General features: G+C 44.4%; 2 protein-coding genes and 1 pseudogene across 11 annotated transcripts; all 3 read right to left on the bottom strand.

The window, feature by feature from the left end:
- Positions 1 to 42450: 42450 nt before the first annotated feature.
- LOC110487767 (uncharacterized) lies at positions 42451 to 62379 on the bottom strand. 10 transcript variants are annotated; one of them, XM_090198682.1, is made up of 20 exons: positions 62193 to 62379; positions 61680 to 61784; positions 61429 to 61514; positions 56677 to 56754; positions 56147 to 56335; positions 55672 to 55758; positions 55250 to 55361; positions 55015 to 55056; positions 54847 to 54920; positions 53178 to 53251; positions 52629 to 52996; positions 52290 to 52426; positions 51938 to 52173; positions 49194 to 49310; positions 48425 to 48625; positions 46549 to 47299; positions 46148 to 46422; positions 45836 to 45902; positions 45467 to 45643; positions 42451 to 45237 (listed from the first exon to the last, which is right to left on the bottom strand). In XM_090198682.1, exons 1-20 carry the CDS (start codon positions 62236 to 62238, stop codon positions 45094 to 45096), a joined length of 3366 nt encoding a protein of 1121 aa, XP_090054808.1. In that variant the 5' UTR covers positions 62239 to 62379; the 3' UTR covers positions 42451 to 45093. The 10 variants fall into 10 exon arrangements, with proteins under 10 accessions (XP_090054808.1, XP_090054809.1, XP_090054805.1 ...); XM_090198683.1 differs by having other exon boundaries at positions 46148 to 46389; XM_090198679.1 differs by having other exon boundaries at positions 46148 to 46611; positions 46645 to 47299.
- Positions 62380 to 62566: 187 nt separating this feature from the next.
- Positions 62567 to 126776, bottom strand: LOC110487766 (cytoplasmic FMR1-interacting protein 2). The gene is made up of 30 exons (XM_036943248.2): positions 126537 to 126776; positions 110711 to 110860; positions 110528 to 110617; positions 109767 to 109844; positions 101179 to 101280; positions 100833 to 101014; positions 99823 to 99919; positions 93256 to 93384; positions 90911 to 91015; positions 89897 to 89985; positions 89292 to 89529; positions 88939 to 89091; positions 86577 to 86716; positions 86082 to 86229; positions 85741 to 85894; positions 82780 to 82936; positions 82506 to 82602; positions 82320 to 82396; positions 82119 to 82227; positions 80422 to 80541; positions 79835 to 80034; positions 79560 to 79647; positions 79311 to 79454; positions 79077 to 79167; positions 78223 to 78353; positions 66535 to 66607; positions 66300 to 66394; positions 65773 to 66011; positions 65411 to 65558; positions 62567 to 64795 (listed from the first exon to the last, which is right to left on the bottom strand). Exons 2-30 carry the CDS (start codon positions 110825 to 110827, stop codon positions 64628 to 64630), a joined length of 3759 nt encoding a protein of 1252 aa, XP_036799143.1. The 5' UTR covers positions 110828 to 110860; positions 126537 to 126776; the 3' UTR covers positions 62567 to 64627.
- A 1254-nt stretch (positions 126777 to 128030) lies between these two features.
- On the bottom strand, positions 128031 to 138745 carry LOC118938756 (tyrosine-protein kinase ITK/TSK-like; annotated as a pseudogene).
- Positions 138746 to 144179: the final 5434 nt, after the last annotated feature.

Below are 144179 nucleotides of genomic sequence, written 5' to 3'. Positions count from 1 at the left end.
AGTTGGTGTATTTCTCTGGACTTGTAGAATTTTCCGACAGAATTCTGCATGTAGGGCCTCAATTGGATGTTTGTCCCACATTTTAAAATCCAGTTCATTGAGTGGCCCCCAAACCTCACTTCCATAAAGTGCTATTGGTAGGATTACACTGTCAAATATTTTAAGCCAAATTCTAATTGGGATGTTGATTTTGAATAATTTCATTTTTATTGCATACATTGCTCTGCGGGCTTTTTCTTTGAGTGCCTTCACTGCCATATTAAAGTTTCCCGATGCAGATATGGTCAGACCAAGGTAGGTGTAATTTTTTGTGTGTTCAATTAAGGTGTTGTTCAGGGTGAATTTACATTTGTGTTTCTGACATCTGGGTTTTTTTTGGAAAATCATGATTTTAGTTTTTTGGAAATTTACTGCCAGGGCCCAATTATGGCAATATTGCTCCAGAATATTAATGCTTTGTTGAAGACCTTCTTTGGTTGGTGATAGAAGTACCAAGTCATCAGCATATAGCAGGTATTTCACCTCTGTGTCAAATAGTGTGAGTCCTGGGGCTGGAGATTGGTCCAACATGTCTGCTAATTCATTGATATAAATGTTAAAAAGATTTGGACTCAAATTGCAGCCTTGTCTCACACCTCGACATTGTGAAAAAAATTATGTTCTTTGGTTTTTGATTTTTATTGCACACTTATTTTCTGTGTACATACATTTTATTAAGTCATACACCTTACCACCAAGCCCACTTTGTAGAATTTTGTAGAATAGCCCTTCGTGCCAAATCGAATCAAATGCTTTTTTAAAGTCAATAAAGCAAGCAAAGATTTTGCCCTCTTTTTTTTGGTGGACGTGTTTATTAATTAGTGTGTGTATGGTCAGTAGTGCGATGGTTAGGGAGAAAGCCAATTTGACATTTACTTATTACATTTTTTTCTTGAAGAAAGGTTTGAATTCTTGAATTCAAAATGCTACAGAAAATCTATCCCAAGTTACTGTTGACGCAAATTCCCCTGTAATTATTGGGGTCTGATTTGTCTCCACTTTTGTGGATAGGGGAGATGAGCCCCTGGTTCCAGACATCAGGGAAGCAGCCAGAAGTTAAAACCATGTTGAACAATTTAAGCACAGCATTTTGCAACTCAGGTGTGCTGTTTTTCAGCATTTCATTTCTGATGTTGTCTACACCACAAGCCTTTTTTGATTTAATAGATTTTAGCTTTTCATTTAGTTCTTGTTGGGTTATTGGGTAATCTAATGGATTTTGGTTGTTTTTAATGACTGATTCAAGGATGTTCAATTTTTCTTTAATTTCTAATTGGTTCTGTTGTAAGTCTTTTTGTGGGATGTTTTTGTATAGATTATCAAAGTAAGTTTTCCAAATTCCTACATCTTGTATGGCTAATTCTTGTGGCTTTGATGTGCTTAAATTGTTCCACATGTCCCAGAACTGATTTTGGTCAATTGCGTTTTCAATTTCATCAAGTGTCTTGTTGGTATAATTCAATTTCTTGCATTTCAGTGTTTGTTTATACTGTTTCAGAGTTTCTAAGTATTCATATCATAGCTCTGGGTTGTTTTGCTGCTTATGTTTTTTGTTTGACATTTGTCTTAGGTGTTTTCTAATTGTTTTACATTCATTATCAAACCATTTGTCAGAAACATTTTGATTTTTGCTTCTGATGTTGCATTGCTTTGGTTTTCTCAAATTTGCTTTCGATGCTGCTTTTTGGAATATGCAGTTGATGTTTTGGGTAGCTGAATTGACACCATCTTTATTGTTTTGGTACTGTGAGTTATTGAAAAACTGTATAGAGTTCATCATTTCATTTGAGTTCAATGTTTCAATGAATGCCTCTGCACTGTTTGGAGCCCATCTGAACGATTGGTTTATGTTGTAAAGTTTATTGGGCTGTTTTTTTTAATGAATATTGCCGGTTAATTTCTTCAGAAACACGTTGATCTGACTGTGATCTGACAATGGTGTCTGTGGTCTGACAGTGAATGCACTAATGGAGGAGGGGTCAATGTCAGTGATGGCATAATCGACTACACTTGTCCCAAGAGCTGAGCAGTAAGTAAACTGTATCTGTGTGTCTCTCTCTCTCTCTCTCTCTCTCTGTCTCTCTCTGTCTCTCTCTGTCTCTGTCTCTCTCTCTCTCTCTCTCTCTCTCTCTCTGTATCTGTCTCTCTCTCTCTCTCTCTCTCTCTCTCTCTGTATCTGTCTCTCTCTCTGTCTCTGTATCTCTCTGTCTCTCTCTGTCTCTCTCTCTCTCTCTCTCTCTCTCTGTATCTGTCTCTCTCTCTGTCTCTCTCTCTGTCTCTCTCTGTCTCTGTATCTCTCTCTCTCTCTCTGTCTCTATCTCTCTCTCTCTGTATCTGTCTCTCTCTCTCTGTCTGTATCTGTATCTCTCTGTCTCTCAATTCAATTCAATTCAATTCAAGGGCTTTATTGGCATGGGAAACACGTGTTAACATTGCCAAAGCAAGTGAGGTAGACAACATACAAAGTGAAAATATAAAGTGAAAAACAACAAAAATTAACAGTAAACATTACACATACAGAGGTTTCAAAACAGTAAAGACATTACAAATGTCATATTATATATATATATACAGTGTTTTAACAATGTACAAATGGTTAAAGGACACAAGATAAAATAAATAAGCATAAATATGGGTTGTATTTACAATGGTGTGTGTTCTTCACTGGTTGCCCTTTTCTCGTGGCAACAGGTCACAAATCTTGCTGCTGTGATGGCACACTGTGGAATTTCACCCAGTAGATATGGGAGTTTTTCAAATTTGGATTTGTTTTCGAATTCTTTGTGGATCTGTGTAATCTGAGGGAAATATGTCTCTCTAATATGGTCATACATTGGGCAGGAGGTTAGGAAGTGCAGCTCAGTTTCCACCTCATTTTGTGGGCAGTGAGCACATAGCCTGTCTTCTCTTGAGAGCCATGTCTGCCTACGGCGGCCTTTCTCAATAGCAAGGCTATGCTCACTGAGTCTGTACATAGTCAAAGCTTTCCTTAATTTTGGGTCAGTCACAGTGGTCAGGTATTCTGCCGCTGTGTACTCTCTGTTTAGGGCCAAATAGCATTCTAGTTTGCTCTGTTTTTTTGTTAATTCTTTCCAATGTGTCAAGTAATTATCTTTTTGTTTTCTCATGATTTGGTTGGGTCTAATTGTGCTGTTGTCCTGGGGCTCTGTAGGGTGTGTTTGTGTTTGTGAACAGAGCCCCAGGACCAGCTTGCTTAGGGGACTCTTCTCCAGGTTCATCTCTCTGTAGGTGATGGCTTTGTTATGGAAGGTTTGTGAATCACTTCCTTTTAGGTGGTTGTAGAATTTAACGGCTCTTTTCTGGATTTTGATAATTAGTGGGTATCGGCCTAATTCTGCTCTGCATGCATTATTTGGTGTTCTACGTTGTACACGGAGGATATTTTTGCAGAATTCTGCATGCAGAGTCTCAATTTGGTGTTTGTCCCATTTTGTGAAGTCTTGGTTGGTGAGCGGACCCCAGACCTCACAACCATAAAGGGCAATGGGCTCTATGACTGATTCAAGTATTTTTAGCCAAATCCTAATTGGTATGTTGAAATTTATGTTTCTTTTGATGGCATAGAATGCCCTTCTTGCCTTGTCTCTCAGATCGTTCACAGCTTTGTGGAAGTTACCTGTGGCGCTGATGTTTAGGCCAAGGTATGTATAGTTTTTTGTGTGCTCTAGGGCAACAGTGTCTAGATTGAATTTGTATTTGTGGTCCTGGTGACTGGACCTTTTTTGGAACACCATTATTTTGGTCTTACTGAGATTTACTGTCAGGGCCCAGGTCTGACAGAATCTGTGCATAAGATCTAGGTGCTGCTGTAGGCCCTCCTTGGTTGGTGACAGAAGCACCAGATCATCGGCAAACAGCAGACATTTGACTTCGGATTCTAGCAGGGGGAGGCCGGGTGCTGCAGACTTTTCTAGTGCCCGCGCCAATTCGTTGATATATATGTTGAAGAGGGTGGGGCTTAAACTGCATCCCTGTCTAACCCCACGACCCTGTGTGAAGAAATGTGTGTGTTTTTTGCCAATTTTAACCGCACACTTGTTGTTTGTGTACATGGATTTTATAATGTCGTATGTTTTACCCCCAACACCACTTTCCATCAGTTTGTATAGCAGACCCTCATGCCAGATTGAGTCGAAGGCTTTTTTGAAATCAACAAAGCATGAGAAGACTTTGCCTTTGTTTTGGTTTGTTTGGTTGTCAATTAGGGTGTGCAGGGTGAATACATGGTCTGTTGTACGGTAATTTGGTAAAAAGCCAATTTGACATTTGCTCAGTACATTGTTTTCATTGAGGAAATGTACGAGTCTGCTGTTAATAATAATGCAGAGGATTTTCCCAAGGTTACTGTTGACACATATTCCACGGTAGTTATTGGGGTCAAATTTGTCTCCACTTTTGTGGATTGGGGTGATCAGTCCTTGGTTCCAAATATTGGGGAAGATGCCAGAGCTAAGTATGATGTTAAAGAGTTTTAGTATAGCCAATTGGAATTTGTTGTCTGTATATTTGATCATTTCATTGAGGATACCATCAACACCACAGGCCTTTTTGGGTTGGAGGGTTTTTATTTTGTCCTGTAACTCATTCAATGTAATTGGATAATCCAGTGGGTTCTGGTAGTCTTTAATAGATGATTCTAAGATCTGTATTTGATCATGTATATGTTTTTGCTCTTTATTCTTTGTTATAGAGCCAAAAAGATTGGAGAAGTGGTTTACCCATACATCTCCATTTTGGATAGATAATTCTTCTTGTTGTTGTTTGTTTAGTGTTTTCCAATTTTCCCAGAAGTGGTTAGAGTCTATGGATTCTTCAATTGCATTGAGCTGATTTCTGACATGCTGTTCCTTCTTTTTCCGTAGTGTATTTCTGTATTGTTTTAGTGATTCACCATAGTGAAGGCGTAGACTCAGGTTTTCCGGGTCTCTATGTTTTTGGTTGGACAGGTTTCTCAATTTCTTTCTTAGATTTTTGCATTCTTCATCAAACCATTTGTCATTATTGTTAATTTTCTTCGGTTTTCTATTTGAGATTTTTAGATTTGATAGGGAAGCTGAGAGGTCAAATATACTGTTAAGATTTTCTACTGCCAAGTTTACACCTTCACTATTACAGCGGAACGTTTTACCCAGGAAATTGTCTAAAAGGGATTGAATTTGTTGTTGCCTAATTGTTTTTTGGTAGGTTTCCAAACTGCATTCCTTCCATCTATAGCATTTCTTAATGTTACTCAGTTCCTTTGGCTTTGATGCCTCATGATTGATTATTGCTCTGTTTAAGTAGACTGTGATTTTGCTGTGGTCTGATAGGGGTGTCAGTGGGCTGACTGTGAACGCTCTGAGAGACTCTGGGTTGAGGTCGGTGATAAAGTAGTCTACAGTACTACTGCCAAGAGATGAGCTATAGGTGTACCTACCATAGGAGTCCCCTCGAAGCCTACCGTTGACTATGTACATACCCAGCGTGCGACAGAGCTGCAGGAGTTGTGACCCGTTTTTGTTGGTTATGTTGTCATAGTTGTGCCTAGGGGGGCATATGTGGGAGGGAATGCTGTCACCTCCAGGCAGGTGTTTGTCCCCCTGTGTGCTTAGGGTGTCAGGTTCTTGTCCGGTTCTGGCATTTAGGTCGCCACAGACTAGTACATGTCCCTGGGCCTGGAAATGATTGATTTCCCCCTCCAGGATGGAGAAGCTGTCTTCATTAAAATATGGGGATTCTAGTGGGGGGATATAGGTAGCACACAGGAGGACATTTTTCTCTGTTAGGATAATTTCCTTTTGAATTTCTAGCCAAATGTAAAATGTTCCTGTTTTGATTAATTTAATGGAGTGAGTTAGGTCTGCTCTATACCAAATTAGCATACCCCCTGAGTCCCTTCCCTGTTTCACACCTGGTAGTTTGGTGGATGGGACTACCAGCTCTCTGTAACCTAGAGGGCAACCAGTGGGTCCGTCTCCTCTATACCAGGTTTCTTGCAGGATGACAATGTCTGTATTACCGATTTCTTTGGTGAAGTCCGGGTTTCTGCTCTTTAGGCCAAAGGCAGATGACCTCAGGCCTTGGATATTCCATGATAATATAGTGAAGGCTTTTTGTTCCATAGAGTGTCCAATGTTGTTGGTCGTGGTTTGGCCTCAGGCCAGTAAGTGTGAGCAGAGCCTGCTGAGCATCTGGTACATGCCATTGGCTTCGGCGAGTGTGAGAGTGGGGGTTGGGACTGTTTGCCCGCTCACTACCTGGGCGTATGTGTGGCTTCCATGTTGAGGCCCTCTTTGCGGGGGTGGGGTGCATGGGGTGGGCAGGAGTGGCATAGGTCTGACCTGGGTGGGCCTAAATGGGGTGTGGGCATGGTTGACGTGGGGGGGTGTTGATTGGTTGGGGTGGGGGTGTGGATGTGTCTGGGTGTACTGTGGTCTGGATGTAATTCCTCTTGGCGTGGGTCCTCTATGTGTAGGTCCAGGGGGGGGTCCTGCAGATCTGGGAGGGTGTCTCGCTGGTCTGGATGGGGTGTCTATTGATCTGTTGCTCCTGTGTGAAGTGTTGGGGATACGTTTGAGAGCGATGTCCTTTAGAGTTCGGGCAAAGGTGGGCACTGCTGCCTTGTAGAGGTGGACCTGGTCATAGAGGCTGTTCAAGTCCAGGGTGGAGTGGTGGGCCAGGAAAACGTTTGGTTTTGAGGCACAGTCACGGGAAATACTTGCATTTACCCGCTGTATTGTGGCAGGGTGGAAGTCTTTTCGTGGTAGCAGGGTGGAGATAACCACTTGTGCGTTGGGGAAAGTAGAAGAAGCCTTTTCAATCACTCTCTTCAGTGCTGTGGCCACTCTTTCCTGCAGTGCTCTCAGGTCGTTTGTGCCTGTGTGTATTATTATGTGGCTGGGTGAGCCTAGTTTGGCCTCAGACAGAAGGTCGAGGGCACGCTGGGTGTTTGGACACCAGAGTTTAGACACACTGTGTTTGGGAAAAAGTTTTTTTTCTTCTATATATTTCCCATTTGAGTCCATAAGTAGTACAATCTGTGTCTTGTGTTTGTCCTCAGTGGGTGTGGGGGGGTTGTCAAAAGGGCTATCAGGGTGGCTGACAGGGGGGGTGCTCAGAGGGGGTGAGAGCCTCTGGGCTTGGGGTTCTTCATTTGTCTGTTCTGCTGTGATTTCGACTCTATGGTCAGGGTCTGGTGTGGACTGTTCTGCTGTGGTGTCGACTCTATGTTCAGGGTCTGGTGTGGACTGTTCTGCTGTGGTGTCGAGACTTTTGTTGGGTGCTGAAGTGGGCTGTTCTGCTGGCTTCTCTGTGGGGGTGGCCACCTCTCTAGTGGGTTGTTCTCTGTCACACGCCGTCCCCATCAACTTCTCCTCCATCCCCCTCAACCTCTCCTCCACCAGCAGTCTGATACTCTCCTCTAGTGCTCTGTTCTGCTCCTCTTTCTCCTGTTGTATTTGTCTCACCACTGTCCAAAGTGCAGATATGTCTCTGTCCACCTCCAGCTCTCCGGGTCTGGTTAAGGGGCTGTTGTTGTGCTGGACTGTTGTCTGGGTCTGCGCTGACTGAAGTGTAATCACCTGCTGTTCCAGCTCCACCTGTCTTACCTCCAGCTGGGTGAATTTGTCCTTCATTTCAATGAGGGAGTGGTAATCTGTGCTGGGAGGTTGACTCTCCACTGGGGGTTGCTCATCTGTGGGGTTACATAATGAAGAGGTCTGGTCTGACCCGCTCTGTGTGGGGGTATCATTATCAAGGCAGAGCTTCTCCTGCTGGGCTAATTCTTTGATTAGGTGAAAGTCCAGCTGAAACTGTTTGTGGTTATTCTGTACCATTACTGATCCGGATTTATAGATATTTATATTACTTAACTCAGAGTCCTCGTTATCAAGTATTCTGAGTTTCCACCCCTCGTTAATCCCCCCTCTCGTAACAAAGGGGTAGTGTGCTAATATAGCACTGTGCCATGCCAGGGGATGGTTTGTGTGGAAGATGAGGTTGCTGATGTTCCCATTTTTGTAATAGTCAGCAAAAAGTGTCTCTTGATTTTCCATAAGGAGCTTCTTCTTGTGGTCTTTTCTTGCCTTATCATTCTTTACATGCAAAGGGTACTGTATTTTAATTACCTCTGAACAGCGGGAGGGAGCTTCTAAGGCCTCTCCATTTGGTTGGGGTAGACTGTGTGACTCTCCTGCCATTGTTGGGCTAATGAGCTTTGACACCTCTCACTTGACACGTCAGTGCTAGTTGAAGCTGTATCAAGCTTGGCAGAATTATGTTAGAATTCAGTCCTTATAAAGTAATGTTGTGTATTTTTCTTCTTGGCTTTTGGAAATAAAATATTGTTTCAGACTAAACATTACTCACTCAGTTCCAGGTTGGATGGTGTTTTCAGGTTTCTGTTGTTTTCCAGAGAATTTGCTGTATAGGGTAAAAAATCCTTGGTTGTTGTGAACTTTCCAGGTGATTCCGTAATTCCGTCCAAAATGAGGTTGTAGGTTTTAAGTTTTGATTTGAAGTAGGGGTTATGTTGAAGAGGGTAGAATCCAGTATGTGTTCCTGACAAAAAATCCAAGTTTATCTAACTCCTAACCTATCTTTTTTAAAGAAAATGCTGAAAAATGCAGGAGCTCTGATCCTGACCTCTGCTCTGCCTCTCTCTCTCTCTCTCTCTCTCTCTCTCTCTCTCTGTCTCTGTATCTCTCTCTCTGTCTCTGTATCTCTCTCTCTGTCTCTGTATCTCTCTCTCTCTGTGTCTCTCTCTCTGTCTCTGTCTCTCTCTGTCTCTGTATCTCTCTCTCTCTCTGTGTCTCTCTCTCTGTCTCTATCTCTCTCTCTCTGTCCCTGTATCTCTCTCTCTCTCTGTGTCTCTCTCTCTGTCTCTATCTCTCTCTCTCTGTCTCTGTATCTGTCTCTCTCTCTCTGTCTGTATCTGTCTCTCTCTGTCTCTGTCTCTCTCTGTCTCTCTCTCTCTCTCTCTGTCTCTCTCTCTGTCTCTGTATCTCTCTCTCTGCCTCTCTCTCTCTCTCTCTCTCTCTCTCTCTCTCTCTCTCTCTGTCTCTGTCTCTCTCTGTCTCTGTATCTCTTTCTCTCTCTCTCTCTCTGTCTCTGTATCTCTCTGTCTCTCTCTCTCTCTCTGTCTCTCTCTCTCTCTCTCTCTGTCTCTCTCTGTCTCTGTATCTCTCTCTCTCTATCTCTCTCTCTCTGTCTCTGTATCTGTCTCTCTCTCTCTGTCTGTATCTGTCTCTCTCTGTCTCTGTATCTGTCTCTCTCTCTGTCTCTCTCTCTGTCTCTATCTCTCTGTCTCTGTATCTCTCTCTGTATCTGTCTTTCTCTCTCTCTGTCTCTCTCTATATCTGTCTCTATCTCTCTCTCCATCTCCCTCTCTCTGTATCTGTCTCTCTCTCTCTGTCTCTGTCTCTCTCTCTCTCTGTCTGTCTCTCTCTGTCTCTCTCTCCCTCTCTGTATCTGTCTGTCTCTGTCTCTCTGTCTCTGTCTCTCTCTCTCTCTCTCTCTGTATCTGTCTCTCACTGTCTCTGTATCTGTCTCTCTCTGTCTCTATATCTCTCTGTCTGTCTCTGTATTTGTCTCTCTCTCTGTCTGTCTTTGTATTTGTCTCTCTCTGTCTGTCTCTGTATTTGTCTCTCTCTGTCTGTCTCTGTATTTGTCCCTCTCTCTCTCTCTGTCTCTCTCTCTGTCTCTGTATCTCTCTCTCTGCCTCTCTCTCTCTCTCTCTCTCTCTCTCTCTCTCTCTGTCTCTGTCTCTCTCTGTCTCTGTATCTCTTTCTCTCTCTCTCTCTCTGTCTCTGTATCTCTCTGTCTCTCTCTCTCTCTGTCTCTCTCTCTCTCTCTCTCTCTGTCTCTCTCTGTCTCTGTATCTCTCTCTCTCTCTCTATCTCTCTCTCTCTGTCTCTGTATCTGTCTCTCTCTCTCTGTCTGTATCTGTCTCTCTCTGTCTCTGTATCTGTCTCTCTCTCTGTCTCTCTCTCTGTCTCTGTCTCTCTATCTGTCTCTATCTCTCTGTCTCTGTATCTCTCTCTGTATCTGTCTTTCTCTCTCTCTGTCTCTCTCTATATCTGTCTCTATCTCTCTCTCCATCTCCCTCTCTCTGTATCTGTCTCTCTCTCTCTGTCTCTGTCTCTCTCTCTCTCTGTCTGTCTCTCTCTGTCTCTCTCTCCCTCTCTGTATCTGTCTGTCTCTGTCTCTCTGTCTCTGTCTCTCTCTCTCTCTCTCTCTGTATCTGTCTCTCACTGTCTCTGTATCTGTCTCTCTCTGTCTCTATATCTCTCTGTCTGTCTCTGTATTTGTCTCTCTCTCTGTCTGTCTTTGTATTTGTCTCTCTCTGTCTGTCTCTGTATTTGTCTCTCTCTGTCTGTCTCTGTATTTGTCCCTCTCTGTCTCTGTCTCTCTGTCTCTGTCTCTCTCATTAAATCACAGGAGGGAAGTGCTGATGAGAACAGAAGCCAGGACTACATGGGTCTGGTCTAAGGGAGAGGAGAGCAGTGTGTGTATATTGATGAATCCACTCACTGTTGTGTTGTTCCCAGTCTCGGTTCAAAAGCGCTGAAAGAGCCATTGCAGTTACAGAAACACACCATCCATAACCACTCATTTACCATTCATTACTCAAACAAAAGAAATTAACTTCCCCCAACTATTCTCTTATTGTTCCTCAGTAATTAATGACGTTTTTCATCGCTGTTTAATTTAGATGACAAATTACATTTCTCTCTCTCTACTTGATTGCTTTGAATTTAATTTATTTGTCGATTTCAATAGGCAAAATTTATGAACGTAATAAATGTATCTTTCTACCACACATTGATTCATTAAAACAGGAAAGGTTGCATTATCACCCTCCCAGAAGGTTAAAACCCATAATTTCCTGTTCTATTTGAAGGATATGAACAGTTAATCTGAGGCAAACTCCAATCAGGACAAATTTTATGACAATAGTGGACAGTCGCTTCAGCTATGCAAAGTTAGTTGACCTTGCAAAATGGAATTGAAAGGAAATTAATTTCCATTGAAATTAACAATAGGCTGCAACAACCGACAGTAATTTTGCATAGTTTGAGAGGTTGGCTATAAGACATGAAGAAATAATAATATTCCCCAAGTAGCCTAGTCTCTTGCCCTACAAATGAACTAAATGTTGTCGTTATTTAATCCATAATGCAAACTCCATGGCCTGTTAAGTATTCTTACTGTATGCAATATGCAATGCAGTTTACAATATGCAGTACTGTTTACAATATGCAGTACTGTTTACAATATGCAGTGCTGTTTACAATATGCAGTACTGTTTACAATATGCAGTGCTGTTTACAATATGCAGTACTGTTTACAATATGCAGTAGGTGGTCATGGCGCTGGAGGGTGTCAGTTTTACGGGCTCCTGACCAATTGTGCTATTTTGTGTATGTTTTTGCACTGATCTTACATTTTTTTATATAATGTTTCCGCCAATAATTTCCTATGACCAAAAAGAGCTTCTGGACATCAGAACAGCTATATCATTAACCTTCATTTGGACAAGGAATCTACTTCAGTGAGTCGATGACGAAAGACATGTTGATTATTCGGGACCAGGCTTAAATCACCCATGACTCGAAGGAGGAGACAGCGCTATAGAGGCCAGAGTGCGGGATACCTGACGATAGTACCTAGGAGAGTGGACAAACCACCACTACCCTCCGTTCTATTGGCAAACGTGTAATCACTGGAGAATAAACTGGATGAGCTCCATTCAAGATTATCCTATCAACGTGATCTGAAGAACAGTAATATCCTATGTTTCTCAGAGTCATGGCTAAACAAGGACATGGTTAATGTAAATCTAACTGTTTTTTCTATACGTCGGCAGAACGGTGGCGTCGGGATAGCTCAGGGGAGTGATGTGTGACTCTGTGTTAACGACAGCTGGGGCGCAATCTCTAATATTAAGATAGTATCTAGGTTCTGCTCTCCTGAGTAAGAATGCCTCATGATAAGCTGTAAACCATACCATTAAACAAGAAAGTTTTCACTAATATTTTTCGTTGTTTATTTACCACCACAAACCAATGCTGGCACTAAGCCGGCACTCAACAAGCTGTATAGGGTCATAAGTAAACAACGCCCAATTTTTCAGTTTTTGATTTGTTACAAAAAGTTTGAAATATCCAATAAATGTCGTTCCACTTCATGATTGTGTCCCAGTTGTTGTTGGTTCTTCACAAAAAAATACAGTTTTATATCTTTATGTTTGAAGCCTGAAATGTGGCAAAAGGTCGCAAAGACTGAAAAGAGTCGACATGTTCTACAGCTGCACCATTTAGAGCATCTTGACTGGCTGCATCACCACTTGATGTGGCAACTGCTAGGCATTCAACCGCAAAGGGCGCTACAGAGGCTAGTGTGTGAGGCCCAGTACATCATTGGGGATGAGGTCCCTGCCATCAGGGACCTTAATACCAGGTGGTGTCAGAGGAAGGCCCAAAAAATTTTCGGAACCCAGCCACCCAAGTCATAGACTGTTCTCTCTGCTACCGCACAGCAAGTGGGACTGGTCCACCAAGTCTGGAACCAACAGGACCCTGAACAGCTTCTACCCCCAAGTCATAAGACTGCTAAATAGTTAGCCCGGGTAGCTATTTGTTAACTATTGAACTACAGTTGAAGTCAGAAATTTACATACACTTAGGTTGGAGTCATTAATAAAACTCATTTTTCAACCACCCACAAATGTCTTGATAACAAACTATAGTTTTGACAAGTCGGTTAGGACATCTACTTTGTGCATGACACAAGTAATTTTTCCAACAATTGTTTATAGACAGATTATTTCACTTATAATTCACTGTATCACAATTCCAGTGGGTCAGAAGTTTACATACACTAAGTTGACTGTGCCTTTAAACAGCTTGGAAAATTCCAGAAAATGATGTCATGGATTTAGAAGCTCCTGATAGGCTAATTGACATCATTGGAGTCAATTGAAGGTGTACCTGTGGATGTATTTCAAGTACTACCTTCAAACTCAATGCCTCTTTGCTTGACATCATGGAAAAATCAAAAGAAATCAGTCAAGACCTCAGAATAAAATTGTAGACCTGGTTCATCCTTTCCAAACACCTGATGTTACCACATTCATTATTGTACAAACAATAGTATGCAAGTAGAAACACCATGGGACCACGCAGCCATCATACCACTCATACTATGGTGCAAAAAGTGCAAATCAATCCCAGAACAACAGCAAAGGACCTTGTGAAGATGCAGGAGGAAACAGGTACAAAAGTATCTATATCCACAGTAAAACTAGTCCTATATCAAAATAACCTGAAAGGCCGCTCAGCAAGGAAGAAGCCGCTCCTCAAAAAACACCATAAAAAAAAGCCAGACAATCGTTTGCATCTGCGCATGGGGACAAAGATTGTACTTTTTGGAGAAATGTCCTCTGGTCTGATGAAACAAAAATAGAACTGTTTGGCCATAATGACCATCGTTATGTTTGGAGGAAAAGGGGGGAGTTTTGCAAGCCGAAGAACACCATCCCAACTGTGAAGCACGGGGGTGGCAGCATCATGTTGTGGTAGTGCTTTGCTGCAGGAGGGACTGGTGCACTTCACAAAATAGATGGTATCATGAGGTAGGAAAATTATGTGGATATTTTGAAGCAACATCTCAAGACATCAGTCAGGAAGTGAAAGCTTGATCGCAAATGGGTCTTCCAAATGGACAATGATCCCAAGCATATTTCCAAAGTTGTGGCAAAATGTCTTAAGGACAACAAAGTCAAGGTATTGGACTGGCCATCACAAAGCCCTGACCTTAATCCTATGGAAAATGTGTGGCAGAACTGAAAAAGCGTGTGCGAGCAAGGCCTACAAACCTGACTCAGTCACACCAGCTCTGTCAGGAGGAATGGGCCAAAATTCACCCAACTTAGTGTGGAAACTTCTGGAAGGCTACCCGAAACGTTTGATCTAAGTTAAACAATTTAAAGGCAATGCTACCAAATAATAATTGAGTGTATGTAAACTTCTGACCCTCTGGGAATGGAATGAAATAAATAAAAGCTGAAATAAATAATTATCTACTATTATTCTGACATTTCAAATTCTTAAAATAAAGGCAGAGTTGCAAAGAAAAAGCCATATCTCAGACTGGCCTATAAAAAGAAAAGGTTAAGATGGGAAAAAGAACACAGACACTGGACAGAGGAACTCTGCCTAGAAGGCCAGCATCCAGGAGTCGCCTCTTCACTGTTGACATTGAGACTGGTGTTTTGTGGCTACTATTTAATGAAGCTGCCAGTTGAGGACTAGTGAGGCATCTGTTTCTCAAACTAGACACTCTAATGTACTTGTCCTCTTGTTCAGTTGTTCACCACTCCACTCCTCTTTCTATTCTGGTTAGAGACCTTTTTAGCTGTTCTGTAAAGGGAATAGTACACAGCGTTGTACGAGATCTTCAGTTTCTTTGCAATTTTTTGCATTGAATAGCCTTCATTTCTCAGAACAAGAATAGACTGATGAGTATCAGAAGTTTCGAGGCATTTTGAGCCTGTAATCGAACCCACAAATGCTGATGCTCCTGATACTCAACTAGTCTAAAGAAGGCATTTTTTTTTTGCTTCTTTAATCAGAAGAACAGTTTTCAGCTGTGCTAACATAATTACAAAAGGGTTTTCTAATGATCAATTAGCCTTTTCAAATGATAAACTTGTATTAACTAGCACAATGTGCATATTGGAACACAGGAGTGATGATTGTTGATAATGGGCCTCTGTACACCTATGTAGATATTCCATAAAAAATCAGCCGTTTCCAGTTACAATAGTAATTTACAACATTAACAATGTCTACACTTTATTTCTGATCAATTTGATGTTATTTTAATGGACAAGAAATGTGCTTTTCTTTCAAAAACAAGGACATTTATAAGTGACCCCAAACTTTTGAATGGTAGTGTATGTAGCTTGTTATTGTTAGTCATTGTATATTTATTCCTTCCATTATTATTATTTTTCTATAATTTCTCTTGTTTTCTCTGCATTGTTGGGAAGAGCTCTAAGTAAGCATTTCACTGTTAGTTTACACCTGTTGTTTAGGAAGCACGTGACAAATCAAAATGTATTTGATGTAAGTCTCTCTGGATGGAAGCATCTCTGTTAGTGGTGGGAATGTTAATGCACAACATGTAAGAAGACTGGACAATTAAACACAAGCCAACTAGGACTTTTGACATTATAGGCCACATAGTGATAACGCAATGACCAACTGGGAAACAAGCTTTCTCATATACAGTACAGTCGGGTACTTTACGTGAGAGAGGAGAAAGAGACAGAAAGAGAGAGAGAGAGCTAGAGAAGGAAAGGAAAAGATAGAGAATAAGAAATAAAGGGAGAAAGAGAGCTCCTTGCTCCTTGACTCTTTCCAGAGACCTTTGCTGGACAATAAGTATTGATTGGTGAGGTCGGTATCTCACATCCGAATCCTGTGCACACAGATCCATTTATCTGTTCATCTGTCTGCAGCCAAGCTTTGGTGAGCCAAGGTAGACAGCAGGCCAATACATTAAAGCCTACTCAACATTTTACAAACAAATACATCAACGCTATAGGCTACCTTTGAGAGGACCGGGGGAGACCACGGCAGACTGGGGGAGAACAGGTTATCTGTTAAAGATCTCTACTGCCACCTATTGGTGCGTGAATCTTTGGACTGACAATGTGAATGGGTTATGGCTTGGGCCTAGATGCTGTGTGGAATGGGGAGGCAGGGGTTGTTTTAGCCAATTCCTGTGGTAAAAGAGTCACGGTGACTGAGTTGTTTGTAGTGAAACACACATGAGCATATTGTAACTCTGATTAACTGAAAGGGCACATCAATTAATAAATGATTCCATGTAGAATTGTTATAGAAAAATGACTAAGAAAGTGGTTAAGAATGGGATGGTTAGCTATAGGTCTGTAAGACATTAAACTACCCGCCTGACCCACCACGTCATTTCAACGTGGATAATTGGGTCATATTCGATTGAGACATTGATCAATGAGATGACAACCTACACTGAATGTACAAAACATTATGCTCTTTCCATGACAAAGACTGACCAAGTGAATCCAGGTGAGTGTGACTTGTTAAATCCACTTCAATCAGTGTAGGGGAGGAGACATGTTAAAGAAGGATTTTTAAGCCTGGAGACAATTGAGACATGGATGGTGTGTGTGTGTGTGTCATTCAGAGCGTGAATGGGCAAGACAAAAGGGGTATTATCATGCTACGCTTTCTACCATCTAAAAGCACCACCAAATTCCAATGAAAAAACAATGTCTGATTTTTGGTTTAGTTGTCACCCAAATGTCTATCACTGCCCTTTCAACTATTTAAAAGCACATCAAAGTTCAAATCGGAACACAATGTCAGATATTGTGTTTATTTATACAACCGACTGTGTTTCTGATCACTGTCCTTCATCTAACAGCAGAACCAAATTACCTGGATAGCAATTGAGATTACATTAAAAGTACATGGTGCAATTGATCAAAGCCGTTTGACATTCTGTGCAGATTATTGCATCAATTGTGAAGAACTCCACAGACCTGCAACGACATATGCATGCTATCTTGAACATTCTAGCTTTACATAAGAAAACATTTATAGTTACAGTAACCTACAGTAATTGATATTACTGATTATTAACTGATATTGAGATAAAAACTGCTGCATTGGACCTTTAACTTTAGACTATTTACTGTATTACACAAGTAATGTTGAGTTGTGTTTTGTTGACAACACAACCGAATATTAACATTTAAAGGAGATGTATCTACTGCTTGGATAGTTCCATCTGAGACACTGGCTTATTCCCATTTTTTTATTCACTTTTATCTTTGGTTGAGATGGAGATGTGAATTCAACATATCATCTGTTAACAAGTTAATAGGCTATTTATTGTATTTCAAAAGTGATACTGAATTGTGTTTGGTTGTCAACACAGTCAAATATCAACATTTGAAGGAAATGAAGCTTCTGCTTTCATAGTTCCATCTGTGCCACTGTCTGGCTTCAATTCCATTTTGTCACCAAATGAATAATTGTTGTGTTGGATTCACGTCTCCATCGCAACCAGAAATCTAAGTAGGACTAATCAAATCAAACTTTAAATTACCTTTAAATAAAGTTTAATTTGATTTAGTCCTATTCTTTAACTTAGATCTTTGATTAAGATGGAGACGTGAATCCAACATATCAATTATTCATTTGAAAACAAAATGGAATTAAAGCCAGACTAAGTCTGTGGCCCAGATGGAAATATCTAAGCTGAAGATACAGTACATTTCCTTCAAATGTTGATATTTGGTTGCGTCGACAACCAAACATAATTCAATATCACTCAATTTCATTACATTTTAAATCAACCAGAGCTTGAAACCCTAGGCCTGTCTACTGTCCATTTTTCTTTGAATCCTGGGTTGAATTGAAACAATAGCTGTTAATGACTTTGCTAATGCTATATAGGCCTAAATAGCATCATTTGTGATGTATGAGTGATAAAGTATGGTCACATTTGCTCCGTTAAACCTACCCTTTGGAATGACTTTGATAGAGGAAATCTCTCAACAATCATTCTCACGATAGCACATTGGTAATAGTCAGTGACATCATAGCTAAGCAGGACTGGGCTTGGTTAAAACCCTGAATTCTCCAGTAGGAGATGCTGTCCAGCTTATTGTTATTTTTCTTCTGATAGTGGGCATATGTTGAAGGTCTGACATTCTTTTAAAGGTACAAATTTAACATATTTTATACAAGTTTGTCAATGTTGAAATTTGGTTTCCAGAATTTTTAAATGTAACATTTTTTTATCTAGGCAAGTCCGTTTTAAGAGCAAATTCTTATTTACAATGGCGGTCTACCGGGGAACAGTGGGTTAACTGCCTTGTTCAGGGGCAGAATGACAGATTTTTACCTTGTCAGCTCGGGGATTCGATTCAGCAACCTTTCGGTTACTGGCCCAACGCTCTAACCACTAGGCTACCTGCCCCCCCTTACATGATGACAATCCTGTGGTAGAAATGTGACCCTCAAAACAACAGTTTATGTTGATGACTTTTTCAAATCCAATGTATTTTCCACGTAGATTCCAAGTCACAATACATTTGCAAATTATGTTGAAACAACGTTGATTAAATCAGTTTGTGCCCAGTGGTTAGTGGATACAAACTAGGTGATTCAGCACTCACAGTATGTAATGTATTCAATCAAATCAGTTCTTTCCCAAAAATGAAAAGCTCTCCTCACTCATAGAACCACATTCTTCCAAAACCTCACCCCAACAACCAAAACCAATGTATTGTTAATGACTGTGTTCAATATTTTCTTGATCCAGTGCACAAGTGTGGTAGAAATCCCTATATAAGAAGCATCCAAAAGAACAAATCAAAGTATATCACACATTAAAAACCTATTTTGATGTGGAATGACACAAATGAATGTGAATGCAGTTGCTCCCTGCTCTTCTTCACAGGATAGCGTTGGCTAATCTTGCAGTTTAACTTCATCCATCTTAAGGGAACATTTAAATGTTATGGATGCATAAAATCTGAAGTATCATGGAGAAATTCATAGGATGTATATTTACTATCTGTTGTGTGTATTGATTTGGCAGCACTGGTTTTATCCTTCCATGAAAATGAAGCTTTTTAAAAATTTGAATTGGATTGAGAGAGAGAGAGAGAGAGAGAGAGAGAGAGAGAAATAGTTAGGGGGGAGATGAAGAGAGAGAGAAATAGAGATATATATATGTATATATTTATATATATATATAGAGAGAGAGAGAGAAGGAGAGAGAGAAATAGAAATAGAGAGGGCGAAGGAATGGATTGAGGGCTGGAGCTAATGATTGGAGACTGGGCCACCAAGACGTTCTTTCAGGAGGAGGTTTAAGGGAGGTAATGAATCAGACACCAGAATGGGAGATGGTGTTTACCGGCGGGGGTCTCGACTGATGTGATGGATGTAGTTGAAGATGGAGGGATGAGATGGAGGGAGGAGAAGAGGAGTGTTAACCACACTTAACAGAATGTGACAGGCGCAAAATGACAGGGTTAGTCCCGGAGTCAGGGCGACATGTGGTACACACACACAAACACACACACACGTTAGCAGGGTCTGAGTGTGGGAGGGGGTGGTGGGTGGAGTGGGGGGCAGACGATGGCAGAAGGGGGGCAATTTAATCTGATCCCCGGAGCGCAAATCAGTGGATGCCTCCCAAATAGCACCCTATTACCTACATAGTGCACTACTGTGTACCATGCCCCAATGGGCCCTGGTCAAAAGTAGTGCACTATATAGAGAATAGGGTAGCATTCAGGATGCAGAAAATGCCTCTGCTCCATCTCACCATTCTCCATTTGTACGCCTGCCACACTGCCAATCAGAAACGAGACAACACTCTCTCAGGCGAGGAGACGAGACGAAGTCATCCTGGTGTCACACCGTTCGCCGGAGTGGCTTCTAGTGGAGGAGGAAATAGATGGCTATTACAGGAATGAACCTGGCGGTGGTGTGTAGATGTCCTCTACTCTCCTCCTTTATATCGCGCTGTCCATTGTTCTCCTCTCTCTACCTCTCTCTTCTCCTCCTATCTCTGTCCCTGTCCTTCCTCTACCATCCGTCCCTCCTCAGATAGGTCACATGTTATTCTGAATCTCTGTACCTGCGCTAGACCTTCTTCCTGTCTGTGGTGTACTTACCTGTGTCTCAATGAGAATAACAGCTGTCTTTCTCTTCACATACATGTATAACCACATCCACAACCACATCCACAAATACATGTACAACCACAACCACATCCACATATACATGTACAACCACATCCACATATACAACCACATCCACATATACAACCACATCCACATATACAACCACATCCACATGTACAACCACATCCACATATACAACCACATCCACATATACAACCACATCCACATGTACAACCACATCCACATGTACAACCACATCCACATGTACAACCACAACCACATGTACAACCACATCCACATGTACAACCACATCCACATGTACAACCACATCCACATGTACAACCACATCCACATGTACAACCACAACCACATCCACATGTACAACCACATCCACATGTACAACCACATCCACATGTACAACCACATCCACATGTACAACCACATCCACATGTACAACCACATCCACATGTACAACCACATCCACATGTACAACCACATCCACATGTACAACCACAACCACATCCACATGTACAACCACATCCACATGTACAACCACATCCACATATACAACCACATCCACATGTACAACCACATCCACATGTACAACCACATCCACATATACAACCACATCCACATATACAACCACATCCACATGTACAACCACATCCACATGTACAACCACAACCACATCCACATGTACAACCACATCCACATATACAACCACATCCACATATACAACCACATCCACATGTACAACCACATCCACATGTACAACCACAACCACATCCACATGTACAACCACATCCACATATACAACCACATCCACATGTACAACCACATCCACATGTACAACCACATCCACATCCACATGTACAACCACATCCACATGTACAACCACATCCACATGTACAACCACATCCACATATACAACCACATCCACATGTACAACCACATCCACATATACAACCACATCCACATATACAACCACATCCACATGTACAACCACATCCAAATGTACAACCACAACCACATCCACATGTACAACCACATCCACATATACAACCACATCCACATATACAACCACATCCACATATACAACCACATCCACATGTACAACCACAACCACATCCACATGTACAACCACATCCACATATACAACCACATCCACATGTACAACCACAACCACATCCACATGTACAACCACATCCACATATACAACCACATCCACATGTACAACCACATCCACATGTACAACCACAACCACATCCACATGTACAACCACATCCACATATACAACCACATCCACATGTACAACCGCATCCACATGTACAACCACAACCACATCCACATATACAACCACATCCACATGTACAACCACATCCACATGTACAACCACAACCACATCCACATGTACAACCACATCCACATATACAACCACATCCACATGTACAACCACATCCACATGTACAACCACATCCACATGTACAACCACATCCACATGTACAACCACATCCACATGTACAAACACATCCACATATCCAACCACATCCACATCCACATGTACAACCACAACCACATATACAACCACATCCACATGTACAACCACATCCACATGTACAACCACATCCACATATACAACCACATCCACATGTACAACCACATCCACATGTACAACCACATCCACATGTACAGCCACATCCACATGTACAACCACATCCACATGTACAACCACATCCACATATCCAACCACATCCACATCCACATGTACAACCACAACCACATATACAACCACATCCACATGTACAACCACATCCACATATACAACCACATGTACAACCACATCCACATGTACAACAACATCTACATGTACAACCACATCCACATATACAACCACATCTACATTTACAACCACATCCACATATCCAACCACATCCACATGTACAACAACATCTACATGTACAACCACATCCACATATACAACCACATCTACATTTACAACCACATCCACATGTACAACCACATCCACATGTACAACCACATCCACATATACAACCACATCTACATTTACAACCACATCCACATATACAACCACATCCACATGTACAACCACATCCACATATACAACCACATCCACATGTACAACAACATCCACATATACAACCACATGTACAACCACATCCACATATACAACCACATCTACATTTACAACCACATCCACATATACAACAACATCCACATATACAACCACATCCACATGTACAACCACATCCACATATACAACCACATCCACATATACAACCACATCCACATGTACAACCACATCCACATGTACAACCACATCCACATGTACAACCACATCCACATGTACAACCACATCCACATGTACAACCACATCCACATATCCAACCACATCCACATCCACATGTACAACCACAACCACATATCCAACCACATCCACATCCACATGTACAACCACAACCACATATACAACCACATCCACATGTACAACCACATCCACATGTACAACCACATCCACATATCCAACCACATCCACATCCACATGTACAACCACAACCACATGTACAACCACATCCACATGTACATCCACATCCACATCCACATGTACAACCACATCCACATCCACATGTTCAACCACATCCACATATACAACCACATCCACATATCCAACCACATCCACATATCCAACCACATCCACATATACAACCACATCCACATATCCAACCACATCCACATATCCAACCACATCCACATATACATGTACAACCACAACCACATCCACATATACATGTACAACCACATCCACATATACAACCACATCCACATATACAACCACATCCACATGTACAACCACGTCCACATATCCAACCACATCCACATATCCAACCACATCCACATATCCAACCACATCCACATATACATATACAACCACATCCACATATCCAACCACATCCACATATCCAACCACATCCACATATACAACCACATCCACATATACAACCACATCCACATATACAACCACATCCACATGTACAACCACATCCACATATACAACCACATCCACATATACAACAACATCTACATGTACAACCACATCCACATGTACAACCACATCCACATATACAACCACATCCACATATACAACCACATCCACATATACAACAACATCTACATGTACAACCACATCCACATGTACAACCACATCCACATGTACAACCACATCCACATATACAACCACATCCACATATACAACCACATCCACATATACAACCACATCCACATGTACAACCACAACCACATCCACATGTACAACCACATCCACATATACAACCACATCCACATATACAACCACATCCACATGTACAACAACATCCACATATACAACCACATCCACATATACAACCACATCCACATGTACAACAACATCCACATATACAACCACATCCACATATACAACCACATCCACATATACATGTACAACCACATCCACATGTACAACCACATCCACATATACAACCACATCCACATGTACAACAACATCCACATATACAACCACATCCACATATACAACCACATCCACATGTACAACAACATCCACATATACAACAACATCCACATATACAACCACATCCACATATACAACCACATCCACATATACAACCACATCCACATGTACAACCACATCCACATATACAACAACATCTACATGTACAACCACATCCACATATACAACCACAACCACATGTACAACCACATCCACATATACAACCACATGTACAACCACATCCACATGTACAACCACATCCACATATACAACAACATCTACATGTACAACCACATCCACATATACAACCACAACCACATGTACAACCACATCCACATATACAACCACATGTACAACCACATCCACATGTACAACAACATCTACATGTACAACCACATCCACATGTACAACCACATCCACATATACAACCACATCTACATTTACAACCACATCCACATATACAACAACATCTACATGTACAACCACATCCACATGTACAACCACATCCACATGTACAACCACATCCACATATACAACCACATCTACATTTACAACCACATCCACATATACAACAACATCTACATGTACAACCACATCCACATGTACAACCACATCCACATATACAACCACATCTACATTTACAACCACATCCACATATACAACAACATCTACATGTACAACCACATCCACATATACAACCACATCCACATATACAACAACATCTACATGTACAACAACATCCACATATATATGTACAACAACATCCACATGTACAACCACATCCACATATTCAACCACATCCACATGTACAACAACATCCATATATGTGGATGCGGTTGTATATGTATATGTGGATGTGGTTGTATATGTGGATGTGGTTGTACATGTACATGTAGATGTTAGCAGCCACATTAATTTAGTGTTTAGAAACATATTATATTGTTATTTACAATTAAAGTGACTCCAAAATGACACTATACATTATTTACTGTTCATTTCTATTGGGCACAAAATAATCTGAAACACAACCAAAACAAACAGGAAATGTATCCAACAAGTTCGTAGAGTTACAAGCTTGATGTCGTCATTGCGTGCTATAGAATCAGCAGTAGTGGAATTAGACACAAGCAGTTTAATATGATGAATGTTCAACACACCAGACTACAAAGAAATACAGAAAATAAGTGTATAAAAAATGCTTTATGTCTGCAGATGTAACATATTTGAAATACCAAACCAGTACCGTATAGAACGAGTGGATTTACACCAGCTAACCAATATGACTAAATGTGATGTTCCAGGATAAAATACACCTCGAGCAGGAGGAGGAGAGTAGAGCAGAAGAGGAGGAGAGAACGAGAGTAGAAGAAGAGGAGGAGAGGAGGATTGCAGAAGAGGTGGCAGTCTCTCGCTCTCACTCTCTCTCTTTGTGTGTCCGTTGGTGCAACATGTTAATTGCATCAATGATCACCCCCCGCCACTCTATGTTCCACTCCCTGCTCATATTTATAGTTGCGTCCACTTTTCATCATGCTCTTCATTATGGGTCATAAATAATGGGTGCAAATGTGCCTGGGCTCCAAAATAGTCTCCATAACATTGCCAGGCGTCATTCATCTTGTATCCCAGTCATACAGCATTACCTGTTCTGAGTTACGGCTTGTTAACTACTGTCCGTATGCCCCTCCTTACCTCCACATCATGGTTTCACTAGGGAGAACAAACACACACACACACACACACACACGCAAACACACACACACACACGGGCGCACACGCACACACGCACACGCACACACGCACACACGCACCAGCATTAACTTTTAAAGGCTTTATGGCATCTTCTTTACCCAACACACACCATCAATCTGGGTAATGTCTGTCTCGACCCCTCTCATCCCCTTTCATAAAATAAAAAGATATGAATACAGCCCATTACAGCCTCTATTGAGGAGAGAAGGGATAAATCAGACAGGTACTTTTAGAGGGATTGGCTGGGCGAGGACAGGTTAGCCAGAGACATTCATCTAGCCTGCTTGGTTTATAGGAGGTCTCGCACCCCCGGTTTAGTGCTGAACAGTCCAAACTAAGGACACTGAAACTGAACATTTTTTGCAGTGAAAATGAAGGGGGAAAAGAAAGGAGGGAGGGAGGGATTTTTTTTTTATAGCAGTTGGCCCAACTGGTATGGAGTAAGACGAGGTTGCGTGAACCGATTGTGTATTCTGAAGATGCTTCGTCAACAAAAATCAGATCGCTGTTTTTCTTTGCCGTTTCTCTGATCCTCTTGTTTTCAAGGATTTACATGTCCTTTCGCTCAAAACAGAAAAGTAAAGAAAAGGTACTTTAGGGTGAAATCAGTTAGAAAGTGAAATGTCACATATCATTTCTACATTGAGACAAAGAGGTCAGTTAGTGTTCATTGTAAATGTGTTGGGTGCTGTTTGGGACACAGATATTGGCCAAACAGAATACGTGACAGACAAGAGAAACAATGCTCTGCTGATCAGCATATCATATCAAAGCTCAACTTCACAGCATCACCTCATCACTACTCCTAAGCATTGAATGTATCAACATTGATCCAGCCTGCTCTGGTGAATTGATTGGTTCTGACCTTAGGTTTGACAGCTACTGCAGCAAAAGCATTTCTCATTCTCCACAATCTAATACAATGCTGAAATCCCTCAAATCTCCCTCTACCTCTCTTGCTCGCTCCCTCTCTCTCTAAATAACTTTTTATGGTAGCTGCAAATCCAAGTCCTCTCTCTGGCTGTAACACGCACGCACGCACACACACGCACGCACACACACACACACACACACACACACACCAGTAGAGCAGAGACAGGTTTATCTCCTGCAGCGTGGGAGTTGGACCCAGGGGAGTGATACAAAGATATTGATTAGCCGCACACGCACACACAAACAAACTTTGGCACGCGCAATCCCATTAAAGATCATTGATTAACCCCACCCACCCTCCTCCCTCGCTCCTGTCCTCCCTCTACAGAGCCCACCTCATTACGCTCTCCTCCAGTGTTGTTCTCTGCTAATCCTCCACTCCTCCGCCTAAACTTAACCGCTCCCCAACTTCTCTGGATTCCTCCCTCTCCTCTATCTCTCGCTGCTCCCTCTGCCCCCACACATATCATAGGCTAAGTACACATATGACATCACACACACACCAATCTATCCATCCTGTTTCAGGCAATAGTCAAGTTGAATTCCCACTTCTGTCAACAATCAGACTGATGCACTTCATACTCAACAGAGAAACAACCTTTGGTCTGTGTGGAACACAACACAAGGAGCATATTTTAAACAGGCAACACCTTATTCCTGCAACAAGCTCTCATAGTCTCATGGCAGAATTAGACGTTTATCCACATTTCTCCAAACGTCATATTTAGAAAGGTTAATTAAAGATTAAGATTTGTGATAAGGTTTCAACATTGCTTTTAGGCACTCATTTCAAATAGTTATTAAGGTAAAGGTTAAGGTTTGTGATAGGGTTAAAACAAAAACTGTTGTCCACCACTGGGATCAAACACAAAACCTGATCCAGAGCCGTAGTGGCCGGATTTGAAGGCATTTCCTGACATCCTCAGGACATGGAAAGACATCCAATTACGAAGTCACTCTTGAGCGATCTGCCTGTATTCCACAGCCTTAAGGTGTAATAATGGACATTTGGTGAGGTTACTGTACGAAGTGACTCCCGAGAGAAATTACACTATCCTGTTTCTCAGATAGGAAACATAACGTTGATAGAAAAGAGCACTCATATCAATCCATCAAACTACCACCCACACACCCACCCACCCACCCACACACACACCCACACCCACCCACACACCCACCCACACACACACCCACCCACCCACACACACACACACAGTAGCGAAGACAACCCGCTCTTCTAAATGTTGTTTTCTCTCCATCCATCTCACTAAGTACAGGTCCAAGAGGGCAATCATGAGAGTTTAAATATATCTATTTCTATGGTGAGAAATCAAACGAGCTTGTCGTCTCATCTCTCCAGGGTGTTGTCACATTCATAACATGGAGTCATTTTCTCATTTTCTCAATCGATTGTCATAGTCACACCCTCCTCTACCACTGAGCAGAATACTCAAATTTTTCATTGTAATCGGCCAAAGATACATTTTAGAGAAGGCGTGTGTGCTTGCAAGAGCATGCAAAGAGCAGACAGGATTAAAATGAATATTACTTTTTGCATCCTGCTCTTTAGTTTCAATTTTTTTTTAATCTCCGGAAGAAAAGCAATCATTAAACTATTCTCACTTCAAACTTTATCTTCGGGGACAAGTGTGTTTGGAAAGAGAGAGAGAGCGTGTGTATGTTCTACTGGTCTTGAGAGGGGTGTCATGGCACAAAGCAGGTCGTGACAGAGGTTAGTGCTGCATTAGTAACTGTCACTGGCTGGACAGAAGAGAGCAGACAGCAGGGCACCCTGTCACACACACACATGCTTGGCCATACTGACTCTGACAGAAATGGACACTTCCCTCTGCTTCAGGCAGCACCCTCCGTGTGAGTCACACCCTGTTGGCTTTGATCTGTGACACAGTGTGTGTGTGTGTGTGTGTGTGTGTGTGTGTGTGTGTGTGTGTGTGTTTACAAAACCTCACAACAGCCTGGTTCAAATAGGACATTCTCAATGTTTGTCTATATGACTTTGGAGGCTTACGGTCAGGGTTCTATGTTATTCAACTGTAATAGGGTGAATTGTGGGAGTTGAATTGTATCCTCATCACGTTGAGACAGAAAACGCCTGGGAAGGAAGATACATTTGTGCCTGTAGCTTCCTAAAATCCATAAGCCCTAAATTGACCCACTATGGCATTTTTTCTCTACAAGAGCTTTATGTCATTATCACGCTGTGTTGTCCACCTTTATAATGTTCAATTTTAGCTTTGTACCAAACTTCAACAAAATATGTGTGTGAATGTGAGTGAGTGAGTGAGTGAGTGAGTGAGTGAGTGAGTGAGTGAGTGAGAAAGAGAGATACAGACAACATATTCCAATTGGCTCTACTTAAAATCTTTAACATCATCCTTAGCTCTGGAATCTTCCCCAATATTTGGAACCAAGGACTGATCACCCCAAACCACAAAGCAGTGACAAATTTGACCCCAATAACTACCGTGGGGTATGCGTCAACAGGAACCTTGGGAAAATCCTCTGCATTATCATTAACAGCAGATTCATACATTTCCTCAGCAAAAACGATGTACTGAGCAAATGTCAAATTAGCTTTTTACCAAGTGATCGTACAACAGACCACGTATTTAACCTGCACATCCTAATTTACAAACAAACAAACCAAAACAAAGGCAAAGTCTTCTCAAGCTTTGTTGATTTCAAAAAAGCCTTCGACTCTATTTGGATGAGGGTCTGCTATACAAATTGATGGAAAGTGATGTTGGGGGAAAAACATATGACATTATAAAATCTATGTACACAAACAACAAGTCTGTGGTTAAAATTGGCAAAAAAACACACATTTCTTCCCACAGGGTCGTGGGGTGAGACAAGGATGCAGCTTAAGCCCTACCCTCTTCAACATCTATATCAATGAATTGGCGAGGGCACTAGAACAGTCTGCAGCACCTGGCCTCACCCTATTAGAATCTGAAGTCAAACGTCTACTGTTTGCTGATGATCTGTTGCTTCGGTCACCAACCAAGGAGGGCCTAAAACAGCACCTAGATCCTCTGTACAGATTCTGACAGACCTGGGCCCTGACAGTAAATCTCAGTAAAAACAAAATAATTGCCCTTTATGGTTGTGAGGTCTGGGGTCCGCTCACCAACCAGGAATTCACAAAATGTGACAAACACCAAATTGAGACTCTGCATGCAGAATTCTGCAAAGATATCCCCTGTGTACAATGTAAAACACCAAAAAACACATGCAGAGCAGAATTAGGCCGATAACTGCTAATGATCAAAATCCAGAAATGAGACGTTAAATTCTACAACCACCTAAAAGGAAGCGATTGCCAAACCTTCCATAACAAAGCCATAACCTACAGAGAGATGAACCTGGAGAAAAGTCCCCTAAGCAAGCTGGTCCTGGGGCTCTGTTCACAAACACAAACACACCCTACAGAGCCCCAGGACAGCAACACAATTAGACCCAACCAAATCATGAGAAAACAAAAACATAATTACTTGACAAATTGGAAAGCTTTGACTATGTACAGACTCAGTGAGCATAGCCTTGCTATTGAGAAAGGCCGCCATAGGCAGACATGGCTCTCAAGAAAAGACAGGCACAAAAGGTAGAAACTGAGCTGCACTTCCTAACCTCCTGTCCAATTTATATTAGAGACACATATTTTCCTCAGATTACACAGATCCACAAAGAATTCGAAAACAAACTCGATTTTGATAAACTCCCATATCTACTGGGTGAAATACCACAGTGTTCCATCACAGCAGCAAGATTTCTGACCTGTTGCCACAGGAAAAGGGCAGCCAGTGAAGAACAAACACCATTGTAAATACAACCCATATTTATATTTATTTATTTTCCCTTTTGTACTTTAACCATTTGCACATCGTTACAACACTGTATATATACATAATATGACATTTGAAATGTCTTTATTCTTTTGGAACTTCTGTAAGTGTAATGTTTACTGTTCATTTTTATTGTTTATTTCTCTTTTTTTTCTACTTCACTTGCTGTGGCAATGTTAACATATTGGCATGGGAAACATATTGTTTCCCATGCCAATAAAGCCCCTTGAATTGAAATTAACTGAATTGAGAGAGAGAGAGAGATAGCGAGAGGAGAGAGAGAGAGAGCCAGACAGTGTGTCTGGGTCAGTCAGAAATAGGGCAGGCTCCTTGCCTTTGAGGAAAACGGACCTGGTCTTTCTGACACACACCATATCTTCCTGTCTCTTTGAACACACAGCATCTCTACCTGTCTCTTTGAACACACAGCATCTCTACCTGTCTCTTTGAACACACACCATATCTTCCTGTCTCTTTGAACACACAGCATCTCTTCCTGTCTCTTTGAACACACAGCATCTCTACCTGTCTCTTTGAACACACACCATATCTTCCTGTCTCTTTGAACACACAGCATCTCTACCTGTCTCTTTGAACACGCAGCATCTCTTCCTTCTCTTTGAACACACAGCATCTCTTCCTGTCTCTTTGAACACACAGCATCTCTTCCTGTCTCTTTGAACACACAGCATCTCTTCCAACACACACCATCTTTTCCTGTCTCTTTGAACACACACCATCTTTTCCTGTCTCTTTGAACACACATCATCTCTTCCTGTCTCTTCCAACACACACCATCTCTTCCTGTCTCTTTGAACACACAGCATCTCTTCCTGTCTCTTTGAACACACACCATCTCTTCCTGTCTCTTTGAACACACAGCATCTTTTCCTGTCTCTTCCAACACACACCATATCTTCCTGTCTCTTTGAACACACAGCATCTCTTCCTGTCTCTTCCAACACACACCATCTCTTCCTGTCTCTTTGAACACACAGCATCTCTTCCTGTCTCTTTGAACACACACCATCTATTCCTGTCTCTTTGAACACACACCATCTTTTCCTGTCTCTTTGAACACACAGCATCTCTTTCTGTGTCTTTGAACACACACCATCTCTTCCAACATACACCATCTCTTCCTGGCTCTTTGAACACACACCATCTCTTCCTGTCTCTTTGAACACACACCATCTTTTCCTGTCTCTTCCAACACACACCATATCTTCCTGTCTCTTTGAACACACAGCATCTCTTCCTGTCTCTTCCAACACACACCATCTCTTCCTGTCTCTTTGAACACACAGCATCTCTTCCTGTCTCTTTGAACACACACCATCTCTTCCTGTCTCTTTGAACACACACCATCTTTTCCTGTCTCTTTGAACACACAGCATCTCTTTCTGTGTCTTTGAACACACACCATCTCTTCCAACATACACCATCTCTTCCTGGCTCTTTGAACACACACCATCTCTTCCTGTCTCTTTGAACACACACCATCTTTTCCTGTCTCTTTGAACACACAGCATCTCTTTCTGTGTCTTTGAACACACACCATCTCTTCCAACATACATCATCTCTTCCTGTCTCTTCCAACACACATCATCTCTTCCTGTCTCTTCCAACACACACCATCTCTTCCTGGCTCTTTGAACACACACCATCTCTTCCTGTCTCTTTGAACACACATCATCTCTTCCTGTCTCTTCCAACACACATCATCTCTTCCTGTCTCTTCCAACACACACCATCTCTTCCTGGCTCTTTGAACACACATCATCTCTTCCTGTCTCTTCCAACACACATCATCTCTTCCTGTCTCTTCCAACACACACCATCTCTTCCTGTCTCTTTGAACACACACCATATCTTCCTGTCTCTTTGAACACACATCATCTCTTCCTGTTTCTTTGAACACAAGGCATCTCTTCCTGTGTCTGAACACACATCATCTCTTCCTGTCTCTTCCAACACACACAATCTCTTCCTGTCTCTTCCAACACACACCATCTCTTCCTGGCTCTTTGAACACACACCATCTCTTCCTGGCTCTTTGAACACACACCATCTCTTCCTTTCTCTTTGAACACACACCATCTCTTCCTGGCTCTTTGAACACACACCATCTCTTCCTGGCTCTTTGAACACACACCATCTCTTCCTGTGTCTGAACACACATCATCTCTTCCTGTCTCTTCCAACACACATCATCTCTTCCTGTCTCTTCCAACACACACCATCTCTTCCTGGCTCTTTGAACACACACCATCTCTTCCTGGCTCTTTGAACGCACACCATCTCTTCCTGTTTCTTTGAACACAAGGCATCTCTTCCTGTGTCTGAACACACATAATCTCTTCGTGTCTCTTTGAACACACACCATCTTTTCCTGTCTCTTTGAACACAAGGCATCTCTTCCTGTGTCTGAACACACATAATCTCTTCCTGTCTCTTTGAACACACACCATCTTTTCCTGTCTCTTTGAACACACAGCATCTCTTCCTGGCTCTTTGAACACACAGCATCTCTTCCTGGCTCTTTGAACACACACAGCATCTCTTCCTGGCTCTTTGAACACACACCATCTCTTCCTGGCTCTTTGAACACACAGCATCTCTTCCTGTGTCTTTGAACACACATCATCTCTTCCTGTCTCTTTGAACACACACCATCTCTTCCTGTCTCTTTGAACACACATCATCTCTTCCTGTCTCTTTGAACACACACCATCTCTTCCTGTCTCTTTGAACACACATAATCTCTTCCTGTCTCTTTGAACACACACCATCTTTTCCTGTCTCTTTGAACACACATCATCTCTTCCTGTCTCTTTGAACACACACCATCTTTTCCTGTCTCTTTGAACACACAGCATCTCTTCCTGTCTCTTTGAACACACAGCATCTCTTCCTGGCTCTTTGAACACACAGCATCTCTTCCTGTCTCTTTGAACACACAGCATCTCTTCCTGGCTCTTTGAACACAAGGCATCTCTTCCTGGCTCTTTGAAGAACAACAGCTCAAATCACAAAGGCCGACGAAGTAGTTTTCATCACAAGAAAGTGAGATTATTAAAAAAAGAAAAGCTGGGCACTTTGTGGGCTTCCCAGCTGACTGAAATCCATCTGCTCAGACGGAGGAGAAGAAAAGAGACTGAACTCCATCTGCTCAGACGGAGGAGAAGAAAAGAGACTGAACTCCATCTGCTCAGACGGAGGAGAAGAAAAGAGACTGAACTCCATGTTCCCCTGTTATCTGCTCAGACAGAGGAGAAGAAAAGAGACTGAACTCCATGTTCCCCTGTTATCTGCTCAGACAGAGAAGAAAAGAGACTGAACTCCATCTGCTCAGCCGAAGGAGAAGAAAAGAGACTGAACTCCATGTTCCCCTGTTATCTGCTCAGACGGAGAAGAAAAGAGACTGAACTCCATGTTCCCCTGTTATCTGCTCAGACAGAGGAGAAGAAAAGAGACTGAACTCCATGTTCCCCTGTTATCTGCTCAGACGGAGGAGAAGAAAAGAGACTGAACTCCATCTGCTCAGCCGAAGGAGAAGAAAAGAGACTGAACTCCATGTTCCCCTGTTATCTGCTCAGACAGAGAAGAAAAGAGACTGAACTCCATGTTCCCCTGTTATCTGCTCAGATGGAGAAGAAAAGAGACTGAACTCCATGTTCCCCTGTTATCTGCTCAGACGGAGGAGAAGAAAAGAGACTGAACTCCATGTTCCCCCTGTTATCTGCTCAGACGGAGGAGAAGAAAAGAGACTGAACTCCATGTTCCCCTGTTATCTGCTCAGACAGAGAAGAAAAGAGACTGAACTCCATGTTCCCCTGTTATCTGCTCAGACAGAGGAGAAGAAAAGAGACTGAACTCCATGTTCCCCTGTTATCTGCTCAGATGGAGGAGAAGAAAAGAGACTGAACTCCATGTTCCCCTGTTATCTGCTCAGACGGGGGAGAAGAAAAGAGACTGAACTCCATCTGCTCAGACGAAGGAGAAGAAAAGAGACTGAACTCCATGTTCCCCTGTTATCTGCTCAGACGGAGAAGAAAAGAGACTGAACTCCATGTTCCCCTGTTATCTGCTCAGACAGAGGAGAAGAAAAGAGACTGAACTCCATGTTCCCCTGTTATCTGCTCAGACAGAGGAGAAGAAAAGAGACTGAACTCCATGTTCCCCTGTTATCTGCTCAGACAGAGGAGAAGAAAAGAGACTGAACTCCATGTTCCCCTGTTATCTGCTCAAACGGAGAAGAAAAGAGACTGAACTCCATGTTCCCCTGTTATCTGCTCAGACGGAGGAGAAGAAAAGAGACTGAACTCCATGTTCCCCCTGTTATCTGCTCAGACGGAGGAGAAGAAAAGAGACTGAACTCCATGTTCCCCTGTTATCTGCTCAGACAGAGGAGAAGAAAAGAGACTGAACTCCATGTTCCCCTGTTATCTGCTCAGACGGAGGAGAAGAAAAGAGACTGAACTCCATCTGCTCAGCCGAAGGAGAAGAAAAGAGACTGAACTCCATGTTCCCCTGTTATCTGCTCAGACGGAGAAGAAAAGAGACTGAACTCCATGTTCCCCTGTTATCTGCTCAGATGGAGGAGAAGAAAAGAGACTGAACTCCATGTTCCCCTGTTATCTGCTCAGACGGAGGAGAAGAAAAGATACTGAACTCCATGTTCCCCTGTTATCTGCTCAGACAGAGAAGAAAAGAGACTGAACTCCATGTTCCCCTGTTATCTGCTCAGACAGAGGAGAAGAAAAGAGACTGAACTCCATGTTCCCCTGTTATCTGCTCAGATGGAGGAGAAGAAAAGAGACTGAACTCCATCTGCTCAGACGAAAGAGAAGAAAAGAGACTGAACTCCATGTTCCCCTGTTATCTGCTCAGACGGAGAAGAAAAGAGACTGAACTCCATGTTCCCCTGTTATCTGCTCAGACAGAGGAGAAGAAAAGAGACTGAACTCCATGTTCCCCCTGTTATCTGCTCAGACGGAGGAGAAGAAAAGAGACTGAACTCCATCTGCTCAGACGAAAGAGAAGAAAAGAGACTGAACTCCATGTTCCCCTGTTATCTGCTCAGACGGAGAAGAAAAGAGACTGAACTCCATGTTCCCCTGTTATCTGCTCAGACGGAGGAGAAGAAAAGAGACTGAACTCCATGTTCCCCTGTTATCTGCTCAGACAGAGGAGAAGAAAAGAGACTGAACTCCATGTTCCCCTGTTATCTGCTCAGACAGAGGAGAAGAAAAGAGACTGAACTCCATGTTCCCCTGTTATCTGCTCAGACGGAGGAGAAGAAAAGAGACTGAACTCCATGTTCCCCTGTTATCTGCTCAGACGGAGGAGAAGAAAAGAGACTGAACTCCATGTTCCCCTGTTATCTGCTCAGACGGAGGAGAAGAAAAGAGACTGAACTCCATGTTCCCCTGTTATCTGCTCAGACGGAGGAGAAGAAAAGAGACAGAACTCCATGTTCCCCCTGTTATCTGCTCAGACGGAGGAGAAGAAAAGAGACTGAACTCCATGTTCCCCTGTTATCTGCTCAGACGGAGGAGAAGAAATAAACTGAACTCCATGTTCCCCTGTTATCTGCTCAGACGGGGGAGAAGAAAAGAGACAGAACTCCATGTTCCCCTGTTATCTGCTCAGACAGAGGAGAAGAAAAGATACTGAACTCCATGTTCCCCTGTTATCTGCTCAGACGGAGGAGAAGAAAAGAGACTGAACTCCATCTGCTCAGACGGAGGAGAAGAAAAGAGACTGAACTCCATGTTCCCCTGTTATCTGCTCAGACGGAGAAGAAAAGAGACTGAACTCCATGTTCCCCTGTTATCTGCTCAGATGGAGGAGAAGAAAAGAGACTGAACTCCATGTTCCCCTGTTATCTGCTCAGACGGAGGAGAAGAAAAGAGACTGAACTCCATCTGCTCAGACGGAGGAGAAGAAAAGAGACTGAACTCCATGTTCCCCCTGTTATCTGCTCAGACGGAGGAGAAAAGAGACTGAACTCCATGTTCCCCTGTTATCTGCTCAGACGGAGGAGAAAAGAGACTGAACTCCATGTTCCCCTGTTATCTGCTCAGACGGAGGAGAAGAAAAGAGACTGAACTCCATGTTCCCCTGTTATCTGCTCAGACGGAGGAGAAGAAAAGAGACTGAACTCCATGTTCCCCTGTTATCTGCTCAGACGGGGGAGAAGAAAAGAGACTGAACTCCATGTTCCCCTGTTATCTGCTCAGACGGAGGAGAAGAAAAGAGACTGAACTCCATGTTCCCCTGTTATCTGCTCAAACGGAGAAGAAAAGAGACTGAACTCCATGTTCCCCTGTTATCTGCTCAGACGGGGGAGATGAAAAGAGACTGAACTCCATGTTCCCCTGTTATCTGCTCAGACGGAGGAGAAGAAAAGAGACTGAACTCCATGTTCCCCTGTTATCTGCTCAGACAGAGAAGAAAAGAGACTGAACTCCATGTTCCCCTGTTATCTGCTCAAACGGAAAAGAAAAGAGACTGAACTCCATGTTCCCCTGTTATCTGCTCAGACGGAGGAGAAAAGAGACTGAACTACATGTTCCCCTGTTATCTGCTCAGACGGGGGAGAAGGAAAGGGAGACAGGAGTTGCGCAACCCCCACCTTAGGGGCCTGACCGACTTTTCTCCCAACTTCTGTCTGAATGTCTCCATCTCTTAGTCTAGGTGTCGTTCTATATTTGATATGTGGAGTGTGTGTGTGTGTGTGTGTGTCTGTGGTGTCGTTGTGGTGTGTTTGAAGCCAGAGTGAGGGTGTGTGTGCCTGTGCGTGATTGTGTGTGTTGTTCCATTACATCTCCATCTCTCCAGCTGCTTTGCTCCCGTTCCCCTGAGAAGCCTCTTTCAACACTAGCCAGCGTCAAACCTCTCCTTGGTTCCACATTTAACACTCTCCCTCTCACTCTGACAAGGTGCTCTGTCACTTTATTCTCCTCCTCCTCTTTCATCCCTCTCTTAAAGAGGCTTATCTTTCATTACTCTGTTTTTTAGCAGACCCTGAGGTCCTCAGTCCCAGACATCTGTCCGCCTCAGAAGAATCCTTCCTTCTTGAATATTATGACCTCAGTGCTTTGTTAGAATAAAGCGTGTCAGCCACGGACGTGCTCATAGCTGGTCCTTCCATAGACACAATCTATATCCATGCAGTACCTCTCATCGTCCACTAGTGGTCAGTAGTACCTCTCATCGTCCACTAGTGGTCAGCAGTACCTCTCATCGTCCACTATTGGTCAGCATTACCTCTCATTGTCCACTAGTGGTCAGCAGTACCTCTCATCATCCACTAGTGGTCAGTAGTACCTCTCATCATCCACTAGTGGTCAGTAGTACCTCTCATCGTCACTAGTGGTCAGAAGTACCTCTCATCGTCCACTAGTGGTCAGTAGTACCTCTCATCGTCCACTATTGGTCAGAAGTACCTCTCATCGTCCACTAGTGGTCAGCAGTACCTCTCATCGTCCACTAGTGGTCAGCAGTACCTCTCATCGTCCACTAGTGGTCAGTAGTACCTCTCATCATCCACTAGTGGTCAGTAGTACCTCTCATCGTCACTAGTGGTCAGAAGTACCTCTCATCGTCCACTAGTGGTCAGAAGTACCTCTCATCGTCCACTAGTGGTCAGCAGTACCTCTCATCGTCAACTAGTGGTCAGAAGTACCTCTCATCATCCACTAGTGGTCAGCAGTACCTCTCATCATCCACTAGTGGTCAGAAGTACCTCTCATCGTCCACTAGTGGTCAGAAGTACCTCTCATCGTCCACTAGTGGTCAGTAGTACCTCTCATCATCCACTAGTGGTCAGAAGTACCTCTCATCGTCAACTAGTGGTCAGAAGTACCTCTCATCATCCACTAGTGGTCAGCAGTACCTCTCATCATCCACTAGTGGTCAGTAGTACCTCTCATCGTCCACTAGTGGTCAGTAGTACCTCTCATCGTCCACTAGTGGTACGAAGTACCTCTCATCATCCACTAGTGGTCAGAAGTACCGCTCATCGTCCACTAGTGGTCCGAAGTACCTCTCATCATCCACTAGTGGTCAGAAGTACCTCTCATCATCCACTAGTGGTCAGAAGTACCTCTCATCATCCACTAGTGGTCAGTAGTACCTCTCATCGTCCACTAGTGGTCCAAAGTACCTCTCATCATCCACTAGTGGTCAAAAGTACCTCTCATCGTCCACTAGTGGTCAGAAGTACCTCTCATCGTCCACTAGTGGTCAGTAGTACCTCTCATCATCCACTAGTGGTCAGAAGTACCTCTCATCGTCAACTAGTGGTCAGAAGTACCTCTCATCATCCACTAGTGGTCAGCAGTACCTCTCATCATCCACTAGTGGTCAGTAGTACCTCTCATCGTCCACTAGTGGTCAGTAGTACCTCTCATCGTCCACTAGTGGTACGAAGTACCTCTCATCATCCACTAGTGGTCAGAAGTACCGCTCATCGTCCACTAGTGGTCCGAAGTACCTCTCATCATCCACTAGTGGTCAGAAGTACCTCTCATCATCCACTAGTGGTCAGAAGTACCTCTCATCATCCACTAGTGGTCAGTAGTACCTCTCATCGTCCACTAGTGGTCCAAAGTACCTCTCATCATCCACTAGTGGTCAAAAGTACCTCTCATCGTCCACTAGTGGTCAGAAGTACCTCTCATCGTCCACTAGTGGTCAGAAGTACCTCTCATCATCCACTAGTGGTCAGCAGTACCTCTCATCATCCACTAGTGGTCAGTAACAACACTCCATGTAATAGGCCTCTGCTGTCATAAATACAGACTGCAGTCAAAGCCATTTGCCCCAGCACTAGCAGCACAGGGGCTCCTGGACCAGCCATTCCATGTATTTGATCAATTCCAGCGCTAGCACACCTTATTCATCCTGTCAACCAATCATCAGGCCTTTGACTAGGTGAATCAGGTCTTTTACGCTCGTGTTTTACCCCTGTGTTTTACCAAAAAGGCTAAGATGTTTCCACATCCACGGCCCGGTTCGTGACTCACTGGGCCATGGCCTCTGCAGACCTGCTGTCTTTTGGCCAGACGAGGACGCTGGGGACTTTTCGGACGGCCTTTCCATAACAATAAGTAACTGTGAACATGGGTCAACACCATCCACGGTTAACACCTCGCAAAGCAACTGTTGAAGATGCAGAGGATGACGATTCTGCTCTTCACAGGTGTTTAGTGTCACACTTCCATATAAATAACACGGGAGCTTACATTAAAATTACTGGAGACACTCGGGTGCTGCTATGGAAAAAGCCCATTTAAAGCCAGATAGATCTCCCAGTATCTCTTACAGCAGCTCAACGGGCAGCTCATCAAAGCTCAAAGGGTTTAATGACAGTCAGGAACATAGCTTTTTCCGCTTATGCTGTCAAACAAAGGCCTGGCTGAGAGGAAGAGAGAGAAAGAGAGGGAGGGGTGGACAGTCATGCGTTCTCTACCTGTTACCTGGCTGGCTGGCTGTTTCTCTGTACTGGCCTAGCTCCACCACAGGTAAATGGGTTCATAACAGGGTTGGGCTCAATTCCATTTCAATTACAGTCAATTCAGGAACTACACTGAAATTCCAATTCTCTTCCATGCTTTTCAATTAAAAAATAATAATTTGGAATTTCATTTAGGGGAAGAGAATTGGAAATTCAAATGGAATTGACCTAAACCCTGGTTCCTAAACTCTTTACATTTCTCTGTCTGTCCATCTGTCTCAGAGTATTTATAATGTCAATCCTGGATTAATAATGAGTTGATTAGTTGAATCAGGTGTGTTGGTGCTTGGGCTGGAACAAAACCATGCACACCCTGCCTGTCCCTGTGAAATGGGCAGAGACATCCTCACTCTCTCTGTTGTATACTGGTTATTATCTATACTGCTCTCTATGTTCTCTCACCCAGCTCTTTTTCTATTGTATATGTCTATGGTACTATGGTCTCTCTCCAGATTGTATATGTCTGTTGAAGTATGGTCTCTCCCTCTCTCCAGGTCGTATATTTCTGTGGTACTATGGTCTCTCTCTCTCTCCAGGTCGTATATTTCTGTGGTACTATGGTCTCTCTCTCTTTCCAGGTCATATATTTCTGTGGTACTATGGTCTCTCTCTCTCTCCAGATCAGATATGTTTGTTGAACTATGGGCCCTGTCTGTTTTGTTACTGCTGATCCTGTCATCCACGGGGGTCTGCTCAGCACCTGTTTGTCTCTCACCTGGTAGATGCCCTGGTCTGTGGGGAACAAGGGATCCTCTAGAACCCCAACAGAACCCCCAGAGACCTACACCTGCAACTCCTCATCTGTGAGACTGAGACCAGGGGTTGATTTGGAGGGTGGCACTATGTTCAATATATGTTGCTCTTATTATAAGCCGACATTTTGAAAGAGAGGGTATATTGCTAAAGGGATACTTCAGGATTTTGGCAATGAGGCCCTGTATCTACTTCCCCATTGTCATATGAACTAGTGGATACCATTTGTCTCTGTGTCCAGTAGGAAGGAAGTTAGTTTTGCGAGCCAATGCCAACTAATGTTAAATGACTGGAAGTCTATGGGTATCTGCTAGCATGCTTACCTGTAACCTTTAATAAGTCTGTAGCCCCCCCTCCTGCCCACACTCCCCTCTCCATACACTCTCATAGCTTTTCATATTGATCTTTTGGAACCACTCCTAACTACCACGTTCGTGTGAGAAATCACAATAAGAATCATGTGAATTCTCCAGATTATATTCTCTCCTAGAACATGATCTATGTGGATCTATCCAGATCCCTCATTATATTCTCTCCTAGAACATGATCTAAGTGGATCTATCCAGATCCCTCATTATATTCTCTCCTAGAACATGATCTAAGTGGATCTGACACCTCAGTTAAAATCCCTTTGTCGTGTCTGAAGTTAACTTTACTTTAGAGGTAGGAAGTTGTGACACACCTGTCAGACCTCTTCTCTGAAGGATGTGGAGAGCCTTATTAAACAAGACTAAACGGATTGTGAAGATCAGATTACACGCCCATTAAGTCTCTGTTAAACTCTACATACCCCCTCCCCTTTTCTACAAGCACTCTCTCTCCATCCATCTGTCTTTCTACTTTCCTCTCTCCCTCTACATCAAAAGGGTCCCCGTCTAAGAGGAGCAGACAGGGTTGGAGGGTGAAGCAGGAACGTCCGCGAAAGGACCATAAAGATCAGAAGGTGAAGAGAGGCATTGTGGAACAGTGCTGTCGTTCACCAAGTAGCTTCAGCCACCTGCAGAGCTACTGTGACTGACCGACGGAATCAAATAATATCCTACACTATTGACAAGAGTGCAGACTAACCTCAAGTGCTACTGGTGGAAGGAAGGATAATGTAAATCTAGTATAAACAATTGGGGGGAGTAGAAAAACATGAAACATTTGCATGACCAGTAACCTTAGACTGAGTTGGAATGTCGACAGCAGGTCTTAGTTCCAGTGTGGTAAGTTAGGAAGGAAAAGGAAGGAGATAAGAAATCGGGGTAAAAAAAACCTCGAGGCAAGACGATGTCTGCAGAGTGTGATGGGATTGCAGTCATAGAGTGCCCTCTACTGGCTACAGAGGGATATAGCTGTTAACACCAGGAGAGAAGCAGCAGAGCGATGTATTTAAAGAACTGGGACATTGAGGTTTTAGCCAGTGTGAATTTACCAACGTACCCCATAAAACATGGGGAATATAAATAATGATGCAACAATGTCTAGATTTAGAACAATATTCAAAATTCACTGACTGTACAAAACATTAGGTACTCTTTCCATGAGAAACTGACCAGGTGAAAGCTAGGATCCTCTTATTGATGCCACTTCATATCAGTGTAGATGAAGGGGAGGACACAGGTTAAAGAAGGATGTTTAAGCCTTGAGGGCTCCCGAGTGGCACAGGGGTCTAAGGTACTGCCTCTCAGTGCTAGAGGTGTCACTAGAGACCCTGGTTTGATTCAAGGCGATATCACAACTGGCCGTGATTGGGAGACCAACAGGGCGGCGCACAATTGACCCAGCGTCGTTAGGGTTTGGCCAGGGTAGGACGTCATTGTAAATAAGAATTTGTTTAACTGACTTGCCTAGTTAAATAACATAAAAAAGAAATGAGACATGGATTGTGTATCTGTGCCATTCAGAGGGTGAATGGGGTATGGTAGTCGGTGCCAGGCACACCAGTTCGAGTAAGTCAAGAACTGCAACGCTGCTGGTTTCTCACACAACAGTTTCCTGTGTGCATCAAGCATGGTCCACCACCCGAAGGATTTTCAGATAACTTCACAACTGTGGGAAGCACTGGAGTCAACCTGGGCCTGCATCCCTGTGGAACGCTTCTGACACCTTGTAGTCTGTCCCGAAGAATTGAAGGTGTTCTGAGGTTAAACATGGACGCAAGTCAATATTGCGAAGGTGTTCCTAATGTCTATACATTAGTGCATATGCTCTTACTAGCATGTACGCTGATTCACAGTAGTGTCAAATCAAACTAGTATAGGAGTCTAGAAGCCTTGGATGTTGAATACATTTCATTTCTTTATTTCTAACACTTTTTAAACAATCAAACAGGTCCCTGGCAGACAAGGGTAAGTCATAACAAAGTCATTTCAACAGGCTTTGTGTGGGATGATCCCACCGGGATCCCTTATCGAATACAACACACTCAGAACATCAATACATTGAAAACAATCCTCCCGCTTCTCTCAGAGTGAAGGAGAAGGGCAAACATTGAGTTTTATTTAGAGAAAAAAAAGAGTCAGTATTTTGGAAGAACGTAAAAAAGTATAATTGTAAAGTCAAAGAGGTTTCCGCCTCTGGAAAGAAAATAACCAAAAATGTTGATTACACAAAAAAAAAATCATGCTAAAATAATTCTGAAACGTACAGTGCCTTCAGAAAGTATTCAGAACCCATCTCCTTTTCCACATTGTTACGTGACAGCCTCATTCTAAAATGGATTCAATTCATGTTTTCCTCAATCTACACACAATATACCAGAATTACAAAAAGTAAACAGGCAAAACATGTTCTGCTCATTTATTCAAGATAAAACGGAAATACCTTATTTACATAAGTATTCAGACCCGTTGCTATGAGACTCTAAATTGAGCTCAGGTGCATCCTGTTTCCATTGATCATCCATGAGATGTTTCTACAACTTGATTAGTCCACCTGTGGTAAATTCTATTGATTGGACATGATCTGGAATGGCACACACACCTGTCTATACAAGGTCCCACAGTTGACTGCATGTCATAGCAAAAACCAAGACAGGAGGTCAAAGGAATTGTCCGTAGAGCCAGTCGGAAGCCACCCCTCAGTAAAGGGCACATGACAGCCTGCTTGGAGTTTGCCAAAAGGCACCTAAAAGGACTCTGACCATGAGAAACAAGATTCTCTGGTCTGATGAAACCAAGATCAAACTCTTTGGCCTGAATGCCAAGCACCACGTCTGGAGGAAACCTGGCACCAACCCTACGGTGAATTATGGCGTTGACAGCGTCACGCTGTGGGGATGTTTTTCTAGTCAGACTAGTCAGGATCGGGGAAAGATGCAAAGTAGAGCAAAGTACAGAGAGATCCTTGATGAAACCTGCTCCAAAGCACTCAGGACCTCAGACTGGGGCAAATGTTCACCTTCCAACAGGACAACGACCCTAAGCACACAGCCAAGACAACGCAGGAGTGGCTTCGGGACAAGTCTCTGAATGTCCTTGAGTGACCCAGCCAGAGCCCGGACTTGAACCCCATCGAACATCTCTGGAGACATGAGAATAGCTGGGCTCCGACCCTCCACCTGACAGAGCTTGAGAGGATCCGCAGAGAAGAATGGGATAAACTCCCCAAATACAGGTGTGCCAAGCTTGTAGTCTCATACCCAATAATACTTGAGGCTGTAATTGCTGCCCAAGGTGATTCAAGAAAGTACTGAGTAAAGGGTCTGAATACTTATGTTATGTTTTTTTAAAAGCTGCTTTTGCTTTGTCATTATGGGGTATTGTGTGTAGATTCAAAGAAAAAAAATGAGGTAACATGAAAAAGTCTTTCCAAATGCACTGTGTATTTGCATTATCTCTGGAGCTACTGCTTCCACAGAATGTGGAGGCTACATTTCAGGCTGTCTTTGAAAAGCCAGTCAGGTAAAAAGCTTATGTCTTAATAAAAAGAGGCAGTGTGGTGTTTTGAGACAGACTTGAATATGTAAATAAGCCCATATGCAGAGGGCTAGTCTACATTGTCTAATGCTATGTATAGTAATAATAATTCATTATATTTTGTAAAGTGGTTTCTTGCATCATACAACAATTTACAGTCACCTATTTGGCCCACGGTGTTACAGACCAGGTACAAAATCATTTATTAATGTCAAGCCCTTCATAATGTAAGTCTCATGCAATGTAGACCTGCATTGAACATCACATGTAGGCTATATCATAGACATCTAAAGCTATTTCCATGTGAAAATATTATGGGATTTGCTCCATTGGTTTTGTTGGAAGGCCTACATAATGCCCCAATAACCTATTGGCTACTGTCTAGATCTGTAAGGCTACAGCCTCACCACTAAACCATGCAGGAAGTTACACATAATTCCCAGAACGTTTAAGTTTCCGTTAAAAAAATAAAAAATATATATATTGTCCTCCGATGAGGGGGGGGGGGGGGGGGGGCGCCTGGCAGGTGGTGGTAGTATATTTTAGATTTAAAAATGTCTTCTGAAGTTTGCAATTTCAACTTTGAAAAATGTATCAACCCCAAAAAGAATGTCCAATAATCATGATCCACATAACAATTCACAGGTTAGCTAGTAGCTAGCTAACCTGACTTACAATGTTAAATAGGCATTAGTGGACATTTCTGTCAGTTCTTGGAAGGTTTAACTAGAAAAAGCATTCATAAAATACATGAAGACTTCTCCCCTGCACAAAAAAACAGCTGTGTATCACAGGTCAGACCATGTTGTTGTTGCAAGTCCACTATGGGAGGACGAACTCAAGGCAGAGGCAGAGTAGAGGTGATGCCATTGATAGACAACTTGAACAAACCACAATGCAGCCGATGTGATTGGATATTATCTGTCAAACTGTTTGTGTGCCGGTTGTTAGGTCTTAAAAAAAGAGAATAATAAATACATTTAAAAAAAGCTGTCAATTACCCGCTAAAGGAAATGCTGGTGTGTGAGGTGTGGCAGCAGGTTCTCCTTGCTGTCCTGGTTGTTGAAGGCTTTGCTGGGGTCAACCCTGCGTTGGGGCTGGCCTCCCTTCTTCTGACGGGACACCTGGGCACGCAGCTTAGACAGCTCCTACACACACACACACACTTTACAATCATGTCTGACTGTAGTACACCCAAAAAGCTTTTGGCAACACCCAGTCCCTCGTGGATTTAAAAGCAGTGGATATATGAAAACAATGATGGTGAAACTCCTACTGCACAAGTTGGTGGCAACTAAAGTGGAATTGTTACTATAACTATATTTTGTTTACTTTAAACAATATAGCCCATGCTTATATTTAAATCAGCAAACTGACCTGTTTGAGGGAAATGTTCTCATCTTTGAGCTTCACCACGTGTCTGATCTTCTGTTTCTGGTTCTTGTGGCCCAGCAGACGAGCGTAGGCGTCCGCTAGCCGTGTTAGCTCCTCCTGGTTCGCCCCGTTCTCGTTCAGTAGCAATTCCCGCTCAGCAGCAAACCCATTCAGCTGCTCCTGCAGGGCCAAACCAACCGGAAGCAGAGATGGGGGAACATAGAATTTAAAAAACTGTGAATTGGGCCCGTCTTTAAGTCAATGACCACTTCTACTCATACTACTTCTATGGGGGAATATAATTGAACATTGACAACACATAAGAAAACACTCAGATGAAGTACATTTCCCACAACGCAGCAGTGGACTGACCTGGAAGGGCTTGACCTTGGCGTAGAGCTCCTCGTACTGTCTCCTCCAGTGTTCCGTCTCTGCATCACTGAGAGAGGAAAGGAAAGAGTTAGAACAGTGTATTTAAAGCCTATTGTCTTATAATACCATTGTCTTCTACTTGATGATCTGGGTCCATATTCATAGTCTTAGAGTAGGGTGCTGATCCAGGATCAGTTCCCTGCCTGTCCATGCAATTGTATTTATTAATTAATCTAAAAACGGGAAACAACCTTAAGATAGTTCATGAATACAGGTCGGTCGGTCGGTCAGTCAGTCAGTGGTCCTCCTCACCTCTTGTCTCGAGTCTCCAGCAGCATTCTCTGGAAGTCTCTTCTCTGTTCCTCCATCTCCCAATAGAGAGTCACCTTCTCCTGGACCTCCACATCCACCTGGCTTTGGAGAGAAACCTCCTGGACCACCACATCCACCTGGCTCTGGAGAGAAACCTCCTGGACCACCACATCCACCTGGCTCTGGAGAGAAACCTCCTGGACTTCCACCTGGCTCTGGAGAGAAACCTCCTGGACCTCCACCTGGCTCTGGAGAGAAACCTCCTGGACCTCCACCTGGCTCTGGAGAGAAACCTCCTGCACCTCCACCTGGCTCTGGAGAGAAACCTCCTGCACCTCCACCTGGCTCTGGAGAGAAACCTCCTGCACCTCCACCTGGCTCTGGAGAGAAACCTCCTGCACATCCACCTGGCTATGGAGAGAAACCTCCTGCACCTCCACATCCACCTGGCTCTGGAGAGAAACCTCCTGGACTTCCACCTGGCTTTGGAGAGAAACCTCCTGGACCTCCACATCCACCTGGCTCTGGAGAGAAACCTCCTGGACTTCCACCTGGCTCTGGAGAGAAACCTCCTGGACCTCCACATCCACCTGGCTCTGGAGAGAAACCTCCTGCACCTCCACATCCAACTGGCTCTGGAGAGAAACCTTCTCTTCCATCAGTTCTACCTGGTTCTGAAGGCCCTGTTTGTCTATTTCAAACGTCACTGCTGTTTTCAGATCATCACTCTCTTTCTCTACCTCATTCATGTGGTTCTCTAGAGATGGCAGATATTTCTTTACCTGGTCCTCCATCTTCTCCGACTGGTTTTGAAGACTCAGTTTCTCCTTCTCCACCTTCCCTACCAAGCACTGAAGAGTTAGCTTCTCCTCCTCTACCACCTCCACCAGTCTCTCTCGCCCCCTCACCTCCTCTGACATGCCTTGCACTTCCCCCTCTCCTTTCTCCTGCTCCAGTAGCCTCTGCACCCCCTCTTTAGTTTGCTTAAATAGCCTCAGAAGCTCCTCTTTCTCCTCTCTAGCTTGCTGGAGTAGCCTTTGCACCTCCCCTTTCTCCATCCTCTCCTCCTGCAGCTGTCTCTGCACCTCCTCCTCAGCCCTCTTTATTTCATCAACTCTCTGAGCTAGACGTGTCTGTACCTCCAACAGAATTCTAGAGATTGGGGGAGAGAGAGAATGGAGAGGGGGGAGTAGAGAATGGAGGGGGGTGAGAGAGGGAGAGAGAATGGAGGGGGGGGGGGAAGAGAGAATGGAGGGGGGAGAGAGAGAGAATGGAGGGGGGGAGAGACAATGGAGGGGGGGAGAGACAATGGAGGGGGGGGAGAGACAATGGAGGGGGGGGAGAGACAATGGAGGGGGGTGAGTGAGAGAGGGAGAGAGAATGGAGGGGGGTGAGAGAGAGAGAATGGAGGGGGGTGAGAGAGAGAGAATGGAGGGGGGTAGAGAGAGAGAATGGAGGGGGGGAGAGAGAGAGAATGGAGGGGGGGAGAGAGAGAGAATGGAGGGGGGGAGAGAGAGAGAATGGAGGGGGGGAGAGAGAGAGAATGGAGGGGGGGAGAGAGAGAGAATGGAGGGGGGGAGAGAGAGAGAATGGAGGGGGGGAGAGAGAGAGAATGGAGGGGGGGAGAGAGAGAGAATGGAGGGGGGGAGAGAGAGAGAATGGAGGGGGGAGAGAGAGAGAATGGAGGGGGGGAGAGAGAGAGAATGGAGGGGGGAGAGAGAGAGAATGGAGGGGGAGAGAGAGAGAATGGAGGGGGAGAGAGAGAGAATGGAGGGGGGGAGAGAGAGAATGGAGGGGGGGAGAGAGAGAGAATGGAGGGGGGGAGAGAGAGAGAATGGAGGGGGGGAGAGAGAGAGAATGGAGGGGGGGAGAGAGAGAATGGAGGGGGGGGGAGAGAGAATGGAGGGGGGGAGAGAGAGAATGGAGGGGGGGAGAGAGAGAATGGAGGGGGGGAGAGAGAGAGAATGGAGGGGGGGAGAGAGAGAGAATGGAGGGGGGGAGAGAGAGAGAATGGAGGGGGGGAGAGAGAGAGAATGGAGGGGGGGAGAGAGAGAGAATGGAGGGGGGGAGAGAGAGAGAATGGAGGGGGGGAGAGAGAGAGAATGGAGGGGGGGAGAGAGAGAGAATGGAGGGGGGGAGAGAGAGAGAATGGAGGGTGGGGGGAGAGAATGGAGGGGGGAGGGCGAAAGAGTCAGAGGGGGGAGAGAGAGTCAGTCAAAATCCCATCAACATTCACATTCAGTCACCAGATATTGAGAAGCCTCATGATGAGCTCACCTTGCATACTCCTTTCTGGCTTTCTCCTGACCCTGCTGGTTAGCTAGATGTTTCTCCTGTTCCTCCTCCATCTCCTCCCTCAGCTTTTTCACCTCCTCCTCCTCCTGTTGATTCACTCTCTCCATCTGCTTTGTCACCCTCTCCACCTCATCCTCCAGCTCTCTAATCCTATCCTCTGCTCCCTTCAGGGCCTGTCTGGTGCTGGTGGAATAAAATACACATTTTTATGTCTTAAAGACGATTAATGCTCGATCCGGAAATGCAGTGCGGAGGCTCTGTATGGAGGGTGTGACAATTGTGGAGGCTCAGGAGGCCAAATCAATCTCCGTACGGCAATACCGTGTGCCTCCCAAATTGTGTAACAATGTATAGCTCTGTATAGCGCCGCAGGATTGATTGACAGTAGATGGGGGCAGTATATGCTGTATAAACACAAACGCACTTCCTTGACAACTTCATTCATAACAGCTCAGCTCCACGAGGCACAAGAAGTAGGACTGTCTTGAACGGTCCGTAAATGCTGTTCTGACACTGCAGATTCTGGATTGACCACACAAATTGCCTTTACAGAGCCATGACTGCTAATACTTTGCCCCAAAGTTAAAGGGACAGTTCACTTAACATCTGAAACTGCATTTTTTTTATCTGTCAAAAGATAACTTTAGTGAAACAAGAGTGAAACGTTTTTCCTTGTGAAAGGAGAGTGAAAGACAAAACTGTCCCTTGAAGCACATTTGTACTGGACAACAGGGCAGGGGCAACTCCTTACCTCTCCAGTTCAGTGGCCATGTGTCCTATCTTGCTGAGGGAGGTGGTGTGTTCCTCCTGCAGCCTCCTCGTTTCAGCACCGTGCACCTTCTCCAACGCCTCTACGGCACTGCTTCTCCTGGAAGGAGATGCAACTCACACCGTTGAAAGGAGCACTTTGAGCAGAGGTGAGGTGCATTATCCCTAATCTTGATAACAGGGCTCGACATTAACACCTGTCCGCTTGCCCGGGACAAGTAAATGAAAATTGTCGGGCAAGCAGAATATAGATTTAAATTGTCGGGCAAGCAGAATATAGATTTAAATTGTCGGGCAAGCAGAATATAGATTTAAATTGTCGGGCAAGCAGAATATAGATTTAATTTGTCAGGCAAGCAGAATATAGATTTAAATTGAAATTGTCGGGCAAGCAGAATATAGAATTAATTTGAAATTGTCGGGCAAGCAGAATATAGATTTAAATTGAAATTGTCGGGCAAGCAGAATATAGATTTAAATTGTCGGGCAAGCAGAATATAGATTTAAATTGTCGGGCAAGCAGAATATAGATTTAAATTGTCGGGCAAGCAGAATATAGATTTAAATTGTCGGGCAAGCAGAATATAGATTTAAATTGTCGGGCAAGCAGAATATAGATTTAAATTGTCGGGCAAGCAGAATATAGATTTAAATTGTCGGGCAAGCAGAATATAGATTTAAATTGTCGGGCAAGCAGAATATAGATTTAAATTGTCGGGCAAGCAGAATATAGATTTAAATTGTCGGGCAAGCAGAATATAGATTTAAATTGTCGGGCAAGCAGAATATAGATTTAAATTGTCGGGCAAGCAGAATATAGATTTAAATTGTCGGGCAAGCAGAATATAGATTTAAATTTAAATTGTCGGGCAAGCAGAATATAGATTTAAATTTAAATTGTCGGGCAAGCAGAATATAGATTTAAATTTAAATTGTCGGGCAAGCAGAATATAGATTTAAATTTAAATTGTCGGGCAAGCAGAATATAGATTTAAATTTAAATTGTCGGGCAAGCAGAATATAGATTTAAATTTAAATTGTCGGGCAAGCAGAATATAGATTTAAATTGTCGGGCAAGCAGAATATAGATTTAAATTGTCGGGCAAGCAGAATATAGATTTAAATTTAAATTGTCGGGCGAGCAGAATATAGATTTAAATTTAAATTGTCGGGCAAGCAGAATATAGATTTAAATTTAAATTGTCGGGCAAGCAGAATATAGATTTAAATTGTCGGGCAAGCAGAATATAGATTTAAATTGTCGGGCAAGCAGAATATAGATTTAAATTTAAATTGTCGGGCAAGCAGAATATAGATTTAAATGTAAATTGTCGGGCAAGCAGAATATAGATTTAAATGTAAATTGTCGGGCAAGCAGAATATAGATTTAAGTTGTCTGAATGGAATAGTAGAAAAATAAAATAAAAATCCCAGTATGAAACTTTTACGCAGATCAGAAATAGGATCAGATCGTCCTCTGGATGGATGTTTTAGTAACTGCAGACCGCATTAGAGTACAACTGTATTGTATCTTATTCAAATCACCAGGGCCGGTTGCTAGGAGCTACACCCAGGCATACATTCTAAGCCGAGTAGGGAGCAGGTGTAGGGTGTTGAAGGTTTCTGATCAGTGATAGATGAACCAACAAACAGATGGGCTGTACCCCCTCCACTTATTAGGCCAGCCAGAGATTTACAGCGATTCGGTGAAACAAAATCCCATTGATTGATGAATCTATCACACAAGTCATGGGTGTTTGGGCGGGAGCAGGCTACTACACGAGTGAAGAGGAAAATAATACACTCGTTGAGATGAGCAAACTAGACTAAAGACGATAATGAACATTCACCTCAGCGAACACTTTCTCAAACGAATTGTAATCAAATATCCAAAACGGAGATTCAATGACAACCAAAATCTGACCGTTTGATTTAGTGAAGACGGGTACCCCGCGACGGCCCGACGCTCCCCGCGACGGCCCGACGCTCGTCCCATAGAGCGGTGAGGCTGTCTCAATCAATACAGTGCTGAAAGGACCCTCTATTCCACACGCAGCTACTGCTTTCATTTATTAACAGTCGGGTGACTTTGGGAGTTTCAGTCAGCAACACATGTGAGATGCCTTCAACTACATTAGCCTACTTTATTCCAATATTTTCATCATTCAGTGATAATCATTACCATAGAATATTTTAGCCTTACAAGGTTATAGATACGCATATCTTAATTAGTTGTCTTGCTTAGAAGTAGCCTACCATAGCAATTTGATCCCTGATTAATTGAACGAGGCAATTATTTGATAAAGACAAAAAGCATTTGGTTGTAATTGTAATGTTGCAGTATTTTATAGGCTATGAAGGGTGGCCAACCATCCTCCAGAAGAGCCTTAAAGGGGCAGTGCTGTATTTTGAGACAGACTTGAATATGCAAAGAAGCCAATAGGCAGAGTGAAGCTTACATTTATGTCTGATTCTCCACGGTAGCAATAATAATGATAATAATGCATTTTATTTGGTGGCTAAAAAAAGCCCTGCATAATGAGTAACTATTTGGGATACAAGATCATTGATTGAGTGCAGTCTGACTGCAGCTAAACTCCACGGCAACTCCAGTCAAGATACTTAAAAAAAAATGTTAACACTATTTCAAACCCGACAGAGCCTGTTTTATTCATTCATTCTCTCAGTTTAGTTCTACTCCCCCCCCGCTTCCAAACCCCCCCTCACCTGTCTAGCAGTGCTCTGGTCTCAGTCAGTTCCCTCTCCATCTCAGTCTTCTCCTGCTGGAAACTCTGTAAGGCCTCCTCACTCCTTTTCTCCTCCTCCTCCCTCCTCTCTTCCTGCAACTCCAGAACTGACAGCTCCACTAGAGCCTCCTCCAACTCATCCTCCAACTGTTTCCTCTCGTCCTCGGTCTCTTCCCTAACTCTCTCCAATCCCGAGGCCAGGGAGGCTGCACGCTCCTGGGGAGAAAGAGACACAGAACCAGTAAGTAGGTGAGTAGTCTACTGTGCAGAGTCAGGTGTGGGATTTTAAATGGGGGCCATATTGGAGCCAAGTCACCCCCAACGCCACTAACCTTTTCCTTCTTCAGCTCCTCAGTCAGGGAGGTGTGCGCCTGCGCCAGCTGCTCCTGCACCTCCTTCTCACTCCTCCAGTTCTCCTGCAGGAGGCTCAGCTCTGTAGTCAGCTCCTCCACTCTCCCCTGGCCCCTATCTAAAGACAGATACACACAGACACTTGGTATAGAGCCAACACTGATAACAGCAACATGGAGACATTTCCCCAAAACCCTGACTCTTCCTGATAATTCCTGATAAATCTGCTCAAGATAAGTTCCCATTAGACCCATTCTTCCCATTAGTTTAGGGTATGTCAGTAATATAATTAGGGAGTAGGGCTGTATGTATTTGTTTACTTCTCTCCTCCTCCAGGATTTTGCACTTCTCTCCCAGATTAGCTATTCTCTCATCCAGCTCCTTCACTGTCCTCCTCAGCAATTCCCTCAGACGCACTACCTCCACATCCTGTTGCCGCACTGCACTCTGGGAGTCAGACATTTCCTGGTTGGCCCGCTGCATCTGTGTTTCCATATCTCCCAATGCCTTCTGGGAGGACGTCAGCTCCGCCTCTCGCCACTCCAGAAGCTTCTCAGTCTCCTGCAATGCATCCCGGGAAGCCTGCAGGTCCTGTTGACCTTTCTCTGACTCCTCCTCCTTCTGACGGAGAATGTTCTGAGAGATCCGGAGCTCCGCGGTGCACTGCTCCAGCTGCTGCTCAAGATGACTGAGATCAAATGCTTTTGTTTTGCATGTCAACCAAGACCATTAGGGAACTGATTTCATCAATTTCAACACAGAGAGACATATAAGAAGAGGTCGAGAGGACAGCATTCTTCACAAATAAAGCTATTCATTTCAATTATTCTCAAAGCAGTTGTTCAGGGAAGAGATGTGCATTTGCTCACCCCAGTTTCTCGTGCTGAGACTCAGACATGCTGTTCTCCATTTCTGTCTTCTCACGAAGCTTCATACGCAGGTCCTAAGGAGACATAACAGTATGTTATAACAGTTTAGAACTACCTCTAAATTATCATTTCCACATCCCGATGTAAGCACGATCATGGACTATTCAAGTAGTTTCTCCATACACATTTCTTCCTTCAGTAAACAGTATTGTGTTAGGATAGATACAGTTGAAGTCGGAAGTTTACATACACCTTAGCCAAATACATTTAAACTCAGTTTCACAATTCCCAGTGGGTCTGCAGATTCAATACACTCCATTAGTATTTGGTAGCATTGCCTTTAAATTGTTTAACTTCGATCAAACGTTTCGGGTAGCCTTCCACAATAAGTTGATGCATTTTGGCCCATTCTTCCTAACAGAGTTGGTGTAACTGAGTCAGGTTTGTAGGCCTCCTTGCTCGCACACACTTTTTCAGTTCTGCCCACAAATTTTCTATAGGATTGAGGTCAGGGCTTTGTGATGGCCACTCCAATACCTTGACTTTGTTGTCCTTAAGCTATTTTTCTACAACTTTGGAAGTATGCTTTTCCTACCTCATGATGCCATCTATTTTGTGAAGTGCACCAGTCCCTCCTGCAGCAAAGCACCTCCACAACAGAATGCTGCCACCCCCGTGCTTCACGGTTGGGATGGTGTTCCTCGGCTTGCAAGCCTCCCCCTTTGTCCTCCCAAAAAAACAATGGTCATTACGGCCAAACAGTTCTATTTTGTTTCATCAGACCAGAGGACATTTCTCCAAGAAGTACAATCTTTGTCCCCATGTGCAGTTGCAAACTGTAGTCGGGCTTTTCTATGGCGATTTTGGAGCAGTGGCTTCTTCCTTGCTGAGTGGCCTTTCGAGTTGTCAATATAGGACTCGTTTTACTGTGGATATAGATACTTTTGTACCCGTTTCCTCCAGCATCTTCACAAGGTCCTTTGCTGTTGTTCTGGGAGTGATTTTCACTTTTCGCACCAATGTACGTTCATCTCTAGGAGACAGAACGCGTCTCCTTCCTGAGTGGTATGATGGTTGCGTGTACCCATGGTGTTTATACTTGCATACTATTGTTTGTACAGATGAACGTGTACCTTCAGGCATTTGGAAATTGCTCCCAAAGATGAACCAGACTTGTGGAGGTCTACAATTTTTTTTCCAAGGTCTTGGCTCATTTCTTTTGATTTTCCCAAGATGTCAAGCAAAGTTTGAAGGTATGACTTAAAATACATCCACAGGTACACCTCCAATTGACTCAAATTATGTAAATTAGCCTATAAGAAGCTTCTAAAGGCATGGCATAATTTTCTGGAATTTTCCAAGCTGTTTAAAGGCACAGTCAACTTAGTGTATGTAAACTTCTGACCCAATGAATTTGTGATAGTGAATTAGAAGTGAAATAATCTGTCTGTAAACAATTGTTGGAAAAATGACTTGTGTCATGCACAAAGTAGATGTCCAAGCCGACTTGCCAAAACTATAGTTTGTTAAGAAGAAATTTGTGGAGTGGTTGAAAAACGAGTTTTAATGACTCCAACCTAAGTGTATGTAAACTTCTGACTTCAGCTGTAGATAGGATAGATACACTAGATACATGTTTCTTCCCTCAGTGACCAGTATATGTTTATACCTGGATGTGGTCGTTGGCTGTGTCCAGGTAACCCTGTAGAACATTGACCTCCTCTCTCAGCTCCTGGATCACAGCTGAGAGACAGGGATACAGAACATTGTTAGAATGATGCTATCTAATTATACAGAAAGGGATGGGAGAATGGACACACAGAGACAAACTACTTACCTTGCAGTGTACCCATCTCATTCTCCAGCCCCTCGTTGTGGACTTTGGTGTCGTGGTGGAGGTCCGTTGTGAAAACAAAACATTACATTTCAAAAACATTTTAAAAACATTTCTCAGAGGCACAGCACTTCGAGCTAAACATCTTTTAAATAGATGTGCTGTTTATAACGTTTAATTGATTGATAATAACTAGGCAGGCTAACGATGCTGTGTCAGTGAGGTCAGGTGGTCTCACCCAGGTCCTCGTTCCTCTCCCTCAGGGTGGTGAGTGTAGCTCTGGCTGCCTCCAGGTCTGTCTCCAGCAACATCACCTGGCCCACTGTACTGATCTGCAGGAAACTCAGCTCCTTATAGGACAACACAAATGTCACTCAACCAACCACACTGCTCAGAGACACTACACATGCAGGAAACACAGCTCCTGAACAAAAACACAATATCAGCACACAATTTGATTTAGAGCGAGATGTAGGCAAGGCAAACACCGATATACAGACAGGATAGTGAATGGTGTGTGAACAGGGACACTTTGAGTAACCAAACATTGCAGATAGAAATGCGATGAATAGAGCCGACGTGTAACTTACTCTACATAGCGTATTTCAATGTGAATATAAGGAAACGCTGCGTACCACTGACGTGTCCCAGGTGTCGTACCTTGTCCTTGACATCCAGTTTGTTTCTTGCCTCCATCAGCTCCATAGACATAGACTGGAATCGCTTCTTAGTTGTGTCTGCAGAAACCTAGAGGAACACAACGACAACACAGTCAGACATTTACAAAACAAGGTACAAACAGAAAATGTCAACATCTGTTATTGGACAAGCTAGGGTAGTAGCCGATAGCAGGGTGGAAGTATTGCTTTGTCAACTAGACCCAGATGACACATAACCTATAACCATAACAACCAGTTTATACCTTTTTAACCCTGTAGCTAAAGACTTTTGCTTTAAGACCATTGGGCCGGTTGCCCAGACACAGATTAAGCCTAGTCCAAGACTAAAAATAATTCTAAAAGGAGATTCTCCATTGAAATAGCTTTTAACTCCAGGATTAGGCCAAATCAGTGGAAAAGCAGCCCATTGAGATGAGCATGCCAACTCTTGATTGTACCATCAAACACCACATTACCTTGTTCTTGAGGAAGTCGTTAGTCTTCTTGAACTCAGCCAGCTGTCTCTCCAGGGTGGTGACGTTAGCTGCCAGACCAGTCTTCTCCCTGACCACAGACAACAGCTTGGCCTCCACCTTCCTCAGCTCCTCCTCCAGGGTTACCAGGCGCCTGTCCTGCTCCCCGCGCTGCTGCACCAGGGAGCGGATCTACAGGAGGGAGGAGACGGTTAGTGTGTGCTAAAGCAGTGAATCAAACAAACTTAGGGAAGAGGCTTCTACTGTTAACATGCATGAAACCAAGGCTTTTACGGTTAGATCCGCTCCCTGGTGCAGCAAGTGGTGGGGGTTAGTGTGTTAGTTGAAGAATGAAGGCATGCAGTAAGGTGGGTCACAGCTGCTGTAGGTCACAACAGCTGCTGTAGGTCACAGCTACTGAAACATCAATGATAAATCTTGTCACATTTTTTTTTTCCTTCAACTGGTAACGGCGACTATTGCGACAGACAAGACGTATTTGCTCCTCAAACCAGTCTGTATAACTATACAACCTCTTTCTCCAGGAGTTTCTGCCGTTTCATCTGCATCGATAGGCCACTCTTGTCTTTCTTTGACATGGACCCGTCAACCTGGGTGAAGGAGGAATGGACGAATTAATCGCAAAGGAGAGCCATTGCATTAGGATTCAAGGGATAGTTCAGGATTTTGGCAATTAAGCTTTTTATCCATCAGATGAACCCATGGATACCATTTTTATGTCTTTGCATTGAATTTGAAGGATGACGTCAACTAGTGTTATTGCTAACCAGCATTAGCACAATTACTGGAAGTCTATGGGAACAGCTAGCATGCTAGACTTTCAGTCATTGTGCTAACACTAGTAAGCATTGGCTTCCTTTATACATACCAGACACAGACATACAAATGGTATCCATGTTTCTGACTGGGGAAGTCGATAAAGGGCTTCATTGCCAAAATCTCAAACTATCCCTTTAAAGCACCAGGGTGTATTCATTAGTCAGATTCCACTGCAAAACATTTTGCAACACAAACTGTTTACACCAAACGAAAATCGTTTAGAGTTGATCAAGTACAAGTTCAGGTAGGTCCCTCCATGTTTCATTATGTTTGCTTCCTCGAGTAAATTGTCTTATGTCACTGTAGCGCCTCCAGCCCTGCTCAATATGCCTCAGCTAGCCCTTTTGTTCCCCCTCCCACACATGCGGTGATCTCACCTGGTTTAAATAGTGTCTCTAGAGACAAAACCTCTCTCATCGTCAATGACTAGGTTTACCTCCACTCACATCCTACCATACCCTTGTCTGTACATTATGCCTTGAATCTATTCTTCCGCGCCCAGAAACCTGCTCCTTTAACTCTCTGTTCCGAACGCACTAGATGACCAGTTCTTATAGCCTTTAGCCGTACCCTTATCCTACTCCTCCTCTGGTGATGAGAGGTTAATTCAGGCTCTGCAGCACCTAGCTCCACTCCCATTCCCAGGTGCTCTCATTTGATGACTTCTGTAACCGCAAAAGCCTTGGTTTCATGCATGTTAACATTAGAAGCCTCCTCCCTAAGTTTGTTTTATTCACTGCTTTAGCACACTCTGCCAACCCGGATGTACTAGCCGTGTCTGAATTCTGGCTTAGGAAGGCCACCAAAAATACTAAATGTCCATCCCTAACGATAACATTTTTCAACAAGATAGAACTGCCAAAGGGGGTGGAGTTGCAATCTACTGCAGAGATAGGCTACAGAGTTATGTCTTACTATCCAGGTCTGTGCCCAAACAAGTTGAGCTTCTACTTTTAAAAATCCACCTTTCCAGAAACAAGTCTCTCACCGTTGCCGCTTGTTATAGACCACCTTCAGCCCCCAACTGTGCCCTGGACACCAAAGGTGAATTGATTGCCTCCCCATCGCTCTTCAGAACTCATACTGTCAAGTGACCTAAACTGGGACATGCTTACATCCCGGCCGTCCTACAATCTAAGCTAGATGCACTCAATCGATCAAAAATTATTAATGAACCTACCAGGTACAACCCCAAATCCGTAAACATGGTCACCCTCATAGATATCATCCTGACCAACTTGCCCTCTAAATACACCTCTGTTATGTATTTAGCGATCACTGCCTCATTGCCTGCGTCCGTAATGGGTCTGCGGTCAAACGACCAACCTCATCAATGTCAAACGCTCCCTAAAACACTTCAGCGAGCAGGTCTTTCTAATCGACTTGGCCCAGGTATCCTGGAAGGATATTGACCTCATTCCGTCAGTAGAGGATGCCTGGTAATTCTTTAAAAGTGCTTTCCTCACTATCTTATATAAGCATGCACCATTCAAATAAAATGTAGAACCAAGAACGGATATAGCCCTTGGTCCACTCCAGACCTGACTGCCCTTGTCCAGCACAAAAAACAACCTGTGGTGTACTGCATTAGCATCGAATAGCCCACGCGATATGCAACTTTTCAGGGAAGTTAGGAACCAATATACACAGGCAGTTCGGAAAGCAAAGGCAAGCTTTTTCAAACAGATATTTGCATCCTGTAGCACAAACTCCCAAAAGTTCCGGGACACTAAAGTCCATGGAAAATAAGAGCACCTCCTCCCAGCTGCCCACTGCACTAAGGCTAGGAAACAAACACGGTCACCACTGATAAATCCACAAGAATTTCAATAAGCATTTTTCTACGGCTGACCATGCTTTGCACCTGGCTACCCCTACACCGGTCAACAGCTCTGCACCCCCCACAGCAACTTGCCCGAGCCTCCCCATTTCTCCTTCACCCAAATCTTGATAGCTGATGTTCTGAAAGAGTTGCAAAATCTGGACCCCTACAAATCATCTGGGGAAGACAATCTGGACCAGTACAATCATCTGGGGAAGACAATCTGGACCAGTACAATCATCTGGGGAAGACAATCTGGACCAGTACAATCATCTGGGGAAGACAATCTGGACCAGTACAATCATCTGGGGAAGACAATCTGGACCAGTACAATCATCTGGGGAAGACAATCTGGACCAGTACAATCATCTGGGGAAGACAATCTGGACCAGTACAATCATCTGGGGAAGACAATCTGGACCAGTACAATCATCTGGGGAAGACAATCTGGACCAGTACAATCATCTGGGGAAGACAATCTGGACCAGTACAATCATCTGGGGAAGACAATCTGGACCAGTACAATCATCTGGGGAAGACAATCTGGACCAGTACAATCATCTGGGGAAGACAATCTGGACCAGTACAATCATCTGGGGAAGACAATCTGGACCAGTACAATCAGCTGGGCTAGACAATCTGGACCCCTACAAATCATCTGGGGAAGACAATCTGGACCCTCTTTCTAAAATTATCCGCTGCAATTGTTGCAACCCCTATTACTAGTCTGTTCAACCTCTTTCGTAATGTCTGAGATCTCTACAGATTGGAAAGCTGCCAGTCACCCCCCTCTTCAAAGGGGGAGACACTATAGACCCAAACTGTTACAGACCTATATCTATCCTACCCTGCCTTTCCAAGGTCTTTGAAAGTCAAGTTAAACAGATCAGTGACCATTTCGAATCCCACCGTCCTTCTCCTCATTGCAATCTGGTTTCCAAGCTAGTCATGGGTGCACCTCAGCCACGCTCAAGGTCCTAAACGACATCATAACCACCATCGATAAAAGACAATACTGTACAGCCATATTCATTGACCTGGCCAAGGTTCTCGACTCTGTCCATCACCGCATTCTTATCGGCAGACTCAACAGCCTTGGTTTCTCAAATGACTGCCTCGCCTGGTTCACCAAATACTTCTCAGACAGAGTTCGGTGTGTCAAATCAGAGGGCCTGTTGTCCGGACCGCTGGCAGTCTCTATGGGAGGTGCCACAAGGTTCGATTCTCAGGCCGACTCTTTTCTCTGTATACATCAATGATGTCGCTCTTGCTGCTGGTGATTCTCTGATCCACCTCTACGCAGACAACACCATTCTGTATACTTCTGGCCCTTCTTTGGACACTGTGTTAACTAACCTCCAGACAAGCTTCAATGCCATACAACTCTCCTTCCGTGGCCTCCAACTGCTCTTAAACGCAAGTAAAACTAAATGCATGCTCTTCAACCGCTCGCTGCTGGCACCTGCCTGCCCGTCTAGCATCACTACTCTGGACGGTTCTGACTTAGAATATGTGGACAACTACAAATACCTAGGTGTCTGGTTAGACTGTAAACTCTCCTTCCAGACTCACTTTAAGCATCTCCAATCCAAAATTAAATCTAGAATCGGCTTAGTATTTCACAACAAAGCTTCCTTCACTCATGCTACCAAACATACTCTTGTAAAACAGACTATCCTACCAATCCTTGACTTCGGCGATGTCATTTACAAAATAGCCTCCAACACTCTGCTCAGCAAATTGGATGCAGTCTATCACAGTGCCATCCATTTTGTCACCAAAGCCCCATATACTACCCACCACTGAGACCTGTATGCTCTCGTTGGCTGGCCCTCGCTTCATATTCGTCGCCAAACCCACTGGCTCCAGGTTATCTATAAGCCCCACCTTATCTCAGCTCACTGGTCACCATAGCAGCATCCACCCATAGCACACGCGCCAGCAGTAATATTTCACTGGTCATCCCCAAAGCCAATTCCTCCTTTGGCCACCTTTCCTTCTCTGCTTCCAATGACTGGAACGAATTGCAAAAATCAATGATGCTGGAGACACATATCTCCCTCACTAACTTTAAGCATCAGCTGTCAGAGCAGCTTACAGATAATTGCACCTGTACATAGCCCATCTGTAAATAGCCCATCCAACTACCTCATCCCCATATTGTTTTTTTTTTTTTTTGCTCCTTTGCACCCCAGTATCTCTACTTGGACATTAATCTTCTGCACATCTATCACTCTCGTGTTTAATTGCTAAATTGTAATTACTTCGCCACTACGGCCTATTTAATGCCTTACCTCCCTAATCTTAACTCGTTTGCACACACTGTATATAGACTTTTCTATTGTGTTATTGACTGTATGTTTGTTTATTCCATGTGTAACTCTGTGTTGTTGTTTGTGTCACACTGCTTTACTTTATCTTGGCCAGGTCGCAGTTGTAAATGAGAACTTGTTCTCAACTGGCCTACCTGGTTAAATAAAATAAAGGTGAAATAAAAAAAATTGTAAAGGTTTTCCGTTGCAAGAATCCGACTAATAAATAGACCCCAGTACTTCAAGGTTATCTTGATGGTGTGGCTGTGCCAACCAGGAACAATGTGATTATTGTGTGAACACCAACTTACCAGTCCATTCACAGACATGGTCCTACGCACAGCCACAGGTGACGTGGGCACATCTTTAGAAGGAGATGGTGGTAGGATGCTGGGAGCTGAGTTGGGAGGGAAGGGAATTTGGAAATTAGAATGGTGTAGAAAGTAAAAACACATCTAGGTTCAATGACAGTCTAATCATAAATGTTTAAATATAGATCTATTGTCAATAGTATGAGGTATTTTTTTTACTAAAACTTCAGTTGTTTGACAGTTAAACTTACCATCACTGGCCTTGAGCAGTTTGAAGCGCTCTGACCGGAGGAAAGCGGCAGGTCCCTTCACCTCTCCTGGTTTCAGCTCGTAGGTGCTCGGTGCTGGGGCGCAGCCTGAACAAAACGTGTTGAAAACAAGACTTAGCCTGCGTTTACACAGGTAGCCCAATTCCCATATTTTGCTAAATTATTGTAAAAAAAAATAACGGATTGGTCAAACGACAAATTAGTGAGAAAAATAGTAGAATTGGGCTGCCTGTGTAAACGCTGTGGGCTAGCTAACATGTCATGGCATGTAGCTAACGTAACCGACATGGATATTTTGCCCTTTGCTTGAAACGGAGTAAGGTTTGGCATTCCTAGCTAGTTACCAAACCAACAATACGTTAGCTAGCTAGTAAACAATGTTATACAAAATATTGTTGGACAGCTACGTTAGCTAGATCAGCGCTAACGTTATATTAACTGTTTGGCAAAAGCAACACGTTAAGTTAGTTGGCTAGGTTCGCTCAATTAATTTACCGATATTTTCATTAAATCGCTTCACTGGAGCTCTTGAAAAAGACATGGTTTGGAATAAATAGTTCACTAGAAAATCGGTAGTTACAGTTTAAGTTATAGCTGGTCACGATAAGTGCCAAAACAGCGCTCCAAATTCAAAACATCAACACAAACCGAACCCCTGTGAAATTTCAAAACCAGTTACGTCATAACCAATCAGAAAAGAGACGACACATACTTAACCAATCAGGGCAGAGGAAATTAGACTTCCGCCAGCGCCCACAAGCCCCTCCTTCTCCTCATGATCGCTGTGGCTATATTCAAATATATTTAGTATTTTTTAAATTACAATGTACACGGTCATACATGATTCTTAATAAAACTTTAGTTAGACATTTATTTAATGGAAATACAACAATTTAATTTCATTTTGCAGGACCATTCGTTGTACATCTTTATATTCTTATTTTCTCATTTTTGTATTTCAAAACATGAACACTTGTACAACAATATCATTAATATCATCACAAAAACCTAAGGTCACAAATGTATCCGTAATGACAATATATCGCTTTTCTTTTCATGCAAAAGGTTCGAAAATGATGCATTGATAACTTTTACTTATCAACATATTCACCCATTGAATGAACAATAAAAGTATAGTTGTGTGAATAAATAAAACAAAAAGGACCATTGGAACAATAAATTAAACAGAAAGGGGAAAATGTGGTTGCTCCTTCATTGATGTAACGATCATTTTCCTTCATAAGAATAAAAAACTGGGACAAAATATTTTGATAACACTGCTTAAGCTAAAGGGGAAAAAAGTCAAACAATAGTGAATACATTTAGGAAAGGTCCCTTTCTCCATTTCTGGTGTGTATTTCGTACCTAAACTGGAAAAAGGCAACTACTTTAGATCTTCTTCTATAGGAGGGAATGAACTCTACAGGAGTTCGCTTGGTCCCATTCACTCTCTGAACAAATCTAATACAGTAACATCATCCTGGCCTCTTTTTTTTATTTTACAATCAAGAAGTATTTCTAATGTTTTATTACAGAAAAAAAACTCAAATAAAACACATTAGCGCAGACGATGTCAATAATTTGTAAAATGAAAAACAATAACACTATTAAGCGCACATACAGAATATAAAAACGCTTCAATAAACTGACAAGACAGTAGGTGAGGTTTCTCATCAGAAGAGGCAAGTTATACCAAGGATGAAAAATGTCATTATCAATAATTAATTAAAAACAATAAGAATTACAACACTCAACTTCTCTTTTTAGTTCAACAGTGAAATTTACAATGGAACAGAATAAAAATATACTCAAGAAGCTAAAACCCCCAAAATATGGGTAAAAATAAATAAAAGCAACTCAGAAAAGCAGTCAAGTGTCCTTGTTATGCAGTCAAGTGTCCTTGTTGTGAAACAGTAGGGTTGTGTGGGGAGAGAAGAGGTGAGGTGTGGCTAACTACTCCTATGACACTGGTTTACTATGCTTGGGTATGTCCAGGGAGATTTGGGCTGCATCCAAATGGAACCCTATTCCTTATATAGTGCATTACCTTTGACCAGAGCCCTGTAGGCGCTGGTCAAAAGTAGTGCACTTTATAGGGAATAGGATTCCATTTGGGGCACTCCCGTGTTAGCTTCTGGGATTCATTAATTATTTTGTTGACTTGTGTGATGATCATATCATGGATGTTATGGGGGGGGGATTACACTGATGACATTGGTGTTATTAAGTATCATCGTAATACTTAGCACCTGTGTGGACTTCAATAAGCAATTCAATAAATAGCCGTTAGGTTTGCTTTCGTATGTAATCTACGAAATAATAATCTCAGGTTATAGGTCATTTCAGAATCTGATTATTTGTATGCGTTGAGGTTTTGGAGATTATTCCAGCATATCTATCATCTTTTATGTAGGTTGATTGTTGTTGCACACTAAATGGTTTTTCAGAGATAAATGAGACTGTTGATTGTGACTAGAGGGGAAGCTGAGTGGTACTGCAGATCTGTAACCACTCAGGATTGGCAGTTGTGTGTTACTGAGGCCATCCATGTGACATATATCTCTTGGGACAGGAGAAGGCATGCTGGGTGTGAGAGTCACATGGGTTTGAGAACAGAAAAACATCTGAAAACACCCACAACTCGAAAAACTAGACTGTGGTTTTAGACTGGAGTTCAGAAAACTACGTTTGAGATTTAGACTTTTTATGGATGCTATGTTCCCACCAAAAGTTCCAAGACAATTGCATTTTAGAATGCAAACTGGAATGTCATTGGTATGGAATATTTGGTGCCCAAATGGTGTACAGTCATACAGAACTCTGGAATCCTAAGGCTCTGAGAGTCTGAGTAAAAGATCAAAGAAAGGCAGAGTGTGTGGTGATGATTTGGGTTGGTGTGTGTGTATTTGTACTGTGTGTGTATGTTCTTCTCAGCACGTTGTGGCCAGGGACTGGTGTATAGGTGGCTGGAAGCAGCGGACATGCTCCACGGTGGAACTATCAGTCTCCACAGCCTTCATGTACTTGTTAAGGATGGCAAAGATCTCATTGTTCAGGATCTGGTACTTCCTGATCCGATCAGCCATCTTCTTCAGCGGCTGTGGAGAGAGAGGGAGGGATAGAGGGAGGGAGGGATAGAGGGAGAGAGGGATAGAGAGAGGGATAGAGAGAGGGATAGAGAGAGGGATAGAGGGATAGATGGAGGGAGGGAGGGAGGGAGAGATAGCGAGAGGGAGGGAGGGATAGCGAGAGGGAGGGATAGCGAGAGGGAGGGATAGCGAGAGGGAGGGATAGCGAGAGGGAGAGAGGGAGGGTTTGAATCGTATGATAGAATTAAAACCACAGACCACAGACCAGGATTGTAGTAGCCAAGATCTTGCCACAAAGATGATGAGCTTCCTCTCCCCATATCAATCTTTCTCGTAAATAAAAAAAAAAAAAATCACCAGCAGTTGACATATCCCTAAATCAGTGGAGGCTGCTGAGGGGAGGACAGCTCATAATAATGGCTAATATGGAGCGAATGGAAAGGCATCTAACACATGGAAACTATGATGTATTTGATACCATTCTACTGATTCTGCTCCAGCCATTACGAGCCTGTCCTCTCCAATTAAGGTGCCACCACCTGTGCCCTAAATCCCTTCTTATTTCTGTGCTAGCATGCTGGTTAAAAGTGTGTAGATGCGTGCGTAGCGTCAGTGTGTACCCACCACGTTCTTGATGATCTCATCCTTGCCGTCCTGCCTCTGCACCTTGAGCAGGTGGTAGCAGAAGTCAAACAGGTCGAAGCGGCGCTGCTGACCCAACAGCACGATGATGGAGCAGCCTGCCCAGTTCAGCCCATCACCAAAACACTGCCTGCAGAGGACACGCACAGGGACGGCTTGCTGTTACTAACTTAGTAAGTACTTTGCATTTGTAGGAAACACTTTACAAATCAAGCTTGATTGATGGGTTTATCTACTACTGTAAATCTGCAGTAAAGTCTTTGGTGCCCTGAGAGGACTACAGTAACTACATTGTTATGGTGTGTGAGTGTGCGTACACTGCCATGCCCCCTACAGTAACTCACTCTGCGGTGAACTCGTGAGTGCCGACGGGGATGCAGTAAACAAACTGCATGGCGCTCCAAAGGCGGTGAAACTCCATACACTCGTCCACGTGCATCACGCCATTGGTGGGGGGCGGGCCTCGCCACACAGCGTCCTGCAGGAAACTACGGATCCTCGTAAGGATCACCTCGAACATGGACAGGCCACAGCAAAGACGCTCCTTGGTCAACAGATCCCCCTCACGGGCTATAGCTATTTGCTGAGGAAAGGAAACATTAGGACAGGAAGGGAGGAGGAAAGGATACATTAGGAGAGGAAGGAAGAAGGAAAGGATACATTAGGAGAGGAAGGAAGGAAGGAGAACAGGGAGTAAGGAGGAGCAGATCAAATAGGGAAAGTAATTGCCTTGGAACTTTGGTGCCAATATGGCTGCCCTTTCAAATTCTACATTTCAAACCAAGATTGCTGAAACTGTCTAATGGCTGTGGGTCAGGACAGAGAGCTAGGTGATGAGGTATGATGGTGATGACAAGAAGGTAGAGCTCACCTGAGGGGTCCCCAGCCTCTCAATGAGGGGCACCAGATGGAGTGGAGCATACTTAGCCTCCAGCCTCTTCATCCTGACTTCCAGACGCTCCCCCTCTACACACACACACACACACACACACACGTTACTACACCAATCACATCAGACAGATATGCATAACAATATTGAAGTCCTTATCCCACCCATCCACCTTGTTCTCGATCTGGATCCACACGCCTGGACCTATATCACATACCTTTGATGTAGACCCTGGGGAGGATGTTCTGGAAGGGGGCTGCATGAAGCAGGTCACACACCTCCTCCTGGGACTGTGGTTAACACACACACAGACAGAGGCAGAGAGAGGTGACATTGAACACCAGCCAACATCTCTCCTGGACACATGTACACTACATGGGGTAGTTAGTTGTGATGGGAGGGAGGTGTTATACTCATTAGTAAGGAGTGGAGTCAGAGGTACATAAGCTGTGAGAACGTGTGTTTAAGTGAGAAAGTAGTAGGCTAGTACAGTTATGATGAGATAACCCTAGGCATGTGTATGGCTCGTGCACTAAGTACAGTACATTACACTGTCATTGGTCTGGTCACCCCCCCCCCCCCCAGTCGCACTACAGGCTACTCTCACACAGGTCTGGCTAACCAATAGGAATGACTGGAATATGGAATCAGCAAACGACAAGAGATCCAGATCAGGAAAGCTCCACTAAAACACTATGGAAGACAGGATGATCTGCATGCTGTGATCCACCAGTACAAACACCCACCCACCAAATCCAACCCACACACCCCCTGAGGCAGTCAGAGGGAGAAACAGACAGACAGACCAGAGGGTATAAGGGTGTAAAGAGTGACAGACGTGGAGAGAGAAGTCAGTGTTGACAGAGAGTATGGAGGTAGAAGTGAAGTTGAGCACATAAACTCAGCAAAAAAAGAAACATCCCCTTTTCAAGACCATGTCTTTCAAAGATAATTCGTAAAAATCCAAATAACTTCACAGATCTTCATTGTAAAGAGTTTAAACACTATTTCCCATGCTTGTTCAATGAACCATAAACAATTAATGAACATGCACCTGTGGAACGGTCGTCAAGACACTAACAGCTTACAGACGGTTGGCAATTAAGGTCACATTTGTGAAAACATAGGACACTAAAGAGGTCTTTCTATTGACTCTGGAAAACGGCAAAAGAAAGATGCCTAGGGTCCCTGCTCATCTGCATGAACGTGCCTTAGGCATGCTGCAAGGAGGCATGAGGACTGCAGATGTGGCCAGGGCAATAAATTGCAATATCCGTACTGTGAGACGTCTAAGACAGCGCTACATGGAGACAGGACAGACAGCTGATCATACTCGCAGTGGCAGACCACGTGTAACAACACCTGCACAGGATCGGTACATGACACCTGCGGGACAGGTACAGGATACAACAACAACTGTCCGAGTTACACCAGGAACACACAATCCCTCCATCAGTGCTCAGACTGTCTGCAAAAGCCTGAGAGAGGCTGGACTGAGGGCTTGTAGGCCTGTTGTAAGGCAGGTCCTCACCAGACATCACCGGCAAAAACGTCGCCTATGGGCACAAACCCACCGACCAGACAGGACTGACAAAAAGTGCTCTTCTCTGACGAGTCGCAGTTCTGTCTCACCACCCCTGGTGGTCGGATTCGCATTTATCGTCGAAGGAATGAGCGTTACACCGAGGCCTGTACTCTGGAGCGGGATCGATTTGGAGGTGGAGGGTCCATCATGGTCTGGGGCAGTGTGTAACAACATCATCGGACTGAGCTTGTTGTCATTGCAGGCAATATCAATGCTGTGCGTTACAGGGAAGGCATCCTCCTGCCTCATGTGGTACTCTTCCTGCAGGCTCATCCTGATATGACCCTCCAGCATGACAATGCCACCAGCCATACTGCTCGTTCTGTGTGTGATTTCCTGCAAAAAAGGAATGTCAGTGTTCTGCCATGGCCAGCGAAGAGCCAGGATCTCAAGCACGTCTGGGACCTGTTGGATCGGAGGGCGAGGGCTAAGGCTATTCCCCCCAGAAAGGTCTGGGAACTTGCAGGTCCCTTGGTGGAAGAGTGTGGTAACATCTCACAGCAAGAACTGGCAAATCTGGTGCAGTCCATGAGGAGGAGATGCACTGCAGTACTTAATGCAGCTGGTGGCCACACCAGATACTGACTGTTACTTTTGACTTTGACCCCTCCTTTGTTCAGGGACACATTCCATTTATGTTAGTCAGATGTCTGTGGAACTTGTTCCGTTTATGTCTCAGTTGTTGAATCTTGTTAAATTCATACAAATATTTACACATGTTAAGTTTGCTGAAAATAAACACAGTTGACAGTCAGAGGACGTTTATTTTTTTGCTGAGTTTACTTTACAGACAGCCACCCAGAAACACACAGGTCACCTCTATCATGGGAGCCAAGGACATGGAGAGATACTTTAAGATAATCACTTTTTATTATCAATTTATTTCCAATAATGATAGAATAATGATTGCAATCTTGGATTGTTCTTTATTTCTTACAATAATTTCCAAATCTCAATCTTTGGCATTCATTGTCCTCCGGAGGTAAAACTTTGTGTGTCAAAGTAAGATGGTGAATGTAAAAACAGAGAAACACGGCAGCCCAAACCAACAGAGAGAGAGATGGAGATCAGTCAGGGTGTGTGGCAGCCCAAACCAACAGAGAGAGAGATGGAGATCAGTCAGGGTGTGTGGCACCCAAACCAACAGAGAGAGAGATGGAGATCAGTCAGGGTGTGTGGCAGCCCAAACCAACAGAGAGAGAGATGGAGATCAGTCAGGGTGTGTGGCAGCCCAAACCAACAGAGAGAGAGAGATGGAGATCAGTCAGGGTGTGTGGCAGCCCAAACCAACAGAGAGAGAGATGGAGATCAGTCAGGGTGTGTGGCAGCCCAAACCAACAGAGAGAGAGATGGAGATCAGTCAGGGTGTGTGGCAGCCCAAACCAACATAGAGAGAGATGGAGATCAGTCAGGGTGTGTGGCAGCCCAAACCAACAGAGAGAGAGATGGAGATCAGTCAGGGTGTGTGGCAGCCCAAACCAACAGAGAGAGAGATGGAGATCAGTCAGGGTGTGTGGCAGCCCAAACCAACAGAGAGAGAGATGGAGATCAGTCAGGGTGTGTGGCAGCCCAAACCAACAGAGAGAGAGATGGAGATCAGTCAGGGTGTGTGGCAGCCCAAGCCAACAGAGAGAGAGAGATGGAGATCAGTCAGGGTGTGTGACAGCCCAAGCCAACAGAGAGAGAGAGATGGAGATCAGTCAGGGTGTGTGACAGCCCAAGCCAACAGAGAGAGAGAGATGGAGATCAGTCAGGGTGTGTGGCAGCCCAAACCAACAGAGAGAGAGATGGAGATCAGTCAGGGTGTGTGACAGCCCAAGCCAACAGAGAGAGAGAGATGGGAGATCAGTCAGGGTGTGTGTTTTTTTATACCAAAGACAAGACCTAGATTCTTACCACCTGTAGTAGTTTGCCAGCGTGTAATAAAGAATAGAGTTGCAATTCAGATACAGCCAATATCAACATTTCTGGAGGGTGAAACTTTATTGAGACGAAGATAGAAACAGATATATTCAACCAGACAGAAGGAGGAGAAATAGCCTGACATGTATCAGTCTCTCTCTCATATACTCAGAGAGAGAGAGAGAGAGAGAGAGAGAGAGAGAGAGAGAGAGAGAGATAAGAGAAAGCAGGAATGGGAGGACGAGAGGAGAGGGGTGATGACGATGGAGAGGAGGGAGAGGAGAGGGGTGATGACGATGGAGAGGAGAGAGGTGATGACGATGGAGAGGAGAGAGGTGATGACGATGGAGAGGAGAGGGGTGATGACGATGGAGAGGAGAGGGGTGATGACGATGGCGAGGAGGGAGGGGTGATGACGATGGAGAGGAGGGAGGGGTGATGACGATGGAGAGGAGGGAGGGGTGATGACGATGGAGAGGAGGGAAAAGTGATGACGATGGAGAGGAGGGAAAAGTGATGACGATGGAGAGGAGGGAGAGGTGATGACGATGGAGAGGAGAGAGGTGATGACGATGGAGAGGAGAGGGGTGATGACAATGGAGAGTCGAGGGGTGATGACAATGGAGAGGAGAGGGGTGATGGAGAGGAGAGAGGTGATGACGATGGAGAGGAGAGAGGTGATGACGATGGAGAGGAGGGAGAGGAGAGGGGTGATGACGATGGAGAGGAGAGGGGTGATGACGATGCAGAGGAGGGAGAGGTGATGACGATGGAGAGGAGGAGAGGTGATGACGATGGAGAGGAGGGAGAGGTGATGACGATGGAGAGGAGGGAGAGGTGATGACGATGGAGAGGAGGGAGAGGTGATGACGATGGAGAGGAGGGAGAGGTGATGACGATGGAGAGGAGGGAGAGGTGATGACGATGGAGAGGAGGGAGAGGTGATGACGATGGAGAGGAGGGAGAGGTGATGACGATGGAGAGGAGGGAGAGGTGATGACGATGGAGAGGAGGGAGAGGTGATGACGATGGAGAGGAGGGAGAGGTGATGACGATGGAGAGGAGAGAGGTGATGACGATGGAGAGGAGGGAGAGGTGATGACGATGGAGAGGAGAGAGGTGATGACGATGGAGAGGAGAGAGGTGATGACGATGGAGAGGAGGGAGGTGATGACGATGGAGAGGAGAGAGGTGATGACGATGGAGAGGAGAGAGGTGATGACGATGGAGAGGAGAGAGGTGATGACGATGGAGAGGAGAGAGGTGATGACGATGGAGAGGAGAGAGGTGATGACGATGGAGAGGAGAGAGGTGATGACGATGGAGAGGAGAGAGGTGATGACGATGGAGAGGAGAGAGGTGATGACGATGGAGAGGAGGAGGTGATGACGATGGAGAAGGAGGGAGGTGATGACGATGGAGAGGAGGGAGGTGATGACGATGGAGAGGAGAGAGGTGATGACGATGGAGAGGAGGGAGAGGAGAGGGGTGATGACGATGAGAGAGAGAGAGGTGATGACGATGGAGAGGAGAGAGGTGATGACGATGGAGAGGAGGGAGGTGATGACGATGGAGAGGAGGGAGGTGATGACGATGGAGAGGAGGGAGTGGTGATGACGATGGAGAGGAGGGAGGTGATGACGTGGAGAGGAGAGAGTGATGACGATGGAGAGGAGAGAGGTGATGACGATGGAGAGGAGGGAGGTGATGACGATGGAGAGGAGGGAGGTGATGACGATGGAGGAGGAGAGAGGTGATGACGATGGAGAGGAGAGAGGTGATGACGATGGAGAGGAGAGAGGTGATGACGATGGAGAGGAGAGAGGTGATGACGATGGAGAGGAGAGAGGTGATGACGATGGAGAGGAGGGAGGTGATGACGATGGAGAGGAGGGAGGTGATGACGATGGAGAGGAGAAGAGGTGATGACGATGGAGAGGAGGGAGAGGAGAGGGGTGATGACGATGGAGAGGAGAGAGGTGATGAGAGTATGAGAGGGGAGAGGTGATGAGAGTATGAGAGGAAGAGGTGATGAGAGTATGAGAGGGGAGAGGTGATGAGAGTATGAGAGGGGAGAGGGAGAGGGGAGAGGTAATGAGAGTATGAGAGGGGAAGGTGATGAGAGTATGAGAGGGGAAAGGTGATGAGAGCATGATAGGGGGAGGTGGGAGAGGGGAGAGGTGATGAGAGTATGAGAGGGAGAGGTGATGAGAGTATGAGAGGGGAGAGGTGATGAGAGTATGAGAGGGGAGAGGTGAGAGTATGCGAGGGGAGAGGAGGGAGAGGGGAGAGGTGATGAGAGTATGAGAGGGGAGAGGAGGGAGAGGGGAGAGGTGATGAGAGTATGAGAGGGGAGAGGTGATGAGAGTATGAGAGGGGAGAGGAGGGAGAGGGGAGAGGTGATGAGAGGAGGGAGAGGGGAGAGGTGATGAGAGTATGAGAGGGGAGAGGTGATGAGAGTATGAGAGGGGAGAGGTGATGGAGTATGAGAGGGGAGAGGAGATGAGAGTATGAGAGGGGAGAGGAGATGAGAGTATGAGAGGGGAGAGGTGATGAGAGTATGAGAGGGGAGAGGTGATGAGAGTATGAGAGGGGAGAGGTGATGAGAGTATGAGAGGGGAGAGGTGATGAGAGTATGAGAGGGGAGAGGTGATGAGAGTATGAGAGGGGAGAGGTGATGAGAGTATGAGAGGGGAGAGTATGAGAGGGGAGAGTATGAGAGGGGAGAGGTGATGAGAGTATGAGAGGGGAGAGGAGGGAGAGGGGAGAGGTGATGAGAAGTATGAGAGGGGAGAGGTGATGAGAGTTGAGAGGGGAGAGGTGATGAGAGTATGAGAGGGGAGAGGTGATGAGAGTATGAGAGGGGAGAGGTGATGAGAGTATGAGAGGGGAGAGGTGATGAGAGTATGAGAGGGGAGAGGTGATGAGAGTATGAGAGGGGTGAGGAGGGAGAGGGGAGAGGTGAGGAGGGAGAGGGGAGAGGTGATGAGAGAGGAGGGAAACGTTATGAGAGTATGAGAGGGGAAAGGTGATGAGAGTATGAGAGGGGTGTAGGAGGAGAGTGGAGAGGTGATGAGAGTATGAGAGGGGGAAAGGTGATGAGAGGTATGAGAGGGAGAGGTGATGAGAGTATGAGAGGGGAGAGGTGATGAGAGTATGAGAGGGGAGAGGTGATGAGAGTATGAGAGGGGAGAGGTGATGACGATGGAGAGGAGGGAGGTGATGACGATGGAGAGGAGGGAGGTGATGACGATGGAGAGGAGAGAGGTGATGACGATGGAGAGGAGAGAGGTGATGACGATGGAGAGGAGGGAGGTGATGACGATGGAGAGGAGGGAGGTGATGACGATGGAGAGGAGAGAGGTGATGACGATGGGAGGAGAGAGGTGATGACGATGGAGAGGAGAGAGGTGATGACGATGGAGAGGAGAGAGGTGGATGACGATGGAGAGGAGAGGAGGTGATGACGATGGAGAGGAGGGAGGTGATGACGATGGAGATGGAGGAGGTGATGACGATGGAGAGGAGAGAGGTGATGACGATGGAGAGGAGAGAGAGGAGAGGGTGATGACGATGGAGAGGAGAGAGGTGATGACGATGGAGAGGAGAGAGGTGATGACGATGGAGAGGAGAGAGGTGATGACGATGGAGAGGAGGGAGGTGATGACGATGGAGAGGAGGGAGGTGATGACGATGGAGAGGAGGGAGGTGATGACGATGGAGAGGAGAGAGGTGATGACGATGGGAGGAGAGAGGTGATGACGATGGAGAGGAGGGAGGTGATGACGATGGAGAGGAGGGAGGTGATGACGATGGAGAGGAGAGAGGTGATGACGATGGAGAGGAGAGAGGTGATGACGATGGAGAGGAGAGAGGTGATGACGATGGAGAGGAGAGAGGTGATGACGATGGAGAGGAGAGAGGTGATGACGATGGAGAGGAGGGAGGTGATGACGATGGAGAGGAGGGAGGTGATGGACGATGGAGAGGAAGAGAGGTGATGACGATGGAGAGGAGGGAGAGGAGAGGGGTGATGACGATGGAGAGGAGAGAGGTGATGAGAGTATGAGAGGGGAGAGGTGATGAGAGTATGAGAGGAAAGAGGTGATGAGAGTATGAGAGGGGAGAGGTGATGAGAGTATGAGAGGGAGAGGGAGAGGGGAGAGGTAATGAGAGTATGAGAGGGGAAAGGTGATGAGAGTATGAGAGGGGAGAGGTGATGAGAGTATGATAGGGGAGAGGTGATGATGAGAGTATGAGAGGGGAGAGGTGATGAGAGTATGAGAGGGGAGAGGTGATGAGAGTATGAGAGGGGAGAGGTGATGAGAGTATGAGAGGGGAGAGTATGAGAGGGGAGAGTATGAGAGGGGAGAGGTGATGAGAGTATGAGAGGGGAGAGGTGATGAGAGTTATGAGAGGGGAGAGGTGATGAGAGTATGAGAGGGGAGAGGTGTGAGAGTATGAGAGGGGAGAGGTGATGAGAGTTATGAGAGGGGAGAGGTGATGAGAGTATGAGAGGGGAGAGGTGATGAGAGTATGAGAGGGAGAGGTGATGAGAGTATGAGAGGGGTGAGGAGGGAGAGGGGAGAGGTGAGGAGGGGAGGGAGAGGTGATGAGAGGGGAAACGTTATGAGAGTATGAGAGGGGAAAGGTGATGAGAGTATGAGAGGGGTGAGGAGGGAGAGTGGAGAGTGATGAGAGTATGAGAGGGGAAAGGTGATGAGAGTATGAGAGGGGAGAGAGGTGATGAGAGTATGAGAGGGGAGAGGTGATGAGAGTATGAGAGGGGAGAGGTGATGAGAGTATGAGAGGGGAGAGGTGATGAGAGTATGAGAGCGGAGGGGAGAGGAGGGGAGAGAGTGGAGAGGTGATGAGAGTATGAGAGGGGAGAGGAGGGAGAGGGGAGAGGAGGGAGAGTGGAGAGGTGATGAGAGTATGAGAGGGGAGAGGAGGGAGAGGGGAGAGGAGGGAGAGTGGAGAGGAGGGAGAGTATGAGAGGGGAGAGGTGATGAGAGTATGAGAGGGGAGAGGTGATGAGAGTATGAGAGGGGAGAGGAGGGAGAGGGGAGAGGGGGAGAGTGGAGAGGAGGGAGAGTGGAGAGGTGATGAGAGTATGAGAGGGGAGAGGAGGGAGAGGGGAGAGGTGATGAGAGTATGAGAGGGGAGAGGATGATGAGAGTATGTGAGGGAGAGGAGGGAGGGGAGAGGAGGGAGAGTGGAGAGGTGATGAGAGTATGAGAGGGGAGAGGAGGGAGAGGGGAGAGGTGATGAGAGTATGAGAGGGGAGAGGAGGGAGAGGTGATGAGAGTATGAGAGGGGAGAGGAGGGAGAGGGGAGAGGAGGGAGAGTGGAGAGGTGATGAGAGTATGAGAGGGGAGAGGAGGGAGAGGGGAGAGGAGGGAGAGTGGAGAGGAGGGAGAGTATGAGAGGGGAGAGGTGATGAGAGTATGAGAGGGGAGAGGTGATGAGAGTATGAGAGGGGAGAGGAGGGAGAGTGGAGAGGTGATGAGAGTATGAGAGGGGAGAGGAGGGAGAGGGGAGAGGTGATGAGAGTATGAGAGGGGAGAGGTGATGATGAGAGTATGAGAGGGAGAGGAGGGGGAGTGGAGAGGTGATGAGAGTATGAGAGGGGAGAGGTGATGAGAGTATGAGAGGGGAGAGGAGGGAGAGGGGAGAGGAGGGGAGTGGAGAGGTGATGAGAGCATGAGAGGGGAGAGGTGATGAGAGTATGAGAGGGGAGAGGAGGGAGAGTCGAGAGGTGATGAGAGTATGAGAGGGGAGAGGAGGGAGAGGGGAGAGGTGATGAGAGTATGAGAGGGGAGAGGTGATGAGAGTATGAGAGGGGAGAGGTGATGAGAGTATGAGAGGGGAGAGGTGATGAGAGTATGAGAGGGGAGAGGTGATGAGAGTATGAGAGGGGAGAGGTGATGAGAGTATGAGAGGGGAGAGGTGATGAGAGTATGAGAGGGGAGAGGTGATGAGAGTATGAGAGGGGAGAGTAGGGAGAGGGGAGAGGTGATGAGAGTATGAGAGGGGAGAGGTGATGAGAGTATGAGAGGGGAGAGGTGATGAGAGTATGAGAGGGGATGAGAGTATGAGAGGGGAGAGGAGGGAGAGTGGAGAGGTGATGAGAGTATGAGAGGGGAAAGGTGATGAGAGTATGAGAGGGGAGAGGAGGGAGAGGGGAGAGGTGATGAGAGTATGAGAGGGGAGAGGTGATGAGAGTATGAGAGGGGAGAGGAGGGAGAGGGGGAGAGGAGGGAGAGGGGAGAGGTGATGAGAGTATGAGAGGGGAGAGGAGGGAGAGTCGAGAGGTGATGAGAGTATGAGAGGGGAGAGGAGGGAGAGGGGAGAGGTGATGAGAGTATGAGAGGGGAGAGGTGATGAGAGTATGAGAGGGGAGAGGTGATGAGAGTATGAGAGGGGAGAGGTGATGAGAGTATGAGAGGGGAGAGGTGATGAGAGTATGAGAGGGGAGAGGTGATGAGAGTATGAGAGGGGAGAGGTGATGAGAGTATGAGAGGGGAGAGGTGATGAGAGTATGAGAGGGGAGAGGTGATGAGAGTATGAGAGGGGAGAGGTGATGAGAGTATGAGAGGGGAGAGTAGGGAGAGGGGAGAGGTGATGAGAGTATGAGAGGGGAGAGGTGATGAGAGTATGAGAGGGGAGAGGTGATGAGAGTATGAGAGGGGATGAGAGTATGAGAGGGGAGAGGAGGGAGAGTGGAGAGGTGATGAGAGTATGAGAGGGGAAAGGTGATGAGAGTATGAGAGGGGAGAGGAGGGAGAGGGGAGAGGTGATGAGAGTATGAGAGGGGAGAGGTGATGAGAGTATGAGAGGGGAGAGGAGGGAGAGGGGAGAGGAGGGAGAGGGGAGAGGAGGGAGAGGGGAGAGGTGATGAGAGTATGAGAGGGGAGAGGTGATGAGAGTATGAGAGGGGAGAGGTGATGAGAGTATGAGAGGGGAGAGGAGGGAGAGGGGAGAGGAGGGAGAGGGGAGAGGTGATGAGAGTATGAGAGGGGAGAGGAGGGGAGAGGGGATGAGAGTATGAGAGGGGAGAGGAGGGAGAGAGGGAGAGGGAGGGAGAGGGGAGAGGAGGGAGAGGGGAGAGGTGATGAGAGAATGAGAGGGGAGAGGAGGGAGAGGGGAGAGGTGATGAGAGTATGAGAGGGGAGAGGTGATGAGAGTATGAGAGGGGAGAGGTGATGAGAGTATGAGAGGGGAGAGGAGGGAGAGGGGAGAGGAGGGAGAGGGGAGAGGTGATGAGAGAATGAGAGGGGAGAGGAGGGAGAGGGGAGAGGTGATGAGAGTATGAGAGGGGAGAGGTGATGAGAGTATGAGAGGGGAGAGGTGATGAGAGTATGAGAGGGGAAAGGTGATGAGAGTATGAGAGGGGAGAGGAGGGAGAGGGGAGAGGTGATGAGAGTATGAGAGGGGAGAGGAGGGAGAGGGGAGAGGAGGGAGAGGGGAGAGGTGATGAGAGAATGAGAGGGGAGAGGAGGGAGAGGGGAGAGGTGATGAGAGTATGAGAGGGGAGAGGTGATGAGAGTATGAGAGGGGAGAGGTGATGAGAGTATGAGAGGGGAAAGGTGATGAGAGTATGAGAGGGGAGAGGAGGGAGAGGGGAGAGGTGATGAGAGTATGAGAGGGGAGAGGAGGGAGAGGGGAGAGGAGGGAGAGGGGAGAGGAGGGAGAGGGGGAGAGGAGGGAGAGGGGAGAGGTGATGAGAGAATGAGAGGGGAGAGGAGGGAGAGGGGAGAGGTGATGAGAGTATGAGAGGGGAGAGGTGATGAGAGTATGAGAGGGGAGAGGTGATGAGAGTATGAGAGGGGAAAGGTGATGAGAGTATGAGAGGGGAGAGGAGGGAGAGGGGAGAGGTGATGAGAGTATGAGAGGGGAGAGGTGATGAGAGTATGAGAGGGGAGAGGTGATGAGAGTATGAGAGGGGAGAGAGGAGAGGAGGGAGAGGGGAGGTGATGAGAGAATGAGAGGGGAGAGGAGGGAGAGGGGAGAGGTGAGAGAGTATGAGAGGGGAGAGGTGATGAGAGTATGAAGGGGAGAGGTTATGAGAGTATGAGAGGGGAGAGGTGATGAGAGTATGAGAGGGGAGAGGAGGGAGAGATGGAGAGGTGATGAGAGTATGAGAGGGAAGAGGAGGGAGAGGGGAGAGGTGATGAGAGTATGAGAGGGGAGAGGTGATGAGAGTATGAGAGGGGAGAGGTGATGAGAGTATGAGAGGGGAGAGTATGAGAGGGGAGAGGAGGGAGAGTGGAGAGGTGATGAGAGAATGAGAGGGGAAGGGTAAAGAGAAACAAAGGTATACAGGTGAAGCAGAAAAGGGTGGGAAAAGGAGGGAAGGACAGAACAGAGGAGAGGAAAGGAAAGAAGTGAAAGAGGAGAAGAGGAGGAGGGACTCACCAGAGCTTGTTCGATGAGCAGACAGAAGAGGATGGCGTTCCCCACCTCTCTGAGACTCTGGAAGACGTCAGTCTTCAGCTCTGCGTACTCTATAATGTCCTTCAGCTGGTGGTGGAAGAACTCAAGGATACCTGGCAGGGAAGGACAATCAATCAATGTATTTTAGAAAGCCCTTTTTACATCAGCACTGTTACAGATACCCAGCCTAAAACCTCAAAGAGCAAGCAATGCAGATGTAGAAGCACAGGGGCTAAGAAACCTAGAGAGGAACCAGGCTCTGAGGTGTGGCCAGTCCTCTTCTGGCTGTGCTGGGTGGAGATTATACAAGTGCATGTGGCCAATAAGGCCTGAACACAGTTAAAAGTTACATCTTCAAAGTGAAAAGAGTTAAATGTTAAAACAACAGATCTGATCACATGGAGTTATACTACGAAAGGGACTGTCCTTGACTGATAGGCACACATCAGTATCATTATGGAACATCCAGGTATGGTAGGATTATGAACTGCATCCTGTTGACTATGACGATGTATATTCCGTCACTGTGCTCTCTATGACCGAGATCAGGCATACAGGAAGTCCATTAAATGTTCAGTACAGCCTGTTACGGTACAGAACACCCCTAATCTACCTAGCCTATAATCCCTGGTCATAGAGAGACATGGTAAACCTGCATATCTCATTTGATCTGTCAGACGACTGTAATATGATTGGGCAACAACAGGAAGTTTTATTGTCTGGGACCAACTGGGTTTCAAACCTGGATTGTCTGTATGAGTCATGGCTGTGTTAGCCCTCTGAGATAAAGCCTAGACATTCACTGAACTACATCTGACTACAGTACATCAACCGACCTGGGGATCCGTACTCGTGGCGCGGCAGGCGACAGATCTTGGGCATCACTTCGATCAGAGTCTTCACATACTGCAGGATAGTGCCCTGCAACTAGAGAGGAAAGAGAAGAGGAAGATGAAGAGGGAGAAGGAGGGTAAAAAGATGAGATTAGTTGGATATAGTGTTTTTAACAGAGCGCTGGTATGTAGGAGTACATTCAGACAATAGTAAAAGACACAAATAGCCCATAATACCAGGCTCTTGACTATCTTGAGCAGTTCCTCCATCACCACGGCGATGCCCTGGTAACCAAGGAGACGGCAGATGGTTTTGAAGTGGGGCGGGCCTACGAAGTTCCTGTAGGAGCTATAGATGTGGGAGTAGGCAATGTTCAGAGGCTGGGGGAGGGTGAAAAAAACATCAGAAGCATGCTCTCAAAATAGTTACAAATGTTTCTCATTTCTAGAGTTGTACTCAAATAGGAGACCGTATACAGTACATACCTTAGACCCATACAGGTAGTACGGCTGCACGTTGGCCGGCTTGTCTCGCTGAGGCTCCTGGGTAAAGGGGATGGCAGTCCGCACGAAGCTGAGGACACAAAGAATGAACGAGCTAGAGGTAAGGGGTCATGAGCAGGAGTCCACTTAGGTAATGACTAAATGGAATATAGATAACCAACTGCTGAACCTGAGCGATGTATTGGTAGACCTGCAAAGAACTGTAAGCTAGGGAACATGTCCGAGACTATCAATAATGACCCCCCCCCCCCACTGACCGGTTGGTGGAGCCGTTGTAGCAGTAGTTGGGGAGGAAGTCAAAGTTGAGTTCCCAGAAGACATGGAGCGTGATGCGTCCGTAGGGGGCAGACACGTTGTGGTTGGCCTCACGGAACATGGCGTCGAAGCTGTCCAGGGTCATGTGCTTCGAAAGCAGACGATGAGTCAGTCTGTTGATGTCCATCAGCCACTCCAACTCCTGATGGGTGGAGTGGTGTGTGAGAGAGAAAGGTGGGGTAGTGAGTGAGAGAGAGGGAAAAAGAGAGAGAGGGGTGGGGTAGTGAGTGATTGAGTCATGGGAGAGAAAAATCAACATCATAAACAACATCAACTGCTGATGGGTGGAATGGTGAGACAGATAATTAAAGCTGGTAATATAATGTGGCCAGTAGGTCATGGGCCCCAGAGGACAGGAAAGGGCCTATGAGAATGAGCCTAGTGTGTGATATGTTACCAAGGACTGACAGTATGCTATCTGAGAGAGTACATATGACCCAGGACTGGGAGTGTGAAGGAGGGTTGTGTGTGTGTGTGTGTGTGAAGGTTGAGACCACAGTATACAGTATGCCCCTCTCCTGGTTCTCACCACAATGGAGGTGAGGTCTTCACTCTCAAAGCGACTGATGGCCTGGTCCAGAGACTTGTACATGGCTGCTGAGATCCTCTGGGTGATCAGACGGTTCAGATCGATGGAGCGACCTAGGAGCTGGAGAGAGAGAGAGGACAGGATGAGAGAGAGGGAGGGAGGGAGGGAAGAGAGTGAGAGAGGTGGAAGAGGATGAGAGAGATAGAGTGAGGAAAGGAGTGCGGTAGAGAGAGAGGAGAGGGGGAAGAGAGTAGGAAATTAGAGAGAGGAGAGGAGAGAGAGGTGTTGTGTGATTTAATGTTAAAAACTGACCATGTGGTCAGTCTCACAAAGATCTCTGAAAGTGTACCGCAATGACAGGTATGACAGGGCGGCGTATGACAGGGCGGCGTATGACAGGGCGGTGTATGACAGGGCGGTGTATGACAGGGCGGCGTATGACAGGGCGGCGTATGACAGGGCGGCGTATGACAGGGCGGCGTATGACAGGGCGGCGTATGACAGGGCGGCGTATGACAGGGCGGCCATTGACAGGGCGGCCATTGACAGGGCGGCGTATGACAGGGCGGCGTATGACAGGGCGGCGTATGACAGGGCGGCGTATGACAGGGCGGCGTATGACAGGGCGGCGTATGACAGGGCGGCGTATGACAGGGCGGCGTATGACAGGGCGGCGTATGACAGGGCGGCCATTGACAGGGCGGCCATTGACAGGGCGGCGTATGACAGGGCGGCGTATGACAGGGCGGCGTATGACAGGGCGGCGTATGACAGGGCGGCGTATGACAGGGCGGTGTATGACAGGGCGGTGTATGACAGGGCGGTGTATGACAGGGCGGTGTATGACAGGGCGGCGTACGACAGGGCGGCGTACGACAGGGCGGCGTACGACAGGGCGGCGTACGACAGGGCGGCGTACGACAGGGCGGCGTACGACAGGGCGGCGTACGACAGGGCGGCGTACGACAGGGCGGCGTACGACAGGGCGGCGTACGACAGGGCGGCGTACGACAGGGCGGCCATTGACAGGGCGGCCATTGACAGGGCGGCCATTGACAGGGCGGCGTATGACAGGGCGGCGTATGACAGGGCGGCGTATGACAGGGCGGCGTACGACAGGGCGGCGTACGACAGGGCGGCGTACGACAGGGCGGCGTACGACAGGGCGGCGTACGACAGGGCGGCGTACGACAGGGCGGCGTACGACAGGGCGGCGTACGACAGGGCGGCGTACGACAGGGCGGTGTACGACAGGGCGGCGTACGACAGGGCGGCGTATGACAGGGCGGCGTATGACAGGGCGGCGTATGACAGGGCGGCGTATGACAGGGCGGCGTATGACAGGACTAGGGTGACCAAGTTTAAATACCCAAATTCGGGACAGCGGGATGATTTTTCGGGACATTCGCAGGACAGTGTAGCCAACACATTAATAATCCCCCCTCCCACCACACACAAAATAAATCTCCCTCCCGCTGCACCAAACTAGCTAGCAAGCTAATTGAAGCGCAACTAATAAGCATAGAGAGCCTCAAGTTTTACGAAATGACCTTTTATCTGTCGGTTTAAATCGGCTATTTCCTTCCTTTGTAGCTCTCCATTAGACACATGCTTTTTGTAAGTAACAAAGGGCCAAAAGGCAGGACTGTGGTCACCCTTGCCAGGGTGTATTCCAGGGCGATGTAAGACAGACCTACCTGTACGTGTCTCTGTTTGAGCAGCGTCTCATAACGGTTGGAGGGGGGGTAGGGGATGATCACACCATAGTTTTTACACTCTGCCCTGAAACGCTTGTCCAGGAGGACACTGTGGAGCAAAACACACAACAACATCCTTCACTGCTTGATTTAACCCCCCCACCCCATATCAACATGATTCAGTTTCCAGCCGTCGCTTACCTTCCAGACATGGCTTTGTAGTAGGCAAATATCTGGTCAGCCAGCTTGTAGACAAACTGATCGAAGCACAGGTTCACCTGTAGGAAAAACAGCATCCGTAACTCACTACTCTTGTGGGGATTGCCGATGAATTACTTGTCATTATTTGATTTCTGAGGCGGCCATCTTTGTTTTGTGCTAGTTTACCTCAGCCTCGATCTCATCGTAGAGGAACTGTTTCTTGAACTTGGTCAGAGCGTAGTAGCCACTGTCATTGTAGAGGTCCAGAGGGTACAACACATACCTGGGAGAAACAGTCAGGATGGCATCAGCAGGCACAAACACACACAGACTCAGTATGGACACAATGACAACAGAGAGACAAACACACACCATCTTTCTGTCACTTTCCATCACTTCCTCTTTCTCACCTGCACACACACACACACACACACACAGAGTGGTCTAAACAGGGTCTTACTCCATCATGGATGGCTCCTTGGTCTCCAGAATGTGATCTGTGAGAATCCAGGGCATGGACATCTCGATGGGGAACTGGATCCTGCGACCCATGGTCAACTCCAGGAAGAACTCTCTGAACCACAGCTGAGACAGGTCACAGCAGTGCTGCAGCGCCTCTGCAGGATGGGAAGGGAATAACATGACATTATTAGAGGAAGCACTTTCTGAACCACATTTGAGACAGGAAACAACAGTGCTGCAGTGTCCCTTTTCACTCGGGGTCCCCCTTCCAGCATTGTGGAAAATCCCCCCCAATTAGATTTCAGCGTGGGCATCGACCTTATGTAGTAACAGCAGTGCTGCACCACCTCTACAAGAGGGGAGGTGAATAACATGATATTATTACAGGAGGTGGGGTGAATAACATGATATTATTACAGGAGGGGGGGAGAATAACATGATATTATTACAGGAGGTGGGGTGAATAACATGATATTATTACAGGAGGGGGGAGAATAACATGATATTATTACAGGAGGGGGGGAGAATAACATGATATTATTACAGGAGGAGATGAATAACATGATATTATTACAGGACAGAAGGAGAATAACATGATATTATTACAGGAGGTGAATAACATGATATTATTACAGGAGGAGGTGAATAACATGATATTATTACAAGACAGAAGGAGAATAACATGATATTATTACAGGAGGTGAATAACATGATATTATTACAGGAGGAGGTGAATAACATGATATTATTACAGGACAGAAGGAGAATAACATTATATTATTACAGGAGGAGATGAATAACATGATATTATTACAGGAGGTGAATAACATGATATTATTACAGGAGGAGGTGAATAACATGATATTATTACAGGACAGAAGGAGAATAACATGATATTATTACAGGAGGGGAGTGAATAACATGCTATTATTACAGGACAGAAGGAGAATAACATTATATTATTACAGGAGGGGAGTGAATAACATGATATTATTACAGGATGAAGTGAATAACATGATTATTACAGGAGGGGAGGTGAATAACATGATATTATTACAGGATGAAGTGAATAACATGATATTATTACAGGACAGAAGGAGAATAACATGATATTATTACAGGAGGGGCGTGAATAACATGATATTATTACAGGAGGGGAGGTGAATAACATGATATTATTACAGGAGGGATGGTAAATAACATTATATTATTACAGGAGGAGGTGAATAACATTATTTTATTACAGGACAGAAGGAGAATAACATGATATTATTACAGGAGGAGGTGAATAACATGATATTATTACAGGAGGAGGTGAATAACATGATATTATTACAGGACAGAAGGAGAATAACGTGATATTATTACAGGAGGAGGTGAATAACATGATATTATTACAGGAGGAGGTGAATAACATGATATTATTACAGGAGGAGGTGAATAACATGATATTATTACAGGAGGAGATGAATAACATGATATTATTACAGGACAGAAGGAGAATAACATGATATTATTACAGGAGGGGGTGAATAAAATGATATTATTACAGGAGGAGGTGAATAACATGATATTATTACAGAAGGAGATGAATAACATGATATTATTACAGGAGGAGGTGAATAACATGATATTATTACAGGACAGAAGGTGAATAACATGATATTATTACAGGAGGGAAAGGAAAGAAAAAAGTACAAGGTGGGGATTGATGACGATCTTGAGGGTGGTAGTGTAAGAAAGTGTCACATCCTGATCTGTTTCACCTGTCCTTGTGATTGTCTCCAACCCCTCCAGGTGTTGCCCATCTTCCCCATTCTCCGCTGTGCATGTATACCGGTGTTCTGTTTGCCTGTTGCCAGTTTGTCTCGTCAAGCCTACCAGCGTGTTTTTCCTACTCCTGTTTTCTTGAACACATGTTTTCTAGTTATCCCGGTTTTGATCATTTGTTCTGTACCCTTTGACACTGCCCTGGATTACTGACCTCTGCTTGCCTTGACCCTGACCCTGACGTTCTGTACCCTTTGACACTGCCCTGGATTACTGACCTCTGCTTGCCTTGACCCTGACCCTGACGTTCTGTACCCTTTGACACTGCCCTGGATTACTGACCTCTGCTTGCCTTGACCCTGACGTTCTGTACCCTTTGACACTGCCCTGGATTACTGATCTCTGCTTGCCTTGACCCTGACGTTCTGTACCCTTTGACACTGCCCTGGATTACTGACCTCTGCTTGCATTGACCCTGACGTTCTGTACCCTTTGACACTGCCCTGGATTACTGACCTCTGCTTGCCTTGACCCTGACCCTGACGTTCTGTACCCTTTGACACTGCCCTGGATTACTGACCTCTGCTTGCCTTGACCCTGACCCTGACGTTCTGTACCCTTTGACACTGCCCTGGATTACTGACCTCTGCTTGCCTTGACCCTGACCCTGACGTTCTGTAACCTTTGACACTGCCCTGGATTACTGACCTCTGCATGCCTTGACCCTGACCCTGACGTTCTGTACCCTTTGACACTGCCCTGGATTACTGACCTCTGCTTGCCTTGACCCTGACCCTGACGTTCTGTACCCTTTGACACTGCCCTGGATTACTGACCTCTGCTTGCCTTGACCCTGACGTTCTGTACCCTTTGACACTGCCCTGGATTACTGACCTCTGCTTGCCTTGACCCTGACCCTGACGTTCTGTAACCTTTGACACTGCCCTGGATTACTTACTTACCTCTGCCTGCCCTGACCCTGAGCCTGTCGTTCTGTACACTTTGACACGGCCCTGGACCTCTGCCTGCCCTGACCTATAGTTTGCCTGCCCCGTTTTATAATAAACGTCTGTTATTCTAACTGTCTGCATATGGGTCTTATCCTGAGCCCTGATAGGAAAGCATGTGTGTGTGTGTGTGTGTGTGTGTGTGTGTGTGTGTGTGTGTGTGTGTGTGTGTGTGTACATACCGCTGAAGTTGAGCAGGTGAGTGAAGAAGAAGGAGTGTTTGTGGAAGTCTTCTATAGCCAGTACTATGGGTCCATCCAGACTGCTGCGTAGAGTCTTCTTAGAACCACTCTTATCAGCTATCAACGACTCCAGCATGGTACGAACCATGTACAGCTAGCGAGACAGGGAGAGAGTGAGAAAAAACGAAATAATACTATTCTTACCATTTCCCTTCAAAGTCCCTGTACTTGATCCTGCCCCTACAACCTGCCTTTATCCCTGACCAACATCTGTCTCTTCCATCCCCTGTTCCTAATTCCCCTAGCCCTCTGTTATCCTTCTCTCTCTCCCCCTGGTGTACCTGTGTGCTCGAGGGTCCCACAGCTCTGCGGGGCACCTTGATGTCGAACCCTCCCTTGGGGTCCTTCTCCCCCCTGAGACAGGGGTCATTGGGAGGCTCCCGAGCCCCCTCCCAGTCACAGATGGTCTTACGGATTGCCTGCAGGACACTAGAGAGAGACCAAGGGTTATCAGAGAATCAGCATTATAGGAAATGACCATCTGACGTAACCCAAATGGAACACTATTCCCTATGTAGTGCCCATGGGGTTAGGGTGCCATTTAGGACAGACTAGCTAACTATAGAAGGTCCATGGTTATTCTGTCTCTAGCAAACAGTGAGAATTGTGCCATATGCACACATGAGCCTTTGAGGGGACTTGAACCTTTTTTTCAAGGTGTTTTTTTTATTTATCAAGACCACCTAGAAAACAAGATGTTACAGAACATCTTAGGAGGTTATCTTGCCTGAAATGTGTTACTAGTTGAACAAGAATGAGTGCAGCCAGTATGGTACCTGATGAGAACGTTCTTCTTCTTGCGTACGGCCTGACGTAGAGGCTCCCTGAGGGTCATCTGGGCAAAGTCCTGCAGGGCTGCATAGATGGTGTTCCTTATGGCCTGGTTGAATACGCTCTCCATACGACCCATCAACACCTACAACACAGATACCCTCATTATCACCACATCCATAATAATATACAAAAAAAATACAAATATCACCAGCACCACCATCTCCATCACTATCACCACCACCACCCCCCCTCCACCACCACAACCACCCCCTCTTCCATAATACCCCCAAAAATACCAAATAGCACCATCACCATCACAACCACCACCATCTCCATCACTATCACCACCACCACCCCCCCTCCACCACCACAACCACCCCCTCTTCCATAATACCCCCAAAAATACCAAATAGCACCATCACCATCACAACCACCACCATCTCCATCACTATCACCACCACCCCATCCACCACCACAACCACCCCCTCTTCCATAATACCCCCAAAAATACCAAATAGCACCATCACAACCACCACCATCACCATCACCACCCCTCCATCACCACCTCCATCACCATCACCACCTCCATCACCATCACCACCTCCATCACCACCCCCCCCCCTCCATCACCACCTCCATCACCATCACCACCTCCATCACCATCACCACCTCCATCACCATCACCATCACCACCTCCATCACTCCCTCCACCACCATCACTCCCTCCACCACCATCACTCCCTCCACCACCCCCTCCACCACCACAACCACCACCACAACCACCCCATCCACCACCACAACCACCCCCTCTTCCATAATACCCCCAAAAATACCAAATAGCACCATCACCATCACAACCACCACCACCATCACAACCACCACCACCATCACAACCACCACCACCACAAACACCATCACAACCACCACCATCATCATCACCACCACCACAACCAGCCCCTCCTCCACCACCACCACCTCCATCACCACCACCATAACAAAATACACACAAAAATAAATACCTCCACATCATCACCACCTCCACCATCATCACCACCTCCACCATCATCACCACCTCCACCATCATCACCACCTCCACCATCATCACCACCTCCATTACCTCCACCACCACCTCCACATAATCACCACCTCCACATAATCACCACCTCCACATAATCACCACCTCCACATAATCACCACCTCCACCACCTCCACATCATCACCACCACCTCCACATCATCACCACCTCCACCATCACCACCACCTCCACATCATCACCACCTCCACCATCATCACCACCTCCACCATCATCACCACCTCCACCATCATCACCACCTCCACCATCATCACCACCTCCACCATCATCACCACCTCCATTACCTCCACCACCACCTCCACATAATCACCACCTCCACATAATCACCACCTCCACATAATCACCACCTCCACCACCTCCACATCATCACCACCACCTCCACATCATCCCCACCTCCACCATCACCACCACCTCCACATCATCACCACCTCCACCACCACATCATCACCACCTCCACCACCTCCACATCATCACCACCTCCACCATCACCACCACCTCCACATCATCACCACCTCCACATCATCACCACCTCCACATCATCACCACCTCCACATCATCACCACCTCCACCACCACCACCACCACCTCCACCACCATCATCACCACCACCTCATTCACCATCACCACCACCAACTCCATTACCTCAACATCATCACCACCACCACCTCCATTACCTCCACCACCTCCATTACCTCCACCACCACCTCCATTATCATCACCACCATCTCATTCACCATCACCATCACCACCACCACCTCCATCATCATCATCACCACCACCTCATTCACCATCATAATCACCACCATCATCACCACCTCATTCACCATCATAATCACCACCATCACCACCACCACCACCATCTCCATTACCTCCACCACCACATTCACCACCATCTCCATCATCATCACCACCACCATCATCACCACCTACATCACCACAACCTCATTCACCACCACCTCCATCATCATCATCACCATATCATCATCACCACCACCTCATTCATCATCATCATCATCATCACCACCACCACCACCTCCATAATCATCACCACCACCACCACCTCCATAATCATCACCACCATCACCACCACCTCATTCACCATCATCTCCATCATCATCACCACCACCTCCATTACCTCCACCATCATCACCACCAATGTAGCCACATTTCAACCAAGATGCACGGTGGTGAAATGCTGCTATGTTACTATTCTGTAAGTCTCCCAACGATGTCATGACAAAGCTCTCTGTAGGTACAGTGTGTGTTTCTGACCTGCAGTCCCTTGATCATGGCGATGACCTCGACCAGGGCAAACTTCTCCTCTGAGGTGTAGTTGTAACGTGTAGCTCTCTCATACTCCTCCGCTGTGCCAGGACAGTCCTTGTTACAGAACTTATCTGTCGGGTGGACCAACTTCCATGAGTACTGAGAGAGAGAATATGGTGTCAGAGTAAACTGAAAATCACAGGACCTGGTAGAAATATAATGACTTTATTCATTCAAATAATGATATTTTTATGGGACCAAGAACGGACTACACACTGCCCCTTCTTTGACACACACACACACACACACACACACACACACACACACACACACACACACACACACACACCCCTACTCACCACTTCCATGACGTGTGTGCTCCACTTGGACAGCAGCTGTAACCCTCTGAGTGCCAGGTCAAACAGTTCCCTGTACTCCTCATCTGATTTCTGACTGTCCAGACCTGACCCGGTCACTACCTCACTGTTACTGTAGCGAGCCAGCTCAGAGATGAACCGGATGTGGTCATCACGAATCTGAACCATCTGCTCACACAGGTTATACTGGGGAGAGATGGAGCTCTGGGTACACGTCCACCTGTAGGAGAGAGGTTAGAGGTCAGGGTTCACATAGGTTGTACTGGGGGAGGTGAAGCTCTGGGTACATGTCCACCTACAAGAGAGAGAGTCAGGGGATAGGGGGGAGGGCCTCCATGGAGGGCTGAGTGTATGCTGTTTTTTTCTATTTCCTTTCAATTTGTGTCCAATTAAGACCTAAACAACCAGGCAAGCGAATTTCTTACTAATCAGTGACCTTATTTCATCAGTCAAGTACAAGGGAGGAGTGAAAACCTGCAGACACTCGGCCCTCCGTGGAATGAGTTTGACACCTGTGAGTTAGGAGCTGGGGTTCAGGACTTGTTAGAGGTCTGAATTTATGAGCTAAAGATGGCTGATGTTCTTACTTGGACTTGTTCTCCTCGTAGTGGGCGCTGGTCTCTATGTAACGTGATAGTTCTATCTGCATGTCTCCAAACAGAGGCACCACCTGCAGCTGAGGCATCAAACAAGACAGAGAGAGAGAGAGAGGGCTTCAGTCAGGAAAGCATCAAACAAGACAGAGAGAGAGAGAAAGAGAAAAAGAGAGAGAATCAGACAGACAGACAGAGAGAGAGAGAAAGAGAAAAAGAGAGAATCAGACAGACAGACAGAGAGAGAGAGAAAGAGAAAAAGAGAGAGAATCAGACAGACAGACAGAGAGAGAGAGAAAGAGAAAAAGAGAGAGAATCAGACAGACAGACAGAGAGAGAAAGAAAGAGAAAAAGAGAGAGAATCAGACAGACAGACAGAGAGAGAAAGAAAGAGAAAAAGAGAGAGAATCAGACAGACAGACAGAGAGAGAAAGAAAGAGAAAAAGAGAGAGAATCAGACAGACAGACAGAGAGAGAAAGAAAGAGAAAAAGAGAGAGAATCAGACAGACAGACAGAGAGAGAAAGAAAGAGAAAAAGAGAGAGAATCAGACAGACAGACAGACAGACAGACAGACAGACAGACAGACAGACAGACAGACAGACAGACAGACAGACAGACAGACAGACAGACAGACAGACAGACAGACAGACAGACAGACAGACAGACAGACAGACAGACAGACAGACAGACAGACAGACAGACAGACAGACAGACAGACAGACAGACAGACAGACAGACAGACAGACAGACAGACAGACAGACAGACAGACAGACAGACAGACAGACAGACAGACAGACAGACAGACAGACAGACAGACAGACAGACAGACAGACAGACAGACAGACAGACAGACAGAGATGATTCAGTCAGGAAGGAATCAAACAAGACACACACACACAGAAAAGGGGAGGAGGGTGATCAAAGAATATCATGATGTGAAAGTACAGACAGAGCCACAATGAAAAGTTAGATGGCTGTTTTGGTGTGGAGCACACACACACTGACCTTGAAGAATTTGTCAATCTTTCCCAGGTTGATCCTCTTCTTGGCGTCTAGTTTGTAGATGTTACTGACGTTACCGTCCATCAGATAGAGACCAAAACCCATCACCTGACACACACAGATACACACACATAAACACAGTGATCTTATACAAAGCTGGATCAATGATATTTGACGGACATTCAGATATAACTCTACATATTCTGAACACTACTGGAAGCTACAGTTGAGGACCGCTAAGCAAGAGTAAGGAGGCTATTAGCATTTTAAGATCCAGAAAGAGACAGGTATCTAGAGAAAGGCAGGTAGTTAAGATCCAGACAGAAACAGGTATCTAGAGAAAGGCAGGTAGTTAAGATACAGACAGAGACAGGTAGTTAAGATCCAGACAGATACCGGTATCTAGAGAAAGGCAGGTAGTTAAGATCCAGACAGAGACAGGTAGTTAAGATCCAGACCGAGACAGGTATCTAGAGAAAGGCAGGTAGTTAAGATCCAGACAGAGACAGGTAGTTAAGATCCAGACAGATACCGGTATCTAGAGAAAGGCAGGTAGTTAAGATCCAGACAGATACCGGTATCTAGAGAAAGGCAGGTAGTTAAGATCCAGACAGAAACAGGTATCTAGAGAAAGGCAGGTAGTTAAGATCCAGACAGAAACAGGTATCTAGAGAAAGGCAGGTAGTTAAGATCCAGACAGAGACAGGTAGTTAAGATCCAGACAGATACCGGTATCTAGAGAAAGGCAGGTAGTTAAGATCCAGACAGATACCGGTATCTAGAGAAAGGCAGGTAGTTAAGATCCAGACAGAAACAGGTATCTAGAGAAAGGCAGGTAGTTAAGATCCAGACAGAGACAGGTATCTAGAGAAAGGCAGGTAGTTAAGATCCAGACAGAAACAGGTATCTAGAGAAAGGCAGGTAGTTAAGATCCAGACAGAAACAGGTATCTAGAGAAAGGCAGGTAGTTAAGATCCAGACAGAGACAGGTATCTAGAGAAAGGCAGGTAGTTAAGATCCAGACAGAGACAGGTAGTTAAGATCCAGACAGAGACAGGTAGTTAAGATCCAGACAGAAACAGGTATCTAGAGAAAGGCAGGTAGTTAAGATCCAGACAGAGACAGGTATCTAGAGAAAGGCAGGTAGTTAAGATCCAGACAGAGACAGGTATCTAGAGAAAGGCAGGTAGTTAAGATCCAGACAGAGACAGGTATCTAGAGAAAGGCAGGTAGTTAAGATCCAGACAGAGACAGGTATCTAGAGAAAGGCAGGTAGTTAAGATCCAGACAGAGACAGGTATCTAGAGAAAGGCAGGTAGTTAAGATCCAGACAGATACCGGTATCTAGAGAAAGGCAGGTAGTTAAGATCCAGACAGAGACAGGTATCTAGAGAAAGGCAGGTAGTTAAGATCCAGACAGAAACAGGTAGTTAAGATCCAGACCGAGACAGGTATCTAGAGAAAGGCAGGTAGTTAAGATCCAGACAGAGACAGGTATCTAGAGAAAGGCAGGTAGTTAAGATCCAGACCGAGACAGGTATCTAGAGAAAGGCAGGTAGTTAAGATCCAGACAGAGACAGGTATCTAGAGAAAGGCAGGTAGTTAAGATCCAGACCGAGACAGGTATCTAGAGAAAGGCAGGTAGTTAAGATCCAGACCGAGACAGGTATCTAGAGAAAGGCAGGTAGTTAAGATCCAGACAGAGACAGGTATCTAGAGAAAGGCAGGTAGTTAAGATCCAGACCGAGACAGGTATCTAGAGAAAGGCAGGTAGTTAAGATCCAGACAGAGACAGGTATCTAGAGAAAGGCAGGTAGTTAAGATCCAGACCGAGACAGGTATCTAGAGAAAGGCAGGTAGTTAAGATCCAGACCGAGACAGGTATCTAGAGAAAGGCAGGTAGTTAAGATCCAGACCGAGACAGGTATCTAGAGAAAGGCAGGTAGTTAAGATCCAGACAGAGACAGGTATCTAGAGAAAGGCAGGTAGTTAAGATCCAGACCGAGACAGGTATCTAGAGAAAGGCAGGTAGTTAAGATCCAGACAGAGACAGGTAGTTAAGATCCAGACAGATACCGGTATCTAGAGAAAGGCAGGTAGTTAAGATCCAGACAGAGACAGGTAGTTAAGATCCAGACAGAGACCGGTATCTAGAGAAAGGCAGGTAGTTAAGATCCAGACAGAAACAGGTATCTAGAGAAAGGCAGGTAGTTAAGATCCAGACAGAGACAGGTATCTAGAGAAAGGCAGGTAGTTAAGATCCAGACAGAAACAGGTAGTTAAGATCCAGACAGAGACAGGTATCTAGAGAAAGGCAGGTAAGACAAAGAGCTAGATGAGGCTCTTACCTTGAGCAGCATGTGTTTCTCACTGGGCGTCAGGTACATCTTGTTCTCATAGTAATCAACACTGATGTTGACAATGTCTGCTAACAACTCCTCATAGCCAGGAATCACCTCCAACTGCTGCTGCAGACACTACAGAGAGAAATATACACACTATTACTGCAGACACTACAGAGAAATATACACACTAGTACTGCAGACACTACAGAGAAATATACACACTATTACTGCAGACACTACAGAGAAATATACACACTATTACTGCAGACACTACAGAGAAATATACACACTATTACTGCAGACACTACAGAGAAATATACACACTATTACTGCAGACACTACAGAGAAATATACACACTATTACTGCAGACACTACAGAGAAATATACACACTATTACTGCAGACACTACAGAGAAATATACACACTATTACTGCTGCTGCAGACACTACAGATAAATATACACACTAGTACTGCTGCTGCAGACACTACAGAGAAATATACACATTATTACTGCAGACACTACAGAGAAATATACACATTATTACTGCAGACACTACAGAGAAATATACACACTATTACTGCAGACACTACAGAGAAATATACACACTAGTACTGCTGCTGCAGACACTACAGAGAAATATACACACTATTACTGCAGACACTACAGAGAAATATACACACTAGTACTGCTGCTGCAGACACTACAGAGAAATATACACACTATTACTGCAGACACTACAGAGAAATATACACACTAGTACTGCAGACACTACAGAGAAATATACACACTAGTACTGCAGACACTACAGAGAAATATACACACTATTACTGCAGACACTACAGAGAAATATACACACTAGTACTGCAGACACTACAGAGAAATATACACACTATTACTGCAAACACTACAGAGAAATATACACACTAGTACTGCTGCTGCAGACACTACAGAGAAATATACACACTAGTACTGCAGACACTACAGAGAAATATACACACTATTACTGCAGACACTACAGAGAAATATACACACTATTACTGCTGCTGCAGACACTACAGAGAAATATACACACTATTACTGCAGACACTACAGAGAAATATACACACTAGTACTGCTGCTGCAGACACTACAGAGAAATATACACATTATTACTGCAGACACTACAGAGAAATATACACATTATTACTGCTGCTGCAGACACTACAGAGAAATACACACTATTACTGCTGCTGCAGACACTACAGATAAATATACACACTAGTACTGCAGACACTACAGAGAAATATACACACTATTACTGCAGACACTACAGAGAAATATACACACTATTACTGCTGCTGCAGACACTACAGAGAAATATACACATTATTACTGCTGCTGCAGACACTACAGAGAATTATACACACTATTACTGCAGACACTACAGAGAAATATACACACTATTACTGCAGACACTACAGAGAAATATACACACTATTACTGCTGCTGCAGACACTACAGAGAAATATACACACTATTACTGCTACTGCAGACACTACAGAGAAATACACACACTATTACTGCTGCTGCAGACACTACAGAGAAATATACACACTAGTACTGCTACTGCAGACACTACAGAGAAATATACACATTATTACTGCAGACACTACAGAGAAATATACACACTAGTACTGCTGCTGCAGACACTACAGAGAAATATACACACTATTACTGCAGACACTACAGAGAAATACACACACTATTACTGCTGCTGCAGACACTACAGAGAAATACACACATTATTACTGCTGCTGCAGATACTACAGAGAAATATACACACTATTACTGCTGCTGCAGACACTACAGAGAAATATACACACTATTACTGCAGACACTACAGAGAAATATACACACTATTACTGCTGCTGCAGACACTACAGAGAAATACACACACTATTACTGCAGACACTACAGAGAAATATACACACTATTACTGCTGCTGCAGACACTACAGAGAAATACACACACTATTACTGCAGACACTACAGAGAAATATACACACTATTACTGCAGACACTACAGAGAAATATACACACTAGTACTGCTGCTGCAGACACTACAGAGAAATACACACATTATTACTGCAGACACTACAGAGAAATACACACATTATTACTGCTGCTGCAGACACTACAGAGAAATATACACACTATTACTGCTGCTGCAGACACTACAGAGAAATATACACACTATTACTGCAGACACTACAGAGAAATATACACATTATTACTGCTGCTGCAGACACTACAGAGAAATACACACATTATTACTGCTGCTGCAGACACTACAGAGAAATATACACACTATTACTGCAGACACTACAGAGAAATATACACACTATTACTGCAGACACTACAGAGAAATATACACACTATTACTGCTGCTGCAGACACTACAGAGAAATACACACACTATTACTGCAGACACTACAGAGAAATATACACACTATTACTGCACACACTACAGAGAAATATACACACTAGTACTGCTGCTGCAGACACTACAGAGAAATACACACATTATTACTGCAGACACTACAGAGAAATACACACATTATTACTGCTGCTGCAGACACTACAGAGAAATATACACACTATTACTGCTGCTGCAGACACTACAGAGAAATATACACACTATTACTGCAGACACTACAGAGAAATATACACATTATTACTGCAGACACTACAGAGAAATATACACACTAGTACTGCTGCTGCAGACACTACAGAGAAATATACACATTATTACTGCAGACACTACAGAGAAATATACACATTATTACTGCAGACACTACAGAGAAATATACACACTAGTACTGCTGCTGCAGACACTACAGAGAAATACACACACTATTACTGCAGACACTACAGAGAAATACACACACTATTACTGCAGACACTACAGAGAAATACACACACTATTACTGCTGCTGCAGACACTACAGAGAAATACACACACTATTACTGCAGACACTACAGAGAAATACACACATTATTACTGCTGCTGCAGACACTACAGAGAAAAGTACACACTATTACTACTGCTGCAGACACTACAGAGAAATATACACATTATTACTGCAGACACTACAGAGAAATATACACACTATTACTGCAGACACTACAGAGAAATATACACACTATTACTGCTGCTGCAGACACTACAGAGAAATATACACACTAGTACTGCTGCTGCAGACACTACAGAGAAATATACACATTATTACTGCAGACACTACAGAGAAATACACACACTGTTACTGCTGCTGCAGACACTACAGAGAAATATACACACTATTACTGCAGACACTACAGAGAAATATACACACTAGTACTGCTGCTGCAGACACTACAGAGAAATACACACTATTACTGCAGACACTACAGAGAAATATACACACTATTACTGCTGCTGCAGACACTACAGAGAAATATACACACTATTACTGCAGACACTACAGAGAAATATACACACTAGTACTGCAGACACTACAGAGAAATATACACACTAGTACTGCAGACACTACAGAGAAATATACACATTATTACTGCTGCTGCAGACACTACAGAGAAATATACACACTAGTACTGCTGCTGCAGACACTACAGAGAAATATACACACTAGTACTGCAGACACTACAGAGAAATATACACACTATTACTGCAGACACTACAGAGAAATATACACACTAGTACTGCTGCTGCAGACACTACAGAGAAATATACACACTATTACTGCTACTGCAGACACTACAGAGAAATATACACACTAGTACTGCTGCTGCAGACACTACAGAGAAATACACACACTATTACTGCTACTGCAGACACTACAGAGAAATATACACACTAGTACTGCTGCTGCAGACACTACAGAGAAATATACACACTATTACTGCTACTGCAGACACTACAGAGAAATATACACACTAGTACTGCTGCTGCAGACACTACAGAGAAATATACACACTATTACTGCTACTGCAGACACTACAGAGAAATATACACACTAGTACTGCTGCTGCAGACACTACAGAGAAATATACACATTATTACTGCTACTGCAGACACTACAGAGAAATATACACACTAGTACTGCTGCTGCAGACACTACAGAGAAATATACACACTATTACTGCAGACACTACAGAGAAATACACACACTAGTACTGCTACTGCAGACACTACAGAGAAATACACACATTATTACTGCTGCTGCAGACACTACAGAGAAATATACACACTATTACTGCTGCTGCAGACACTACAGAGAAATATACACACTATTACTGCAGACACTACAGAGAAATATACACATTATTACTGCAGACACTACAGAGAAATATACACACTAGTACTGCTGCTGCAGACACTACAGAGAAATATACACATTATTACTGCAGACACTACAGAGAAATATACACATTATTACTGCAGACACTACAGAGAAATATACACACTAGTACTGCTGCTGCAGACACTACAGAGAAATACACACACTATTACTGCAGACACTACAGAGAAATGCACACACTATTACTGCAGACACTACAGAGAAATACACACACTATTACTGCTGCTGCAGACACTACAGAGAAATACACACACTATTACTGCAGACACTACAGAGAAATACACACATTATTACTGCTGCTGCAGACACTACAGAGAAAAATACACACTATTACTACTGCTGCAGACACTACAGAGAAATATACACATTATTACTGCAGACACTACAGAGAAATATACACACTATTACTGCAGACACTACAGAGAAATATACACACTATTACTGCTGCTGCAGACACTACAGAGAAATATACACACTAGTACTGCTGCTGCAGACACTACAGAGAAATATACACATTATTACTGCAGACACTACAGAGAAATACACACACTGTTACTGCTGCTGCAGACACTACAGAGAAATATACACACTATTACTGCAGACACTACAGAGAAATATACACACTAGTACTGCTGCTGCAGACACTACAGAGAAATACACACTATTACTGCAGACACTACAGAGAAATATACACACTATTACTGCTGCTGCAGACACTACAGAGAAATATACACACTATTACTGCAGACACTACAGAGAAATATACACACTAGTACTGCAGACACTACAGAGAAATATACACACTAGTACTGCAGACACTACAGAGAAATATACACATTATTACTGCTGCTGCAGACACTACAGAGAAATATACACACTAGTACTGCTGCTGCAGACACTACAGAGAAATATACACACTAGTACTGCAGACACTACAGAGAAATATACACACTATTACTGCAGACACTACAGAGAAATATACACACTAGTACTGCTGCTGCAGACACTACAGAGAAATATACACACTATTACTGCTACTGCAGACACTACAGAGAAATATACACACTAGTACTGCTGCTGCAGACACTACAGAGAAATACACACACTATTACTGCTACTGCAGACACTACAGAGAAATATACACACTAGTACTGCTACTGCAGACACTACAGAGAAATATACACACTAGTACTGCTGCTGCAGACACTACAGAGAAATATACACACTATTACTGCTACTGCAGACACTACAGAGAAATATACACACTAGTACTGCTGCTGCAGACACTACAGAGAAATATACACATTATTACTGCTACTGCAGACACTACAGAGAAATATACACACTAGTACTGCTGCTGCAGACACTACAGAGAAATATACACACTATTACTGCAGACACTACAGAGAAATACACACACTAGTACTGCTACTGCAGACACTACAGAGAAATATACACATTATTACTGCAGACACTACAGAGAAATATACACACTAGTACTGCTGCTGCAGACACTACAGAGAAATATACACATTATTACTGCTGCTGCAGACACTACAGAGAAATATACACACTAGTACTGCTACTGCAGACACTACAGAGAAATATACCCATTATTACTGCAGACACTACAGAGAAATATACACACTAGTACTGCTACTGCAGACACTACAGAGAAATATACACACTAGTACTGCTACTGCAGACACTACAGAGAAATATACACACTATTACTGCAGACACTACAGAGAAATATACACACTAGTACTGCTGCTGCAGACACTACAGAGAAATATACACACTATTACTGCAGACACTACAGAGAAATACACACACTATTACTGCAGACACTACAGAGAAATACACACACTAGTACTGCTGCTGCAGACACTACAGAGAAATATACACACTATTACTGCTGCTGCAGACACTACAGAGAAATACACACACTATTACTGCAGACACTACAGAGAAATATACACACTATTACTGCAGACACTACAGAGAAATATACACATTATTACTGCAGACACTACAGAGAAATATACACACTATTACTGCTGCTGCAGACACTACAGATAAATATACACACTAGTACTGCTGCTGCAGACACTACAGAGAAATATACACACTATTACTGCTACTGCACCACACACACACACACACACACACCTGAGTGATCCTGTTGTGATTGGCTAGGAACATGGAGAGGTTCTGTGACTCCTGGATGGACTGAGGGTCAGCCATCTTCCTCAGGAACTGAGCCGCCCTGAAGACAAATAATACCACAGATCTAATTCTGTAGCAGCACCTCACAGCTTCTGTTTTACTGATCCGCCCTGAAGACAAATAATACCACAGATCTAATTCTGTAGCAGCACCTCACAGCTTCTGTTTTACTGAGCCGCCCTGAAGACAAATAATACCACAGATCTAATTCTGTAACAGCACCTCACAACACTGTTTAACATGAGTCAATTGGGTGCATCTCAATAGTGGGGTAAATTGGCCCTGTCACTCCATCACTTTCCTTCATTTTATTTTATTTATTTATTTATTTATTTATTTATTTATTTATTGAATTTTACCCCTTTTTCTCCCCAATTTCGTGGTATCCAATTGTTTAGTAGCTACTATCTTGTCTCATCGCTACAACTCCCGTACGGGCTCGGGAGAGACAAAGGTTGAAATTCATGCGTCCTCCGATACACAACCCAACCAAGCCGCACTGCTTCTTAACACAGCACGCATCCAACCCGGAAGCCAGCCGCACCAATGCGCCGGAGGAAACACCGTGCACCTGGCCACCTTGGCTAGCGCACACTGCGCCCAGCCCGCCACAGGAGTCGCTGGTGCGCGATGAGACAAGGACACCCCTACCGACCAAGCCCTCCCTAACCCGGGCGACGCTAGGCCAATTGTGCGTCGCCCCACGGACCTCCCGGTCGCGGCCGGTTACGACAGAGCCTGGGCGCGAACCCAGGGACTCCACTTTCCTTCATTTGAGCTAATGTGAAGGAACCTAGACAGGTGAAAGCAAATCCCCCTTAGCCTCTACTACACTGCTTTCCCCTATCCTGTGTTTTCAGGATCAGTGCAGGCATAGGAGAGGTGATAGGGAGAGGAAGCCACTGCAGGCTATTGAGATGCACCTCCACATTGTGTCTGTCTTCCCTCCGTACCTTTTATAGGCAGAGTGGTCGTTCTTGACGCTGCACTTCATGTTCTTGAGTTCGTCGAGCACAGCGAACATGTTGATGAACTTGCCCAGGGTGAGGAGGTAGGCTTCAGAGACAAAGTCTTTCCTCCGCTCAGCGTGGCAGAGACGCTTCACCTCCCCGCAGAAACGCTCGATGGCCTTACGCTGCAGGGGAGGACAGGGGAAAAGGAGACGATAGAGAGAAAAGAGATTCTCAGATATATTTAGGACTGATATGATTGACTGACAGAGTTCTAATTCAAATATGATAAAATGAATGAACAACCCATTAAATGTATTAATGAATACATCCATCACTGGTCTCTCACCTGGAAGTACATGAACTTCATGAGCTTGGTGACCTCTGGTTCCAGCACCTCCACAGTCTTCTCATAGATCTCCACCCTGTTGGGCTGTTCGTTACACTTCACCTGGAGAACACAGAGGGGAACACAGCCTGCTCACTCAGATCTCCCTAACGAGCGCTGAGATGATAAACTGAAAATTATCACCACAGACCACAACGATCACTTATCAGACATTTTTCTTATCGTTCATTACGATAGGCAGCCTATAATAGAGAAATGTGAAATGAAATTTAACTGTTTTTCTGGGTCATTTGTGATGTTTTATTTGTGTTTCCCATGATTGTGTTATACAGTCGTGGCCAAAAGTTTTGAGAATGACAAATATTAATTTTCAAAGTCTGCTGCCTCAGCTTGTATGATGGCAATTTGCATATACTCCAGAATGTTATGAAGAGTGATCAGATGAATTGCAATTAATTGCAAAGTCCCCCTTTGCCATGCAAATGAACTGAAACCCCAAAAACATTTCCACTGCATTTTAACCCTGCAAACAAAAGGACCAGCTGACATCATGTCAGTGATTCTCTCATCAACACTCACACCTGTGAAAACAAGGACAAGGCTGTCTTGCTAATTGAGTTTGAATAACAGACTGGAAGCTTCAAAAGGAAAATGGTGCTTCGAATCATTGTTCTTCCTCTGACAAACATGGTTACCTGCAAGGAAACACGTGCCGTCATCATTGCTTTGCACAAAAAGGGCTTCACAGGCAAGGATATTGCTGCCGGCAAGTACACTGCTCAAAAAAATAAAGGGAACACTAAAATAACACATCCTAGATCTGAATGAATGAATGCGAGCTGTGGCATCCTGGATGAGCTGCACTACCTGAGCCACTTGTGTGGGTTGTAGACTCCGTCTCATGCTACCACTAGTGAAAGCACCGCCAGCATTCAAAAGTGACTAAAAAACATCAGCCAGGAAGCATAGGAACTGAGAAGTGGTCTGTGGTCACCACCTGCAGAACCACTCCTTTATTGGGGGTGTCTTGCTAATTGCCTATAATTTCAACCTGTTGTCTATTCCATTTGCACAACAGCATGTGAAATGTATTGTCAATCAGTGTTGCTTCCTAAGTGGACAGTTTGATTTCACAGAAGTGTGATGGACTTGGAGTTACATTGTGTTGTTTAAATGTTCCCTTTATTTTTTTGAGCAGTGTACAGTGCCTTGCGAAAGTATTCGGCCCCCTTGAACTTTGCGACCTTTTGCCACATTTCAGGCTTCAAACAAAGATATAAAACTGTATTTTTTTGTGAAGAATCAACAACAAGTGGGACACAATCATGAAGTGGAACGACATTTATTGGATATTTCAAACTTTTTTAACAAATCAAAAACGGAAAAATTGGCCGTGCAAAATTATTCAGCCCCCTTAAGTTAATACTTTGTAGCGCCACCTTTTGCTGCGATTACAGCTGTAAGTCGCTTGGGGTATGTCTCTATCAGTTTTGCACATCGAGAGACTGAAATTTTTTCCCATTCCTCCTTGCAAAACAGCTCGAGCTCAGTGAAGTTGGATGGAGAGCATTTGTGAACAGCAGTTTTCAGTTCTTTCCACAGATTCTCGATTGGATTCAGGTCTGGACTTTGACTTGGCCATTCTAACACCTGGATATGTTTATTTTTGAACCATTCCATTGTAGATGTTGCTTTATGTTTTGGATCATTGTCTTGTTGGAAGACAAATCTCCGTCCCAGTCTCAGGTCTTTTGCAGACTCCATCAGATTTTCTTCCAGAATGGTCCTGTATTTGGCTCCATCCATCTTCCCATCAATTTTAACCATCTTCCCTGTCCCTGCTGAAGAAAATCAGGCCCAAACCATGATGCTGCCACCACCATGTTTGACAGTGGGGATGGTGTGTTCAGCTGTGTTGCTTTTACGCCAAACATAACATTTTGCATTGTTGCCAAAAAGTTCAATTTTGGTTTCATCTGACCAGAGCACCTTCTTCCACATGTTTGGTGTGTCTCCCAGGTGGCTTGTGGCAAACTTTAAACGACACTTTTTATGGATATCTTTAAGAAATGGCTTTCTTCTTGCCACTCTTCCATAAAGGCCAGATTTGTGCAATATACGACTGATTGTTGTCCTATGGACAGAGTCTCCCACCTCAGCTGTAGATCTCTGCAGTTCATCCAGAGTGATCATGGGCCTCTTGGCTGCATCTCTGATCAGTCTTCTCCTTGTATGAGCTGAAAGTTTAGAGGGACGGCCAGGTCTTGGTAGATTTGCAGTGGTCTGATACTCCTTCCATTTCAATATTATCGCTTGCACAGTGCTCCTTGGGATGTTTAAAGCTTGGGAAATCTTTTTGTATCCAAATCCGGCTTTAAACTTCTTCACAACAGTATCTCGGACCTGCCTGGTGTGTTCCTTGTTCTTCATGATGCTCTCTGCGCTTTTAACGGACCTCTGAGACTATCACAGTGGAGGTGCATTTATACGGAGACTTGATTACACACAGGTGGATTGTATTTATCATCATTAGTCATTTAGGTCAACATCGGATCATTCAGAGATCCTCACTGAACTTCTGGAGAGAGTTTGCTGCACTGAAAGTAAAGGGGCTGAATAATTTTGCACGCCCAATTTTTCCGTTTTTGATTTGTTAAAAAAGTTTGAAATATCCAATAAATGTCGTTCCACTTCATGATTGTGTCACACTTGTTGTTGATTCTTCACAAAAAAAGACAGTTTTATATCTTTATGTTTGAAGCCTGAAATGTGGCAAAAGGTCGCAAAGTTCAAGGGGGCCGAATACTTTCGCAAGGCACTGTATATTGCTGCCAGTAAGATTACACCTAATTCAACCATTTATCAGATCATCAAGAACTTCAAGGAGAGCGGTTCAATTGTTGTGAAGGGCGCCCAAGAAAGTCCAGCAAGCGCCAGGTCTGTCTCCTAACGCTTGTTCAGGAATGGCAGCAGGCAGGTGTGAGTGCATCTGTACGCACAGTGAGGCAAAGACCTTTGGAGGATGGCCTGGTGTCAAGAAGAGCAGCAAAGAAGCCACTTCTCTTCAGGAAAAACATCAGGGACAGACTCATATTCTGCAAAAGGTACAGGGATTGGACTGCTGAGGACTGGGGTAAAGTTATTTTCTCTGATGAATCCCCTTTCCGATTGTTTGGGGCATCCAGAAAAAAGCTTGTCCGGAGAAGACAAGGTGAGCGCTACCATCAGTCCTGTGTCATGCCAACAGTAAAGCATCTTGAGACCATTCATGTGTGGGGTTGCATCTCAGCCAAGGGAGTGGGCTCACTCACAATTTTGCCTAAGAACACAGCCATTAATAAAGAATGGTACTAACACACCCTCCGAGAGCAACTTCTCCCAACCATCCAGGAACAGTTTGGTGACGAACAATGCCTTTTCCAGCATGATGGAGCAACTAAGTGGCTCAGGGAGCAAAACATTGATATTTTGGGTCCATGGCCAGGAAACTCCCCAGACCTTATTCCCATTGAGAACGTGTGGTCAATCCTCAAGAGGCGGGGGGACAAAAGAAAAAGAAAATAATTCTGACAAACTCCAAGCATTGATTATGCAAGAATGGACTGCCATCAGTCAGGATGTGGCCCAGAAGTTGACAGCATGCCAGGGCGGATTGCAGAGGTCTTGAAAAAGAAGGGTCAACACTGCAAATATTGACTCTTTGCATCAACTTCATGTAATTGTCAATAAAAGCCTTTGACACTTATGCAATGCTTGTAATTATACTTCAGTATTCCATAGTAACGTCTGACAAAAATACCTAAAGACACTGAAGCAGCAAACTTAATATTTGTTTCATTCTTAATACTTTTGGCCACGACTTTAAGCTCAACATGTGAAAATGCCATTTTGAAATGTTTTTGTTTCGTAAAGGAAGACAGCCAGACAAAATGAACAGAGAGGAAATACACAACCAGACAGAACATAGACATAAACCAAAAAGAAGTCCCAGACAGACATGAAATGCTTGTAATTATACTTTAATATTCCATAGTAACATCTGACAAAAATATCTAAAGACACTGAAGCAGCAAACTTTGTGGAAATTAATATTAATGTAATTCTCAAAACTTTTGGCCACGACTGTATGTACAGTGCCTTCAGGAAAGTATGCACACCCCTTGACTTTTTCCACATTTTGTTACATTAGAGTCTTATTCTAAAATGGATTAAATAAAAAATATTATATCTACACACAATACCAGATAATGACAATGCGAAAACAGGTTTTTAGATTTAAAAAAAAAATCATCTATAAAAAATGTAAAAAAGATATACCTTATTTACATAAGTATTCAGACTCTTTGCTATGAGACATGATTGGAGTCCATGATTGGAGTCCCCCTGTGGTTGTCACGACTTCCACCGAAGTTGTTCCCTCTCCTTGTTCGGGCGGCGTTCGGCGTCACCGGCTTTCTAGCTGCCACCGATCCATGTTTAATTTTTCCTTTTGTTTTGTCTGTTTACACACTTGGTTCCCATCTCATAATTATGTTCCTTATTTAACCCTCTGGTTTCCCTTTTTGTTTTGTGCGTGATTGTCTTTTGTGTGTGTTGGAATTCCAGTCCTGTTTTGTCCTTGTTTGATAACGGGATTTTTGTTCCGTTCTTGGATTGAGGAAATACAGTGTTTTTTGCTCTTACCTGTGTCCTGCGCCTGTGTCCTTCGCTATCTTCTAGGTAGACTATGACAGCGGTAAATTAAATTGATTGGAGATGATTTAGAAAGGCACACACCTGTCTACATAAGGTCCCACAGTTGCCAGTGCATGTCAGAGCAAAAACCAAGCCATAAGTTTGAAGGAAATGTATGTAAAGCTCAGAGACAGGATTGTGTTGAGGCACAGATCAGGGGAAGGGTACCAACATACAGCTGTGGTACAGTATATGCTGTACCACAGCATCATGCTGTGAGGATGTTTTTCAGCGGCAGGAACTGGGAGACTAGTCAAAATCAAGGGAAAGATGAACGGAGAAAAGTATAGCGAGATCCTTGATGAAAACCTTCTCCAGAGAACTCAGGATCTCAGACTGGGGTGAAGGTTCACCTTCCAACAGTACAACAACCCTAAGCACACAGCAGAGACAACACAGGAGTGGCTTCAGGACAAGTTTCTGAATGTCCTTGATTGGCCAAGCCAGAGCCTGGACTTGAACCCCATCGAACATCTCAGGAGAGACCTGAAAATAGCTGTGCAGCAACTCTCCCCATCGAACCTGACAGAGCTTGAGAAGATCTGCAGAGAAGAATGGGAGAAACTCCCCAAATCCAGGTGTGCCAAGTTGCAGCGTCATACCCAAAAAGACTCAAGGCTATAATCACTGCCAAAGGTGCTTCAACAGAGTAAAGGGTCTGAATACTTATGTAAATGTAATTTCCGTTTATTTGTAATTTTTTATAAATCAGCAAACATTTCTGAAAACCTTTGCTTTGTAATTATGAGGTATTGTGTGTAGATTGATGAGGAAAAAAACAAAGCTGTAACGTAACAAAATGTGACAAGTCAAGGGGCCTGAATGCTTTCTATTGCTTGTGTTTCTTGGCTCAAGCAAGTCTCTTCTTATTGGTGTCCTTTAGTAGTGGTTTCTTTGCAGCAATTCTATTCTGAACAGTTGATGTTGAGATGTGTGTTACTTGAACTCTGTGAAGCATTTATTTGGGCCGCAATTTCTGAGGCTGGTAACTCCAATGACTTTATCCTCTGCAGCAGAGGTAACTCTGGGTCTTCCTTTTCTGTGGCGAGCCTCATGAGAGCCAGTTTCATCACAGCACTTGATGGTTTTTGCGACTTGCACTTGAAGAAACTTTCAAAGTTCTTGAAATGTTCTGGATTGACTGACCTTCATGTCTTAAAGTAATGATGGACTGATGTTTCACTTTGCCTATTTGAGTTGTTCTTGCCATAATATGGACTTGGTCTTTTACCAAATAGGGCCATCTTCTGCACACCACCACTACCGTGTCACAACACAACTGATTGGCTCAAACACATTAAGGAAAGAAATTCCACAAATTAAACTTTTAACAAGGCACACCTGTTAATTCAAATGCATTCCAGGTGACTACCTAGAAGCTGGTTGAGAGAATGCCAAGTGTGCAAAGCTGTCATCAAGTTAAAGGGTGGCTACTTTGAAGAATCTCAAATATATTTTTATTTGTTTAACACTTTTTTGGTTACTACATGATTCCATATGTGTTATTTCATAGTTGTTATGTCTTCACTATTATTCTACAATGTAGAAAATACATTTTTTTAAACTAGAAAAACCCTTGAATGAGTAAGTGTGTCCAAACTTTTGACTGGTATTGTATATCCCTATAAGATACAGTGAGGGAAAAAATATTGATCCCCTGCTGATTTTGTACGTTTGCCCACTGACAAAGAAATGATCAGTCTATAATTTTAATGGTAGGTTTATTTGAACAGTGAGAGACAGAATAACAACAAAAAAATCCAGAAAAACGCATGTCAAAAATCTCCCTTTAAGAGTGTGCCCCTAATCTCAGCTCGTTACCTGTATAAAAGACACTTGGGGGCCAGACATTTTTCTGATTGAGAGGGGGTCAAATACTTATTTCCCTCATTAAAATGCAAATCAATTTATAACATTTTTGACATGCGTTTTTCTGGATTTTTTTGTTGTTATTCCGTCTCTCACTGTTCAAATAAACCTACCATTAAAATGATAGACTCATTTCTTTGTCAGTGGGCAAACGTACAAAATCAGCAGGGGATCAAATACTTTTTCCCCCTCACTGTATGTGTATATTTATGTTGTATTATATTTGTAAAATAGACATAGGTCTCTATGTCTACCCTGTTAAAATAACGACAGTTTTTAATATGGCTAATTGTTAATGGGACAATTGATGGCTACAACTGGTGCACATTAATGTTAAACTTTTCGTTCCATTTATCGTCATCGCATCAATTCAGGCAATTTATCACGATATGGAGTTGTCCATATCGCCCAGCTCTACCCCTAACCTTAACATTTATGGGGATGACAAATGGACCCTGTGTGTCACAAATGGCCTCTATGGACCCTGGTCAAGAGTAGTGCACTACATAATGAATAGGGTGCTATTTGGGAAGCAAACAAATTATGTGTCCCTGAGGTTACAAATTCAGCTCTAATACATTACAATACTATTACAGCTTCCCTTTCTGGCTGATATACAGGTGACTGCCAAAATAAAGGGAACACCAACATGAAGTGACTTAATAGGGCGTTGGGCACCATGAGCCAGAACAGTTTCAACCTTGATGTAGATTCTACAAGTGTCTGAAACTCTACTGGAGGGATGTGACACCATTCTTCCACCAGAAATTCCATAATTTGGTGTTTTGTTGATGGTGGTGGAAAGCGCTGACTCAGGCGTGGCTCCAGAATTTCCCATAAGTGTTAAGTTGGGTTGAGATCTGGTGACTGAGATAGCCATGGTGTATGGTTTACATCATTTTCATGCTCATCAAATCATTCAGTGACCACTCCTGCCCTGTGGATGGGGGCATTGTCATCCGGGCAAACATAGTTATGGTAGCCAAAATCATGTTCAAAATAATGACATGCCCAGCATTTTTAAGTGTTTCCTTTATTTTGGCAGTTAACTGTAAAGTAGACTGTGGTTGTAGAGTGGTGAGTGACGTGGTAAAAATAGACTAATTTGCATGTTTAGGGTTGAACTGTTCTAATGAGAAAAAGACAGCGGAGGAACGTGTGGTGAAGTCGAGGGTTATTGAAAGAACACCCTTCTACCCTTCTCATTGCAGAGTAGGCTTGGGCGGTAATACCATATACCGGAGTACTTGGAAATAGCCACGGGATGGTTTTGCAATACCTTTTTAGTTTGTTAATACATTTGAATATTTGTAAGTACTTTTTATGTAAATACCTGCAGTCAACTTGTGCAATATGTTGTGTTCTTCATTTCACCCGTCACATCGTTTTTCATGATGAAGCTTAGTCCTCAGTCACGTGGTGTTTGTTTACAAGCACACAACGACGAGAGACCAGAGCGTTTTGAGTCACTCAATGTTGTGCAGCACACGCCATGGTAATCTAGCTATAGTATGGAATTCACAACTAAATGTTTGCCAGCTAGAAATCTTATAACTATTAAGTTAACAGCCTAAAATATGCTAAATGCTCTGTAGTTGTGCATTTAGTTTACTAATTTAGTAGCTAAGTGATTAGCTTCTTCCAAAATCAAGCATCGCTTGGTAACAGCAGAGAATCCCCTTCTGGATCAAGGGCCTTGCTGTCTTATATTTGTTTTGTGTGTTCAGCAAACTGAGTAGCATTTTTTAGTTACTAGTATACTTTTATGAGCTGGGATATCTGATCTGCAAATAGTTTATGTCAGAGACTGTATAAAACGTTGGCAACGCGCTCGTTAGCATTCTCTTTGGGATACTGCCCAAGCCTATTACAGAGTACCTTTTCTTTGTTTATGCTTACACTATCTTGTGATTGTGTGAAAGTGAGGAGAAAGAGAGACAAAGAGAGAGACAGTGACAGAGGGAGAGAGCGAGAGAGAGAGTTACCTGTGGTATAGCTCTTGAGCAGCTTCTCCAGGTGTAGAGCATGACAGCGTACTCATGGCCCTCCTCCAGCATCTCATTCTGGCGAGAGAGAACAGAGTTATACACATTAGACATACAACACAGGCCATCCTATGATGGATGCACCAAAACGTATGCATATTTTCTTGATTAATCTTCACAAGTATGTTTCAAAACATAAAATTGTTATTAAAATAGTCTGTTATAAAATGCTTTCTGTGTAATATCTCCTCACACTTGCATTCACTACGGTGAATATTCTCTAGTGTGAAATACACTTCTCTAGACAAATGAGTAACCTCAGGTCTCTGTTGGAAAATAGATAATTTATCTGAATGGAACTTCCTGATTTAAAAGTTTATTTAAGAGACAGTTTCCTCTTCTGTCAGTCAAATCACACTCCCTATTCATTACATTCAGGAAGAGGTCTAGCCTAGTGACTGCCTGATTCATCCCTCAGTGTGTGTGTGTGTGTGTGTGTGTGCGCGTCAACAGAAACCGCTAACAAGGCCAAACCCTCAGTGCAGAAATGACAATAAAACACAAGGCTCTTTTGTGGTGGGTGTGTGAATGTGTGAATTTGTGTGTATGTCTGTATGTTCGCCAAGAGTTGAGAATAATGATGAAAAGGATCTGAGAATCATTCCCTAACTGTTCCCATTGAAAAACTAAAGTATCCACAAAGCACAGAGGCCCAACTCCAACCCCCGTTCCAAACCAATCCCTCCAGGTTGCTTCCTCACCATACTAGAGTGGACAGTAGCCTGCTCGATATAGCGAGCTATCCCCGTCACAAACGCATTCCTGTCCTCAAAGTTTGTGTCGAAGTTAGCCTAGAGAGAACAAGAAAGAGAGAGAGTTTAGTACTCTTGCAATTAATTAGAAATCTCAGGTGCGTATGTATGTGTGTGTGTGTGTGTGTGTACCTGGTACATGATGGATGAAGGTGGAGGTTCGATGCAGGGCTGCTGGTCAGGGAGGGGCAGCTCCTCCAACAGATCCACATTAGACAGAGCATCCTCCAGGGTCACGTGGGTCGTCATGGCTACAAGAGGTCACTCACACAACCGGCCAGTCTGACAGAGAGCGAGACAGAGAGAGAAGCAAACCACAAACTCTCAGTAAAAGAAAGAATAAAAAGAGGACAAATCCCAATCTAAACCAGTATAGATTCCTTCCACCAGGAGAACTGTCATACATTGGCTGGTATTCGCTCTCATTTCCTCTTTAGGAACCACTTGCTACAGCACATATGTCTGTCTGTGCACCTGTCTGTCTGTGCACCTGTCTGTCTGTGCACCTGTCTGTCTGTGCACCTGTCTGTCTGTCTGTCTGTCTGTCTGTGCACCTGTCTGTCTGTCTGTCTGTAACCTGTACGTCTGTGTGTGTGCTTCCCTGTCTCTCCACACAGTGTGGGCACTGGGCATGGCATGTTTCCCTTTTACAACTGGCAGATAAATGTCATCAGACAAACAGCCTTTGTGACACCATGAAAAGACAATAGTGAGAACAAGACATTTTGTAATGCTAGACAACGCCGTCATTCTTTTGAGAGAGAGAGAGAGAGAGAGAAGGAGCAGTAAATTGCCTGTGTTTAATTGTCGTTCAGACATGATACTGCTGAATGTTATGTAGCACACTGGTATACATAATGGTATACATGTTCTGTCTGCTCTGCACTGAAATCAAACTGCTGAGTAGGCTAATTCACATGCAGACAAGTAGGTCATTAACACTTGATTGAAGATTGACAAAAATGGTGCTGAAAGGCCCACCTATAGCTTACCAAACAGCACTACTGAAAGGCCCACCTATAGCTTACCAAACAGCACTACTGAAAGGCCCACCTATAGCTTACCAAACAGCACTACTGAAAGGCCCACCTATAGCTTACCAAACAGCACTACTGAAAGGCCCACCTATAGCTTACCAAACAGCACTACTGAAAGGCCCACCTATAGCTTACCAAACAGCACTACTGAAAGGCCCACCTATAGCTTACCAAACAACACTACTGAAAGGCCCACCTATAGCTTACCAAACAGCACTACTGAAAGGCCCACCTATAGCTTACCAAACAGCACTACTGAAAGGCCCACCTATAGCTTACCAAACAGCACTACTGAAAGGCCCACCTATAGCTTACCAAACAGCACTACTGAAAGGCCCACCTATAGCTTACCAAACAACACTACTGAAAGGCCCACCTATAGCTTACCAAACAACACTACTGAAAGGCCCACCTATAGCTTACCAAACAGTACTACTGAAAGATACACATATAGCTTACCAAACAGCACTATTGAAAGGCCCACCTATAGCTTACCAAACAACACTACTGAAAGGCCCACCTATAGCTTACCAAACAACACTACTGAAAGGCCCACCTATAGCTTACCAAACAACACTACTGAAAGGCCCACCTATAGCTTACCAAACAACACTACTGAAAGGCCCACCTATAGCTTACCAAACAACACTACTGAAAGGCCCACCTATAGCTTACCAAACAACACTACTGAAAGGCCCACCTATAGCTTACCAAACAGCACTATTGAACAGCCCACCTATAGCTTACCAAACAGCACTACTGAAAGGCCCACCTATAGCTTACCAAACAACACTACTGAAAGGCCCACCTATAGCTTACCAAACAACACTACTGAAAGGCCCACCTATAGCTTACCAAACAGCACTACTGAAAGGAACACCTATAGCTTACCAAACAGCACTACTGAAAGGAACACCTATAGCTTACCAAACAACACTACTGAAAGGCCCACCTATAGCTTACCAAACAACACTACTGAAAGGAACACCTATAGCTTACCAAACAACACTACTGAAAGGCCCACCTATAGCTTACCAAACAGCACTACTGAAAGGCCCACCTATAGCTTACCAAACAGCACTACTGAAAGGCCCACCTATAGCTTACCAAACAACACTACTGAAAGGCCCACCTATAGCTTACCAAACAGCACTACTGAAAGGCCCACCTATAGCTTACCAAACAGCACTACTGAAAGGCCCACCTATAGCTTACCAAACAGCACTACTGAAAGGCCCACCTATAGCTTACCAAACAACACTACTGAAAGGAACACCTATAGCTTACCAAACAACACTACTGAAAGGCCCACCTATAGCTTACCAAACAGCACTACTGAAAGGCCCACCTATAGCTTACCAAACAACACTACTGAAAGGCCCACCTATAGCTTACCAAACAGCACTACTGAAAGGCCCACCTATAGCTTACCAAACAGCACTACTGAAAGATACACATATAGCTTACCAAACAGCACTACTGAAAGGCACATCAATCAATCGACTACACTATTGCTCTCTTGCACACAGAAGCCTTGTATACCTGGATTGTCAAGAAGACCATAGACCCTTACAGCCAGTCTGGGTCTGAGCAGGAACAGTGTGTGTCTATGTCCCAAATGCCACCCTATTCCCTACATAGTGGACGACACACTGTCTGGCCCAGGGCTTAGCCTCTACATCATGTGCCTCTCAGGAGTGTGTTTTTAAGTCTGACCTGATTGACAAGCCTGATAAAAATCGGCTTAATTTCCTCCAGCCAGAAGAAGGAACAGTAAGGGAGACAAAGGGGGGTGAGGAGGGAAGAGCCCAGCTAACAATTCTAGGGAGAGAACGTTTTTGTAATGTTCCCCTAATGTTTGAGTGACACGTTTTCTGTTAGTAAAGAGAACGTTCTATGTTAGCAAAAACCTTCTGAGAACATTTTTAGCATGTTTGTGTTAAAGTTAGTGTCACACCGAACTTCTCTAGAACGTGGTTACAATGTTCTCAGAATTTTCTGAGGGAGAATATTACATCAACGTTCCACCAAACCATGGTTGCCATGTTATCAGAAATAACAATATTAAAATGTTCTAGATACGTTTCATGGGACGTTACAATAACATTAATGTGTCCAGTTTTCTGAGGGTTAGAAAAATATTCCATAGGGCCTCCCGAGTGGCGCAGCGGTCTAAAGCACTGCATCGCAGTGCTAGAGGCATTGCTACAGATCCGGGTTCATTCCCGGAGTCCCATAGGACGGCGCACAATTGGCACATCATTATCCGGGTTAGGGGAGGGTTTGGCCGGGTGCCTAAGGGCTGAGGGTCCCCAGTTGAACGCTGTATCCTCCGACACATTGGTGCTGCTGGCTTCGGGTTAAGCTGGCAGGTGTTAAGGAGCGTGGTTAGACTGGTTATGTTTCGTAGGACATATGACTCTACCTTCGCCTCTCCCGAGCCCGTTGGGGAGTTGCAGCGATGAAACATTCCATCAATGTTCCACAAAAAATATATTATTATTTTTTTTTTTTTTTTTTTTTTAAATCACCGAAAAGTCTAACGGAATTACTGAAACTGAATTGGCGGGTGGGGAAGCGATACTAATGCGTGATAGTGAGAAGGAGAGGAGCTGTGTGGGAAAAGTACTTTTTTTTCACTCGATCTGTCCAACTTATCACCTTATCGCCTCTGAAATGTAAATAAAACACTATAAAGAGTTTATATAATGTGTCATTACATACCTATTTGAAAATCGGGTTTTTAGGGCGGTGCTAAAGTGATTTTAGAAGTACTTGAGAATGATGATCGCATGCAATGATGACGCAAAAAATGCCTAGGTATCCCCCCTTACCCCCGTCACTGTCCTATTTTTGTTTTTAAACGATGAGAGAAGTGCTACACCTGGTGGAGAGAGATTGTAAGACAGAAATAGTTGCTTTATGCGTGCTGTACGTTACGACATGACACGTCACAATGTAACAGAGGATCTGTTTTTTCAACTTTTCTCCAATACTATAGAGCCATTACCATGTCGATCAACGCTTGAATAGAAACGTTGTTCACACCCACGATTTTGAAGTCAACACAGTGGCTACAGTCGCATTAGTTTTCTTTGTAGCCTCGTTTGAATGTTGCGGTTGCGCACATTTGTACGGAATGGGGTGAGTTTACGTTAGCTAACTAGAAACTAACCAAAACATTGTTGCTTTAGTTGCCTGGTTTGCTAGATTGACATATACTAAATTCATTTTCAAACGGATGGGTTTATTGGTGTTAAAATACACCAGTTATGCTATTTTGGACCACCAGGCTGCTGATGTCATGCAGCCTGTCATTTTCTGTATTTATACCTTTTCATAACAACAACAAGTTTGATAGTGACATCATGAATAGTCTGCGACAACTATGCGTAATCAGGTGCGCGTACTTACTCAACATTGACAGGAGCGCTCAAAAGAAAAGACAATGACTAAATTGACAAAACACACAAGATAAACACTGGTTGGGCGCTCTGCAAACGTGTCCACTGACAATGAGAACAGTAAAATACTGGAATAATAATGTATTGAATGCTTTAACAGACAGTAACTAAACAAACATTGTAGATTAGAAACGATAAGAATTAACGGTAAATGTACTACTGGTGATATGTAATGGGGAATTGATGGACACTAACAATCAAAACGCAAACAATTCACACAGTGAAGTTATGAAACAATGAATGTGCACAAATTAGCGGGAGAGAGTGCTTTCTGGAGAGAGATGTGCATTGTGCAGCCACACTCCCCTTCTTGGACTGTGCCATCCCCGCGGCCTCCAGTATGGATCAGTCTCAGCCTCCACAATGGATTAGTTCACTGAGATGGACACTGACAGGTGTCTCGTGTGCCATAAAAAAACGATATATTATATATTATAAAAGTTTGGACACACCTACTCATTCAAGGGTTTTTCTTTATTTTTACTATTTTCTACATTGTAGAATATAGGGAAGACATCAAAACTAAACTAAAATTAAATAACTTAAGGAATTATGTAGAAAAAAACACAAGTGTTAAACAAATCAAATATATTTGAGATTCTTCAAAGTAGTCACCCTTTGCCTTGACAGATTTGCATACTCTTGGCATTCTCAACCAGCTTCACCTGGAATTATTTTCCAACAGTCTTGGAGGAGTTCCCACATATGCTGAGCACTTTTTGGTTGCTTTTCCTTGACTCAACTCCTCCCAAACCATCTCAATTGGGTTGAGGTCAGGTAATTGTGGAGGTCAGGTCATCTGATGCAGCACTCCATCACTCTCCTTCTTGGTCAAATAGCCCTTACACAGCCTGGAGGTGTGTTGGGTCATTGTCCTGTTGAAAAACAAATGATAGTCCCACTACCCGCAAACCATGCTGGTTAAGTGTGCCTTGAATTCTAAATAAATCATCGACAGTGTCACTAGCAAAGCACCTCTACACCATCACACCTCATCCTCCATGCTTCACGGTGGGAACCACACATGCGGAGATCATCCGTTCACCTCCTCTGCATCTCACAAAGACATGGTGGTTGGAACCAGAAATATCACATTTGTACTCATCAGACCAAAAGACAGATTTCCACCTGTCTAGAGTCCATTACTCTCTTCTTCTTATTGGTGTCCTTTAGTATTGCTTTCTTTGCAGCAATTCTTCTGAACAGTTGATTTTGAGATGTGTGTTACTTGAACTCTGTGAAGCATTTATTTGGGCTGCAATTTCTGAGGCTGGTAACTTTAATGATTTAATCCTCTGCAGAGGTAACTCTGGGTCTTCCTTTCCTGTGGCGGTCCTCATGAGGGCCAGTTTCACCATAGTGCTTGATGGTTTTTGAGACTGCACTTGAAGAAACTTTCAAAATTCTCGAAATTTTCCGGATTGACTGACCTTCATGTCTTAAAGTAATGATGGACTGATGTTTCTCTTTGCTTATTTGAGTTGTTCATGCCATAATATGGACTTGGTCTATTACCAAATAGGGCTATCTTCCGTAAACCACACCTATCTTGTAGAGGTCGACCGATGATTTTTCAATGCTGATACCGATACCGATTATTGGAGGACCAAGAAAGCCGATACCGATTAATCGGCCATTTTTTTAAAGATTTTTTTTATTATAAAATAATAATAATGACAATTACAACAATTCTGAATGAACACTTATTTTAACTTAATAGAATACATGAAAATCAATTTAGCCTCAAATAAATAATGAAACATGTTCAATTTGGTTTAAATAATGCAAAAACAAAGTGTTGGAGAAGAAAGTAAAAGTACAATATGTGCTATGTAAAAAAGCTAACGTTTAAGTTCCTTGCTCAGAACATGAGAACATATGAAAGTTGGTGGTTCCTTTTAACATGAGTCTTCAATATTCCCAGGTAAGAAGTTTTAGGTTGTAGTTATTATAGGAATTATAGGACTATTTCTCTCTATACCATTTGTATTTCAAATACCTTTGACTATTGGATGTTCTTATAGGCACTTTAGTATTGCCAGTGTAACAGTATAGCTTCCGTCCCTCTCTCGCCCCTACCTGGGCTCAAACCAGAAACAGGTCGACAACAGCCACCCTCGAAGCAGCGTTACCCATCGCTCCACAAAAGCCTTGCAGATCAAGGGGAACAACTACTCCAAGTCTCAGAGCGAGTGACGTCACCGATTGAAGAGCTATTAGCGCGCACCCCGCTAACTAGCTAGCCATTTCACATCGGTTACACCAGCCTAATCTTGGCAGTTGATAGGCTTGAAGTGATAAACAGCTCAATGCTTGAAGCACAGCAAAGAGCTGCTGGCAAACGCATGAAAGTGCTGTTTGAATGAATGCTTACAAGCCTGCTGCTGCCTACCAAGACGCAAGAGAAGTGACACAATTTCCCTAATTATAAGAAATTCATGTTAGCAGGCAATATTAACTAAATATGCAGGTTTAAAAATATATATTGGGGCCTCCCGGGTGGCGCAGTGGCTATGGGCACTGCATCGCAGCGCTAGCTGTGCCACCAGAGACTTTTTAACGAGGCGCACCTGTTAAATGAAATGCATTCCAGGTGACTACCTCAAAAAGCTGGTTGAGAGAATGCCAAGAGTTTGCAAAGCTGTCATCAAGGCAAAGGGTGGTTACTTTGAAGAATCTCAAATATAAAATATATTTTGATTTGTTTAACAATTTTATGGTTACTACAGGATTCCATATGTTGTTATTTAATGTTTTTGATGATCTTCACTATTATTCCACAATGTAGAAAATAGTAAAAAATAAAGAAAAACCCTTGAATGAGTAGGTGTGTCCAAATTGACTGGTATTGTATATATGCTACTGCTCAACTAAAAAATCTCGGTCGAACAACAGCCTAAATACAAGTCGAATAATTGAGGTCAGTCCTAATTGATAGATTATGTGGAAATCTCAATTACGCACAGATTGGCAATCTGTGTCATGTAGTGAGTGTAGGAGGAGGAGTGACTAGACAGGGGAGGAGGGGAGTGGGAAGGGAGGAAGGGGACTGAGTGTAGGAGCAGGAGTGACTAGACAGGGGAGGAGGGGAGTGGGAAGGGAGGAAGGGGACTGAGTGTAGGAGCAGGAGTGACTAGACGGAGGAGGAGGGGGACTGAGTGTAGGAGGAGGAGTGACTGTAAATAGAGGACGAGGGAGATGAGGGGGACTGAGTGTAGGAGGAGGAATGACTGTAGACGGAGGAGGAGGGGAGGAGAGGGGCTGAGTATAGTAGGAGGAGTGACTAGACGGAGGAGGGGGACTGAGTATAGGAGGAGGAGTGACTAGACAGAGGAGGAGTGACTGTAGACGGAGGAAGGGTGACTAGATGGAGGAGGAGGGAGACTGAGTGTAGGCTGAGGAGTGACAAGACATAGGAGTAGAGGGGCTGGGTGTAGGAGGAGTGACTGTAGACGGAGGATGGGGGAGCAGGGGGCTGAGTGTAGGAGGAGAAGTGACTGTAGATGGAGGATGGGGGAGGAGAGGGCTGAGTGTAGGAGGAGGAGTGAGATAGATATCTCTATCCAAGCCATTCCTTATCATCATCTCCAACCCTATACAGGATGAGAAGCTAGTCTAAGGCACGTGTCAAACTCACTCCACAGAGGGTGGACTGTCTGCGAGTTTTCGCTCCTCACTTGACATTATCCTCACTTGACATTAATTGATGAATTAAGGTTACTAAATAGTAAAGAACTCCCCTCACCTGGTTTAGGTCTAGGTCTTAATTGAAAGGAATAACGAAAAACCCGCAGACACTAGGCCATTCATGGAATGAGTTTGACACCCCTGGTCTAAGGAGAGCAGTGAGAGTAGAGAGATATGGGCATTCATTTATGATATACATTTATGACTGCGGTTGAGAGTCAAGTTTAGATATCATGCAAATAAAGCACATTTGAGAGGCAAAAAGGAAGTGTGATAGCAAGAAAGAAAGGGGAGAGAGAGAGAAAGAGAGAGAAAGTGTGTCACGTCCGGGTCACACAACTCAATGGGTTTCCCTCGGGGCATTCTCAGAATTTTCTACCATCCTCGCCTCATATTGAGCACACACACACACACACACACACACACACACACACACACACACACACACACACACACACACACAGTTTATGAGCGACATAGTGGAACACAGACAGAGGAATTCATATTCAGGGAGAGATGATGGTTTGGACTGTGTGTGTGTGTGGGGGGCACACAACCATCCTCGCACTACAACAGTAACTCCCTCATGATGTCACAAATCTACATTCCAACCAACTAATAACATTACACACCTCACGAATATTCCTGAGCAAAATACATTTGGGAGGTCACATGACCCAACCTAGTGACAGATTCAGAGAAAAGAGAGGGCCAAGGAATGTTGCCTAGTAGGTCCCTTTCCTCAGGCTTCAATAAACTCAAGGTAGTGGTAGTGTAGTGTGTAGACTACCATCTGTGGTTGGGATTCAAGGTGGTGGTTATTGATAACTGGCCATGCAATCACCAATGAATCGGTGCTCAGTTTATCACTTAATCGTTCAATAATTGAGAGGGAATAAACCAATAGGACTGGAAACAGGGGGTCAGATAGCATCTATATTAACACAGTGATGATGTCAGCCCGCAGCAAGTGTAGTGGCTACCCACACAATTGGTTAACGGATTGGTTGATGAAATACGGACACATTCCTTCATCTTTCAGTAGCTTCAGCCCAACATCACACACACACACACACACACACGTATTCTGTCCATCTCCAATAAGCTACCAAGGAAAGGGCTAGTCCATATTAATATACAGCGCATTCGGAAAGTATTCAGACCCCTTCCATTTTTCCACATTTTGTTACGTTACAGCCTTATTCTAAAATGGATTAAATGAAAAAAATGTCCTTATCAATCTACACACAATACCTCATAATGAGAAAACGAAAACAGGATTTTAGAAACGTTTGCAAATGTATTAAAAATAAAGAACAGAAATAGCTTATTTACATAAGTATTCAAACGCTTTGCTATGAGACTAGAAAATGAGCTCAGGTGCATCCTGTTTCCATCAATCATCCTTGAGATGTTTCTACAACTTGGTTGGTGTCCAACTGTGGTAAATTCAATGGATTAGACATGATTTAGAAAGGCACACACCGGTCTATATAAGGTCCCACAGTTGACAGTGCATGTCAGAGCAAAAAACCAAGCCATATGAGGTCAAATAAATTGTCCGTAGAGCTCAGAGACAGAATTCTGTCGAAGGACAGATCTGGGGAAGGGTACCAAAACATGTCTGCGGCATTGAAGGTCCCCAAGAACACAGTGGACTTCATCATTCTTAAATGGAAGAAGTTTGGAAACACCAAGAATCTTCCTAGAGCTGGCCACCGAGCCAAACTGAGAAATCGGGGGAGAAGGCATTGGTCACGGAGGGGATGGTCACTCTGACAGAGCTCCAGAGTTCCTCGGCGGAGATGGGAGAACCTTCCAGAAGGACAACCATCTCTGCAGCACTCCACCAATCAGGCCTTTATGGTAGAGTGGCCAGATGGAAGCCACACCTCACTAAAAGGCACATGACAGCCCGCTTGGAGTTGATCAAAAAGCAGCTAAAGGACTCTCAGACGATGAGAAACAAGATTCTCTGGTCAGATAAAACCAAGGTTGAACTCTTTGGCCTGAATGCCAAGCGTCACGTCTGGAGGAAACGTGGCACCATCCCTATGGTGAAGCATGGTGGTGGCAGCATCATGCTGTGGTGATGTTTTTTTAGCGGTAGGGACTGAGAGACTAGTCATGATTGAAGGAAAGATGAACGGAGCAAAGTACAGAGAGATCCTTCTCCCCCAATTGCTCAGTTTGGCCGGGCGGTCAGCTCAAGGAAGAGTCTTGGTGGTTCCAATTTTCTTGGGGACCTTCAATGCTGCAGAAATGTTTAGGATCCCTTCCCCAGATCTGTACCTCGACACAATCCTGTCTCGGATCTCTACGATCAATTCCTTCAACCTCATGGATTGGTTTTTGTTCTTACATGCACTGTCAACTGTGGGACCTTACAGGCATGTGCCTTTCCAAATCATTTCCAAATCAATTTAATTTACCACAGGTGGACTCCAATCAAGTTGTTGAAACATCTCAAAGATGATACATGGAAACAAAATGCACCTGAGCTCAATTTTGAGTCTCATAGCAAAGGATCTGAACACTTACGTAAATAATGTATCTGTTTTTATTTTAAATAAATTAGCTAAAATTTATAAAAAAACTGTTTTCGCTTTGTCATTATGGGGTATTTTGTGTAGATTGCTGATGTTTTTTATTTATCCGTTTTAGAATTAGGCTGTAACGTAAAACAATGTGTTGAAGTGTTGTGGTTGCAAGTTCACCTGACTCGTCTAAACCTCCTCTTTGGGGTGCTGCTATAGGCCAACAAGTGCTAACAGTGCTTCTAATTGCTAACAGAGCTTCTAAGTGCTAACAGAGCTTCTAAGTGCTAACAGAGCTTCTAAGTGCTAACAGTGCTTCTATGTGCTAACCGAGCTTCTAAGTGCTAACAGAGCTGCTAAGTGCTAAAAGCGCTGTTTAGTGTGCTGCTCAGTGCAAACAGTCAGTATTTAGATAATAAGTGTGCAATGCTTGATAATGTGTGTGATAACAGAGAGGTATATTTTTTACCAATAGTGTTGGATTTGTCACATCTACTTGCATTGATCATATCTTCACTAAAGCTGCATTGCTTTAATCCAAAGCAATATCAGTTGCCATTGGCTGTAGTGACCATAAGGGGAAAGGGATACCTTGTCAGTTGCACAACTGAACGCGTTAAACTGAAATGTGTCTTCCGCATTCAACCCAACCCAGTCTAATTTCTAGCCAAACAGTTAAGAGAAATTAGGACTAATGTAGGATCTCCTCGGTGTGCCGGACAAAGCATTTAACTATCAAGTACTTAAAGTATTTGAGGATTACTAGACTGTGGGTGAAGAATTTGGCTCCCAGCAATAAGGAATGTTTTAATGAAGGACAGAAAATGATAAGGTAACTGAATGTGTGAACACTATTTACAATCTAAAATGCAAAGATGACAGAATTTTGGCAATAACAAGGAAACCCAAAGTGCCAAAGGTTGGGCCTAATGTGATACAAATAAGTGTGTCCCCCCACAGGCATGGAAGGAAGCTAAAGTAATTCCACTGCCTAAAAATAGTAAAGCACACGTTGCTTGCTCTAACAGCCGCCCAATCAGTTTACTGCTTGTTCTTAGTAAACTGATGGAGAGGATTGTGTTTGACCAAATACAATGCTATTGTACAAATGAACTGTAGAGTACAAATGAACTGCAGACTTTCAGCATGCATATAATATAGAGAAGGCACTCAACTTGTACTGTACTGACTCAGATGACAGATGATTGGTTAAAAGAAATAGATAATAAGATGACAGTTGGAGCTGTATTGTCAGATTTCAGTGCAGTCTTTGATGTTATTGATCATACATTGTTATCACATGGTTGGAGAGTTATTTATCCAATAGAACCCAGAGAGTGTTCTTCAATGGAAGCTTCTCTAACATTCGATATGTGACCGACCTGCTCAAATTGGTCTAATGTAGCAACATTTTAAATAGTGTTTTTTACATTAGATAAAAGTAGAGACTCAAAGCTTCAAAATGGTATATCATACACTACAGTTAAGGAACAATGGGAAAATAATTCTGCTAGGAAAGTTGATAAACTTGTAAACTCACTTTTGAGAAAATGGCCGTTGAATGTTTTGGTACCACTACTGGAGAGCCCTTCCTTGTCTACACCCATTCAGCATCGTTCACACCCTCTTAAGCTTTAGCCCCATCCATCTCTTGAGTGTTCTGTAGTAACAACAGCAGTCAAGCACCCAAGCTAACTAGCTACTTCCAGACAAATGAGAGAACTGCTCACGGAGCATTACTCACCCTCTCAAAGCTGGTTAGGCTGTTATGTTATCCAGAGTGTTGGTAACTGCAACTGTGATGTCAGATTGTCCGTTTGTAAATTCAGAGCGTTTCGCTCTCGGAGCGTTCAGTGCACTTTGGCCGATGAGTAGGGTTGATCCGAACGTTCTGACCTCTCAACGGCAGTCAAGCACCAAGGTAACATTGGCTTGCTTGTTAGCTGCTTCCAGACAAATGAGAGAACACACCACTCTGACCATTTTACTCACCCTAGCAGAGCTGGTTGCGCTATTTTGATGTTATCCAGAGCGTTGTTGACTGTAACTGTGCTGCTGGCAACAATTTAATTATGCTTTTTTGCCAACGTTTACTGACACCGGCCATATTCATCAGTTATTCTGCGCTCTGGCACACTCACACTCAGCGGAGAGTGAAATCAGAGTAGATGAACAGACTGAATTTACAAACGCATACAAAATGGTTAACAATGAACCATAATCCCAACTCATGGAGTTACTACCCTGCATGAATCTGCAGGTAGCTAACCAACTGGATTCAATGTTAGCTAGCTAACAGTCTATAGCTAGCCAAGCAAATGGCTCTGAGATAGGAATAATAAGATAATACACATAGCGTCAGCTAGCGAGCCAGAAAGCTAATGTTAGCTAGCTAATAGTACACTTTAACTTGAAATGAAACGACTTTGTCAAAATTAGAAACATGTATTATCTGAAAATGTAGCTAGCGAGACTATCATTCATGGATGGATGTGTCTCCTGTCGGATGCCATGGTTGTCCTTAGTTCGAAGATGTAATCCGGAGACAGGCGTTTTCTCCATCTCCTTAGCAACCATACTCGAATTCCACTGACTTCAATATTCGGTCCTCCAGAAAGTGGAGAGAAACACTTAGGCAGTTTTACTATGCGATACGTGTAAAAAAATATATACATAAAATATACATACATTTTAAAAGCCACGTTAGACAGGATTAACTAAACATACTGACCAGCTCAAATAGACAGAACCATGCTATATGACAGACCAATCCAAACTCATCTCTTGGCATGTCCAGCCCACTCATCTCAGCCAATCATGGCTAGCGGGAAGGTTGCTAACTTTTCTGTGGCTAAACCAATTAGGCTCGCAATTTAACAATTTCATTTGTATTTACAGATGGCATACAAGTTTGGTATTAAGGCACATGAAAGTTCACATGTTCGAGAAGGCATTTCTGCCAAAAAAACACATTTTGATTTTAAAAAGTTTATGTTCAAACGGTTCTCCTGTGAAGTAGTGACCTAGTTTCCTGAAATGGGTCACATATGTACAGTGCGGTGTCCCTCAGGGCAGTTGCCTTGGGCCGTTACTCTTAGCTATTTGATTTGCTACTGGTCTTACACAAAGGTAGAATGGCTATGTACATGGATCAATCCATATTCTACATGCCAGCACCCAAAGCCAGTGAGCTCACTGAAATTCTAAATAAGGAGTTACAGTCAGTATTCGAAGGTGATTCATAATAAACTGGTATTAAATACATTTAAAACATTGTATTTGGTTCAAAACATTCTCTAAGACCTAAACTGGAGTTGTACATAAAGGGTGTGACCATTGATAAAGTTGAGCTAAACTTCTAGGTATAACATTGGATGGTCATTTACCATGGTCAAGTCATAATGACAAAGTTGTTGTGAAGATGGGGAGAGGTATGTATGTTACATAAAAATATGTTCTGCCTTTTTGACACAAGAAAATGAACTGTACTAGTTGTTCAGGCTCTGGTCTTGTCCCATCTTGATTCATGTCTGATAATATTGTCAAAAAATTATAGATTGTCTACATAATCAAATAACATTCAGCTCAAACAGTTGTCTTGTTAGTCATTGTTAGTCCTCGTCTATCAATGTTTTGTTACTTGTCATGTTCTGTGTTTTTTGTGGACCCCAGAAAAAGTAGCTGCTGCTTCTGCAAAAGTTAATGGGGACCCAAATAAACAAATCTTTCAAGTATTACAGTCAAACAAGGTAAAATGGTTATTAATTATTTGAGAGGTGGGGAAAAAAAACATTAATTTGAGGTTAGAGAATCGACAGGCTACATAATGGAAGACGGTGAACCTGCCATCCGTGCATTTGGCTAGAACAGCATCATGGGCCTGGGTTGGAAGGACGCATCGTACAATGAACATTTGTCTACATTGTAAACCTGCCTTTTGTCAATGAGGTGATGCTTAACGAAAACATTGTAACAAATTGCTGATAGCCCACTTAAAAGTCCTATTAGAAAATATACTGAACAAAAATGTAAAACGCAACGTGCAACAATTTCAAATACTATGCTGAGTTACAGTTCACATCAGTCAATAGAAATACATGTATTATGCCCTAATCTATGGATTTCACATGACTGGGCAGGGGCACAGCCATGGGTGGGCCTGGGAGGGTGTAGGCAACCCACTTGGGAGCCAGGCCCAGCCAATCAGAATGAGGTTTTCCCCACAAAAGGGCTTTATTATCCCCCCCCCCCCCCTTTAAAACTATGTCGGAGGTGGTTTATGATAGACAAATTATCATTACATTCTCTGGCAACAGCTCTGGTGGACATTCCTGCAGTCAGCAAGCCAATTGCATACTCCCTCAAAACTTGAGACATCTGTGGCATTGTGTTGTGTGACAAAACAGCAAATTTTAGTGGCCTTTGTCCCCAGCACAAGGTGCACCTGTGTAATGATCATGCTGTTTAATCAGCTTCTTGATGTGCCACACCTGTCAGGTGGATGGATTATATTGACAAAGGATACAATTATCACTAACAGAGATGTAAAAAATGTGTGCTCAAAATCTGAGAGAAATAAGCTTTTTGTGTATATGGTACATTTCTGGGATCTTTTATTTCAGCTCATGGGACCAGCACTTTACATATTGCGTTGATATTTTTGTTCAGTGTATGATTAAACAAATCTAAACTATAAGGAATTTAGTCTACGGGTAGAGCACACGTTAAATAGCTAACCTCCACTAGCTGTAGCCAATATATCTATTGGAACATTTACCTATAAAATAACAATTGTATAAATGTTTTACTAAGACAATCAAATGTATTGTGTGATATTCATATCTCCCGTAGTATTTTCATGTAAAAATTAAGAAAACGCATTTTTTCTTATAGCCTCTGCCACCCCACCCATCTCTCGTAGTATGACGCTATCAATACACTGCCTGTTATAACTGGGGGGGGGGGGGGGGGGGGTTCATTCACATCACGGAATAAGTGAAGAGGCAAACGGTCGCAAAAATGAATGATCGAATCCGATGCGTTTGTTTTCAATGTAAAAAATAAAAAGACATTAATTGCTTCCAATGGTAAAATGATGGTGCACCATGCAAGAGAGTGGAAACACACCGCAGGTTCTCAACATCCATCGCAGCCTCCCGTCGAGAAGCGAGCGTAGGCTACCCGCACATATTTGCCGAGTGCTGGCAGCATATTCCGTTACATTTGCACTTACCTGCAACTTGCATGTCCGTCCAGGAAAATTTGGGCGGACAATGTCTAACTCCGCGACGAAAATCCAATGTTTTACTGACGTTTTTTTTGGCCTTTTCTCCGACTGATGATCTCGATTCTCTCAGCGCCTATCCGTTATAATCTACCCCACACAAAGAGCAGAAAATGGCTGCAAGTGCATTTCCTTAAAGAGACAGTTACTCACACACAGGCAGGAGGATGGAACTGTGGTGCTGAATATGGCCAATGTTGTTGCACAGACCAACACTCTACCTTGCGATGAGGCTATTGTATCGTCAAAATGAAACAATGTATTTGCAATGTCACCTATCTATCGCTATTCTCTAAAAAACTATTCCCCTTGAAATTATATCATAGCCATTAGGACAACATTGAAACGTGCTTCACATTCTTCCCCATTTCCATTTGATTGGATATTGCAGGATATTACTTACTTACCATGCACAGCACAGGCAAGTCAATGACCCGGTTTCCAGGACAGATGGTGTCAAACTGAACTTTGATCACATCAACTACACAGGATACAGCGTCCAGTCCTTTACATAACTGTATAGGCCTAGTATGCCATAGAGGCACAGGTGTTTTTAGAAGAAAACTAAATATTTTGAGTATTTCATTCAGTCACCTTACAATGGATTGTATAGAGATTTAATGGAAAAGCCCTTAAACTGCATAGGTACCCTACTGTATGGAGTTATCTATATCTATCTGCTTCTGTATATGTCGATATATCTCTATTTATCTATTATATTCATCTAGATACATCCATACTCCCACAGAGATCATACTTGTAATTCTATGTATACTTTCTGCCTGACAGGGTATTACTATGCCAGTTCTTGTACCCAGTCAGACCTCGTTGTCACAGCAACCAGAGCAGGCATGTAGGGCTGTCTGGAACCCACAGACTCAGTTCATACTTTATCAGGGCAGTGTGTTTGTGTGTCTGCGTGAGAACACTGGATACATTAAACCCACCTACAGTTAGACTACTACAGTTACGGTATAGACAAGTGAACTGTAATGAGTATTATGCATTGTGGTTATTTGGTAGTAAAACTGCAGTAGCCTGCTATACAGAGATCCTAGTACATAAGAAAGTCTGTAGATGATGGGAATAGCCTGCATTATGACATCATGGGTAAATGGGTTGTGGGTGCCCTCTGATGGTCAGACTTTGAGCGACAGACAGTAAAATCAAACTAAAGTGAGCTTATGAAACAACTAATTAACACAATAGACAGAAAAAATGTATCAAGACACAAGAGAAGTAGATTTCTACATTTTATAAAAATATGATTTGCTACAAAATAAATAGAAACTTGAAGGAAATTAATAAATAACATAAACACAGCTAGCTAAGTATATTTCATACAGTATCTTCAGTTTGGTTGAGCAAAATTATTCTGCCATGATTCACCGCGGATAGCTGGTTAGCACACCAGGTTTGGCTGAAAAGCTTGTTTGTTCAGGCTCAGAGGTCTGAGAGCGAGGCCAGCTCGTGCAGCAGGAGAGCAAAGGAAGGACGGTCGTCTGGTTTCTACACAGGAAAAGACAGCTCAATCACAAGACATTATGTAAGGTGGAGGTGAACCAACTTACCAAGCTGAATCAGTAAGGTACAGGTGAACCAACCTACCAAGCTGAATCAGTAAGGTACAGGTGAACCAACCTACCAAGCTGAATCAGTAAGGTACAGGTGAACCAACCTACCAAGCTGAATCAGTAAGGTACAGGTGAACCAACCTACCAAGCTGAATCAGTAAGGTACAGGTGAACCAACCTACCAAGCTGAATCAGTAAGGTACAGGTGAACCAACCTACCAAGCTGAATCAGTAAGGTACAGGTGAACCAACTTACCAAGCTGAATCAGTAAGGTACAGGTGAACCAACCTACCAAGCTGAATCAGTAAGGTACAGGTGAACCAACCTACCAAGCTGAATCAGTAAGGTACAGGTGAACCAACCTACCAAGCTGAATCAGTAAGGTACAGGTGAACCAACCTACCAAGCTGAATCATTAAGGTAAAGGTGAGTCTGTCTACTGCAATATTTCCCAAACTCGGTCCTGGGGACCCCAAGGGGTTCAAATTTCATTTTTTACCCTAGCACTGATTCAAATAATTCAACCCACCCACCCACCCACCCACACGCACCCACACACACCCACCCAACTACATACACCCCCCCCAACTACACACCCCCAACTACACCTACACTCAACTACACTCACCCACCCAACTACACCCACACTCACCCAACTAAAACCACCCACCCACCCAACTACACCCACCCAACTACACCCACCCACACTACACACACCCACACTACACACACCCACCCACATTACAACCACCCACCCACCCACCCACCCACCCACCCACCCACACTACAACCACACCCACCCACACTACACCAACCCACACACACCCACCCAACTACACCCACCTACACTACACTACACCCATCCGCACTACACTAACAGTACAGGTGAGTCAGTAAGCTACAGGTGTGAAACAGGTAGGTTCTTCCCACCCACCTCCTTCCAGCACAACTCCATGAGGAGGTGCACAGCCTCTAGGGCCTGTCTCGGTTTTAGCAGCCACAGACCTGCATTCAGGGCCTCCACCACCTCAAGATTAGACCGGTTCTCATAGGGCAGACGCCCCTCAGTATACACCTCCCACATAAACACACCTGGAGGAGAGGAGAGGCGAGAAGGGAGAGTAGAGGGGAGGAGGAGGGGAGGAGAGAGGAGTGGGGAGAAGGGGAGGGCAGGAGGAGAGGAGTGGGGAGAAGGGGAGGAGAGGAGATTCAACATTCATTCATCATACCTCTAATATGATAACGGTTTAGAATTTGAAGAAGCTCAGTGTCTGACAACAGTCTCACAGAGAAACAAATAAACCTACCAAAGGACCAGACGCTCTCAGAGAGGATGAATAAACCTACCAAAGGACCAGACTCTCTCAGAGAGGATGAATAAACCTACCAAAGGACCAGACGGTCTCAGAGAGGATGAATAAACCTACCAAAGGACCAGACGGTCTCAGAGAGGATGAATAAACCTACCAAAGGACCAGACTCTCTCAGAGAGGATGAATAAACCTACCAAAGGACCAGACGCTCTCAGAGAGGATGAATAAACCTACCAAAGGACCAGACGCTCTCAGAGAGGATGAATAAACCTACCAAAGGACCAGACTCTCTCAGAGAGGATGAATAAACCTACCAAAGGACCAGACTCTCTCAGAGAGGATGAATAAACCTACCAAAGGACCAGACTCTCTCAGAGAGGATGAATAAACCTACCAAAGGACCAGACTCTCTCAGAGAGGATGAATAAACCTACCAAAGGACCAGACTCTCTCAGAGAGGATGAATAAACCTACCAAAGGACCAGACGCTCTCAGAGAGGATGAATAAACCTACCAAAGGACCAGACTCTCTCAGAGAGGATGAATAAACCTACCAAAGGACCAGACTCTCTCAGAGAGGATTAATAAACCTACCAAAGGACCAGACGGTCTCAGAGAGGATGAATAAACCTACCAAAGGACCAGACGGTCTCAGAGAGGAAGAATAAACCTACCAAAGGACCAGACGGTTTCAGAGAGGATGAATAAACCTACCAAAGGACCAGACGGTCTCAGAGAGGATTAATAAACCTACCAAAGGACCAGACGGTTTCAGAGAGGATGAATAAACCTACCAAAGGACCAGACTCTCTCAGAGAGGAAGAATAAACCTACCAAAGGACCAGACTCTCTCAGAGAGGAAGAATAAACCTACCAAAGGACCAGACGGTCTCAGAGAGGAAGAATAAACCTACCAAAGGACCAGACTCTCTCAGAGAGGATGAATAAACCTACCAAAGGACCAGACGGTCTCAGAGAGGATTAATAAACCTACCAAAGGACCAGACGGTTTCAGAGAGGATGAATAAACCTACCAAAGGACCAGACTCTCTCAGAGAGGAAGAATAAACCTACCAAAGGACCAGACTCTCTCAGAGAGGATTAATAAACCTACCAAAGGACCAGACTCTCTCAGAGAGGAAGAATAAACCTACCAAAGGACCAGACTCTCTCAGAGAGGATGAATAAACCTACCAAAGGACCAGACGGTCTCAGAGAGGATGAATAAACCTACCAAAGGACCAGACTCTCTCAGAGAGGATGAATAAACCTACCAAAGGACCAGACGGTCTCAGAGAGGATGAATAAACCTACCAAAGGACCAGACGGTCTCAGAGAGGAAGAATAAACCTACCAAAGGACCAGACGGTTTCAGAGAGGATGAATAAACCTACCAAAGGACCAGACGGTCTCAGAGAGGATTAATAAACCTACCAAAGGACCAGACGGTTTCAGAGAGGATGAATAAACCTACCAAAGGACCAGACGGTCTCAGAGAGGATTAATAAACCTACCAAAGGACCAGACGGTTTCAGAGAGGATGAATAAACCTACCAAAGGACCAGACTCTCTCAGAGAGGAAGAATAAACCTACCAAAGGACCAGACGGTTTCAGAGAGGATGAATAAACCTACCAAAGGACCAGACTCTCTCAGAGAGGAAGAATAAACCTACCAAAGGACCAGACTCTCTCAGAGAGGATTAATAAACCTACCAAAGGACCAGACTCTCTCAGAGAGGAAGAATAAACCTACCAAAGGACCAGACTCTCTCAGAGAGGATGAATAAACCTACCAAAGGACCAGACGGTTTCAGAGAGGATGAATAAACCTACCAAAGGACCAGACTCTCTCAGAGAGGATGAATAAACCTACCAAAGGACCAGACGGTCTCAGAGAGGATTAATAAACCTACCAAAGGACCAGACTCTCTCAGAGAGGATGAATAAACCTACCAAAGGACCAGACGGTCTCAGAGAGGAAGAATAAACCTACCAAAGGACCAGACGGTCTCAGAGAGGATGAATAAACCTACCAAAGGACCAGACTCTCTCAGAGAGGATTAATAAACCTACCAAAGGACCAGACTCTCTCAGAGGATTAATAAACCTACCAAAGGACCAGACGGTTTCAGAGAGGATGAATAAACCTACCAAAGGACCAGACTCTCTCAGAGAGGAAGAATAAACCTACCAAAGGACCAGACTCTCTCAGAGAGGAAGAATAAACCTACCAAAGGACCAGACTCTCTCAGAGGATTAATAAACCTACCAAAGGACCAGACGGTTTCAGAGAGGATGAATAAACCTACCAAAGGACCAGACTCTCTCAGACAGGAAGAATAAACCTACCAAAGGACCAGACGGTCTCAGAGAGGATGAATAAACCTACCAAAGGACCAGACGGTCTCAGAGAGGATGAATAAACCTACCAAAGGACCAGACGGTCTCAGAGAGGATGAATAAACCTACCAAAGGACCAGACGGTCTCAGAGAGGATTAATAAACCTACCAAAGGACCAGACGGTTTCAGAGAGGATTAATAAACCTACCAAAGGACCAGACGGTTTCAGAGAGGATTAATAAACCTACCAAAGGACCAGACTCTCTCAGAGAGGAAGAATAAACCTACCAAAGGACCAGACTCTCTCAGAGAGGATGAATAAACCTACCAAAGGACCAGACTCTCTCAGAGAGGAAGAATAAACCTACCAAAGGACCAGACTCTCTCAGAGAGGATTAATAAACCTACCAAAGGACCAGACTCTCTCAGAGAGGATGAATAAACCTACCAAAGGACCAGACGGTCTCAGAGAGGATGAATAAACCTACCAAAGGACCAGACTCTCTCAGAGAGGATGAATAAACCTACCAAAGGACCAGACGGTCTCAGAGAGGATGAATAAACCTACCAAAGGACCAGACTCTCTCAGAGAGGATGAATAAACCTACCAAATTACCAGACTCTCTCAGAGAGGATGAATAAACCTACCAAAGGACCAGACTCTCTCAGAGAGGATGAATAAACCTACCAAAGGACCAGACTCTCTCAGAGAGGAAGAATAAACCTACCAAAGGACCAGACTCTCTCAGAGAGGATTAATAAACCTACCAAAGGACCAGACGGTCTCAGAGAGGATTAATAAACCTACCAAAGGACCAGACTCTCTCAGAGAGGATGAATAAACCTACCAAAGGACCAGACGGTCTCAGAGAGGATGAATAAACCTACCAAAGGACCAGACTCTCTCAGAGAGGATGAATAAACCTACCAAAGGACCAGACTCTCTCAGAGAGGATGAATAAACCTACCAAAGGACCAGACGGTTTCAGAGAGGATGAATAAACCTACCAAAGGACCAGACGGTCTCAGAGAGGAAGAATAAACCTACCAAAGGACCAGACTCTCTCAGAGAGGATTAATAAACCTACCAAAGGACCAGACTTGCTGCTGAACTTGCAGTACTTGATGACCTCAGGAGAAGACCAGAGAGAGAGGGGGAGGGAGGAGGGAGAGAGGGGGAGGGGGAGGAGGGAGAGAGGGGGAGATGGGAGAGGGAGGGAGGAGGGAGAGACAGAGAGAGGGAGGGGTGAGGGGAAGAGAGAGGGAGGGGGAGAAGGAGGGAGGGGCGAGGGGCGAGGGGGAGAGATAGGGAGGGGGAGAGGGAGGAAGGAAGGAAAGAGGGGAAGGGGGAGAGAGAGTGCAGAGGTAATAATGACATACTAATGCAATTATTGGAAAATACATCAAGGCTGAACACAACATGGTACACTGTGGTTGCCTGCCACATTCTCCTCCAGGTAGTCCCTCCTGTCTGGACGTTTTCAGGGTCTGGTGGAGCTGCCTGCCTATTGGTAACAGCTGGGGCTGCTACACCTGGGTACCTCATCACACAAGTCTACCTTACATCACCAATTATGTCATCACAGTCCTAATGCTTTTAGAATAGCAAAACACACGCCAATTCTCACTATCATGCATATGCGTTGTTAAAGCATATCTTTATTACACAGTAACTTATCTATAACATATAAGCGTCTGGTGTGTTATCTGCTTTGTGTTTGATCTTTAGAATTGTCATGTAATTCAGGATTAGGAAACTTCCATAGAGATAGTTAGAGGACTCATCTGCCCATGCTGTAACAGACACCATAATGGCACAGATGCAAAAATGAGTCCTCTAACTATCTCTATGATACCTTTCATAATCAATAACCAAACAAAATTGCTGCTGGCTGCCTGGAGACAGAAGCAGCAGGTCAACCTCTGACCTTCTGAGAGTTCCGCAGGGCTCTGAGAATTCTCTCTACCCTGAGAGACAGGATGCCTCAGTCAGGTGATCAGACCTGCAGAGAATACACATATGCACGAACCCACACGACACGCACACCACACACGAACGCACACACACACACACACACACACACACACAGGTTGAATGTCAAGATGAAACAACAAAACTATATTTGCATATACTGGGAGTTAGATAATGTAGAGGGATTAGGCTATTCTGCCTCAACAATAGAACTCATGAACTATTATTTTACAGGCAGTTTCCTCTGTAGAATGTTGATGCAAGGAAACGATTCCACGCTATACTAAGGGAAGAACATCGGGACCATAGAACGTATAGAACCATTTCAAACTACATTAACGCTCCTCTCCCATCTCCCTCTCTACTGTGGGAGATCCACGTGTGCTGGTGAAACCTTACATGACCCCTGAAGGTGCCTTTATCTCAACGGACTAACAAACACAGTCTTGTGGTGCATGTCCAAATAGGTCACACTGGCCTGGCTGTAAACAGATGTATTAGGTAGCTCAGGTGAGCCACAGATAACGTAAATACCTGCAGCGTTGTGTTGGTGGTACTGGATGAGCTCAGGAATGGTGCTGAACAGGTATTTCTCTGCCAGGTAAAACGTGGACGTCTCTGCCTCTGACTGTCTGATCTGGTAGTGCTTCACCCGCGGGTTCTTCTGCCCGTTGGATATGAACATGGTTCATCATCATGTAACTATGCCATATATATGCAGTTCAAACAAACAGACAACCCACCACTGTTTTGGTAAAAAGCTGAGGGATGGGGCTGGAGACATGTAACCACTTTCAAATTCATAGACAGAGCTAGGGATGTCCCAATACCAATCGCTGATTGCCCCTTTAACTGACTGTCATTGAAGCTGAGTGACATGGCTGAAACAGGCAGTAGTTACCCTGGGGCTTTAGTGAAGACAGACACAGTGTAGACGCCTGCATGCCTGGAGTCTCGCACCACAAAAGCTCCTTTCTTACCCTGCACAAACAAACACAACATTTTATTTCAGTAGGATGAATCATAATTGTGTCTGTTGAGTCCATTAGGTTGAATTTTTTGTATGTCATACCATTCTTGAGTGATGTGGAAATTGCTTTTACAATCTCAATTTATGGGAATAAGGCTTGACATGATTACACAGTGAGACTCCCCAAAGGAGAAGAGCTTGAAATAGACAACACCCACTCTACCCTCCCACCGTCACACTGCACAACCCTCCCACTCCCACCGTCACACTACACAACCCTCCCACTCCCACCGTCACACTGCACAACCCTCCCACTCCCACCGTCACACTACACAACCCTCCCCTCCCACTGTCACACTATACAACCCTCCCACTCCCACCGTCACACTACACAACCCTCCCCTCCCACCGTCACACTATACAACCCTCCCCTCCCACCGTCACACTATACAACCCTCCCCTCCCACTCCCACACTACACAACCCTCCCACTCCCACCGTCACACTACACAACCCTCCCCTCCCACCGTCACACTATACAACCCTCCCACTCCCACACTACACAACCCTCCACTCCCACCGTCACACTACACAACCCTCCCCTCCCACCGTCACACTATACAACCCTCCCACTCCCACACTACACAACCCTCCACTCCCACCGTCACACTATACAACCCTCCCCTCCCACCGTCACACTATACAACCCTCCCACTCCCACACTACACAACCCTCCACTCCCACCGTCACACTATACAACCCTCCCCTCCCACCGTCACACTACACAACCCTCCCACTCCCACCGTCACACTACACAACCCTCCCCTCCCACCGTCACACTATACAACCCTCCCACTCCCACACTACACAACCCTCCACTCCCACCGTCACACTATACAACCCTCCCCTCCCACCGTCACACTACACAACCCTCCACTCCCACCGTCACACTACACAACCCTCCCACTCCCACCGTCACACTACACAACCCTCCCCTCCCACCGTCACACTATACAACCCTCCCACTCCCACACTACACAACCCTCCACTCCCACCGTCACACTATACAACCCTCCCCTCCCACCGTCACACTATACAACCCTCCCACTCCCACACTACACAACCCTCCACTCCCACCGTCACACTATACAACCCTCCCCTCCCACCGTCACACTACACAACCCTCCCACCCACCGTCACACTATACAACCCTCCCACTCCCACTGTCACACTACACAACCCTCCCCTCCCACCGTCACACTATACAACCCTCCCACTCCCACTGTCACACTACACAACCCTCCACTCCCACCGTCACACTATACAACCCTCCCACTCCCACTGTCACACTACACAACCCTCCCACTCCCACTGTCACACTACACAACCCTCCCACTGTCACACTACACAACCCTCCCACTGTCACACTACACAACCCTCCCACCGTCACACTACACAACCCTCCCACCGTCACACTACACAACCCTCCCCTCCCACTGTCACACTACACAACCCTCCCCTCCCACTGTCACACTACACAACCCTCCCCTCCCACTGTCACACTACACAACCCTCCCCTCCCACTGTCACACTACACAACCCTCCCCTCCCACTGTCACACTACACAACCCTCCCCTTTCACTGTCACACTACACAACCCTCCCCTTCCACTGTCACACTACACAACCCTCCCCTTCCACTGTCACACTACACAACCCTCCCCTTCCACTGTCACACTACACAACCCTCCCCTCCCACTGTCACACTACACAACCCTCCCCTTTCACTGTCACACTACACAACCCTCCCCTTCCACTGTCACACTACACAACCCTCCCCTTCCACTGTCACACTACACAACCCTCCCCTTCCACTGTCACACTACACAACCCTCCCCTCCCACTGTCACACTATACAACCCTCCCCTCCCACTGTCACACTACACAACCCTCAAACTGTCACACTACACAACCCTCCCCTCCCACTGTCACACTACACAACCCTCCCCTTTCACTGTCACACTACACAACCCTCCCCTTCCACTGTCACACTACACAACCCTCCCCTTCCACTGTCACACTACACAACCCTCCCCTTCCACTGTCACACTACACAACCCTCCCCTCCCACTGTCACACTATACAACCCTCCCCTCCCACTGTCACACTACACAACCCTCAAACTGTCACACTACACAACCCTCCCCTCCCACTGTCACACTACACAACCCTCAAACTGTCACACTACACAACCCTCCCCTCCCACTGTCACACTAAACAACCCTCAAACTGTCACACTAAACAACCCTCCCACTGTCACACTACACAGCCCTCCCCTCCCACTGTCACACTACACAACCCTCCCCTCAAACTGTCACACTACACAACCCTCCCCTCCCACTGTCACACTACACAACCCTCAAACTGTCACACTACACAACCCTCCCCTCCCACTGTCACACTAAACAACCCTCAAACTGTCACACTAAACAACCCTCCCACTGTCACACTACACAACCCTCCCCTCCCACTGTCACACTACACAACCCTCAAACTGTCACACTACACAACCCTCCCCTCCCACTGTCACACTACACAACCCTCAAACTGTCACACTACACAACCCTCCCCTCCCACTGTCACACTAAACAACCCTCAAACTGTCACACTAAACAACCCTCCCACTGTCACACTATACAACCCTCCCCTCCCACTGTCACACTATACAACCCTTCCACTGTCACCATGCACCATGTCTCATCTGTCTGTAAAATCCAGCATGACATATTTACAACAGGAAATCCTGGACCTGAGTAAACTGCACCGCAGTTTCAAATGTCATGTTTCACTCTCTGTGTGTGTCTGTGTGTCTGTGTGTATGTATGTATGTATGTATGTATGTATGTATGTATGTATGTATGTGTGTGTGTGTGTGTGTGTGTGTGTGTGTGTGTGTGTGGTGTGTGTGCGCGTGCGTGTGCATGTGGTGTGTGTGTGTGGTGTGGTGTGGTGTGCATATATGTCTTTTTTAGGGATTACAAAAACTTACAAAAAATTACAAAAAATGCTTTCTCTCTAGTTTCAGTTTAGTCTGGTTGTAATTCTGATAACCTTGCTTTTTGATTGAATCAAGCCCAACATGTCTTTCCTCTTTCTTCCGTAGTACAGTGTAATACCAAGTTGAAGATGGTCGGCGTTGTTTTACCTCTGTGATCAGAAGTTCCTCAGCTCTCCCTCTCGTTATGTCTTTGTTGTACCATCTGCAAAAAAAGAGTGTGAATTAGAAACAACAAAGACAACCAATAAGATGTCTGAAATAAAAGGCTGAACAGGGTACAAATGTTATTTTATACTTTATAAATAGTCAGGAAAATCGTATTTGGTATATATCAGACTCACTCAAACCTGTTGAAGTTGTTGCAGGATTTCTCCGCTATATACAGTACATGCAAGGTACAAAACCTGAGTTTCTGTTGAAGGAATGGACAAAATGGGATGAATACTGTAGGTGTGTACAACTATAAAACCAATAATACATATTACAGATAGGATCACAGAGTTGTCATAAGGTTATCATATGGCATAGGGTTGTCATGGGGTTGTCATGGGGTTGTCATGGGGTTGACATAGCGTTGTCATATGGTTATCACGCTGTCTCTCCTTACCCTCTGTGGTCCTGTACCGTCCACCAGTTATGGTGGGAACTGTCAGTCAGGATGTACTCCTGGTCTTTGTGAAGGGGCAGGTCTGTGTCTTCATGGGGACTGTAGTTTTGTAGCGCTACCACCACACCACCCTCTGGCCCGGGTCAGAGAGCCGCCGCTAGTGGCACGATGTAAGGGAAACACTGATCATTAGCATTAATGTGACTCAGCAACATACTGTACATTTACAGGCACAGTGAAGTAAATAGAGGTGACTTATCATGCATATTTACCTGTGGGTCCGGGGTTGGAGGGAGAAGCAGAGCTTCAGAGATTCTGCTCATTTCCTGTTTGAAGTTTCATCTTGGTTTCGCCTGTAGAATGAGTTCTGTGGCACTCACAGGTAATATCTTTGCAGTTTTGGAAACGTTAGACTGTTTTATTTCCAAAGCTGTCAATTATATGCATAGTCGAGCATCTTTTTGTGACAAAATATTGCGCTTAAAACGGGCACGTTTTTTTATCCAATAATGAAATAGCGCCCCTATAGACTTAACAGGTTAAAGTACCCTGTCCTTCTTCTGAGATTGTCTGTCCTTTCCTAGGCCACGTACGTTTACAGTTTACGTTGTAATTTGCCATTTTAAACATTAGTACAGCAGTCCTAACATTTCTGGAACTAAATGTTAATTTCGTTAGGTTGTAGTTGAAATTAGCCCTTTTAAACGTATGGACATCCTCATGTCATCTGGAATACTTATTTTCCACCATAATTTGCAAATAAATTCATTAAAAATCCTACAATGTGATTTTCTGGATTTCTTTTCTCATTTTGTCTGTCATAGTTGAAGTGTACATATGATGAAAATTACAGGCCTCTCTCATCTTTTTAAGTGGGAGAACTTGCACAATTGGTGGCTGACTAAATACTTTTTTGCCCCACTGTATAGGTAACAGTTGTCGTGGACAACCTGTTGAGACATTTATGCATAATTGAAAAAACTGTGTCATGGCTTATTTATAAATGAACGTCATTGTAAAGTGTTCCCAATTGTCAGTAATTAGCATTCCAGTCATTAGCATTCCAGTCATTAGCATTCCAGTCATTAGCATTCCAGTCATTAGCATTCCAGTCATTAGCATTCCAGTCATTAGCATTCCAGTAATTAGCATTCCAGTAATTAGCATTCCAGTAATTAGCTTTCCAGTAATTAGCTTTCCAGTGGTCTTACCTGGAAGGGGTACTTGTTGCTGCAGGGGATTGGGACTTCACTGCACACTATCTCCACACAGTTGATATTGGAGAGCTCAATGCAGCCTTTCTGGCTGGGCTTTTTGAATAGAGTTAACTATTAACATCTTCACAACTTTCCATTTGCACATCAAACAATACAACCTCCATAAAGCAACTGTCATGTAAAAGTCGTATTCCTTCATAACTCAATATCTGATTAAAAAAATTACACTGCTGAACTGTAAAATAATTTCAACTAAATGTAATTCTTGCCAGCAATTATTAAACAAACAAACCACACAATTTATCAATAAATATTGTACATGCCCCAGGGCGCTGTTCAGAATTAATCAGGTCCTGGGTGTCCAAGACAAATCATCTTTCCTTGTAATTGCAGGGCGACGTCCTTCGCTTCTGTTGAGGTTTCTTGATGAGAGTCCCCTTCAAGATTACTGTGGGGAGCATAGTGAACACAGATTAGGAAGGAACAGACAGAGTATACAGTCTATCACCCTACGACGTTACTACAACTTATCCAATAGACAACAAGAGACATTCTTCAAAGGACAAAGGACTCGGTTTGGCAACACGGCCTTCCATCTACCACCAACCTACTGAAGCGCAGCTCAGAGTAAATATTTTTTGCATTTTCCTTTTCCAAATGGGTGGTAATTTAGAATGCATAAGACACTGTATTTACGATAGCACAGCTTTTTCCTTTGTTCCCCAGTCTCCCGCTCTTTCAATCAACCCAGCCCCTTTTCCTTTGTGTAACAAGCTGTCATATCTGTTCCGCCCGCTAGGGACGTTTTCCTTTATGATGTCATTTGTAATCAAGTTATGATTAATTGTGTGTATGTGAATTCTGTGTGATTAGTTAGGTATTTAGTAAATATATAATTAAACCCCATTTTGTATTGCTGATTCAACTTGTTAGCCAGGGTTCTTGCAGATAACCAAGAATTTACAACTTTCAGATGATGAGACTAAAGTAAGATGACGATTGATATTGATTGCTATTGATGTAAAATATTACTAGGTCTTTAAGTTTGTTCGGAAGATAACAGCTCTATAAATATTATTTTGTGGTGCCTGACTCTCTAGTTAATTACATTTACATGATTAGCTCAATCAGGTGATATTAATTACTGAGACATAATTTTATATAATAGCATGTTTTATCAATTAATCCGGCATAGCCAAAGACACGACACCACGCTCCCATCCTCATCAACAGGGCTGTTGTGGAGACGGTGAAAAACATCAAGTTCCTAAGGTATACACATCTCCAATGATCTGAAATGGTAAAATCACACAGACACTGAGGTGAAGAAGGCACGGCAGCAATTCTTCAACCTGAAGAGATGTGATATGTTCCCCAGGGACCTTTTTTATTTTTCTTTCTTTTTCCAATTTTTTGTTCCTTTGTTTTATTTTGTTTGTAGCTTTTTTTCATATATATTTAATATTATAATATTCTTTTTTTTTTACCCCTTTTGCTTCCCAATTTCGTGGTATCCAATTGGTAGTTACAGTCCTATCACTGAAACTCCTGTACAGACTCGGGAGAGGCGAAGGTCGAGAGCCATGCATCCTCCGAAACACGACCCTGACAAGCGGCACTGCTTCTTGACACACTGCTCGCTTTACCCGGAAACCAGCCTCACCAATGTGTCAGAGGAAACACTGTGTACCTGATGACCATGTCAGCGTGCATTGTGCCCAGCCCACCACAGGACTCGCTAGTGACTTGGGACAAGAACATCCCTACCGGCCAAACCCTTTCCCTAACCCGGACGACGCTGGGCCAATTGTGAGCCGCTCCATGGGTCACCCGGTCGCGGCCGGCTGCGACAGAGCCTGGACGTAAACCAGGATCTCTAGTGGCACAGATAGCACTGCGATGCAGTGCCCTAGACCACTGCGCCCCACACGGGAAGCCTCTTCGCGGTGGTCTACAGGAGCACCATTGAGAGCATACTGTCGGGCTGCATCATGGCATGGTATGGCGACTCCACCACCACTGACCACAAGGCTCGACAGAGGGTGGTACGCTCAGCCGAATGCACCATTGGATGCTCAATGCCTGCCCTCCAGGACACCTACAACACGCAGACGGCCTACAGGGAGGAGGTGAGGGCCCTCGGAGTGTGGTGTCAGGAAAATAACCTCACACTCAACGTCAACACAACTAAGGAGATGATTGTGGACTTCAGGAAACAGCAGAGGGAACACCCCCCTATCCACATCGATGGAACAGTAGTGGAGAGGGTAGTAAGTTTTAAGTTCCTCGGCGTACACATCACAGACAAACTGAATTGGTCCACCCACACAGACAGCATCGTGAAGAAGGCGCAGCAGCGCCTCTTCAACCTCAGGAGGCTGAAGAAATTTGGCTTGTCACCAAAAGCACTCACAAACTTCTACAGATGCACAATCGAGAGCATCCTGTCGGGCTGTATCACCGCCTGGTACGGCAACTGCTCCGCCCACAACCGTAAGGCTCTCCAGAGGGTAGTGAGGTCTGCACAACGCATCACCGGGGGCAAACTACCTGCCCTTCAGGACACCTACACCACCCGATGTCACAGGAAGGCCATAAAGATCATCAAGGACAACAACCACCCGAGCCACTGCCTGTTCACCCCGCTATCATCCAGAAGGCGAGGTCAGTACAGGTGCATCAAAACTGGGACCGAGAGACTGAAAAACAGCTTCTATCTCAAGGCCATCAGACTGTTAAACAACCACCACTAACATTGAGTGGCTGCTGCCAACACACTGACTCAACTCCAGCCACTTTAATAATGGGAATTGATGTAAAATATATCACTAGCCACTTTAAACAATGCTACTTAATATAATGTTTACATACCCTACATTATTCATCTCATATGTCTACGTATATACTGTACTCTATATCACCTACTGCATCTTTATGTAATACATGTATCACTAGCCACTTTAAACTATGCCACTTTGTTTACATACTCATCTCATATGTATATACTGTACTCGATACCATCTACTGCATCTTGCCTATGCCGCTCTGTACCATCACTCATTCATATATCTTTATGTACATATTCTTTATCCCTTTACACTTTTGTGTATAAGGTAGTAGTTTTGGAATTGTTAGTTAGATTACTCGTTGGTTATTACTGCATTGTCGGAACTAGAAGCATAAGCATTTCGCTACACTCGCATTAACATCTGCTAACCATGTGTATGTGACAAATAAAATTTGATTTGATTTGATTTGAACACAATGAAGGACCTCAGCCACTCGAGTCATGGTCTCTTCTCCCTGCTTCCATCACTCAGACGCAGGCAGTATAGGAGCATCATGGCAAAAACTGTCAGACTGGCCAATAGCTTCTACCCCCAGACCATCAGGCTGCTGAAAAGCTACTAGGCAGCCAGCCACCTGCTCAACCTGTCCCCCTCATGCCCTTCAGACTTCCTACCCACACTGTTGGAGCTCGGCGAATATTAATTTCACTGCACCCTGCGATTACATCTGCGACCCTGTGCATCTGACTAATAAACTCATCTATCATCTATCATTGGTCTATATATCAGAGCCCCATCTGTTTCGAGCCCCACCTGTTTAGCTAAAGAAATATATATATTTTTGGGTTGCCTGTTTTGCATGTAATTTTGGCATTAATACGTGTCGCATATCAGTTTGCAAACAATGTAAAAAACAAATCATCATTGAGTTAATAAAGCAGAATACAAACATGGTCTCTGTTTTTGCTTTCTTGAGTAAGGCAGTTCCAAAATGCAGGCGTTTCAGGCTAGCTCAGTGTTTTCTGTGGTGGTGGGGCAGCCAGCGGAAAATACGGAGTGTAGGGGTTGGTAATGTTCTCTAGTTGAGCTGTGATTGGCTCAGTGTTTTGTTACTCATGGCAACACTATGTCACTGCAAAATCTACGGGGAGCGCTCGAACATTCAAGCCCCTTGGGTGCTGCCATAGAGTTTCATTAGAATTGCCCATCCAAGAAGGCTCAAGGTCATTGGCCACAGATAAAATGACATCAAATAACTTATATAGACCGTAGTTTTGATTGGAATGATCATGTTAACAAACAAACTCTTAGCTAGCAAGCAAGACAAGCAGTCATCATCATGAATCAAGTTGACAATCTACAGGCAAATCATTTTCAATCCTTGTCATATGAAGAGAAATTATAGATAAAGCCTATCAGTGGTCTTCGGCCATTGGACATAAACATTACCCAACAAGTTAGACATAAACATTACCCAACAAGTTAGATATCACTAATTCAACAATGAGTGGTTTGGAAGGAATCAGGGCTAACTGCAAGTGTTGCAAAGCCATCACTAGCCTGCTATTCAGTGGAGTGGGTGTGTGGTCTAAGTCTGGGTTTAAGTGTCTCTTTTCCAAGCATAAAAGGATAAACATTTAACACTATGGGCCAGAAAAGGTTGAATACATTGGCCATGCTGTCAATCCAACATGACTTCCGCCGTATTCAAAACAACTGGAGAATCTCAGACTTCAGTGATTTCAAGACAA

The sequence above is a fragment of the Oncorhynchus mykiss genome, chromosome 14 (assembly GCF_057628025.1).
Source record: "Oncorhynchus mykiss isolate SJ-2025 chromosome 14, ASM5762802v1, whole genome shotgun sequence".
Lineage (NCBI taxonomy): Eukaryota > Metazoa > Chordata > Actinopteri > Salmoniformes > Salmonidae > Oncorhynchus > Oncorhynchus mykiss.
Note: the sequence above shows the minus strand (reverse complement) of the source record. Positions and strands in the feature narration are given on the sequence as shown.

Excerpts from the sequence above, each read along its gene's own strand:
- LOC110487767 (XM_036943250.2), bottom strand. The coding sequence starts at position 62,238 with ATGTCTTTTTCAAGAGCTCCAGTGAAGCGATTTAATGAAAATATCG. Across the intron at positions 55,362-55,671 it reads AACTGGATGTCAAGGACAAG|GAGCTGAGTTTCCTGCAGAT; the intron begins GTACGACACCTG and ends TTGTCCTATAAG. Across the intron at positions 49,311-51,937 it reads ACCAGAGCACTGCTAGACAG|GAGAAGCAGTGCCGTAGAGG; the intron begins GTGAGGGGGGGT and ends ATCTCCTTCCAG.
- LOC110487766 (XM_036943248.2), bottom strand. The coding sequence starts at position 110,827 with ATGACGACCCACGTGACCCTGGAGGATGCTCTGTCTAATGTGGATCTG. Across the intron at positions 101,015-101,178 it reads TGAAGTTCATGTACTTCCAG|CGTAAGGCCATCGAGCGTTT; the intron begins GTGAGAGACCAG and ends CCTCCCCTGCAG. Across the intron at positions 66,608-78,222 it reads TGCTCATCGAACAAGCTCTG|TCCCAGGAGGAGGTGTGTGA; the intron begins GTGAGTCCCTCC and ends TGTTAACCACAG.